This window comes from Homalodisca vitripennis, chromosome 4, assembly GCF_021130785.1.
Source record: "Homalodisca vitripennis isolate AUS2020 chromosome 4, UT_GWSS_2.1, whole genome shotgun sequence".
NCBI classification, from domain to species: domain Eukaryota; kingdom Metazoa; phylum Arthropoda; class Insecta; order Hemiptera; family Cicadellidae; genus Homalodisca; species Homalodisca vitripennis.
This window is the reverse complement of record NC_060210.1, coordinates 39,998,342-40,125,327: the sequence shown is the minus strand read 5'-3', so window position 1 is coordinate 40,125,327 and position 126,986 is coordinate 39,998,342. Positions and strand designations below refer to the sequence as shown.

At 34.6% G+C, this 126,986-nt stretch overlaps 1 protein-coding gene across 8 annotated transcripts; it reads left to right on the top strand.

Moving 5' to 3' along the window:
- The first annotated feature begins 14,277 nt into the window (after positions 1 to 14,277).
- On the top strand, positions 14,278 to 85,988 carry LOC124359177. 8 transcript variants are annotated; one of them, XM_046811704.1, is made up of 10 exons: positions 14,278 to 14,395; positions 22,941 to 23,094; positions 27,013 to 27,319; positions 41,052 to 41,274; positions 47,028 to 47,217; positions 61,537 to 61,765; positions 63,069 to 63,258; positions 70,444 to 70,557; positions 82,362 to 82,523; positions 84,608 to 85,988. In XM_046811704.1, exons 2-10 carry the CDS (start codon positions 22,944 to 22,946, stop codon positions 85,856 to 85,858), a joined length of 2,817 nt encoding a protein of 938 aa, XP_046667660.1. In that variant the 5' UTR covers positions 14,278 to 14,395; positions 22,941 to 22,943; the 3' UTR covers positions 85,859 to 85,988. The 8 variants fall into 8 exon arrangements, with proteins under 8 accessions (XP_046667660.1, XP_046667659.1, XP_046667661.1 ...); XM_046811703.1 differs by having other exon boundaries at positions 14,287 to 14,409; XM_046811705.1 differs by having other exon boundaries at positions 14,288 to 14,405.
- Positions 85,989 to 126,986: the final 40,998 nt, after the last annotated feature.

Sequence of the window (126,986 nt, the reverse complement as noted above, 5' to 3'; positions counted from 1 at the left end):
GAAACTCATGTAAGTAGGTTGCAAGAGGTTTGTAAACGCCTGAGTGAAAAAGGATTTACCGTAAAGAAAGATAAATGTACGTTCTTTGTAGACAAAATCGAGTATCTTGGTTTTAGTATCGATAAAGATGGACTGCATACCTCTGAATCTAAAATTAAAGCTATAAATCAAGAACCTGTACCTAAATCTGTCACTCAAGTCAAAGCTTTTATTGGCTTGGTAAATTATTATGGAAAGTTTATCAATAATTTGTCAACAATCTTGAGTCCGTTGTACAACTTGTTAAAAAAGGACGTGCCATTTGATTTTGATGAAAAATGTCTCAAATCATTTAGCCATGTCAAGGATGTTTTGACTAAAGCACCAGTTTTGGCGCATTATGATTCAAAGTTGCCAGTAAAACTAGCAGTAGACGCAAGCTCGACAGGGCTGGGCTGCGTACTTAGTATCATAACCCCTGAAGGCGTTGAGAAACCTATTGCATACCACTCTCGTACTTTATCACCAGCAGAATGTCAATATTCACAAATAGATAAGGAAGCTTTAGCAGTAGTATATGGAGTAAGGAAATTTCATCAATATTTGTATGGCCGAAAATTCACATTGTGTACTGATCACAAACCTTTAATTAGCATATTTGGACCGAAAAAGGGTTTACCTGTTTTCGCAGCAAGCCGATTACAAAGATACGCATTATTTTTAAGTGGATACAATTTTGATATACAGTATGTAAGGTCAGAAAAGCATAGTAACGCAGACGCATTATCACGCTTACCATTAAGCACTAAACACGTTGTAAATAATAACAATGAACCAAGGTGGAAAGGTACCTATTTACACTGTATCGCTGAAAGTTCAGTACCTTTAACTTTTGAAGATGTAAAAGCTGAAACCTAAAATGATCCTATTATAAAACAAATACATAACTATGTGATGTACGGATGACCAAATTTTTTGTCAGGAGAGAATAGGGAATTGTTACCTTATTTCCAAAGGAAGGACGAGCTAACAGTTGAGCATGGCATTGTTATGTGGGGATATAAAATTGTTGTTCCTAACAAGTTGCGTAGCTATGGTACGTATTAAATGAGTTACACGCGAGTTACTTGGGAATTGTAAAAATGAAGTCAGTAGCAAGATCCTGTATTTGGTGGCCAAATATAGATGAAAACATTGAAAGCCTAGCGAACAATTGCTCTTCCTGTCTTATGGAACGTTCTAGTCCTAGTAAGAGTAATCTACATGTTTGGCACTATCCATCTATGCCATGGGAAAGATTGCATATTGATTACTTGGGTCCTTTCAAAGATAAGACCTACTTGGTAGTAATTGATGCTTACACTAAGTGGTTGGAAGTATTTGAAGTAGGCTCTACTTCAGCTAAGCTAGCTATAGAAAAGTTAAGAGAACTATTTTCTAGATTTGGATTACCTGTCACTATCCATAGTGATAATGGACCACCATTTACCTCAGTTGAATTTAAAAATTTCATGCAACTTAATGGTATAAGACATACATTTTCACCAGCTTATCATCCTCAGTCTAATGGTCAGGCTGAGAACTCAGTTAAGTATGCTAAACGTAAAATAAGATTGGCTTTTCAAGAAAATATTGATACTAAAGTAGCCTTGAATAGGATGTTATTTGATTACAGAAACTCCGTTCATAGTACTACTAACGAGACACCTGCCAAATTAATGTTCAATAGACCACTAAGATGCAGGCTAGATTTACTCAGACCTAATGTAGCCAGAACTGTGCAATTAAAACAGGACACACAAAAAGAATATTTTGGCGGTAGAAAAACGAGAATTCTATTTCCTAATCAATCTGTATTAGTGAGAGATTATCGCTCTAAAGACAAATGGATAGAGGGCATTGTAATAAAACAGTTAAATAATGTGATGTATTCTGTTATGACAAAAACTGGTTTAATTTGGAGTAGACATATTGATCAGCTGATAGGACTACACAGTAGTATTGTTGACAGTGACAGTCAAATTCCACCATCTCAGGACCGTACAGTTGCGGAGTGTGAGACAGGCGCTCAGTGTCCGCCAACTCCAAGCCCAGTCAGAATTAGTAACACTGACCTCACTAGATCAGCTGGTCTCTCCCCCTCCTCACCGCATCATACCTCTCCATGTCACATCACTACCCCTCATTCTAGACCACGTCTTTCTCTACCCTCAGCTGTTCCTTCTCCTGTCACTAGAACAGCTGATCATACAAACAGATACCCAACTCGTATTAGGAAACCTGTAGAGAAATTAAACTTGTAAATAACTTACAGTACTTAAGGATGACATTTAATAATGATATGTGTTATTTATATTTAAATGTGTTTATTATATATTATTTATTATTACACTTGTATTGTTTAATTTATCTATGACTTGTGTGAATTCAATTTATTTTGAAATTTGGAAGGGAGGAAATGTAATGTATTGAATTACAATAATAATTATAATAATAATTATTATACATATTATAAATTGTTACTGGCAAGTTAAAGCCACAGCCAAAGACCAACTGTATGATCGTATGATGCTGTGACGTCATATGGGGTGATCAGTTTGAATAAATGCCATTGGCTGTTCTCATCACGCCACCAGATCATACCACCACTACCACTTCCAGTGTCCTGCCCTTGTCTCTCTCTCAGTTACCCTCCAACCTTAACCGAGCACAGTCGATGATGTAAACTAATTCAGTCTTTTATTCCGATTCCCCGTAACACGTACACAACATGCTACGTTCTATGAGAAACAATATCGATGTAAGGTGTGCGGGGCGAATGTACAGTATTTTATTATCTTATGGAATAGAGTCATTTCTAGTGAAAATTTGACATGTTAAAGAGTACATAGTAAATTCAGAGAGTAGATTTAATAACTACACAATTCTATCACAAAATTCTAGTTTTATCATTAAACCAACTGCTTGTTCCCCTTATAAAAAAAATATTCACTGGTTCATACAGTAGAAATTTTGTATAATATAAGTAAACCTGTTTTATTTAATAGCTGATTCTAAGGAACAATCTTGAGATTTACTTGATAAGAAAAATGTTAAACCTGTATTTGCCCTCATGTTAAAACGATTTTATTGACTCGCTTTCTTCGTCAGGCAGTTGTTACAGAATAAATATTGTAATTTATGTAAAAATAGAAAAAATATTAGCTTTTTAAGTAGGATTCATTTTTTTAACGATAACGAATATGTGTTTTGAGTGGGAATGAATACAGAACGGGGTATTTTAGATTTTGTTAACAAATTAAATGAAGGTATTAATAATGGTAAGTGTGTGAGTGGGCTTTCCCTAGATATACATATGGCATTTGACACAGTCAACATACCATTTTATTAAAGAAATTATACAATTATGAGGTTCGTGAGGTAGCTTATGCTTAGTTTTACAGCTACTTACTAAAAAAAGAAGACAATGTGTTAAAATCAAGGGTGTTTTAAGTGAAATGGGTCTAGTCAAGCACTGAGTCCTCCGGGGATCAGTATTGGGAGCAGCATTGTTTCTTATATATGTCAATGACCTTTATAATGCTTCATTAAATGGCGAAATCACCATATTTGCGGGTGGCACTGGCCTCTGCTATACAAATGAGACGTGGGAAGAATTACAAAGAAATTTTTTAATTGATCCTGAAACTTTAAAATGGTGGTTTTCAAAAAGAAATTGGTGCTTAGCACTCAAAAAACTAACTGCATTAATATTAGTGTGAGGGGGTCCTTTAGAATGTAATAGTACAATTATATATGAATGTCTAGATTGTTTAAATACATGTAATAATTTTGTAAAATGTTCGGAAATCAGAGCAACCAAAGAAATAAAATATTTGGGTGTAATTCTAGATAGTGAAGTAAGCTGGAAAACACATATAAATCAAATAAAATCAAAACTCATAAAAGGAAATAGACTTTTACTACTTGCGGGACGTATGCCCAATGCAGACTCTGCGTTGTTCATATTTTGCCTTAGTAAACAGTTGATTAGAATATGCTATAATTTCATGAAGTGGAACGCATAGATCCACAATAAAACCTGTGGAGAACTTTTAAAAATGGTATGTTAAATTAATTCTAGAGAAAAGATTAAGTGAACCATCTCATCCATGTTTTGTGTTGTCCATGAACATTTTGTAGTTACGTTGTATTTATATATTGAACATTTTAAAAGCATTTGGTTTAACTAGTGTAAATTTACCAACAAATGTTAACTTTTTAACACAAGGTCTTAGAAATGGTTGCAATTTTATAGTTCCTAAACCTAAAGTAACTTTTTATACAAAAAACTGTTAACTATATAGCACCAAAACTTTATAATAAGTTGCCGCAAAATATAAAAAAAAACATTAAATAAATTCCTTATAAGTGTTAAAACTGGGCTTTTAAGTATGGACAGAAGAAGTGTGGAGTATCTTTGAACTATTATTTAATAACGAACTAATTTTCTCTTATAAAATATGTATTATGTGTGAACCCCAGCTGTGCTGTTTCAGTGTTGTGTCCTTTATTTTAATTTAAAATGTAGTTTTTTTTTACCCAATTAGTGGTTAAAACTATATAAATAAAAACAGTTCTTAAAACATTTTTGTTCATAATTTACATAAAAATGTTTAGATTTTTTCGTAATCTTTTTTTTCAGTACTTTTCCTACAAAACTAACCTTACCCGTTAACTTTAATTGTTTTCAGTGTTTGTTTACTATTAGTAGTTTTTCAAGTGAGAAGGTAATGGACAACTTAAAATTTGCCCCTTCAAAAACAAACTCAAAACTGTTTGGATTTTGATACCATAACTAATGATCACAATTATTGTTCTAATAAGCAAACAATGATGAACATCATTTCAGGAAAAAAACTATTTCTAATGACGATGTCAATAATCAAAACGAGTGGGCAAATCGAAACAACTAGAAACAAAAGACATTTGTCAACAGCCAACGTTTCAGATGTTAAGAAACCTTGTAGACCTACAGAGTACGTTGCAAAAACTGCTTAGACCTATTGAATTGCACAACAGATTTGAAATGCTGAGTAACGCCAACCTAGGCTCTGAAGAAGAAACGATGAATGAACGACAAATGTAGGACGAAGGTGAGGCCTCCACCTATATTTGTCCCCAACATTGTCAACATAAGTAAAATGATGGTAAACATTGAAACAAGTAATTAAAAAAGAGTCATATTCATTTAAATGCATAGCTAGAGATAAAGTAAAAATTAACACTGATACTATTGAAGCCTACCGCGCATTAGTCAAACATTTAACTAACATGAAAGTAAACTTCCATACATACCCAAATAAAGGGTGACAGAGCTTATAGAGTAGTGCTTAAGAATATGCACTTCTCTACGGAACCCCAGGAAATTAAAAACAGCTATAGAAGCTTATAACCACAAAGTTAGGAATGTGTCGAACCTTAGAAGTAGCAAATCTAAAGATCCACTGTCAATTTTTTTTGTAGACTTAGAGCCAGCATCAAACAACAAAGACATTTTTAAAATTTGAATTCCTACTAAATGCCAAAATTGTACTTGAGCCCCCTTACAAACGTAATGATGTGGTGCAGTGCAAAAAGTGTCAAAGATATGGGCACACAAAGGCTTACTGCTGGTACCAAAACCGCTGTGTAAAATGCGGCTCAGATCATGATACTAGCAGCTGTAATAAATCTGTAAATGTTTCCTCCCAAATGTGTATTATGTGGTGGTGAGCACCCAGCCAACTATAAAGGTTGCTCTATTTACAAAGATATTAAGAAAAAGGCTTTTCCACCTCTAAGACCAGCGTTAAAAAAGACACTCCTCCTCCAGTGCAAGATCGAGAAGTAGATAGACCTATATCTGTTCGTACTCAAAATTCAACAGGTAATCAGTCTCAACCAGTATCACCAACCTTATCTTATGCTAGAGTGGCATCAGGTCAATCAAATATATAGAAGCAAATCACAATCTGAATCAAATAATTGATGGATTTTTAAATAAGTTCGAAATGATGATGTCTCAACAAGCCCAGCAAATAGGTACATTAATTAACCTATTGACACAACTGTCATATCAAAAACTAAAATGAATAGATTTTATAGGATTGGACTCTGGAATGCCAATGGCTTGGCCCGACATGGCCAAGATATTCAACTTTTTATTTCAATACACAAAATAGATATTATATGTTAATTTCTGAGACCCACTTTACAAACTTAAATTTTTTCAAAATCCCCAAATTTTACTTTTTTATTCTACAAACCACCCTGACAATACGGCGCAATGGAGGTAGCGCTGTGCTAATCAGAAAACAAATAAAACATTATGAATTACCTAGATTTCAAGAAGATCATATTCAAGCTACAAGCATAGTGGTTGAGGACTGGATGGGACCACTTACATTTTTCTGGTGTTTACTGCCCCCCCGAGGCACAATATTACCAAACTTCAATTCAACGAATTTTTCGAAACTTTAGGGCCTCGTTTTGTAGCAGGTGGTGACTTTAATGCCAAACATGTCATGTGGGGTTCAAGGTTGATTAACCCTAGAGGTAGAAATTTGTTAAATTGCATGAAATGACAATCACTTGAGTTACGTATCTACAGGGGAACCAACCTATTGGCCTTCAGATCCCAACAAAATTCCAGATCTTCTTGATTTCTTTGTTACGGGAGGTATTTCTCCTAACTATATGGAGGCTGTTTCATCTCTTGATTTGTCGTCCGATCACTCTCCGGTCATCCTATCAATAAGTTCATCATTTGTATTGAAAGAAAAGGCAGCGTCCTTATCGAATAAAGGCACAAACTGGGTGAAGTTTCGTGAAACGTTAAATGACAGTTTAAGTCTTAAATATATCACTTAAAACAAGAGAGGAAATAGACAAACGCTGTGGAAATTTTTAATTATACTGTTCAGAAATCTGCTTGGAGTGCAACGCCTGAACTTAATAATACAACGTGTGGCAATATCAATTACCCAATATATATTAAGCAGCACATTGCTCAAAAAACGTCGCTTACGAAGAATATGGCAAAATTCTAGAAATGTAAGAGATAAAAACAATTGTTTAACAGAGCATCAAGGACAGTTAAAGATTTTGCTTAAAAACTTAAAAAACATATGGTTTCAAGAATTCACTTCAAATCTCTCCCCAACTGACAGCAACAGGACTATTCATTTATGGAAAGTAACAAAAAGCACAAAGAAACCGCAAGTGCCAATTCCTCCAATATCTAAACCAGATGGTTCTTGGGCGAAAAAGTAACAGAGAGAAAACTGATTTGTTTTGCTGCATATTTTTAGTAATGTTTTTCAAAACCATACCCTTGTAGATAACAAACTTTGATAATAGACATGTTGTAAAGGAGTTTCTTGATTCACCTAACCAACTCTCACTACCTATTGGCTCCTTTAAACCATCTGAAATATAATGATGAGATTAAAAATCTTAATCCCAAAAAGGCCCCTGGTTATGAGTTAATAACAGGTAAGATACTACAAGAGCTTCCTAGGAAAGCCATACTCTTTCTTACCTTCGTATTTAATGCTATTTTGAGGCTTGAATACTTCCCATCACAATGGAAGGTGGCTCAAGTTATTGTTGTTCCTAAGCCAGGGAAAACCTCAAAACGAAGTAATGTCCTACAGGCCAATCAGTCTACTACCTATACCTTCTAAATTATTCGAAAAGTTATTTTTAAAACGACTTCAGGTTTTTTATAACTGAATGCAATTTAATTCCCAATCATCAGTTTGGTTTTCAGAGTGCACCACTCCACTATCGAACAAGTCCATAGAGTAGCTAATATAATAAGGCAAGATTTGGAATCAAGAAAATTTTGTTCTGCAGCATTTTCTCGATGTGAGTCAAGCCTTTGACAAAGTGTGGCATGAAGGGCTTCTATTTAAAATAAAAAAGTCCTACCTCACACTGTTTACAACATTATAAAAATCTTATTTAGAACGAAGGTATTTTCAAATCAAGTTTGATGATTGTCTTTCAGATCTGAATGAAATAAAACTCTGGTGTACCTCAGGGAAGTGTACTAGGACCAGTGCTGTACTTAATTTTCACTGCAGACATTCCAACTAATCAAAATTCTTTGACAGCAACATTCGCCGATGACACTGCCGTACTGGCATCCCACTCCAACCATGTTGTAGCATCACAAATTCTACAAAACTAACTTAAATTCTATCACAGTTTGGCTTAAAACTTGGAGAATTAAAGTGAATGAAACTAAATCTGTTCACGTCACATTTTACGTTGAAACATTGACACCTGTCCACCAGTGTTTTTAAACAACATTCAAATTCCTCAAAGAAATGAAGCTAAGTATCTGGGTGTACATCTCGATAGGACAGCTGACTTGGAAACCACACATATGGAAACAAAAGGCTCCAATTAAATTCAAAATTTTCAAAACTAAATTGGCTTTTTGGGAACAAATTCCCATTTATCAATAGAAAGCAAACTGTTGTTGTACAAGACTGTTCTAAAGCCCATCTGGACGTACGGAATTCAACTGTGGGGAGTTGCTTCTACATCAAAATTATTGAAAATTATACAGCGTTTCCAATCTAAAGTTCTCCGAAAGATATTACAGGCCCCATGGTATGTTCGTAATGAAGTCATTCACAGAGACACGAATATCCCTTTTGTTACTGAAGAAATTCCAAAGTTCTGCATCAAGTATCAAAACAAATTAAACCTCTCATCCTAACTACTTGGCTATTAATCTGCTGGACAACAGTGACCATCAATTTCGGCTAAAAAGACATGATTTCTTAAACTTAGCTGATCGATTTTAAAGATGAACAATCTCTTAAATGTTTATGTTAATTAAGGTTAATGAACTTTGATTAACCATGTCCTTAAGATTTATCATCAAATTTACTTATTGTTTGTTGTATATTAAACAGATTGTAAATAAATTAAAGTAAAAAAAAAAAAAATAAATAAAATATGTTATTATGGTATGTATATATGGTAATGTATTAAGTTTGTTTAAAATAAGCGTGCTTTAATGTATAAAAGAAAATATTTAGGTTGGCAGTTTGTAACAATATTTAAAATATGTATTTTCTTTAAAATAAGTGTATTTTATTTATTTTTAAATTCACGAAGGTTAAGTTTAAGTTTCATTAATTCTGTTTGGTATTCCATAAAAATAACTGTAACAATAAATGAATTCTTTATGGTTTCTTTATTCTTAGTGGTTTCGTTCCTATCTTTCTGGTCGCTCTCAGTTTGTTGAGATCACCAACAAAGGGGGTAGGGGTAGGTCTGCTCTCTTACCGGTCAAGGTTGGTGTGCCGCAAGGCTCAATTCTTGGCCCTCTTTTATTTAATATATACGTGAATGACCTTAACTCATCTGTGAGGGGCCACTTGGTGCAATATGCGGACGACACCAGTGTACTTATTCAAGCTGACACAGCTCAATCTCTTTCCACCGAGCTGGCTTTTTCACTCAAGAGTCTTAGTTCTTGGTTTTCTGCTAACTATTTATTTCTCAATCCTGAAAAAACCTCAATAGTTCACTTTAGACCCCACAAGAATGAGAGTGCGTTAGTTACTCTCCTTGACAATATACATATCGAGCATTCTTCAACGGTCTGCTTCCTGGGACTCCACATTGATTCCAGATTTGATTGGTCAAATCACATCAGTCATGTCTGTCAAAGACTTGGTGCCAGCAGTTACTCTTTAAGGTACCTAACAAGTTTTCTGTCTAGAGATACCGTTAGGCTAGTGTACTTTGGTTACTTTGTGCCCATTTTAACATATGGATTGATTTTCTGGGGGACGGCTTCAGGTGGGTTGATCGGTAGGGTTTTTAAACTGCAGAAGAGGGCTGTTCGACTGATGTGTGGTCTGGGTCATCGTGAGAGCTGTCGGGAGGTTTTCCCTAGGGAAAGCCTAATGACATTGCCATCACTTTATATATATTCGGTTGCCACATTTACATTTAAGAACCTTCAATCCTTCCCATCATTTAACCACGTGTATTCTACAAGAAACAGAGATGCTCTAATCATTCCGCAACACCATAATAACACATTTAAAAAATCAATGTCATATATGGGCCCTAAAATCTTTAATGCTTTGCCTTCTAGTATCACAGCGTGCGAGACTGAGACGTCTTTTAAAAACAACTTTAAAAAATACCTAATAAGACAAGCATTCTACTCCATTAACGAACTGGTGAGCGGTGCTCCAGCCTAGTGGACGATATAGATAAGATAGTTAGTAGTTTAAGTTGTAATATTTTATGTTTTAAAACTGTTTTTAACTGTTATGTAAATGTGTGATGTTGTATTCTTCTGTTTAGTATTAATCGGTTTTATAATCTCTGACCATGTTCCATGCATGTCTCATGTCAATGAACAATAAAGAATTTGATTTTGATTTGATTTGACTTTATGTAAATTATGAAATTATCTGATGGAATCCAAAATTAGGTTTTCCCTTTGAGACCCTTATTTTACTATTTAAACTATATACTTGATTTGTCATAGGAGTGTTAATTTATGTTAGTATAGATTTGAAATACTTATATAATTTTGTTTTGGTACAAGTATTTGTATATTTTTTAGGAAATAAATAATTTATTTAGTTAACCCTGCAACTGCCAAATATGGATCTGCCAGTTCCCCCAGCTGTGGCACTAAGGCTAGACGCGCACTACACCGACCACGACCACGACCAGTCGTATGCGGCTAGTTTTATGAAAGTAAGTGGAACCGCGCGCACTAGCCAACTTGCGACGCAGCGGTCGGACGACCAGAGTCTCGGTAGTTTGGTCGGACCCGACCACGACACGACTGCAGCCAAAAATAGCATAGGTTATAATGGCTCGTCTCGCACTACCACCGTCAACAGCCCCAACCCGACCAGTACTTAGTGGCCGAGCAAACAGTGTAAACCTGTCTTTGCGTGTGGTTTTTTCTTGCATAATGTCACAGTTGAATTTCAATACTGAGGGTTTTATTATGGCCGTTAAAGGGAGGCCCTCTTTATGGGATCTGTCCTCAGAAGATTATTCCAACAGAGATATTAAGAAGGCAGCGTGGGAAGAAATTACACTGATGTTTGGTGGAAGTGAATGCACTACGCCGAAGAAGAAGACTGATTTATGTAAGTATAAGACATTTATTTGTACTTTTTTGTAGTTGTTGTAAAATATGAGATCTATTTGTACTTATCCGTGGGGCTTGGGGCATTTCCGCTGACATTCTGAGCTTCCCTATAATTATAATTATACAATTGGTTCAATCACACATAGCAAATTTAGAGTATTGCCACGTAGTAAGGGGTTTAATATTAGTTTTAAATATCGGCTAATTTATTTATAATTTTATTTATTTATCTATTTATTCATTTATAATTCATCGGAAAAACGCCAATGCCAAGGCCAAGAACAATGTTTAGGATTTTTTTTGGACAAAATGTATATTAGTAATATATAGGTAGGTATATGATGCATAATAAGTAGAGAGGTTTTCAAGACTTAAAAAGACCTTTAATACACATCTTTTCTACGAAGGCATTACAAGTAGTCATTTTGCCATGGCACCTTCATTCACAAAGTAATCGGCAAATACTTTTCTCACATTTGATGCGTAGTTTCGTCTGCGCAGTGGAGGTGCTTCCTGGTCATCGACAGTAGGAAAGTTGAACAAAGTGTCTTGAAACTGAACACCATCTCTATCTCTCACATAGTTGTGGAGAATACAACAAGCTTTAACAATGTCGATCGCAAAGTCCAGATCAACATTAAGAGGTCTGTGGAAAATTCTCCACTTCACTAAAATCCCAAAGGTCCATTCCACAAAACGTCTTCCTTTGCAGTGACGATAGTTAAAAGTCCTCTTTCGAATGTCAAGGGAAGTTCCAACCAAAGGACACATAATCCTACGTGATAGTGCGAAGGCGTCATCTACCAGAAAGACAAAGGGCAGGGAAGTTGGATTCTCTTCAGATATTGCTCTATCTTCCGGAAGGTCAATTGTATCAGACTCAACTCTTTTGTGGAAAACTGTTTGTTGGAATACAGTTGAGTCATTGCATTTTCCGTATGAACCTATATCCACAAAAATGAATTTGTAGTTAGCGTCTGTAACAGCCATCAGAACCAAGGAGAAGTACTTCTTATAGTTGAAATTTAAAGAACCACTGTGTGCTGGTTTAATAATCCTTATTGTGCTTACCGCTTACGGCTCCTAGGCAATTAGGGAAATTTGCTCTGGAGTCAAACTCTTGCGCAATTCTTAACCAATCGTCCTTAGAAGGCTCGGGCATACACTCTTCTCTCAAAACATTCCAGATGACAACGCAAACATCTCGAACTATTTCTCGTATTGTTGTAACCCCAAGATGGGAACAATGGTGCAGATCAACAAATGAGTTCCCCGATGCCAGATACCAGTTACAAAATCGTGTTATTAGAATCGGCGATTTTACAGCAAAAAAGTTAGGTTAGGTTAGGATAGGTTAGGTTAGGATAGCTTAGGATATGGTAGGTTACGTTAGGATAGGTATGGTTAGGTTAGGGTAAGGTTAGGCTAGGTTAAGTTAGGTTAGGTTAGTTGATATTCTACAAATATTCCTGACCATTTATACAAAAACACACACATTATGATCCTATAAAAAATATGACACACACACACACACACACACACACAAACATACAGGTGAATTTTGAATGAATAACCCCCCAACTTTTTTCTACATTCTACATTTCTTAAGAAAACAGTCATTTCATATCTTAAAGAATTTAGAAAAGTGTATGGGGGAAACTCATTTAAAACTTACCCTGTATGTACTGTTGAACTGAAGTAGTAATTTATAACAATAACATGTTGTTTTCAGGTGCCAACTTACAAAAGAAATGGCGCCACCTCAAGGACTCCTTTTGCCGGGAAAAGAGGAGAATCAGTGAGGCTAAAAGTGGAGCAGCGGCGGACCGAAAAACCCCGTATGTATATTATAATATACTATCTTTTTTGAACAAGGGTACTCCACCCGTAATGACTCAGTCGAGCATAGATCGACAAGATCCTGATGATCTTCAAGAGCCTACAGAAAACATAGATTCGGCAACTGAACCATACCAGTCTAGAGTAGTATCAAAGAAAAGGAAGCCAGTAGATGAGGTTGGGAAACAGTTGATAAACGTGTTGAAAAGTAGTTCCGAAGAACAAAAACAGTTTGAGAAAGAAGTTCTTGATGACGAAGACAAGCTTTTCATGATGTCTCTTGTCAATGATTACAAAAAAAATTCCACAGAAAATGAAACTCTCGGCAAAACGTCAAATTTTGAACGTTATTAAGCAACATCAACATGACTTTTCTCACAATCTCTGTCCTCAAACATTTGGCTTTGGGCACTCGTCTGGACAAAACCCATAGCTACATGTAATGACTGGGAACAGTGGTCCTCGTTTTGAACAACACCCTCTTTCTGGTGGAACTGGTGTCAACACAGGCTACGAACAACAGGCTGGAGTGCGCACCTCTACGCATATTTTCTCGGTTGGCAGTTTCTCGGAGTACTCTGAAGACCAATGTTCGCCACTTATTTCATGTTTTCAGGACAATGTTAAATAGAGCTATGAACAAACTATGTTAACTATAACTACGTTATTTGTTTTTTATAACTTTACAACTTGATTACTAAATATCATCACTTTATGTGTTTGCAGTTTACACAATCCATTGCATAGCAAGATTTACATTTCATTACATCAAAACATTTTTATATATTTTTTGCATTACAATGTCTAAGACTCTTTTCAATAAAATATCTAAGATTTTTTTCGATAAACTTACCTTATTGTAACAAGTAGTTTTTCTTCAATTCCTGTACACTGTCTCATTAAAGTGTCTTCTCCCGTGATGTTACTTGCGACTTTTCCATGCTACTCATCAAAGCTTTTAACCGACATTGTTGTGTAATTGAAAAACCGTTCTTCATACTGACGTAATTCTCCATAAAATGTTGCAAACTGCCCTCTCGTTGACCTGACAGCCAACATCGGATGCACCCAGTACAGCTTTCTCTTTCGCCTAACGTACCTACGGTATAAATGTACAATGACAGCTAACTCTTCAACGTCCATCTTGTATACTGAATAGCTACTAGATTGGCATTTGTTGTCGTGATCGGGCTTAAGCGGCATGGCTTTACGACCCGACCAGTCGGGGTTTTTTGTCGTGGTCGTGGTCGGTGTAGTGCGCGTCTAACCTAAGCGAAAAAAAAACTCTGTATGCGTGAGTAATGAGTATATTCTCTGTCATGATTTCGGGGCTTCTATTCTGTTGGCGTTTTGTCCTTAACCTGTTATCTATGTGCAGCATTTGTTTGTGTATATACAAAGAATAAGGTAGTTGAAGTTAAGTGAGTTATTTGTTATATCGACATTTGGCTTTACCCTCAAACAAACAGTACCGTAGTGGCAGGCCACTTTTGGGTGATTTACAAACTTTCCATATATTTTTTAAATAATAATATACATTTATCATAAACCAATGGGTTATATAAGCTATAAAGATTTTACTGAAATATTTAGAATTTAGTAGTGTAAAAATTAATCCAAATACAATTTTTTTTTCAAGAAGGAAATGGATTTCACTTAACAAAATATCTTTTTGTGGTAATTGTGAACTTAATTGCCGAAGTGGCAAAATACAACGTTTGCGTTATTTACTTATTGCTATAGTCCTCATAAACAAAACAATATTAGATTTTAAGGGGTGCAACTGACTAATAACGTAGTTATACAACCTTTAAAGTTACAGTAATTTTCTAGTTCGTAGTAAAGTCATTGTTCTAAGGGCGTCACGTAGTGTTGTTACGATCGTGAGTCAACCTTGTATTGGTTACTGCCGACGTCAGCTGTTACACCATCTTTGGATATGTAAAATAACAATAATGCCGATACCAGGGGAATTTAACCGAATTAACCCTTTGACTAGCAATCCTGCCACGGATTTAGGAGCGCCCTATGTGCCTCCTGCAGTAATCTCGATAGCCGTGCGGGAATCGCTATGACACTAAACAGTTTCATAATAATGTTTCGTGATGAATAATCTCAAGCGCATACAAATGCGATTCGGCGGAATATAAAAGAAGCAGTTTCAAGTAGTTTTTGTCGTTCCTACTAGATCGCAGTTGCCCTTTTATTTATTTCTTTCAAATCCAATTGACGGTATTCAGGCCATATGACTATTGAATAAGTTATTCCAAGTGATCAGCTGATTTGATTGCTATTTGTGTATTGAATACAGGTTATAACCTCACTTTTCCGTTACCGGTTGCCTTGGTTGTAAACGTTTTGTTGTGTTTACAGTGAGTAAATAAACGTGGCTGTTTGTGCAATTACTTTGTGTGTCCAATTGTTTTCGTGCCTTTCATACCATCAAAGATTTCTGAGGAGACTTGTATGCTACTATTACTAACTTGTAACCTAACCTGTACTTTTGCTGAATATTTTATTTTTATATTTTGTAAATATATTAACTTTTGTGCATAGTTAGATTAATGTTTGTATACATACAAAAAGCACTTTTAATTGAGTGTTTTTCATAACACATCTACTGTAGTTAACCCAAATCACCTGAAAAAACCAAATCTAAAATTAAAAAAAACTTGCTTATTAGGGCACTCTTTCTGAGAAAAAACCCACCAGTCAAAGAGTTAAAAGAAGTTTTTGTTAATCTATACCCTCTAAGAATAAAAGTTCATATCAGCCTGACTCAAGTGCCTCCGGCCATCAATGTAGATTGCACTGGTGCTTCCCCACGCTGATACCAACATACAAAAAACAATCCTTGAGTTAGTATCTATTACTAAAATATCAAATTATAGATGAATTTTGATCAGGAATGCCTCCGACCATTACTGTGGGTTATCCTCAAATTTATTATCAAAATGTGAAATGTTAGGAAACAAATTTATACCTACGCATACTCGGTCAAAAGGGCGTTGGTCGTGGGCCATGGTAACCTAAAAAAAGAGGGCTTTTGAGTGTAGTCCATGTGGACTTATAATGGCCTCAGGTAGGTTACGATAAAGGACCTGGTTTTTTATATCGAAGAATTTAGTCATCGATACCTAATATTCGCATCTCAAATCCTAGACTATCAATCAATATAAAAGTATCTATAGTCCTCATTAACAATCATATGTTTTAAATTAAAATATGAATTTAATATTTACAGTGATCAAACAAATGATTATAACCAAAATTAGGAAAACTGACATCGACCATATTTGCTCCTCTCACAGTTACAGTTGTTTCTTTCCCACAAATTTCACATACGTTTTTCGGTACGAGTCTAACATGTTAGGCACAAAAAACATGTCTTATCTTCTTTCAAAGCATTGCATGTAGTTGTCTAAAATTGACTGCCATTTTTAATAATCAAATGTTAGGCTACCTATATAAAATTGAAATATTACATTACGAGTATTGTTAGAAAATGTTTACAGCTGTTTATATAGGTTATTTAAGTTGTTCTAAATAATTAATCAGTATCGATTGATTATATCGATGGTTATGATTAAGTAATATTGTTTATTAATTTCGATATAAAAAACCGGGTCCGCTTATCGTACCCTACCCATGACCTCTTCTAGTAAATATAAAATTAAATAGCTGGAGTGCCAAATGCAAGCTTTAAGTTACTAATCTATTTCTGTCATAATAGGTTCATAGGGTTGAGGTGATGAGTATTTTCTTGCCCAATCAAATCAACCTTATTGTATTGTAAAATCTTTTGCAATCATCCTCTTGAACAAAACAATTTAAGGTTTAAAGGGTTGTAAATGACAACATTAAAAGTGAAACTACTTTTTTGTGTGGAACACTATTTACTTGCTCTATAACTGCACTGTGCTATACATGATTTTGTTGTGCCCGTGAATACGTGTCATATCAGTCATTACTTATATCAACTATCACACCACCTTTGGATATGTAAAATATCAGTAAAGAAAATAGAATTCAAAGTGTTTTGGTTCCAAAGAATGTTGGTAACTTATATTTTATTAAAATTACCTTGTGTTTTACGGTAAAATAGCAAGCGTTTTCTATCTTTGGATTCTGCCTCTAATCCTCAAGTCGATTGCTTACTGTCTCTCCATTTTTTCAGGAAAGTAATCTTTAATTTTAAGTTTCTGTGAATTTTGGTATATTAAAGTCGATTACCTACTTAATAACCTCATCTCTAATCTGAGTTGTCGCTGACAGCCCCTTAATAATTTTGTTTTTCTTGCTGACAGAAACTGTTTCTTTTTGAAGCGTTCTGTTGATTTGGTTGATTGCAATAAAATCGCTTTTCTACAGCTAGACAAAAGAAACATAAATATCAAGTAAATCTGTCTAAATTCCATTTCTCTTTACATATTCAATTTATTATTTCTATTGTGGATATCATAACCCTCTTTTAGGATTTTTCTTGAGTTTTCATGAATACAAATTAGAGGATTTAGTCTTTAAGGCTTTTGTAGGTCTGCAAAAAGTGTGGACTTTCCTTGTTAATTCTATCTGAACAGAACGTAAGGTTTACTCAAACAAAATAAGCATCTTCTGACTATATATAAAAAAACCACTACCTATCTGATTATTTTTTAACCATTTTCAAGAGTATTGTGAAAGCTATTTTTCTCCACACTAAAATAGGTACAACTTGTCTCAGGTGGTTTGTATGCTTGTAGGCCTAGACAGACTACAAGCATACAATATTATCATATCGTAGATATATATATACAGTATATGTATATACATGCTTTACTAGCATTTAAGCACGGGAAATGTATTAAATGAGTAATGAATGCTACAAGTGTGTGGTTTAATACAATAAATTTAATTGTAAATACATAATAAAATAATACAAGCAGTATTTAGTACAATCAAAATCTTTATATGTGTATTTCTTGTGTGCGTGTGTTTGTCACTGAACTCCTCCTCAAGAGCTTGACCGATTTTAGTGAACTTTTTAGTTTGTCTTCAAGTAGATTCGAGATTTACAAATTTAAGCAGTTACAAATTAAATTTTTAAAGATAAAAGTTTTCAAAACGCTTGTTATAAACTGCAGTTATGAGACAGTTATGTATATTAAATAGCCAAACACTGTTTGAAGGCGACAAGTTGTGATGTATGTAGACAATTATAGACAATATTCTTTATTCATAAAAGTTGAGTTTAGAATTTTTGTCAATACAATAAAGGACAAACAGAACATAAAATTTAAAATATCAGTTCATGATGCAATTGATTTCCAGTTTATGAACTCTTGAATAGTGTAGAAGGGTTGCTGGAGAAACCAACTTTGTTGTTACAGAGTGTAAAATAGTATCAATTATATAAAGAGCTACTACTGTTAAAATCCTCAGTTCTCTCAATCTGAAGGCTTCCCTGCAACTGTCTCGTGGTCTCAGTCCAGTAAGAACTCTGATGGTTCTCTTTTGTATTACTAATACTCTTTGTAAATTTGTTGCTGTTGTACTTCCCCATACGATTAATCCATATCTAAGATGGGAGAGAATGGTAGGCTGATTTACCCATATCTATATTGCTAATTTGTTTAATTTGTCGTACTACATAAAGACAGGAGCTAAGTTTTTTGCACAGTTTATCCACATGAGGCTCCCAGGATAGTTTGTTGTCTAGAGTCAGACCTAGGTATTTTGTTGATGTTGTTACCTCTAGCTCTGGGAGGCCCTGTGATGGTTTCGGGAGGCAGTGAAAATTAGCTGCTGTGTTTTCTTCTCATTTAGTACCAGATCATTGATATGGAAGTATTGCTTTGCCATATCAAAAGCTATATACGAATTGATGTCAAGTTGTTCTTTGTCCTTCTCAATAATAATAAGGGCAGTGTCATTAGCATACATCACAACCTTGCATTGTGGGAAGTCATTTGTCAAAAGAGTGTAAAGCACTGGACCAAGCACAGATCCCTGAGGTACGCCTCTTGTTACTGGTAACAGTTCCGACTTTATTTTATGAATTATTCCGTTGCTTGATGATGTAAGCTCTACGAGTTGTTTCCTGTTGCTCAAGTAGCTTTTGAACCAGTCTGCCTCTTTGTCTTCAATTCCTAATGATCTGAGTTTTTTAATTACTAAGCCATGCTCTAGGCAGTCAAAGGCCTTACTGAAGTCTAGGAAGATACTTGTGGCTATACAACCTTCTTCTAATTTGTCGATGATAGATTCAACTAGCTGAGTTATTGCTGTGGTTGTTGATTTATTCTTCTTGAAGCCATGCCAGTAAGAAGTTCATTTTGATTCAGGTGGCCTAGAAGTCTTTTCAAGATGACATGTTCTAGAATCTTTGAGAAGGTTGATATTAGTGAAATGGGGCGGTAGTTGCATGGTTCATTCGTTTGTCCGTCTTTATATTTAGGATATATTTTTGAAGTTTTTAAACAATTTGGAAATATTCCTTGGGAAAGAGATTTGTTAATTAAATTTGTTAGTGGGATGAGAATTTCATTTTTGGAATATTTAACCAATTTTGATGAAAAATCATCTTCTCCTGCTGAGGACTTTTGTTTTAGTCGATTGACAATTTTGCCAATTTCATCACAGTTTCTTTTATAGAATTACAGATTGGATTTTGAGTTGTCTTGGGTTATTGTTTTCGTGTGCTTGTTATTCTGCGTACTGTTCATGAGTGTTCTTTCAGCTGTGGTTGCAAAAAATTCATTGAGATGATTTGCTATTTCTGTTGGTGAAGAGATGGTTTTCCTGTTGACGATGAGAATGTCTAGCTGCATGTTTGAGGTACGAGACTTTCTTTCCTGGTTAATTATATTCCATAAAACTTTGGTCTTGTTGTCTGCTTCCTCAAATCTGTTTGCGATCTCTTCTTTCCTAAGTGTTTTAAATTTCAGATCATAGGCTTTCTTCTTTTGTGCTGCTTCCATCTTATCCTCTGGTTTCCCTGTGAGAATTGCTCGGTTTATGGCTTCTAGGTAATTGTCCTTGAGCTCATTGCTTTCTGCATCCCATATTTTTTTGAGGTTGTTCTTTTTTAGTTCCATAGTAGAGAGAGGACAGGAGATGTCTAATGTCTAATGTGATTGTCTTTAAAATAAATTTCTGGTTGAACTTATAACTTGAATGTTATACCACTTTAAAATAAAGTAAATCTACTTGTAGTATACGTGTCATAATTTTGATGGGTTCGCAGGACACCTTAGCCTATCACAAATTTAAAAATCAACCATAATTCAATTTATAAATTGGAGCAGTAATATCTCATGAAATAATTTTCATTATTTACAAAATGTTACTTGAATTATTGTATTTTTGTAAAATTAACTTGATTTTTTGTCATATCTTACACATTAGAACTTTTGCAACAGATTATTTTATTTTTGTTGCAATTACCCAAAACTGTATCTACAAATCCTAATCCTAATAGTTTTATAAATGTGAAAGTGCCTTTGTTTGATTTGCTTTGACACATAATCTATTCACAACTGATTGTGCTGAAGTTTGACATGAACATCCTTAGGGTCCCTGAGATGAATATACAGTAGGTCTATTCTTAGTTTTAAAAATCCCTCCGGTCTATGCCCTACAGGTCAGAGTGGTGACAAAATCCTAATTTGATCTCTAAAGTTGTGAAATATTAATGAAAAGAGTATTTATAATGTACTCAACTGTTCTGTGTCAACATTGTTTATTATTTTCAATTTGTTTACATTTATCTTATAGTGAGTACAAATATTTTTAACGCCGTTTTGGGTTTCAGCGATTAGTTTAGTACTTATCTACGAGGTGTGTTTTTTTTATGTAAGGTCCATATTTTTGTAGACACTAGTAGTTTACACGCATACTGCAACGAGCTCGTGCGTTGTTTACCGGCATGCCTTGGGGACAACTGTGCTCAGTTTCAGCTCTGTAGCTAAAGTGTATGGTTCTGTTCTGTGCTTTCAAAATGTTTAAGACTATCAACTCGCCCGCCGCGTTTGAGGTTTGCTGTGATACGGTTTTTGTCAACAAGGACTCTGCTTCATCAACAGATTTACGAAGTGTACGGTGGTACTGTTATGAGTGGAAGCAAAGTGAGTATGACAATTCAAAGATGGCCATGACTACGTCCATGATGAGGACTGCTCCGGTCACCTCCTTTTTGGTTACAGAGGATTTGGTGGTTTTAGTTGAAGTGAGGATTCATGAAAACGTGTGTTTCACAATAACAGGTCTCTCAAGCGAATTTGTTGATATGTTGAGATCAGTGCTTTACAACATTGTTTCTGAACACCTAAAGTTTAGGAAACTGTGCTCCCGTTGGGTCCCGAAACTACTAACAGAGGACCACTAAAACCAAAGATTTGAGTGTGCGATGAAGTTCTTGACTCGTTATCACGAAGAAGGTGATGGCTTCTTGAGTCAGATTGTAACTAGAGACGAAACATGGATTTCACATATCACGCCCGAATTAAAGCAACAGAGCGTGGAATGGAGACAAACATTTGTCTGTAAAGAAGGCAAAATGGACTCAGGATAGGCATGGTGTTTTATTGGTTGACGTTGTGCAACAAGGAACCACTATCAATGCAGAAACATTCTGCCAAACCCTGAGGGAGCTACGCAGAACGATTAAAAACGAAAGACGTAACATGTTTATAAAGGGAATTTTCCTTCTCCATGACAATGCAAGACCTCACACTGCACGTCAGACCTGCGATTTATTGGACAGTTTTGACTGGGAAGTTTTTGCCCACCTACTCTACAGACCTGATCTTGTGCTGACCTCAAATAACACCTCAGTGGCAACTGTTACAATGATGACAACCACGTGAAAACATCAGTTAACTCTTGGTTATTGGAGCAGGCAGCAAGTTTTTATGAAGAGGGTATTTTGAAATTGGTTGAGAAGTATGATTAGAGTTTGAACAAACTTCGAAAAAAAAGGCAAAACATAGAGTGAAGTAAGTTCTTTCTGAAAATAAATTTATTTTGTTGAAATAATTTTTTGTTATATATACTTAAATTCAAACGGACCTTACTTAAAAAACACAAAGATACTGTAGGAGGACTGCCTGAACTGGAGGAAATCAGCACTTCAAAGTATCTCGGAGTGACAATAGATGACTCTCTGACGTGGACACACCACATTGACAACCTCTGTAAAAGGCTTAGCGCAGGACTGTATGTGATCCGCAGGATGAAACATATCAGCTACCTAGGAACAGCTAAAACTACATACTATGCTCTCTACGAATCACATCTTCGATACGGTATAGCAGTCTGGGGAGGTACCACACTAGGCAACCTGCAACGGGTCCTAATACACCAAAAGAGAGCAATTCGGATCCTTGCAAGCCTACGCACAAGAGAATCATGCAGGCAAGCCTTTCAAGAACTGAAGATTCTCACTGTGGTCAACCTATACATCCTAGAAGCTGTGACCTACGTACACCTGAAATCACCCGATGAAGTGATAACCATTTAAATACAGTTATCAAAACCTAAATTAGGTATTTTTTTTTGTCAAAAGTAGGGTTCTCAGAGCTGTGTATTTATATCTATATTTTCTTGATCAGAAAAGAGGCAAAATCAGCAGTGGAACAAACAATAATAACGCCTAAGTAAATTGCAATGTCCATATACATTTTGTATCATATCTTCTTTATCGTGGGAAGAAGGCAAACTCAACATAAGTGTCGGAAATAAAATTCACTTAAACTAGAAGTGCTCATACAGGTGCAACACGTACAAAATTGTGTGCAAACTGCTAGTAAAATTGTTTTGAAGGAGTTGGGCTTATTCTGTTATTGTCCATGTAAAGATTTTCATTAATTCTTTCTCAGTTACTGATTTTGAAAGTGTTTATTCACCATATTAATCACAAAGCTCTCAACACTCAAATAATTTTAAGAGAAATAATGAAAACTTAATTTTATAGGTAATGGATTATGCTAAAGCAACTTTGAAACAAAAAAATAATGCTTTGGTTCCAAGAAGAAACCACTCTCAAGTAAAAAAAGAACAGGAAGCTCTACATCATTTTATAAAAAATAATCCAAATGACCGCAATTCCAATAGAGGGCCTGAAACAAGTAAGTAAAATGTATGTGTATAATATGTTTTTAAACTAAAAATATCCTTGAAATGCATTTCCTTTTGTTCCTTTCATGTTAAAAGTAAAAGTACAATTATACTGATTCTTTGTCTTAATTAAGAATGACCAAAATAAGAAATGCAAAGTTTGAAGAGTAAAAATACATCTTTTCTCAGGTGAAAAAATGTAAAACGGAATAAGTTTGTGTTAACTTGTATGATGTCAGTTGAATGTTTTCTTTATTCTTGTGGGTCCGTAGAAAAGATTGTAACCGACAACACTTCCGAAATTAGATTATTGCAGAATTGCATTGTGGGCAGCATTTTGTATTGTATGGTGTAGTTTTTGCTGTAGACATATTGGTAATCTGGGAAACAGGCCTTTGCGCACTGAACAACGTTGTGTCTAGCACAATGTCAGTTGCTTTGGACATTTTGCTTTTATCTGGTTCTATAAACAACTTGGATAAAAGAAAATAAAGGAAAATCAGAGTTTATCAGTGGAAAGAAAAGAACCACAGGGATATACAGAAACTATATTGAATAGAAAAATCTGTTCCTAGAAAAATTGGTTCCAGAAATGGGAAGTAAAACAAAAGGGTGATCACCCAACCGGGAATAAGCCGGGAATTTGTACGAGAACTGGGAAAATTTTAAAAATAATTATCCGTCTTCAAGAACTTATAAAATCAAGACATAATTTTACAGCTTCTTGAATCAAGAACTGATTAATCACGAAACATCGTATTTTACGTGACGTGGCTCGTGGAATTTGGAGTGAAGATTGACATATGTTTGTGAGCTACATCTGACGCCGGTTGATCTAAGGTTACCTCCATTAGTGTAGTGAGTTTATCTTGGTTAGTTCTACTCCTGTGCTGTGGCAAGCCTCCGCCCCCCTCCCAAAAATACGTAACAATGACAGTTAAAATCAACCGACCGATCGTTTCTGTCTTCGGCACAAACGAGTTGTACATTTTAAGTTGTAATGCGGCAGAGCGGTAATAACCGCGATACAAACAGGTTTTTTGTACTTAAGTATTATTCAGTCGCTAAAGTGGGGTCCAACTCTTATCCTTTAGAGGAAATACTGTTTTGGAAAGACGTGTGTTAGATAGATAGCACAGGTCTAACGTGTACAGTGTTATAAACAGGCTTCAGAGTTCGGTCCGTTGAATAATATAATGTTTGGCGGTTTGATAAGAGGTGCAGCCCAGGTTTTTGAGTACACCAGAATGTCGGCTGTTTATACAAAGCTTAATAAGATACCATTTGGAGAAGAAGTAGTGGGTTAGTTACAACAAGTAACGTCAAGAAGGGGCGTTTGCGTCCTGTTGCACAGCAATGACAAACTGAACTGAGGGATGAGCGGCAGGAGGAACATTTGACGATCGCACATGTGACGATGGATCGGACGATTCGAACCAAATAGTCCAGCGTGCATGAGGATCTTTATATCTTGTTGTTTCGTAGTCCTTGACTGTAATCTAACTGACTGACTAAGTCTGCACTGTCTATTCGTGGACAAAAACGATCAGCAGTACTCAAATTACCGATTGGTGAAACATGGTTTTGTAGTTCTTTGTGTACAAAACTATTTAGAAATGTATAGCGACCGAATAACGTAATTTATAAATAATATTATAATTTAAGTTCGTTATTCTGTGTGTATATTTTTCAACACTAGCGTGTCTGCTAGTTCTATGCGCGGACTTTAGCTCCTCGATAGTAAACAGACGATCGATAATTTGTATTTTATCTGTACGTCGTACTTTGCGTAGTCGTGAATAATAATATATTCTCTATAAATTTACATCCATAAATTTTTAAGTAAATGTAATGTATTCTGGAAGCTCACTTTATAACCTACCATTTATATTACTTAAAAAGGAAAAATGACTTGGAATTTTAGATGTATACATTTCCCTGCATCTCTGCAAATTCCTTTGACTTAACGTGGTGTTCTTAGACTTCCCCCTCCTCAACGAAAGATACATTAATTAAGTAGAGTTCAGATGAAAGTATTTGGTTTATTTGTAGATTGTACTGAACCAACCTTGTGTACCGGCGAAATCATTGTCTCGTACCGAAAGTTCATCCACCTTGGAACCGCAATACTGGACTGCAGTCTGACCACGGTAGCCCTGTGTTGGTATTTATTTGGTATCTTTGTATTTTCGAATTGGACACATGTATTTTCTAAACATCACTGAGAGGAAAGTATACACAATGTTTTGTCGACACATCGAAAGACACATAGATACAAACTAAGGAGCTTAAAGTAAGTGATAGCGATAAATCGTCACCGAAATCGCTAGCGGCGAAACACTAGAGCACCACAGCTTTTTGCCATTTCTTGCAAATAATTCTAGTGACGATATAACGCCGTCATTGCACTTGGCGTAAGGTTTAAATACAGTATTACAGTTGTCTATTTGGTTTGAAAATATACTAGATAATTGGAAATTTTCGACCGGGAAAACCGGTACACACTGTGTGGTAACATTTGTGTAGTGTTGTTCCATCCTCAATATCTGTTTAAGATTCCTAGGCTAGTGACTAAACCACAAAGACATGAACTTGCTTGCTTAACAGTTCAGTTTAAATATTTCTCTTTTGCGGCCACAGTTGATCCTTCTTTAGTGGACCACATATTCACGTAGTCAACTCAAGAAATCCAATGTCGTCCATGCTCTTGGCCCCTGTTAATGAGGGGGAGTTGGAACAAATTGTGTAGAAACACAATTAAAAAAAAATCTTGTGACATCAACAGATTATGGTTCATCAAGCAATGCCTCTCAGGTATATTATGTCATCACTCACAAAGTTGATAAATTCATCATTCGAAAAAACAATTTTCCCTTTAATTTTGGAAACAGCTAAAGTCACTGCTGTCTATAAAAAGACAATCTCTGTATAGTAAGCAACTATTGCCCAATGTCAATTTTGCTGATCCTGGGTGGTCTTTAGTATAGATTTTGTGGAAAGATTACAACATTATCTGTATTGATATGAATTTTCTAACTCTGCACAATTCAGATTCAGGAAAATGAACTACAGAGTCTTAATATAAACTCTGTGTTTTTAAGTCTTCATAAGAAGTCTGCAAGCATTATCGCAAAATTGAATACCTGAATGTTATGGAAAGTTGTTGTTAGGGAGCTGATTTATATAATAGTCATATACGGCTGATTTAAAAGGACTTTATGTCCAGGGCAGATATACATTAGTATGAGATTAGGGGTAGAAACATCTATTGTTTTCAGTAGCTCAGAACTTTCGCATTTTGAACAGTTTCCTTTACAAATAGAATTGAGTTAATCAAAAGGCTTCCTGAGAGCATTAAATCATTAAATACAAATCAGTTGAAAGCTTTTTGTAAACATCTCTTATTGTCAAAATTGTTACTTAGTTTTATGCCTAAATTTTATTGCTATTTTACTACCTTAACGAAGCATTAGAATGGATGTGATAAAGCTGTCTTCAGTTGAAAAAGAAAATTAATAAATATAATCATCTTTAGACTAGTACTTTTTTAATATCATATGATTCATGCTATACAATAATTAAAATTGTGAAACGTAATAAATATACACTTACAGTAGTGTGAAAAATATTATTGTAAAAGTAAACTAAAGAGGGGAAAAAGACCCAAGTGATATCTGGAACATGTTTATGTAATTGTAGTGATATATGTCAAGATAAGTTTTATAGTCTTTAAATAGTTACAAATTGGTTTCACAGTGCTCCCATTTGGTTATGGGTATGCCTGAAATAACCTTATAATATATAAGTATTACACACATTTAAGAATCTTTAGTTTTATAAAAAACAGATCTGTTGTCAACTGTGGTAATTTGTAGTTATGTTGCGACATCATCGTACATAATTTTTATTGAAATTGACATATTTTTCAGGGCCTACCTGTAGAAATCCTTCAAAAGCATTTAATACACCATTTCCTCGTGAGGAGACAAAATATGGCTCCTCAAGACGTATATGTAATATACCAATACTTTCGAAAAAGCTACATTTTCTAAATGTTAAAGAACTTACACATGAAGACAAAGTGGAAAAAATAAAACTTTACTTGGATAAATCTCAATCTCCATTTATTTGGAGGCCCAAACAAGCAAAGCCTGTAGATGAACCTAGCATTATCATTGATCGTCTTGAAAAGAAAGATAAAGAAATGACACATGAATACACCTTTAAATGGAGGAGGTGAGTTTACAAAAACTAATCTTGTATAATTTATTTATTTCTAATGCATCAGTGCTGCCATCTTGGATGAGGTCAACATAGCTCTCCACAACACGTGAGAGTGTCACCATAAAAATATATGTGTTTAGTGACTGGATGGTATCACTGCTAACTTCCTTTCATTAGCTTTGCTACTAGATACATGTTTGTTTTTATATTGCTCCCTCAATAAGGATATTCTTATTAAACTTCAATTTAAACTATCTGGAAACCACCACACAATATAGATTGTGGTGTGGATAATCTTTACCATACCACATTAAATTGCCAGTGGTGTTATAACACAACACAAAAATTGGTACAGCTATATTGTATTGTAAGACATTTTTTGTGTTATTCGAAGGTCTTTGATTATGAATTACCGCCTCCTTTGGTTTTTGTCAGGGAACAAATCGTTTCATAATAACGTTTCGTTTTTGAACGTTTATAATAATTTTGATAAATAAAAAACTGTTTTTATACATTACAAATTAATTTTAAAATAACAATGTATGGTAAAATCCTTATTTTACTACAGTGTGTATGAACAAGTTTTGACAAACCATTTTCATTGACTGGTAGACAGGGTTTAAGCTGCAATCACATTTTGCAAAACAAGCCAAGAAAATGCGACACTGCTGAAAAAAGCTTTTGCAAAATTGTGACAAAAGCGAGAAAGAACTAACCACGAAAAGAAGTCCATCGCATTTTGAAAATCAGTTTACAGTATTAAAAATATTGTTTTTATGATACTGTAAGATCATACATTTTTTCATCACATTTAATTTCTTGTATATAAAATAGTAGACACCGTGCGGTACCGCCGGTCGACAAACTGTCTGGCAGGAAGATGCTACCTACTCTCGTAAACTGTATAGAAAAAAATGTTTACAGTATTCAAACGACTTTTATTTACATTAATTGAATTTGTATAACTGGCAATAGCTGAATTTAATTTCAATAAACACTGAATCACAAAAAGTACTTGACAGGTATTTGGTCTTCCGATTTTGTTAGTTTGCTTATTTATAGACATATATGACAGATACGGCTAAATTGAAAGTAATTGAATCATAAAAAGTAAGCGCTCTGTGGTGTAATGGTAGTACATTCACCCAGTAAGTGAGACATCCTGGCGGAGCAATTACTTTTGGTAATTCAATGTTTATTAAAATTATATATATTATTGTATTGTATTATAGTATTATTGTAATCTCTTGCGGAATACCAATGCCATTAATAAGTGCTACAAGGTAAATATTTTCGGTAAAAGGTATGAAGAGCTTGAAACATTTTTGCTATGAAAATGTTCATCTCAGATTAAACCCCGTTGGTAGACCTGATTAGATCTTTGCCCCATCTGGTAGAAACAGTTGTAGCTCAGTTGGTTGATTAGCAGTCTAACACATACCAAGAGACAGGTGTTCAGTTACTCAGTGTTATCTTTTTGTTTGTATAAATAGACCATAAACTTATTTGAACATTTTGAGAAATATAAATAATTTTTGTGTAAGATCATTTAACCCTTATAAGGCCGACGGCTACCTATTGTAGCCGTCGTCAAAATAGCGTTCGCGGCCGGCGGCTACAATAGGTAGCCGTGATCATAATGGCGTTCGCGGCCGACGGCTACAATAGGTAGCCGTCCATTATTTCCGGTTTACTGGCCAGTAAACTTTCCAAATGCCACAAACCATGATATTTTCTTGTTTGGGGTTAGATGGGCTTCATTAATAAACGCAAACAATGCCGTTTCTTGCATCATTTCTATTATTATACACCTATGCATTTCGATGAAATCGTCTGTCTTACTACAACGGCGTTGTGGTGGTTATAGTTGTTGTGGTTATATTTTGTTGATGCAATTCAGTAATTATGTGCGATGTTATAGGTATTTTAGAGTATTTGCAGTGAACTATTAAGTGTAAATATGAGCAAAAGAACGAGAGGCAAATCACCTACAAGTGATAACACTTTAGTCAACACTTTACTTGCTAGTGGTACCGGTGTTCAGTTTGTTGAGGTGTTGGGGATTTAGGTGATAGTGATTTAGATGCTTCGTACGATGATAATTCTGAAGATGAATTAGAAAATGAATGAACTTTTTAATTACTAACAGTGTTTTAGGTTTATTTTGTATGGATTCTTGTGAGTTGTATGAAGAAAAAATATATTTTGTGTATAAAACTGAAGACAAGACTAGCTTTTCTACAATTTTCACAAATAAGCCGCAGTTGCAGATTTTGAATAATTCATTCCTACTTCACTTTTATTATTGATAAGCACTTGAAAATTGGCATGTGTGTTGTAAATAATATGTAGTTTTAGACAATATGTGTTACTTGGGTGCAAAACAATCCTTTGTATTTTTTATGAGGTGTTAAAACCAGAAAAAGTAAACTACGCTTACAAATTTTACATATAAACATGTACGTAAAAAATATTTTTTATTTTATATGACCAACCTTATAGTTTCCTGTCTAAGCCTATAATGTTACAAACAAATTAAAAAAAAGAATTATCAGTTTTTACTAAGTAATATGGAAGTTGCAGCTTATTTACTAAAGCTATGCAAAAAGGAACAAAAATAGCCTGGCCTTTAAGGTACCTGAGCAATATCAGGAGATGGCCTTGAGACTAGTGCAACTCAATTGGTCATTGGCCTTAAAAGGGTTAAACTGTGTAATTAATGAATTTTTGATTATATTTTTATTCAGTCTCATTAATTAAAATCAAGATTAAACAAAAATGGGTGAAAACAATTTTCCTTGTGGGCGTTATGTAAAAAATGTCAGTAAATGTAGTAAAGGTATTAAGAGGAGTCAGAATGTAAAATAGGCAAAAAAGATTAAATTTTGTTTTTTGCTATTATTATTTTTTACAGAATTTAATAGCATTACATTATTATTACATACATTATTAAATTCATTTAAAAACAAATTTGAATTAAATTGGGTTGTTAGAACAAATTCTGCATAGATTTTTGTGAAACAATGTCATACATTTTTATCTAAAATAACTGCAATGAGAAGATTGATCAAGACATTTTTTGTTATATATCACTTTGCTGATTCCCCCCCCCCATGTTGGTAATCTGTTATACTGAGCAGATCTCACACCTATTAGTTGTTTTAATTGTGTATTGTGAAGTGAAATGTGGTTATTGTTATTGTTTGTTAGAATTGTGATTTTAATTATATTTACTGAAAATAAAAATGAGAAGATTAATTATATTTACTGAAAATAAAAAATGGGAAGATCTTCTCGTACACTTAAGAAGAGGAAAACTTTTGGAAGGCAGCAGCAGCTTACAATAAGTCAGTTTCAAGTACTTCAAATGTAAACATTGATAGTTCACAGGTTAATACTAATCCTAGTATTTCAACTGCTCAGCCTAATCTTCTGCCAACTCGAAAAGTAAGTGCCTCAAAATCAAAGCTAGAAAAACAACTTGAGCTTTCAAGGAGTTTGAAAGCTTAGATTTTACATATGTTATTGTGAATCTAGAAGTTTTAATGACATCTGTGTTTTTAGTAGCTTGTTATAAGAATTGCGACTCTGATCTGAAGTGTAGTTTGTTGAGTAGAATCAGACTTGCAGCGGAAATTGTAGCACAGTACAGTGCACTAAAGCCACATGTGAAGTTTTAATGACATCTGTGTTTTTAGTAGCTTGTTATAAGAATTGCGACTCTGATCTGAAGTGTAGTTTGTTGAGTAGAATCAGACTTGCAGCGGAAATTGTAGCACAGTACAGTGCACTAAAGCCACATGTGATACAAAAAATAAATGTTTTTCTTCGCCTATAATAGTGTATGCTTTTAGATCAATTGGAAAAGGCCGAAGTAGTGCAAACTTGCTGTGTTGGCTTATGAGTCTGCCCAAGCCGCCATCAGAATTTCACGGTATGCAGAGTGTATTATTCCTGCTGTTGAAGAAGTGGCTAAGGAGTTCATGCAAGAGGCTATAGAGGAAGCGGTAGGCCCAAGCAGTGATGGTAGTGATAGTGATATCTGTATTGGCTTAGATGCTACGTGGCAGAAACAAGGCCATATCTCCAATAATGGAGTTGTTACAACAATGAGTGTTGGTACAGGTCATGTATTTGATATTGAAATTACAAGTAAGTTTTGTGAATGCCTCCCAAAAAAATCAAAAGCTACTCCAATAAACCTATAGTGTTAACTATATTGGCATAAGTGCCGGATAAAGGTACGGGTGCACTAAATATTTTTTTTAGATCTGAACAAACCTTCAATGTTAGATCTCTTCAATGTTTAGGAGACGAAAATTGTAAAGGCTTTGCCACTGTCAGCAGTGAAAATGTTTATGCAGATACTGTAGAAATTACAAAGCTGGAGTGCATGGGGCTTGTTCAAAAATGGATGTACAAACAAATAAGCAACCATCGTTGAAAACTTGGGAAAAACGCTGCTAACCAATGGAAAACCTATATGTCACCGAGGTAGGCTTTACGCGATGAAGAATTTACAAATGTTCTATAGACTAGCCATTAGAAGGCACACTGATTGAAATGAAGCAAGGTGTTTGGACTAGTTATTTTTATTTCAGTTCCTCAAATGACAAACTAAACCATGGATTATGTCCAAAGGGCCTAAGTAGCTGGTGCAGATATCAGCAGGCTGCTACAGAGAAGAAAGTATATGACCACAAAAAGCATTTTTATTTACCAGAGGCTGTCATGCTATCTGCAAAGAAAGTGTTCCAGGATTTTGTACCAGTTCCAACAGAAAACCAAGGCAAAAGTTACAAAGTGTCATATTTTCAAAAATCACATCGCTCTTAGAAATGGACTTTCTTATGATGAATTCTTAAAACAAATGAAGACATAATCAGTCTATATTGTAGTTTTTGAAATAATCACAGAAGTTTAACAACAGTTCCTTGGAGGTTGTCAACTCCACCACAGCCTAAGCAGAGAAGATGATGACAAGCAACACCTCCACTCTTACAGCAGCAGCAACCAAAATATCATGAGCTTCAACACAGTGCGAACAAGTGAAAGTGGTTCCAGGTGTCTTCACATTTAGTGAAATACTCAAGCAGAGCAATAGGGCCAGTGTTGAGAGTGCAAGCTATCAGTGAGAATAGTTTGCTCAAAAATGTAAATAAGATTGTAAATAGTAGTTTTAAGTCTGATCATTTTAATTCAGGTTGTTGTGTAGCTGATAGCCCAGTAAACCTGAACAGTTCGGATCAGTTTAACATGAATGTAAATAATAGTGTATATAAATCACCTGTTTCCTCTTTAAAATCCTTGACAAAACAACTCACAGAAAAACCCTGACGGATTTAAATAAAAATTCTAAAGTTAAAGTTTTCCATCAAAATTTTGAAGTCTAGAATTAAACCTTTAGACATTCAAATTCATATTAACTTTAGTCATATTATTTGTACAATTACATTTGAATTTATACAAATAAGGAATGGAATCATCTTACATTTTTTATTTTATTATATCCTATGTGTCCATATATTCTCCAAATGAATACAAAGCCTTATCTGTCAAAAATTTTTTAAAATGTTTTTTAAACAATAAATCATTTTCTATGTTAAATAAATTCCTAGGGACTTGGTTTATACATTTAATACCTGCTGAGCTAGGTTTTTTATAATGAAATTCCAATGCATGTTTATGTACTGCCAATTGATTTCTATTTCTAGTAAAGTAGTTGTGATTTGACCCCAATCGGGGTAATTTGTCAAAATTTGATCTAACCATCATAACAGTTTCCAGTATATACATTCCGTAAATAGTTAAAATTCCTAATTTTGAAAAATACTCTTTCACAGATTCCCCATCCTTTAAGTTCATGATTATCCTAATTGCTTTTTTTTGAAGTTAAAGAATGCTTAACAGATTTGAATTACTAGTGGCCCCGTACAACACAACACCAAAGTTTATATGAGAATGTATGTGGGCATAATAAATGGTTTTCAAAATTTCAGTTGAGCTATATTTTGACATGGTTTTAAGAGCAAACAATCCGGAAGAAATCTTTTTTTGCAAAGCCAAAATATGTTCGTTCCAAGTTTCGTTCTCGTCTAGAAGTAATCCTAAAAATTTAGTGTTAGTTAATTGAGAAATTTGTATATTGTCTATTGTTATGTTTGGCATAAGTTTTTTTCTATTTTTTTTTTGTGCAGAAAGAGATCATATTTGTTTTATTAAAGTTTAGTAATAAATTTTTACTGCAAAAATAATTATTAATACACATGAGTTCCGTTTTACCTGCAATTTCTATTTCATTCAAACTTTTACCAGCAACTATTAAATTAGAGTCATCTGCATATAGACACAGCTTGCTCTGATCTTTTGTCAGAACATTTGGCAAACCCAACATATAAAGTAAGAAAAGAATTGGCCCCAGAATGGAACCCTGTGGCACTCCATGCCTTGATATTTTTAAAGAAGATTTTGCATGAGTGATTTGATTTAATTTGGTTACAAACTGCAAGTCAACATACTGTGGTCTATTTGAAATATAAGAAGCAAACCAGTTTAATGTAACATCTTTAATACCAATATTTTTTAAAATTTCTATTAATATTTCATGTGATACACTATCAAAGGCCTTGGTAAGATCCATAAAAATGCCAACCACATAATTCCCCTTATCAATGTTGTCCACTATGGTTTCAATAAAATCCGTCCCAGCAGTTATGACAGACTTACCAGCTCTGAAGCCTTGCTGTTCTCTGTCATTGAACTATATAATATAGCTAATATATTGTCTCATATAGTGTCATTGAAATTGAATGAATATTAAAGGTAAATATTAAAATGAAAATGTATACTTAGTTTATAGGTTAGTCCATCAGTTAAAACTTTTTGTCCTGTTAAATAAAATAAACAGCTCAAAAAGTAAGTCCTGATTGCTGAGAACTTAAATCCTATCATAGTCTTGAGTTATACATTAAAAAAAATTTCACTACTTTTTATGATTTTACATTTTAAAACTAATAATACCAGTCACTATCAAAACAAAACATGCACTCAACACACTCATTTATGTTATTACTACTATTACTATTTTATTATTACTATGTTATTACTATTTATGTTATTATTATGCAATAATTAGGACCCTGTATTATAGTTTTATCTGAACACAATATGAAAAAAAATGAATTAGGCCGATTTAATACAAACAATTTTATTGTAAATTCCTATTTTTTAGGAAAGTTTGTAGTAAGGGTGGAATAATAATTTTAAGTATACAGGATTTAAGGTGGAAGCGGGTGGATTTATGCAATAAATTTAATACATATTTAATAGAAGAAAAGCAATTTGAATTTTGTATATTATTAACCCTTTAACGCTCACTGGTCGATATTTCAACCACCTCATTATTTGCTCTATGCACACGCTTTATTTTTACTTGTAATCCCTAGACGCACGGTGGTTGAAAATTTCAACCACACCGAAATTCTTTCTGTGCACACCCCTAAAATTTTGCAAATTTAACATGTTTATTATTGATTTAACTTAATACTGGGGTTGTATCTAGACTTGGAAAAATAATTTTTAAAAATCCTTTTCTTTTATTTGATATATTTTAGGCTATGGTTGATATTTCGACCAGTGACCTTTCAGGTATATGCATAATACCTTATGCTCACTGGTTAAAAAATTTCAACCACTTATGGATAGGGTTAAAAATGTACAAATAATAATGAATAAACATGATTTATTTAAACCCAAAAAGTTAATCGCATCAAACAGAAACTTAGTTTAATTTTAAACATAATTGTTATAAAAAAAAAAACATCAATTATTAAAGCAAAACAGTAATCCAAACCAATATAAACCAAGATTATCATAAAACCTTAATTATTTAAAGCAAAAAAAGTAATATATATAATATATATATATATATATATATATATATATATATATATATATATTATAGCTTTAATTCAAACAAACTATTATAACGAAAATTATTTAATTCAATGGTAAAAATTATAAATTTTAAATGTAAACAATGTTACATTTTAACAATTTTTGCCAAGAGAAAATTACAAGTTAATAATAATATAAACTATTATAGAAAAAACTGAATCTACTTAAATTCCAAATAATTATACTGTACATATTAAATCAAAACATATTTTTGATTTAAACCATATTCAGAAGAAAAAAAATATTTATAGGCCTAATCAATACGTAGTTATTTGGAAATGAAAAAACATATTTAATCTAACCTAATTAAAAACTTAAATATCTTAATTAAAAAAGAAGTAATGAATATAAAATTATAGCTCAGGGCTTGTGGAATAGGGCGAAGCAGGCTAGACACAGGGCTGCATCACATTTCTCACAGGCAATACTTGTGCGCTTACATTTTTCCTTCGTATTACATCTTGCACATCTACGAGAAGAAGTGGGAATTGGAAAATGTTTCTCCAACATTATTAAGTTCTAAATTCGTTACCTTTCTACCAGTTACTTTGTTTGCAGTTTACTGAGGTATTAGCTTTTGGTGTTCTACTACGGAAATTCCCAATGATTTCTGCTGCCAGCTTTTCACAAAAAAGTAGTTTGTGTCATTGGTTTTTTTTCTATTTTCTGTTGAAATATACTTATACAAAATAAATGAGTTGACTATGACAGATTCTAAAAGAAAATAACAGATTTTTAACCACTATTTTCTTGATTTCTGGGCTATTCCATAACATGATTTGTTTATACAACAAAATTATCTCTAAAATGTCATGTAAACTTTCAAGCAAAGTCATTTTTTTTGTTTATAACTTGCATGCTCAAAGATATTCGTCTTATCTGATAATTTTGTCTTCTAGAGGAGAATATCCTCCTATATATTTATTAGTCGTTAAGTCAGCATCTTGTCTTAATCTTTGCCATTGTACTCTTCACGTTGTTGTCTCCATTATTTAGAAAAGATTTTGTTTTGTTTTTTGCAATTTGTACAATTTAATATTTCTTGTATATCTCTTGTACACCGTCTCAACATTGTGCTACTTTGCTTACTATATATGTAATAATGTCCTGATTTAACTATACTGATTGTAAATTGGCTAAGCCGTTGGAAGACAAATAAATAATAAATATCCACATTAAAAGCGTATAACACCAATTTCAAAATCTATAAAGATAAACTTTTTTATAATTATTATAAATTACCATAATTTAGGACAAAAATCTTTTAGTGTGATATTTAATTTGTTTTCAAGAGTCTATATGGCAAATATAATTTAAAAACAAAGCATAATGTAAAGTCTCATATATCACGACCGATGCTAAATAATTTAAATGTATTAAAATCTCACCTTTTTACTCAGCTGCAGTTAAAAACGTAATGACAAACAGGATTTTCTCTGATGTCACTATTCCTAGACGCACGCAGACGCTGGTCGCAGAATGAGCCACTTTTTTTTGTTTATCTCGATAGAGTGCAGTAACAAGTTCCGTTCACGTCTATTTCATATCCCAACATGTCAGGTGAATTCCAAGAATGACTAGTGCTGACAAGGACTATATTCGCCCCATACGTATGAGCCAAACTTACCTTAATTGAAAGTGTTGAAATATCAACCACCGTGCGTAAAACGAAACTGAATGCATTTTTGGGTGTGCACAAGGAAGTTTTCCAAGTGGTTGATATTTCGACCAGTGAGCGTTAATGGAATTAAACATATTTTTAGGCAACCTATAAAGGGTTAATATAGTATAATTAATTATAACTTTATTATGGTAGGTTTATATTGATCTCCAATATCTTATGTAAATATGTTTTGGAGAAATTAAGTAAGATTTTAAATTTTTTAATCAAATGATATAAAATGCTCGGTTTTGTTGTGCTGTGGAGAAACAAATATTAATTTTTTAGCCAATTCTAAAGAGTAGACAATGCTGAAAAACAGGTTGGTTAGTCATATTATGGAATATTTAATCAAGTTTTAAAGTAGAGTAACAAACGTTTTAGAAAGTTATTGATAATTGCCTTACTAAAAAGCATTTACCAAATCTAATTTTTGTAGAAGGATTTGTAACATGTGTCTCATACCATGATGGGCAAATTCTGTAATTTGGATGCCTGAATCATACTGTAAGTAATAACACTTTTACAACTGTTCAGAAACATTGTTTTTCACAAGAAAATTTACAGACTTTTTAATATTTGCTATCAAAAGAATCCTGATATGATGTATATTTTTGTTCAGTTAAAGAAATATGATCAATTTGATTACTTACTCAAATTTTATTTTAATCAAGCTTACCCCATGAGAATAGTTAAACAGGACAATTCAAATAATAAATTGATAACATATATGCTAAAAGAAGAAAAAAATAATAACCCTGGTTCTATTAAGTAAATAACTTGGACAATCTAAAGATAAAGACACACAAAAATTAAAAAAAAAAACTGACGGATTATAGGGAAAACATTATTAAAACAAAAAAAGCATTTTATAATCATAAGATTCTCAAGTCTGAAAATATTGTAAAAACAGTATGGGGCATAAAATTAACTCTGAGGTAGGAAACAAAAACTGTCAAAAACATTACACCTTTAAAATTATAGAAGGTAATAAAACATTAACAGACCCTACAGACATAGTCAACAATTTTAATGATTATTTTGTAAATATGATTGATTTATTTGTGTGAAATACTGGTACATTTAGTTAATTCATCATTTATATCTGGCATCTTCCCTGATAAATTAACAATAGCAAAAATTTTTCAAATAGATAAAAAGGATGACAAAAAGAAATGTCAAATTACGGTCGTATGTGTGTGTTGAGGGAATCTCTACTTCCCTGAACATCAAAAATTTATGAAAGAATCGTTCATTCTTAGCTAATGGCATTTTTAGAGGCACTTAATCTATTAGATGATAACCAGCATGGATTCCATACTGGTAGATCGACATTAAGTGCAGCAATCGAATATTTAGAGTCAATAAAGATAAAGTTGATAAAGGGGAACATGTGCTAGGTATTTTTATGGACCTTTCAAATGCTTTCGATAGCGTAGACCACTCAATTTTAATTAATAAATTAAATTGTCTTGTTTCAATCTTACCTTACTAATAGATTTTAAATGTAGAAATTCCTTTGATATCCTTACAAAATAAAATCTCTAAGGTATCCTCAGAACTTAAACCCCAAGGATTAATTTTAGGAAAAATGCTATTCATGTGTTACGTGAAAGATATGTACCTTAGTTTAAAACACATTCCCCAGGAAAACCTTTGTTTATATGAAGATGATGCAAACCTCAAAATTTTATCTATGTCAGTAGATGAGATAGAGGCTTTCATGACATTAATTCTTTTTGAAATGAAAATAATAAAAATTAAATATAAATAAAGCAAACTATATAATATTTTAAAACCCAACATAAAAAGGAAACAATTTAGCAAACGATCATAGTAAATAACACTAATAACAAAAAAATCAAAGTACTAAATTCTTAGGTCTGACTATTGATGAAAATCTCAATTGGGATAAACATGTACAATTGTTGATTACAAAATTAAACTTGGGAATTTATGCTTTGATGATGTCTTTCATCTGTAACACTGGTACACTGAGAAAGATCTTTCTCTTATATACATTCTTATATTGCATATTGCCTATGTTTGTATGGTGCTACTAAAAGATCTAATCTGGATCCTCTGGATACAGAAAAAACCTCTTGAGAATTATGTTAGGACTAAAAATAAATGATTCTGTAAAAGAATAATTTAAGGATTTAAATATTTTAACATCTATAAACAATATATAATGGGTACGATTTTTTTGTTCTAAATTTAAAAACTTAAATACTGATATGACCAAAGTAATTTTATAATACACGTAATCTCACTATGGGCAAAATTTTGTTACAATAAAAACCAACGTACATCGGATCCAAATTTCTCAAATCCATTCCACTGCTATCAAAGTAGGGGTAACGTTAATGAAATTAAACAAAGAAATGTATATAATGGTACTAAAATGTTATATAGAACAAAAATCGAACAGAAAAAGTTTTTAGCTAATATCAACTTTAACACTTTAAGGAGTGCTTGTAAACTCTAGATAAAGGACATCATATGATGTATTTTCTTATAGTGGCACAATAAAGTACTGATGTCATATGATGTTTAGTCTCTGTATTTTTGTATTATCGTAAATGCAATGCTATTACTGATTGCCTTTAAGTATATTTGTCTGTAAAGTGGTTCATTCTATCGGCAACATACTTAACTTCCATGTTTGTGCTCACATTTACTTGTAATCTGATTTTACCACAAGATCGCAGTAGCCACCGACTGAAGGCATGTGGCACGTGCATCACTTTAGAATATGTCGCCACATTATACTAGCCATTCCTTAAAGGGTTAATAACTCCCAAAACAACTGTAAAGCTGATTGGAATTTTATAAAAAACAAGATTTCTTATAATAATAAGTCTGAGCGTGAAAAAAAAATTAATTCCAATGTTTTTAATAAACATTTTATAAAGTCAGCTTTTCAAATTAACATTGATATAGTACCTGATGGTTATCCTTCCCTTGAGTATGTAAATAAATATGATTGTGCGAGACTGCAATGTGCGAGACAACAATTTAAAATCCAGAAAAAATGACAAATGAGGTTACAAAGTTTGTTTTAAAATTACAATTAAAAGAGTCTTATGGTTAAAATTATTATGGTTTGTCATATATTTAATATACTTCACTGGAATATTTCCACAAACATTGAAAATAACTAAAATAATACTTATTTCTAGGATTCTTTCAAATTTTCAGTAAATTGATTCATGTATAAATGAACAACTCTTTAGATACTTTCAACAAAAGAATTTTTTCAGTAATGAGCAGTATGGTTTTTTTTGCCAAATCTTAACCCAGTAAGGGCTGTTGAAAATGTCATCTTCAATTTTGAGGACATAAACTTTACATTTGCTTTGCTCATTTATATTTCAAAGGCATATTATTTTATTTCCATAATTTATTGTTAGAAAAATTATTTATAAAATATATAAAAATTTATTTATGTTCAAAATTACCTAAGGTTACATATTTACTATCCAGTTTGAAACACTGTGTAAGTAAAGATATGTTGTTATCAGCATATTATGCATTTTTTTATTAACACTTGCTTTATGATATTCTATGGGGTAACAGTGGAAGCTCTAGCAAATTGTAAAACAGAAAAAAGTATTACATAGAATGGAAAATATTCTTCAATGACAAATCTGTTTACCACTATTTTAAAATCTTGAAATAATGACCCTTTGTTGTTTGTATATACGAGGACAGTTTTTTTTTACAACCTCTGATCTCACACCATGACGGCCAGGCACATGGCAAGTCCTCTGTGTGCGGAGTAGTCGATTGCGCATCTTCCCCTCTACTGTTGAATTCAAGTAGCTAATTTTCACTGAGCTATAGTTCGCATAAACATGGCAGCCTCTATTGACTCTCTCACTGTGCATGCGTGTGTGCATGTATGTGTGTGTGTAAATTTTAAGTTGTTTAAATTAGTTACTTTACTAATAATAGTAACATTAAACATGTATTTAATATGAACAATTTTGACGATGTCTATTGCATATACTGTTAAATGTTAAGCGATACATGAAAATCTTGAATTTAGGCTAATTATTTACGTTTGGTAGAATTGTTATTTTCTGAAATGTCAATATGTTTACAATAATTATTGATTTATTTCAGCTTTATTCTCCACTTGGTAATTTGCTATGAGTTATTTAGAGCGAATGAAGTTTCTCAAGCTTTAGAAAAGTTGAATGGCCTTAAAAATATTCTCATAAAAAAAACCAACTCTGCAAGTGAAGGATGGCTTTTTATTAGCATTCAAGATGCCTTGTGGCACGTGATAACAGCATCTAAAGCATTCCTTCTTCTGAATAATAACCTCATTGATGAAGCATACGAGGTAAGGTTGGTATTGTATAATAATATTGGGTTTATTTATAAAATCTATAACAGTATGTATAGAGATTGCTGTTTGTAGATAAGCACATTACTTGATTACGGCTGGATTGATTTGGCTATTTTTGTCTTAAAATTTCATTATAATCCAAATTAGGTCCTTATAAAAAATTGTCTGTTGTCTATTGAAACAAAAATTGGAGATAATGGAAATAATGTAAAACCTACCGTTTCCATGGAAAAGGGAAAAGCATTTCGAGAAATAGTAGTGTAATAAAAACAGTATTATCTATCCATTTACTACAGATGGTGCTAGTGACAAATTCAAACTATTTTGTATATTCTGCATATTATTTAATATTGCTATAAAATACAATTTAATGAACAAAACTGTGAATACTTGCACATATATGCTTGAAGTTGGATTCTTTTGTTATTGTGGCAGGGAGGAATAAACTGGCTAAAAAAATAGAAACAAGAAAGGGACCAGGCACTAACATGATTAACCCTCAAAGTGCTACTATCGCACTGTGCGATATGTTCGTACCACTTCAAAGTGCTACTATCGCACTGTGCGATATGTTCGTTTTTTTCATATCACAGACGAACGGTTCGCTCAATAACGACGTGGTTTATAAGGCTACATGTAGGAATAAATTCCCTATCAAGTAACGTAATTAGAACTATGTAATTCAGAAGTTTACGAGGAAGAGTAAGAAGAATAGTCAGCTGATTTCGATGCGTGTTTGTCTGTTACGGTCGTCTCGCGGCCGACGCCCTGTGACGTTATTGTTTTGCTTCGTTCTTTTGATTTGTAAGTGACTTATATTATTGTTTATTGAGTAATTATTTGTGCTATGAGTGAACTTAGTAATTCAAGTGCCATTAGGCGCTGTTTTGATGACGATTTGAGTGGAAATGATAGCGATGCAAGCAGCACCCCCACCAGAGAGTGACTCAGACTAATTTTTTTTAGTCTAATGTAAATATGTATGTAAGCCATTTTTTTTGTATTTTTAATACTTTATCTGTCATTTTTATTACTTTTACTCATATCAGTAACTAAATATATGTTTATTTTGAGGCAATAATCACTATTCAACTACTTACTGCCACTTGTTGATGTGGTAAATATTTTAGTAAAATTTTTGCGAAAAAACATTGTTTTGTTTTTTACCAATTAGTATTGTGATATGTTGTGCAAAAGGTTAAGAAGTGATATTTTTCTTATTCAGCATTATATTTGGAACATTTTGCATATTTTTAGAACTAGGACTACTACATTTTGTAAAAACTATACGTCAAGGATTTTGAAAAATAAAAATATAAAAAACTACACAACCGGTTAGCAGTACCAGATTTTTTTATGATAAAAGATAAGCATTTTTATTTTTACTTGATCTTATAGAACATATGTTTGTGTAAAAAACCATATGTAATACATGCAATTTGAACATATGTACGTATATAAAAAGTTGTTTAAAAAAGAAATGTCATATGCTCGAAAATGGCCTAGCACTTTGAAGTGGTTTAGTCATCACTTGGAGGGTTAATGAGCTATTCCATCCTTGAAAAAAATGTAAGGAAACAAACAAGAACAGCAAGCCTGTGACTATTTCAAATGGAATCACAAAGCAATGCACCAGGCTCAAAGTGCTATGAGGACTGAGGAAATGTGGAGGAGGCAATAAGCCCAAACCACGCCATGGTTACGTATATAAAAATTGATTTTATTCATAAAATGAATGAAGTAAGTAGGATAATTTGGTAATGATTGGAAAGCAAGGATATGCAATGTATTGTGTCAGATTTACATTTATTCATAGTTTCGAAGAATAAAAATCTAATTATAGAAAAAATAACAAATTTGCAGGAGCTTAACTTTAAAATGGCGCCTTAAAAACGCTAATCTTAGAAACAACAAATGGTAAAGAAGTTACTGTTATTACATTTTCTGTATAGAATTTATTTACAAATCCATTGATACCAAGTTTAAGCAGTTCGGTTGATAAGGGAAATAATTTGCTTTTAAAATACTGAGTGCTAAACAGTATTAACTTTCGTTATATGACAGCACCACTAGTCACCTACAACAATCAGGGTTTTAATTTTAGCTCCTCTAATCAGCTGATTGTAGTTTCATACTATCCTTACCTATTGTAGTCTATAGTTTTCTTTTGGTGAAGTTTTCAAAAGTTTGAATATGGTATTTTGGTTTATTTTTGGTTCAAGAATAACACAGTGGAACCTCATGAATTAACCTCAAGGGGAAATACAAAACTGAAAATCGAGAATTTTTATATAATGTTCGATATATCAAGGCTGATTGTGGCATACTTTTATATATATATATATATATATATATATATATATATGAACAACAATTGTAAATATATATATATTATACATAATATATATATAAATATATATAATATATAATATATATATATATATATATATATATATATATATATATATATATTTACAATTGTTGTTCATTCATTTGTTATATTACAGTTAATTGGCAGACTGATTTAAAGAGATCCACACAACAACTATAGAAATAATGTAGGCTTAATTATTAATGCCTTATTGGGAAATATGTAGTAAGAAACTATAATAAGTATTGTACATTAATTTACATTTTTAATGAAATGTTCTACTATAATACTTTACAGTATAAATGGGAACATGAAATAATAATTTAAAAGCTCTATAAATACGTGTTTGCCATCTCACTTTTACATAAAATAGTATCACACTGGAAAACCTAATGCCCACAGTTCACTTAGCCACATTAAATTCACTCGAATCATAGTAACATCTAAATAAAACTGAGGGTGGAGTGGTGATTCACTACTGGTGACAACAGAAAACAAAGGAGTGTTGTTGGTGGGGGTTTCAAGTCTCGACATGAAAAATACAGTGCTATACTTCAGTTCGTTGCGTTGATAAATGGAAACTTCAATATATATAGACGTTAATAGTAGGCAAAATTATGGGCAAAGATTCAAAACATTGAGGTTATTTACATGAAATTTTTGGTATAAAGAGGTAAAATTAGCAGTGAAGGGGCACATTCAAGTGGAGTGACAAAACTTCGATTTGAATTCTCAAGTTATGTACAATAGTGATTGTAATAACGTATTTTTTCTCGTAAGATTTCCTGGTAGTGGGCTTATAAATTGTACTCGTCTAACGCTTGCTGGGGGCTATGCCACTAGTCCCTGGAGTTTGGTGAACAGCAAATTCTGGGATAGAAGTTATCAGGTAATCTGTTGATTTTATAGATGAGGTTTTCAAGGGAGTTAAAAGTAGACTGTAGTGTGTTTAATTTTCTAGATTTAACTAAAGTTGTGATTTTGGGGGCGTTTTGTGGCTTAACCATTGGAGATACAACAAAAAGTGACTGCATATTTTATGCAGAAAATTTAATTTTGTTAGATTTCACACAGAAGGTTATCTGACCATCCTAGAAAGTCCTAGAGGGGAGGGTTAATTTTAGGGTGGGTTAAAAGTGCACGTGGTTCTTTTCTGGTGGGAGTTATGTTTGTAGTATGAGAATAAAAAGACAAAAATCTGTACCAGTAAAACAAGTTGATCAGTGGGTTTAATTCACTCAGGAGATTATTCAACCAGTGAGGTTCCGAGGAGGGAGTATTGACCGGGCAATAAAAAACAAGGCCGTTCTTTTGTAGAGGGCTTTGTGTCTATTATGAGAGTTATGAATGTTTTATTGCCTAACCATATGAGATAAAACAAAGTCACTGGACCTTTTTTGTTGTCCACTTTATTTCCCGCTTAAAATTATTCGTCAGATTCAAACTAAGTCCTATAGTTTACCCACTATGGAGTTTCAAATAAAGGCCTGTAATTGTAAAAAAGGTTCTGCCAATAAAACAAATTTTCTGGGGTTTAAAATTTTTAATTGGCTTTCAAACTTTTCCTGGTGGTTATAATGTAAAAGCCACCTGCATTCCAAATTTCATGTTTCTAGCCCTTTTAGAAGTAGATTAGAATTGTAAATGTGAGTTACAAATCAGCTATATGTACGAGGGCCATCCGGAAAGTAGTACCCGTTTGTGAAATAAAGACACAGAAGTAAATATTAACAAATATAAACATTTTTATTGAAAAGAGCATACCTTAAACTACTTCTCCACATAATCTCCAAGCAAATTTAAGCATTTGTCATAACGTGTGACGAGTTTTTGTATTCCAGCGTCATATTCCTCCGCCGCCAGCCGATTGAAATACGTAGTCACGCCTTCTTTAAGTTCTTCATTGCTGTCAAATCTTTTTCCTGCCAAAAACTCTTTAAGTTTTGTAAAGAGATGAAAATCTGAAGGGGCCAAGTCCGGGCTATACGGTGGATGGTCGAAAATTTCCCAATTGAATTGCTGCAGAAGTTGTTGTGTTATCCCCGCTGCATGAGGCCTTGGTTTTGTGCTCATCTGTAAGCATGAGAGGGACCCACCTTGCACAAATTTTTGAATAATGCAGATGGTCTTTGACAATTTCATGAACAATTGTTCGAGAAACATTAGGGAAATGTTCACAGATGTCATCAATTGTGACGCGCCGATCGTTCCTCACGAATTCGTCTACTGACCTCAGCAGTTGATCTGTAATGACAGATGGTCTCCCTGAACGCTCATCGTCGTGTGTGTTCCCCCTCCCCAAGTTGAAATTACGACACCAGCGCCGAACAGATGACTCTTCCATCACATTGTCTCCATACACTTCCTTTAATTGGCGATGAATATCACAATGTCGAACGTTTCTTGCGTTGAGAAATTTTATTACAGCCCTCACTTCACAACTGGCGGCGTTTTCAATTTTTTTTAACATTATGAACTGCCACAGAAACAACACAGGCAATGCTAGCATCACGGAACTTGTAACAGAGAAGGCAGACAAGCCACTGAAGCGATCTGACCTTGACCGGCGGCTACTCGCATCGTCAGCCCCTCACGCGGCGGAAACGAGTACTACTTTCCGGATGGCCCTCGTATATTAGAAGTAGTAACATTATGGGAATAATTGTGAACAAGATAAGTACCATAGTTCGTAATGAATTCAGACTAAACTTGGTGCAGATGTAATATTTGAATGAGTTTCTTTGCGAGCCTTAACCAATAAACTATTTCGGTTATTCACCTTCAAACAAAAATGCTATCTTAGGTATTTCATAATATAAATCAAAATTGATAAGTAATTTCAAGCAACATTTTTTCTTACTTATTCTCCAATAACAGAATACAAAACTTCGTTATTGAATGAAGTAAGTAGGATAATTTGGCAATGATTGGAAAGCAAGGATATACAGTATATTGTGTCAGATTTAAATAAATCTAATTAAATTAAATTAAAGATTTAATTTAATTGCACCTAAGGTTTTGAAATGGTGGCTGTAAAGTTATAGAAGTATACAATTAAAGTGTTTTTATTAAATATGTTTAAACATAATATCAAATTAATTGTAACTCAATCAAATACATGTTTTTTTACAAAGAAATGTATATGTTTATAACATTTTTGTCTTGTAAGGTTTCAAGATTAAGGATTGTCTAACTGTTTGAAAGTGTTATGATTAATGATTAATGTTTTGTAATGTTTATTGTCCTATCAGTGTTTTTACTAATAATGCATCTTCTATTTGGCATTTAGAGACGATGGCCACATGTGAAATCTATATTTTTTTCTGGAACAGATAAGGGGCTTTATAATTAATTGTGAATGATTGATTTTCAACAGCTTATAAGTGAAATTCAACCAGTTAATACCATGAAGCGAGCAAGCCAGGCCGGTATACATGGGGTTAGAGCAGCTGTATTCATGGAATATGGACACAGGGGCAATATAATTGGATTGACTGAAGCAATGAAAGCTGTTGAAATAGACCGCACCAATGGCGAATGGCACTTCCTTGTTGGAAAATGCATGGGTAAGACTTCTTTTACAATTCTTTTGTCCTCAAATAAAATATCTATTCAAAATGTAGTCTTTGCTTGGTCTATTGTTTCTTAATGATATTATATTTGTTTACTGGAAAAATGGAAAAAAATATTGCATTTATTTGACATAAATGTTATTAATTTTTAAATTTATCGGTGTATAAATAATGTAACAAATGGGGGTTTGATAGTACACCCACTGTTGCTGCTACACAAATACATTTTAAAATAAATTAGTTTAACAAAAAACATTAGGGGTCGGTATTCTTAGGGCTTAACCACAAACAACTTACTTTTATTCTATTAATTTATCAATTTTAATAGATCAGTTTAAAATTTTCTAGACTCAGTGTTAATTTCTGGGATACACATGGTGTTTCAGTGTCACAAATTAACTTAATGACTCAGGCATGATAAATGTTATATGGTAATTCTGAATTAGATAATTTATTGATAACAAACCTAACTAAAAACAATATAGTCAGGTGGGATGGGTTGTTTTAGTATAAAAGTTAAATTTAGCCCCAATTTACCTTCCTCTTAATGAAACATCTGGAATGTGGTGCTGTTTGATTCCTGGAATCTGGAGCCATGTTCGTCTAAAGAGATTGATAAAAGTCAACGACAAAGAAGCTCAAAACGAACAATTTACGAGGTGTGTCTAAAAAGTATCCGACCTTGACGTCTGGCATGAACTGATGTTACTCGGTGGCAACGGCAATCTGGTCCCCTTCAAAATACTCCCCTCCACAAGCCACTACCTTATTCCAACGCTCATCCCATTTCCGGAAACACTCCTTAAATTCTTTTTGTGGAATGGCTAATAGGTAGTTGGTTGATGTCATGTTTGACCAAAAAACACTGAATAAGATTTGAGGAATGAGCTGGCGCGTTGTCGTGATGCAGGATCCAGTCACAGCTTGTCCACAGTTCAGGTCGTTTCCTTCGCACTGCATCTCGTGGGCGCCTTAGGACCTCAAGATAACACTCCTTATTCACTGTCTGGCCTCTTGGAGCATATTCGTGATGAACAACGCAGTCCTGGTAAAAAGAACTCAGCATTGTCTTGACCCCCCCCTTCGACTTGTCTTGCTTTTTTTGGCCGTTGCTCTTTGCGAGTTTTCCACTGTGAAGATTGAGCCTTTGTTTCAGGATCGTAGCCATAAACCCATGACTCATAATCAGTAATAACTTTTTTTAACACGTTAGCTGCCACGTCGGGCCAAATGGTCCGACGCTCTACATCTTTAAGAGATTGCACGTCGGGTAAAGTGGCCCGACAGCATAACAATGACGGTACTTGCCATTTTGATTACCTTCGTGCCTGTGCTGCACCCTGACGACTCAAACTGAAACTGATTGAACTATGAAGAGTTCTGCTACTAACAGAATGTTGTTTGTTGTGTTTATTTTTGTTATTAGTGATATGAATGAGATTGCTACATTGGACATTTTTGTCGGGCCACATTGCCCGACGAGTATTTTTATCGGTGTTAGAATATAAAATAATAAGGTTTTAGACTTATTATTGCTACCAGGAAGAATAAAATATATGATTTGTTATTTTACAATAAAAAGAGATTTATTTCATAAGTTTCACAAAAAGTAAATGTAGTAAATAAAAAGTTGTATCTTATTTATTTTCATATTTTTTGCTTTCCTTACTATTCAAATAATTCAATCTTATAAGTAAAGAAAAATAAGTAAATACAAAATTACCCTATACAAAAGATGAATGAAGATATACTATTTGTGTATAATTTTGAAGCATGTTTCACACAAAATGGGTTTTCTGGACATTTACTGCAAAACGTAGTTTTTTTTTTTTTTTTTTTTTTCCCTGGGGCGGCCTACTGCCATGCACTTAAGCCTCAAGGGCCTTTTGCGCACCCCGGAAACACCATGAGGACTACCAGTCTACAACTTCAGCAGTTCAACAAACCGCCGAAAACAACCTATCAAGTCCTCCTGGGAAAACTCGCCACCCCTGTTCAAGCTTCCAAAGATGGCATACTGCTCTCTTGCTATTGCTGGGCAATCAAAGAGCAGGTGCTCAGCAGTCTCCTCCTGCTCATTACACCTTCCACAGAGCGGATCCTCCTGAAGGATGCCAACTCTGTGTAGATGCTTCTTCAGGTGACCATGCCCCGTAATGAGACCAATGACCTTAGAAGACATTGATCTGTTTAATGAGAGAAGGTCCGAGGCCACCTTGGAGGAAGGTGACTGTAATACCATTCTACTCACTCTCAAACCCGGATGCAACCTCCACCTTCTCCCATGCTCTGCGCGAATCCATTTCGAGACAACCCTAGAGGATTCACACCTTGGAACACCGCAGAATGGTTGAGGGCCCGTCATAATTGTTGCTGAGCCCTGGTTGGCCAGAGCATCAGCTCTTTCGTTCCCAAGAATCCCCTCATGACCAGGAACCCAACAAACGGTTACATTGTTGATTCTGGCAAGGGAGGAAACGGTCTGATAGCAATCCCAAACCAGTTTGGATTTGATTGCACAGGAATCCAGCGCCTTCAGTGCTGCCTGACTGTCTGTGAAAATGTTAATCGTCTTGCCCCTATATCGCAGACGAAGATTCTCACGAGCACATTCCATAATGGCTGCGACCTCCGCTTGAAAGACTGTCGGATACGGACCCATAGGAACCACCAGCTCCCTACATGGTCTCACTCCCAGAATTCCAGCGCCTGTGCCGCTTTTTGTTTTAGAGCCGTCTGTGTATCATTCGAGCTCGGCTGGTGGAAGAGGTTGCTTCCCCTCTGACCAATCATCCCTTGAGGGCAAAATAATCCTAAAGGGTTTGTCAAAGGAAAACTTTTGTGGCATCTGATCAGAGATCATGTGCAAAACATCCTCCTGTATCAGAGTGCCAATTCTGCAGTGCCCACCTCTGCAGCCCGACCAGAATCCCGTCTGCTGAAGACAGTAGGCACTCTTCCTGGCCATAGCTCGAATGACAATGTCCAGGGGGGCGAGATTAAGACAACAGTCCAGAGCCGCGCCTGGCGCACTAGGAAAGGCCCCTGTGATAGCAAGGCAGGCCATCCTTTGGATACCCGCCAGACGTGCTACCACCGTCTTGGCTTCCGTTTTTGGCCACCATACGACAGCTCCGTACATTAGTGCAGGTCTGACAACGGAAACATAAAGCCAGTACAAGAGCCTCGGCTTCAGTCCCCAGGGCCCACCTATCACACGTCTGCATTGCATTAGAGACCACTTACCCCTGGCAATGACCCTTTCTAGATGAGGTCCCCAGTTTAGAACCCTATCTAGGATCACGCCCAGGTACTTGACCTCAGGCTTCAGCTCAACGGGTGAGCCTTTAAATAGAAAGGGACCAATGCCCTCCATCTGTCGCCTCCTGGTAAAGGCAACCACGGCAGCCTTGGTGGGGTTGACGGTGAGGCCAACCTTATCACACCAGTTTCCCACCATGTTCAGAGCAGCATTGGTCAGTTCCGTGATTGTTGTGTTGAACTTGCCACTCACAAGAATCACAATATCATCTGCGTACCCTTGTGCAAAGACACCGCTGCTATTCAAAGAATTCAGCAGGTCGTCCACAACCAGGTTCCACAGAAGAGGAGAGAGGACGCCGCCCTGCGGACAGCCCCTCGTAGCCCTCGCACTAACACTTGCTCCCATGAGGGTTGAAACAACAACCCTGTCCATGAGCAAGGCCCCTATCCAGTCACACACCTGACCATCAACGCCACGTCCCGAGACCGCATTGATAATCGCCTGAGTGGCTGTATTATCAAAGGCACCTTCAATGTCTAAAAAGACTCCTATAGCTACCTCTTTTTCCGCTAGCGTCTTCTCAATCCTGCATACCAATTGATGCAGGGCCGAGTCGCAAGATTTCCCTGGAGTGTAGGCATGCTGGTTAGGATGCAAAGGTCGTTCCAGAAGAGCTCCCTCCCATACAAACCTGGCAACCATCTTCTCCATGGTTTTGAGAAGGAAGGAGGACAGGCATATCGGCCTGAAGGACTTCGGCCGATCCATGCCCCCCCTCCCCTGCTTCGGTATGAACACCACTCTGGACACTCTCCAGGGTAGTGGGATGTACCTGAGAGCCACGGAGGCTCTGAACAGTCTGCATAGCTGTGGAAGGAGAATGTCCAATCCCCGCTGCAAGCAAACCGGTCTCACCCCGTCGCCCCCAGGAGCCTTATAAGGACTGAATGAGTTAATAGCCCACTCAATCCTACTGAAGGTAACAATACGGTGCGCCAGACTCCACTGCGAATGGGTGGCGCGACCCGCATTTCTCCCCTCACTTTCGGGTGGTTGTTCACCCTCATGAACAATACAGTCCGGGAAGTGTGTTCCCATCATAACTTTCAGAACTCCTTCCGGCTCAGTAATGTAAACACCTTGATCGTCCTTGAGACTACCAAGCGGCGAGATGGGATTCTTTGCCAACAGCTTTTGCAGCCTTGCACTGCCCTGCACACTGTCAATATCGGTGCAGAGCTTCTTCCAGGCTAACCTCTTAGCCGTACGAACCTTGCGGTTGTACAGTGCAAGAGCCTCATGGTAGGTGTCCCAAGTGCCCCAAGTTTTGGCTCTCCTGAATAGAGCCCTGACCCTCTTCCTCAAAGAGGCCAGTTCAGAGCTCCACCAGGCTACCTTTGATCTGTTTTTATTAATAATCGGGCAGCTGAGATCGAAGGAGCCGACAATCGCAGAAGTTAGACCGTCAGCAGATTCGTCAAGCTGCGCCGCGCTGTGAATCCGTTTCCCATTAGTGGAATCAGAATCCAGCCGTGCCCTGAGGTTTTCCTTGTATGATACCCAGTTTGTGTTCCTCGGATTCCTATACTGAACTTTTTCCAGCATCTGTTCACCGATCTTAAAACAGATGTGAGCATGATCAGAGAGGGAAGGCTCGTCAGACACATGCCAGCCATGCATCCGACCAGCCATACCCTCCGACATCATGGTCACATCTAGCACCTCCCTTCTTGTCCTCGTGCGAAACGTGGGCACATTTCCAACATTTGCAATCATTAGACTACGGGACATTATGTATTCTAGAAGTAACTTACCTCTGTTATTGGTGTTGGTGCTGCCCCACGCCTCGTTGTGCGAGTTGGCGTCACATCCCACCACCAGTTCCGCTCCACTCCTCCCAACATGGTCCACCAAGGCAGCCAGTTCCCTGGAGGGCGTGGACTCCGCATCATCATACGGTAGATATGATGATGCAACTAGCAGGGCTCGTCCAGTGCCAGCCACCATCAGCCTGACTGTGGCGAGATCCCTGCAACAAAATTCCAGAACAGGAATGCTGTCCACCTTGTTGCTTACAACAATACATGTCCTGGCATTTTCAACCTGGGCACTAACTATTTTCACCCCTGTCATTGAAAGCCCTGATATTTTTCCCTTGCTGATCCAAGGTTCCTGTATCAGAGCCACGTGGAAATCTTCCGACAGGAAGCGTCTGCAGAATACAGCCGAGGCAGCCTTATTGTGCTGCAGGTTGATCTGAAGAACCTTGATCCCCATGATCAACCGCCCCACCCCGCGCCCTCAGCTGGACCTGCTCCACACCAATGAACACCCTCCAGCCCCTCCCCTTAAGAGTGGTTGAAGACTGCTCATCCATTAAAATTACGAGAGTTCTGGAATCTCCCGTGTGGACATCTCCAACAACCCTCCAGTCCGACACAGAGATCCCAGCATTCTGCTTGTTAATGGCTTTGAGAATGGTCGCAGGGTCCTTCTCGGCCATGGGACCATCAACCCTTAGGAAGACCTTGGTAGATCTTATGAGGTCTTTGTAGTCCCCACAGATCACCCCTATTCCCCCAGGGCCACCGATCCCCAGTCCCGGAGCCAGACCCCGCAGCCAGTCCCTGGTCTCGTCACTGCCACAGAGCATGACTAGAGCCCCCCTTTCCGGGAAACACTTTTTGAACTGCAGACACACACCCTCTGCTGAGAGTACCTCGTCAAGAATGCGCCCCCGAAGTTCCATAGCCTCCTCCTCTGAGAGGCGCCTCTCAGGAAAATTCGCCGGGACCAAGACTAGCTTATGTCCCGTCAGAACCTCCCTGAATGTTTCTCCCAACCCCTCCTCCGTTGAGGGATTGGTACTCGTCGCTTGCGCTGCTTGCCCAGGAGGTGCGGTCGGGCGCCTCTTCGGCAGGGGTTTTTCCGCCGAAGAACCGCCCGAGCGCCCTCTCTTCCCAATAAGAGTAGAGACCGCACCTGCAGTTGCCTCCGGTGCTGCCTCCCTCTGTTTCCTCAACTTTTTCCTTTCATTGGCCAACATCTTGCCCGTTTGCCTCCTCCATTGACTGTCCGGAAGCCAGGTGCCGTCGGCCTTCTTCTGCTCCATCGCCCAACGCTTGCGCAGTTTAAAGGGGAGCTTAAGGTTGTAGTCCATTACACATGCTCCAGTGTCTGTGTCCATGGACTCAACCCTTCCGCTAGCATCATCGAGTACTACATCGTCGTCGATGGTGGTAGCGCTAGAAGAACAGGCAGATACATCCAAGGCCTGGGTGCCGGATGCAACTGCCCGTTGCAGTTCTTCCAGATCTAAATCTGTTGGTGTTTTTGTTTTTATGTTAAAAGACTCCATAAAAGGTCCCACGAGTACCGAGGAAATAACGGTCCACCCAGCCAGAGCCCCGCATGACCAGGTAAGGCTATTTACGCTTGGGGGGGCGCCCAACCCCCAAGGGCTCCGTTTACGACGCACAACCCCTGCGCCATGCATCCCTTAGGCACGGGTCGCTTCACACCGTGGGATTGGGGTGCCCTCAGTCAAAAACAAGTTTTTGTGTGTGGTGCGATTCCAGGCGGACCCGGACTGGCACCACTACTGCGCGGCGCCGAGGGCCGTCACCGCGCAGAGTGCACACTCGAGACACTACCCTAGATCCTGGGGTTTTGTTGACAGCAGGGCCACCTCAAGCAGGACGCTAAGTAGCGTTTATCCGAGCCCAACCATTGGTTAGATGGTTGGATTCGGATCCCCCTTCGGTCTTGAGCGGCACCTTGGCGGTGCCGCCCCTGGAGAGGTACTTTCCCAGTTCATTTGGGATTGACCCGAACTAAGGTCAGCCCGTCTCCTAGACCCAAAAAAAAAAAAAAAAAAAAAAAAAAAAAAAAAAAAAAAAAAAAAAAAAAAAAAATATCGTAGTTACTTGTGTCAAATTTATTGCTACCTTACGTCCTTTTCCTCTGATACATTTTTGTAGCACAACTTGCACACCTTTCTTTATCGGCGTTTTTGTACTCCTCCACCAACAAAAGCAGATGACGCCAGGTAGTGGTGCCCTGTAGTGGTCACATTTGGAATGCGTGGCTCTTCCTGCACGTTCATCAAGGAACAGGTTAATTCCTCTCTAAACTTAGTGATAGAGACTAAGTTTTGTTTTTTTTTTATTATGAGATATAGTGTGGTTAAGAAAATATTGTAGGCCAACCAACTATTTACCACTGCAGTTCCAAGAAGAAGTTCTTCAGCTAGTTTGTGGAACCAACGCATTGTCTTCCGTACTGCAGTGTTATATGATGACATTTGATGGGATACGTCTATCCCAACCTTCGCCTTATTGTAGTCAACGATGACTAATGGCTTCATTACATTTGGCCCTCCACTTTTTTTTGGTCAAGGACGACGTACTCCGGCCTATGGAATGTGGAAAGCATATGTACCTCTCTTTTGTCTTTCCACTTGGTAACAACTACACCATCTTTATTTTCGGAGCAAACCATTTACCTTTACTAAGTTTTTGTGTTAAAAGGTTTTTTGGTAGGCCTTTACGACTTTTTGTCACGGTACCAGCAAGATGTATTTTACTTGACAACAAAGCATTAGCCAATTCTACTGATGTATAGTAGTTGTCCGTATATAAATTGTGGCCTTTATTTAAAAAGTTTGTCATGATTTCCAGTACCACTTTAGTCGCAACAGATCTGTCTTTTGTCACTTCTACAGTACCTTTCCCCATGTATACTTTTACTGCATAAGTATAACCCGTTTTATCACACAGCTTGAATATTTTTATCCCATACTTGTGGGCCTTTCCGAGAATATACTGCCGGAAACCTAGTCTACCACGAAACGGCACCATAGTTTCATCAATAACTAAATCTTGCTCTGCTACTTTCAAAGTGAAGAATAAATTGTTTAGTGCTAGAAGCAGAGGTTTTATTTTACCAATTCGCCCATCTCTTTTGAGGTTTTCATTACCGTTAAAATGCCAGAAACGTAAGAGTAACTGAAACCTGTTTCTACTCATTATTTTTCGGGCAACTGAGAATTTATACAAAGGGTTTTTTGACCAATAATCACTGATTCTTGGAAGTCCTACTAAACCCATATATAAAAGAAGGCCAATAAATTGTTCCATTTCCCCATGATTGGTATTTTTCCAGTCTTTTAGCCTACTCTTACGACTTAGTCGCAGCTTTGAAATTACTTCATTTGCATTATGATTAGTTTCTACAACCATAAGTTCAACTACTTCATCTGTCAAGTAATGACGAAAAAAATCTATTGATTTTCTGTTGTTCGGTAAACAAAAATTAAATTTTGTTGTCTGAGTGAACTGAAACGTTTTCTGCTTACCCTCAAACATTTCCCAGTCCAAATCATTGTCCTTGGCGTTTGTAGAAATCAAAGAAGTACCTGTGATATCTGTAACTGTTCCATTAGCATCAGTAGAATTAAGTTCCACATTTGATTCTTGATTGTCATCAGAGTAATATCCTGAATCAGTACCAGGAATAAAGTCTAGGTCGCTATCAGTGTCATCCGGTATATCACTAACCACCATTGACTCCACACTGTCATCATCACTTATTTCGGCAAACAAATCACCCGGGGAAGACGGATTCTCAATCATATGTTCGATTTCATCCGTAAGAAGATTATCGCCACTCATTTTTACCGATCAATAGTATACACGCACACAACTATCGAAACATTACTTATAAAAAACACAATGTAGGATTCCAGTAACAAAACGCGTCAATTGGCACTCAGCTATGTGGAAAAGACGGGTTAGAAGTAAGCTGATGCAATTGCAGACAGAGAACTAAAGCGCGGGAATTATTCAGGCTGCACATCAACAAAACGGAATATCCCTGAATCAGGCGTCGGGCCTATACGCCCGACGGCAAATGATTTATGTAATATATCGCCTTGTAAAAAGCTCTGTCGGGCCAATGTGCATGACGCTTTATAAACGTAATAAATATACATAAATCATAAAATCATGTTTATTAGTAACCAGAGAAGAGAAAAATAACAAAAGGTTACAACAATTTATCTTTTAAAAATTTGGCGCTTTAGCGCTAAAACGTGTGTTTCGGGGTTGGCAGCTAACGTGTTAATAGCCCTGGGTCACTTTTTATCAAATCGAGATTGTCCTGTGCGATTTCAAGTTGACAGTTCTTTTGGTCTTCTGTCAGCAGCCGAGGAACAAATTTTGCCGAAACACGGTTCATTTTTAAATCTTCGTGTAAAATGTTAAACTGACGATTTTGGTATTCCTAAATCTTCTCCCAGCTCTCGGACAGTCATTCGACGGTTTTCATTAATTGCTGCACGAACACGTTCAACATTTTCAGCGTTTCTGGCCTGCCAGATCGGTCATCACTCTCCACTGATATGCGGCCATTTTTAAACCGCCTAAACCACTCTTTTATTTGTGTATCGCCCATAGACACGTCACCATAAACTTTCCATATCATAGTAATTGTCTGTGATGCTGAATGGCCAAGTTTTTGGCAAAATTTAATGTAAATGCGCTGCTCAACACGTTCAGTCATATTGAAATGCGACGCACACACACGGCAGTACTGTAAGGAACAGAGCGCTGTGACTCACTGAGTGACCGGATCATTCAATGCCTAATATGGGAAGGAGTAGGCTCACCCCTCCCCTCCAATAACCGGTTCGAGCTGCTCGGTTACGCTACTGGTCGGTGGTCGGATACTTTTTGGACAGACCTTGTATATTGCTTCAACATCAGAGACACCTATATTAGAAAATATTAAATGTAATCTGGGTTGAATTGGCATTCTCATTGCCTCATTGGGTACACAATTGAGTGCACTACAATGTTACTGACACGATCTTTAAGCACAGTAGAGCAACCAAGGTTTATAAAACTAACTGGTTGGATTTTTAAAAAATCACGACAATTTTGTTGTGTATACACTTTTTAACAGTCTTACTGACAAAAGTCCGCGTCAAGATTTTCTAAGTGGGACCTGTATGTTTCAACAAGCTCATCAATAGAAGACAGTTTTAAATCTAAACACTACCCACTTAGTCCCAAACGCTTACATAAAAGGTAAATCAACTTCGACCGCTCTCTACAGCTTAGTGGGAGAGATGGAGAACACCTTCGAAAAAAAGGAAGCTCTAGTCAGCGTCTTTATGGACATTGAAGGAGCCTTCGACCGAGTAGCATATCAATCCATGGAGACTGCAATGGAACGTTTTGGAGTCCCCGCATCAAGCCAGTTCTGTAACCATGTGTATTTTCCAATGACTAGTTTTTTTCATATTATTTGTTCATGAGCATAAATATTTGTATGTCTGACACTCATTTCCCAAATATATCTGGTGAAAAACAGTTAAAGTAATGCATATGTGGAGTACTTTTGGCAAAAATTTCTTACGCCAAGTGAATAAGCTCTTACTTTGAATTCAGGATTTTTTTCATTTTTGGGTGGAGTAATTTTTTTCCAGTTGAGCTCATTAGATGGTTGACTTCCACATGCAGTGGTGTAAATGGTTCAGTACTGGGACTGGCAAGATTTTGTGATATGGGTAGACCTATTGAGTTATATTTTGCACTTTGGCTTCATGCCCCCCATCTAAAGAAGGTGAATGCCATATTATTTCTGACTTGTTTACTCCAGTGTCAGAATTTTTGATTATTTCTTTGAAACCCAAATTGGGAACTTATTCTTCATTACTACTTGATGGTCATTCTCAAAAATAAGGGATCATCACTATATTCTGACAGTGTCTAAATAAGTATCCTCATCATCGCAGAGCGATTGCAAGAGTTATGATCTATTGTCATAATATCTCACCATAACATATGACCAAAGCAATACCAAAAGATTCAAATTCTACTTGTAAGTTTCATAATGTAGAAATGCCATCTTATTGGTAAAATAAAAACAGGTGTGTGAACCAGGTGATTCGTCGCAGCGGACGCAGCTTGTGCAGTAGTCAAGAACGTACAAAATTGAGATTGCAAAACGTGTAACGGGATATGAAAATAATCAGAAAGTTTAATATCTAAGTTGAATATTTCTCTTTCTAATAGTATCAATACTGATACGTTTAGAGTATATTTAAAATAGAGCATAAGTTAAACATGTAATTATTTATTTCTATATTTATTGATTTGTAAAAATTCAAATAAGAAATAAAAATTATTGTTATAAATGTGTGAGGAAATATTGTTTTATAACTAACTATTTTAAAGCTTAATTTATCTGGTACTAGTTAATTTTAAATAAATCTTTAATGATGTATACATTATTAGATAAATAGTTTCTTAAATCTAAAAATGTAAACGCATAAGAGCTATTAAATCTAATTTTAGTTTGTGACATACATTATTTTGGCTAAAGGTTATAATATTATGTAATATAAATGAAAATTCATGTTATATTTTCACTGAACCTATGGCTATATTGTGACATGTCAATGATTATAAATGTCTGTATGACAGATAAAGATTGCTTATTATTATTATTATAACAATGTAATATCAAAATATGTAGGCTGTGTCGAAACTCCTGCCACCGGGACATCAAAGTCACCATTTATTGACATCAGTTTTGGCTAATAAATCAAATTTCTATTGAAGATTATTTCTGCAAATAGTTTACAACACTTACAGGTCATGCGAAATAGTCAATAGTCAATAGTCAAACGTCTTTATTCATGAATCATGTACATTGGTGGTACAGTGAATAGTGTCAAAATAAAATATAAACCTAAAACAAAAAATAATACATACTACATACAGAAAAGTTGTGTAACTACAGCTAACTATGGGAGGTGGAAAACTCGTCTAATGAATAAACTGCTAAATTTATTATATATTCTTTGAGCATTTTCTTAAATTTTGACCAATCATTCTCTTTTTTAATATTTTCAGGAACATATTTTTAAAATGTGTTACCTGCATATGAGGGCTTTTTCTCAAAAAATTGTAACCTGTGAGGCTGAACTATCTCATTTCTCCTCCTAAAATTATAAGAGTGGGATAATGGTATTGATTTTTCCTCTACTTCTTGTTTTTTTGGCAATAAGAATTGTTTCAAATATATATTGGCCAATAACTGTAAACATTTTTAATTTTTAAAAATGTTCTCTGGCCGAATCATCACGTTTCAGCTTAAGCATAATACTAATGGCCCTTTTTTGTTGTTTCAAAATGCTATCCATATTTAATTTTTTTGTTGATCCATATAATGCTATACCGAATAAAAGGTGGGAGTGAACATGGGCAAAATATATACTTTTTAAGGTTTCCAAATAACAATAAAAGGACATTTTTGATAATGCAAAGTTTCCGGAATTAATTTTAATTAAAATTTTCTGTGCATGTTCATCCCAATTTAAATTCTCATCAACTGTTAAACCTAAAAAGGTAGTTGTTGTTAGTTGATTTTCCTTTTCAATGTTAAATGAGTTATAAGTTATTATTGGTTCTGTTGTGATTTTGTTCTGTGCTGTTTTAAAATTTATAAATTTGGTTTTCTGTGAATTGAACAATAAGTTGTGATTTTGAAAATAGTTTCCAATATTATTCAATTCCACAAATGTAAAGATTTATGTTTCTTCTGGAGAATTAGATGACATGATCAAATTAAAATCATCAGCATAAAGACATAGTTTTGAATTTTGCCTATAGGTTAAGGTATCTTCTCTACCCCTAAGATAACACAAAAAAAGCAGAGGCCCTAAGATTGAACCATGGGGCACCCCAAACTTAATTGGCTGATGAGCTGATGATGATTTGATAATTCTGTTATGATTTGTCAAATGGGTAATTTCTACAGATTGAGATCTGTCAAATAAGAAGAAAACCAATTAAGAGCCCTTTTAGATATTCCAATGACATGAAGTTTTTCTAATAATTTACTATGTTTTACACTGTCGAACGCTTTGGAAAGGTCCTTAAATATACCAGCTGTATATTTTCCTTTGTCAACGGACCCAATAACAGATTCAATAAAAAAAACAGCAGCGCTCACAACTGATCTTCCATTTCGGAATCCATGCTGATTATCATCTAAAATATTAAATTTTTCCAAAAATTCAAATAATTGTAAATGGACTGATTTTTCATATACTTTAGAAATTGAAGGGAGAACAGATACTGGGCGATAGTTTGATATATTTTCAGGGTCGTATTTTTATGTATAAAGGGATTTTTTTTTTATTTGTTTGGAAAAATGCCTGATACAAATGAAGAATTTATTAGGTGACACAAAATTTTACTGATGCGGTTTTCACAGCTTTTATTACCGTAACAGGAATTTCATCATGCCCACTGGACTATTTATTTTTTAAAGATTGTATGATTTTTTCCACCTCCTTTTTATTAATCGCTTTCAGTTCAAACTTTGGTTTTACAAACACTGCATGAATAAAATCAGTTTCCACATCAATCTCCCCATTTTGATTATTACTATTTAGATTCAAATCTGTAACAATTGTACTAAAATAATCATTAAACATATTTGCAATTTTTTTAGGGTCTACAACTATTTCTGAATCTTGTTTTAAAATTATATTTTTAAATGGTTTCTATTCATTTTCCCCAACTTCAGAGTTAATTATACTCCAAACAGTTTTATTGAATGTTGTCAGAGTTTTCAATTTTTTTTTTGGAAATATTTGTTTTTAGCTTTATTTAATTCTTTTTTGTAAATAGTCTTTTCCTGATCTAAATATGTTTTTAAACTATTACTTCTTTTATTTCGATAATACTTTGTTAATTGGATAATATGTTTTTGTTTATCTTTTAAAACTTTAGGAATCCATGTACATTTTTTATTTCTTTTTGTAACCAATATTTTGGGAAAAGCCTGATCAAAATAGAAAACAATTTTTGAAAAAGACGTCATATTTTGTTTCTACTCTAGAGTTGTAGACATCAGACCACGATTCTTTAGAAAGTAATTGTGAAAAAAGATTAATGTTTTCGGGTGAGAATTTGCGTACTACTTTTTTGAGTCTTGTAAGATGTTGGTTTAAAAATTTATTGCATTTTCAGGCAGGATTCGTCGAGTATCTCAGTGTTATGCAGTAGTTGATCCATTAGAAGTGAAAGCTTTCAACGAGGCTCTAAATCTTGATAAAATAAATGCCAATTACAAAATGTACTTAGCGCAAGCTCTGAGAGAACGAGCCTTCAGAGAAATTAAACAAGAAAGGCCAAAGCATGGTTCGGATTTATATAAAAAGATCAGAAAGACTTATTTAGCATCTTATCATATGTTAATGTAAGTATATCTAGTTTGTACCTATAGTTTTTATAAACTGTGATTGTTGCCAACTTTTCAACACAAATAACAGATGATCTGTCCTATAGTAAAATAGTCAACTATGTAATTACCTAGTAAAATACAAATGTTCTAGATTATTCTCATTTACTGGCCTGAAAGTGTGAGTAAATAATTTATTATGAAAATTATTATATATTTAAATAGTTATTTGCTTAATGTAATTATGTTTTAATCATGTAATGTAACGTATCTTATACCACTCAGAAAAAATCAATAAGTTTGGGTTAACATTAACACTGACTGCTGAAATCTGATACCTGTTAGATACGATAGATAAAAACTAACCTTAAAATGGTCCATCTATCCTGGAAATTGTTAGGTTTTAAAAAGGAATTAGTTTACACAATCTTCACTCTATTTTTAATAAAATTTCTTGACTAAACTGCACTGGAATTAGTTTTAAAATGCCATTTGGATGTAGGTCAGATCTAACTGGTACTACATCTTTTATCTTTGTAGTTTTGTATTTAATCCTGGAAGGTCAACCGACCTGTTTGGTGTTGATCGGATAACTTCCAAAGTGTGATCGACTTCAAAAGGGTCAATTAGGTTTTACCACATTATTACCCATCAAAGACCTTCAAATTATACATAAATCAAAGTCTATGAGTTGATTTTAATGTTTAATGGTCTTTAATTTTTTTTTATCCTGTTTCTAGTTGAAAATCTGTGGTTTTCCGATGTGATTTTGTTGTTAACCTATGCAGCAGAGGTTATTGTTTGTAAACAAATAATTTTGTTCTTTTTTCAGAAGATTTTAAATCAAGTTTATAATTGAGCAAAGTTTGATAATACACTGATGATAATATAATACTTCAGAATGAGTGATCCTTCTAGATCGTGATATTAAAATATAATCTGACATGAATTACTTTGTTGAGTCTGAAGTAGTCTTAGTAGTACAGTGTTGGTTCTCGTTTTCTTTTTTGTTTTTTGTTAATTTTGAATTAAAAAACTGTGTTTTACACTATTAAGGACGCATGCTTTAAAACTGATAAAAAATAATTTAGTGAAAAAATAAATCTAAATAAATGCTGAGTAGAAGCTTATTCCATTTTTGATGTTGGGAGGAAGGTTTCAAACAGAACCATAGGAGTGGGATATCTACAATCAAATGGAAGATAACCAAACATAAAGTTTCCTACTCTGAATTAATGTTGCCTTATATTGAAATAAGATTACAGATATGCAATAGCCAAAGAGATACAGGTATCTTAATAGTAAAATATTGCTGTTTCAGAAAAGTACGAGAAATGCAACCAAACTGCCCTCATTTATTGACAAGATGTGCATTTGTGATGATGAAAATGCCCCCAGACATAGTGGATTTGAAATTTATCAGAGAATGTGTGGACAAGGCATTAATGCTGGCTCCAGATAATCCTATGACAAATCATGTCAAGGCTATGTATTATGAAAGATATCATGTAGTAAGTGTACATTTTTTGTAGGAATGAAGAAAATTACAACATAAATTATAGAAACCATACCTGAGTTTGTGAATGAGTATACTTTTTATGTATTGCATGTGTGAATTATAATTAATGTATATAATATAATATATTGTGATGTGGCTCAAAATACAAAAACATACATGATGTAATATTGAACCTAAAAATAGTCTTCTTTATTTTGGAAAGATAAAAAGTAGTTTATAACCAATGAAAGAAGACCTTCACTGTTCTACGAATAACTTTGAAAAAGCATAAAATATCCAAATTTTAAGAAGCTTGTAGGACTACTTGATATTCATACATATTTATGGCAAAAAGAATATGTATATACATGTAAAGACCAAAAACTTTCGTTTAGACAATAGTCGATTTAAGACCTTTGTTATCGTACAAATAATTTTGAAAAAACATAAAATATCCATATTTTAAGAAACAATTAAAAAACTCATTATAAAATTAAGTTTTATCTAAAAAAATATAGTAAATGAATATTCAATTTTAGGAGAGATAGACCTAGAGCATGAAAAAGAAATATGACCTTTGCTTTATAAATAAATAATGGGTTTAACACTAAAACATGCCACTTTCTTTATATATATATATATATATATATATATATATTTACGTTAAATTGTATAAATGGCAATAGCCTTATTTAATTTCAATAAACATTGAATCACAAAAAAAAAAGTTTGCTTATTTAAAACGCATATGTGACAGATACGGCCAGATACAAAATAATTGAATCGGAAAAAGTAAGCGCTCTGTGGTGTAATGGTAGCACATTCGCCCGGCAAGTGAGAGATCCGGGTTCGACTCCCGGCGGAGCAAGTACTTTTTGTGATTCAATGTTTATTGAAATTATATATATATATATATATATATATATATATATATAATTATATATATGAAACACTTCACAATACTTAAAGAAAATACTGCATGTCACAAAAGTTATAACTCGCGTTACCAAAGATGGTTAGAACGGCAAACTGATTAGACTCCCTGTTGTGGGAGAAAAAGTTACCTCCAAATTTGTTTTGAAACTTTTTCTAACCCCACAGTACAAAATACCTTCTTGACAATTCTTTTGATGCATTAGCTCTTCATCTTTAAGAAGATTTTTTTTATTATTTAGACCATTGTAAAGAAGTTTATTACGTTTTTCCAAACAATGTATTTTATGAAATTTACTGGGCCCAATGTAAGGATATGGAAGAACATTTATTGTAAACAAAGAAGGACAGTGAATGAAATGGCAGTCACAGTGGTGAAAAGATAATACTTCTGCATTTGCTGAAATTTGGTAATAGTGTGTCAGTTATGTTACATTAGTCCTGTAATGACCTATTTGGTAGTTTTCTCAGACCACTGGCACGAGCTTTCAAAATTATATTTTTGGTTTATCTAGCATTTACTAAACTTGCTAAACTACAGATAAAGACCTATAATGTATATAAATCTGTAATTATGAACTTCCGGAATACATTGGTATATATATCCAAATCTTGCCAATAAATAGTACTTTTATCCAAAAATCCTGAAGCACATCAATGATGCGCTTCACACACACACTGCTAGGATTTACAGTGGTTTATGGAAAAACAAAGAAATGTACACTAACGTACCTCATTGACCTGTCCTTTCAAGACTACAGTCCGAAAAGAAACAAGACACACAAAATCTTATAAATGATTATTTTGGAATGTAGGATGAACATAATAAGGATTTCCCCCAGGTTGTAATGGCTTCTCAGTCCTACTTATGTATGTATTTTTTTCTTCATCAGGACAACAAGGCAAACTTAACTATTTCATCCGAAATATTTTAGACCGAAATTAGATTACAGGAGCCAGATTAGACACTTTTTGACCTAAGAAGTCTTCCAAGAGCTACATACAGTCATATGTAGTTTTGGTCGAGAAAATAAGGCAAACTAAACTGTGTCACCGTAAGTGAATTTGAATGGCTGGAGTTAGGCACCTTATAACCAAAGTAGACTTCTTAGTTCTACGTATGTATGTATTTTTTTCTTCTTTCAGACAACAAGGCAAACTTTACTATGGTACTGGAAATATCTTAGACTAGAAGTGTATGACAACGGCTAGAAGGAAACGCTTTTTCATTCATTTAAACCAGAAATAGTCCTACACGTGCAAAGCATGATATAAGAGTCAGGTTTAACTGCGATAATAACCATGAATACTTAAATAATATCTATTTGATGTAGGTCTACTTATGTTTGAACAATTTCATAGGACTCCATCATATTAATTCACAAGTGCTTTTACTAAGTAGTATTAGGATTTCGATTTTGAAAATTGTGTGTGAAATCACGGATAACAGCTAGTTACAGTTATAATAACAGTTATTAACAGTTATAATAAAAACAAGAAAATTACAAATTATACATAGAACAAGAATTAATTAATTCATAGTTATTAAAAATAGGAAAATAAAAAGTACAGGAAGTACTGAACACCGCATTTTGGGAAAGAAAAAATAATTTTTAAGTTAATGAAATATCCTCAGATGATACTATTACATATCTCCTTAGGAAATTTGAAAATTCTGGTCAGCTCAAAACTTATATTGATAGAGAGGAACATTGAGGACTCCCAGTACATGTTTATGTGCCTTATTGTGAAAATTCAGGTAGGTTCAAAACTAATGTTGGGAGAGAGAGTATTGAGAGTATGTTTATGGGTTTAGAAAAATTAATAATCGAAATGAATTTCACTCATTTATAGTTGGTACTGACAATGTAAATTGACATCTGGACAATTAGAAGATAACATTAGTCTAGTAATAGAATAGTTTATGAACGTTCATTTGGTATTCAAGTAATGCTTTAAAAGTATGCTAAAACAGTGACAGAACCAGTAAAATGATTTCTTTTATCAGCAAGTGTCAATCTACACGATTTTCATTATAAATTATAAAATATTTATTCATTACAAATTCCGATTATGGTCATCTGGAAGGTTGCCTCAGATGTTCAGTTACAGTTGTTTGTACAAAATGCTTTCCCTAAATTAGGTTCGTTCGCCATACTTACATTTCGCGTCATTTTACATTATTATTAACACGCTTTTATGAGCTTCGTTTGTATCTATGTAACAGAATCTTTGAGCATAATTTTCACCAATTTCCAGAAGTCTGATTAATGTGAAACTTTGCATACGTATCAAGGACCGATGACAATGCAATAATTTGACCATAGTTTTCCATTATCCTTATAAGTACCACCAGGATTAATAAATTCTTTTATAGATCCTCTGTGATAGAGCTAGCGCGCGATCTGCGCTAACCCAGCGTTCAAGTCTCCGTTCAATCTGCGCAACCCAGCGTTCAGGTCTCCATTCATCTCGGTATTCTTGGATGTGCTTGACTCTCTTAATATAGTAATATTATAGTAGTCATCCAGTCTCTGCCATTTCCAGTGGTTTCCTTGACAGCCAGATCTCTAAGTACACGATCCATGCATGCTCTTTGTTTAGTATACATTACATAATAAAAATTTGAGTTGTTGCTTTATAGAAACATACATAGTATTTTTATCAGGCAAAGCCTTTAGTGTTTTTTAACTAATTCCATTTCAACAATAATCCAAATTTTTCTTGCATTTTCAATTTGATTTACTATAAAATAAAGTTGAACAAAACAGTTTAGTTATTTTACACATTACCGAAGACGTGTAGCTAATAAATTAAATAATAAAAGTACCAAAATAAGGGTATATTCAAGACTGAACTACAGTAACCATTAGTTTTATTATGTATGTGTATGTTTGATATATATCAAAGAAAAAGTGAGGGCTCTGTGGTGTAATGGTAGCACATTCACCTGGCAAGTGAGAGATCCGGGTTCGAGTCACGGCGGAGCAAGTACTTTTTGCGATTCAATGTTTGTTGAAATTAAATAAGGCTATTGACATTTATACTATTTAATGTAAATAAAAGTCATTTGACAGGTATTAGGTCTTCCGATCATATGTTAGTTTGCTTATTTAAACGCATATGTGACAGATACGGCCAAATACAAAATAATTAAATCGGAAAAAGTGAGGACTCTGTGGTGTAATGGTAGAACATTCAGCCGGCAAGTGAGAGATCTGGGTTCGATTCACGGTGGAGCAAGTACTTTTTGCGATTCAATGTTTATTGAAATTAAATAAGGCTAATATTGACATTTATACTATTTAAATAATTGAATCGGAAAAAAGTGAGGGCTCTGTGGTGTAATGGTAGCACATTCACCCGGCAAGTAAGAGATCCGGATTCGAGTCCCGGCGGAGCAAGTACTTTTTTTTGACAAACCCTTTAGGATTATTTTACCCTCAAGGGATGATTGGTCAGAGGGGAAGAAACCTCTTCCACCAGCTGAGCTCGAATGGTACACAGACGGCTCCAAAACAAAAAGCGGCACAGGCGCAGGAATTCTGGGAGTGAGACCATGTAGGGAGCTGGTGGTTCCTATGGGTCCGTATCCGACAGTCTTTCAAGTGGAGGTCGCAGCCATTATGGAATGTGCTCGTGAGAATCTTCGTCTGCGATATAGGGGCAAGACGATTAACATTTTCACGGACAGTCAGGCAGCGCTGATGGCGCTGGATTCTTGCGCGATCAAATCCAAACTGGTTTGGGATTGCTATCAGACCGTTTCCTCCCTTGCCAAAATCAACAATGTAACCGTTTGTTGGGTTCCTGGTCATGAGGGGATTCTTGGGAACGAAAGAGCTGATGCCCTGGCCAACCAGGGCTCAGCAACAATTATGACGGGCCCTCAACCGTTCTGCGGTGTTCCAAGGTGTGAATCCTCTAGGGTTGTCTCGAAATGGATTCGTGCGGAGCATGGGAGAAGGTGGAGGTTGCATCCGGGTTTGAGAGTGAGTAGAATGGTATTACAGTCACCTTCCTCCAAGGTGGCTTCGGACCTTCTCTCATTAAACAGATCAATGTCTTCTAAGGTCATTGGTCTAATTACGGGGCATGGTCACCTGAGGAAGCATCTACACAGAGTTGGCATCCTTCAGAAGGATCCACTCTGTGGAAGGTGTAATGAGCAGGAGGAGACTGCTGAGCACCTACTCTTTGATTGCCCTGCAATAGCAAGAGAGCAGTATGCCATCTTTGGTAGCTTGGACAGGGGTGGTGAATTTTCCCAGGAGGACTTGATAGGTTGTTTTCGGCGGTTTGTTGAACTGCTGAAGTTGTAGACTGGTGGGCCTCATGGTGTTTCCGGGGTGCGCAAAAAGCCCTTGAGGCTTAAGTGCATGGCAGTAGGCCGCCCCAAGGAAAAAAAAAAAAAGTACTTTTAGCGATTCAATGTTTATTGAAATAATTATATATAATATTAATTATATATATCAGAATATAGCTATTATATGATAAAAATATAAAATGATTTACGATACGAAAAATTCAACTTAGTAAAGGGTGTAACATTTTATAATAGTATATCTCAAATAAGTAATAGGTTTAATACAGCTCAGTAAGAATGATAAATGATAAATACTAGCCAACATTACGTTTATTAAATACTTCACATACCTAACCCTCAAGTCCGGCAAAGGTGTTTCAAACAGCCACAGTTCCTTGGTAGCTTAGATGCCAGCCTTTGAATTTTACGACAATAATTAATCTAAAGAGAACTGCGAAGCTCCGAGTCTCCAGGGATCAGAGCCGACATCTTAAGTGCAAGCTCGAGGAGTCATATTGAGGCGATGCAGGTTGCTATTTCCCCGTTGGTAGCTATTAATAGGACAGAACCTTTAATGGGGCACCGATGACAGAAACACACCAAGCGGGCAAAAACCTGTCCAACCTGACATCCTTGATCCAGGCTCGCGATTGTTTTCTGCTGGACTAGCCTATGTAACACTTAGTCGTGTAAGATCTTTAAACGGTATTCGGATTGAAGAACTTGATTGCTCTAAGTTAACAGGAAATACCCCATGCAATAGTGAAGCTTTAAATGAAATGATGAGATTGCGGAATGATTCGTAAGAAATACCACATTTCACAAGAAACTAATTGATACATCAAACTAAAAAATGAAAAATAAATAATAGTTTAAAAACTAAAAAAAACACGCTTTTATAGCTAACCAAACTAAAAAATAGAAAATAATTTTTAATTACAAATAGTTTATATTATGGTAGTAGAAGGCAAAACAATCATTCATAGTCAATCACCTCAAAATAAAATTATAATAACATTTAAGTTATTAACAGACTAAATTAATTCAGAGTAAAAAGCGTGGGGTGCATTTTACTACATTTCATAATTCTCCTCTCAAAGATAATTAGCATACCGATAGAATTATTGCAATATTTAATATATCAAGCACCCCACGCTTTTTACTCTGAATTAATTTATTCTGTTAATAACTTAAATTTTATTTTGAGGTGATTTACTATGGATGATTGTTTTGCCTTCTACTACCATAATATAAACTCTTTGTAATTAAAAATTATTTTCCATTTTTTAGTTTGGTTAGCTATAAAAGCGTGTTTTTTTAGTTTTTTAAACTATTATTTATTTTTAAAATTACATTTTTTTACACATTTTTTAAAACATTAAAATCAGTAAAGTCTTGTGATTTTCTCTAAATGTTGTACAACATTTTATGTGAACTTATTGTAAAATATTTAGAATATTTTGCACTTGCCATTAAAGGGGAGGGGATACTGACACTTTTTACGCAAAGTAGGCATTGTTTTTAAAACAAAAATGCACAGGGGAAAAATTACGTTGTCTATGAAAATCTTGCCTGAAAAAAACTGTTTAGACAAATCAATTTAATAATTTAAAACACGTTTGTTTGATGTACACAAATCAAACTATACAGAGCAAATATTCATTTAGAGTTGTTACAGTAAGGTGTAATAACCACTGAACCACACTAGCATATTTATGGGGTTTCTTTATGCCGTAATGGGAACTATGATTAGCATGAAATTTGTTACATTTGTCATTGAACAGAAATATTGGTATCTTATATTGTTATTGATTAATGTATAGTTGATAGTGGAGTATATGTACATTGTGCCTTGACTGTAGAATTTAAGTAGTATGAGTATAGTCTTATGGAATTAGATATACTGTTATAAATAATCAATGTTAAACATTATATACTCATGTACTGTATTCTGTTTAGGAGGCAGAAGTTCCTCTAAAGTACTATGAGAAAGCTGCAGCTCTGGGAAATTTTGGGGCTGGAATGGATCTTGTCAGGGTGCACTACAGGCTGAAGCAAGATAACATTGTGGAGGTATGATTAATTGTGAAAAACTTAACAAACATTTAATGTATAAACATTCTTGTTAACCAACAGTCTTTGATCAGAATTCAGATAATCCATACAAGTTTTCATTGTTGCCTAGAGATGTGCCCTTGAGTTCCTTCAACATTTCATTTTTTCGAAGCTCTCTGTTCTGTCGGGACAGTTTACCAACGTGACAAAATTCCCTGATAACAGGAACAGTTAAATGTTTTTGTTCTAATCTATAATGTGTTGTAAAACATGAACGATTTAGAAAATTCTTAGTGAAATTTGGATTAAATTGTTTATTTAATCCAAGAACTGGTAACTAGATTATCTGTATTGGCAGGTAACTTTTCTGGTTTTGCAATGGTATTTAATAAAAAATAATATAAAGAACTGAAAGTTAAGTGATTACACGTTGCCAATGAAAATATACCACATTTTTAATGAAAGTATTAAATTTTTAATGAATATTTTATTAGCAACACATTTTTTTTAAACAGAATTATTGTATGGTTTGTAAATACGAAGGACATTTCTATAGCATATACATTATCCTGGTAAAATGTTGTATTGAAATAATAATATTTGTTTCATACTTGAAATAGTACTGTATTCCTTTAAACAGTAGTGTATTCCTTTAGATACATTGTTGAAACAATATCTAATTTAGCAATACAAGTGTATAAACAATTTTTTAAATAAAAATAAACATTTTTATTGATCTAGAAATCTTTAATTTTATTATGTCAAATATAAATTAAATTTACTAAGTTAGAAGATGTATTTAGATTTTATACGTGGAAAATTATCTTCTTTTTACATCATAATAAGTGTAAATGATATAATTTATTTACACAAGACAGCACAAAATAAACTAATGATGTAAAAACAAAACAATATTGCTGTCAAATGTAGTACAATATATTTTTTCTATCTGACTTGCGTCAGAGATGTGTAAATATCATAATTGAGCGATCGTTTTATCCACTATCTCATGATATCATTGCATTCATAAAAAATCTTTATTGTTACTATACAATGGAGGTATTTCACAGCAATATTTGACAAGTGAAAATTAATTTGTCACCAGTTCTTCAGTTAAACATTTTCCAAATCAGTGTATTATTTATTTAAGTGTCAGGCATATTGGCTCAATTAATTATTTTAAGGAAACTTCGACCCATTGACAGAAAAATAAATGTAGTAAATTAATCCTCTCTTGGGTGAATAATTATTGTACGCTATAGGTGCTAATGGACTGAATTAATTTGAGTGCTCTGCTGGAGCACTATACTTATTCACATTTTCTAATTATAACTTCATCTGAATAATATAGTTACATATTACAAGTTAGGAGTATGACATGAGTTATAAATTACATTTTAAAATCTCATATGCTTGTTCCTTGTTTGTTTACAAGTTTATTTACACTTCTATTTCTCATTGCCATCATGGTTACCCATTAGACCAATATAAAAATGATTGCCGAAGCTCAGCCAAATCCTATGGATTGACAATAGACAATAGACAATAGACAATATCTTTATTTTTGCATAATCTTGGAGATCAGCATGGCGTCACAACTGTTACAGAGAAATGAGAAAGTAGTATAGTATCGTCCGTGGGCTGTGGAACGAAGTCAGGTATAGTCTGGGAAGTCCTTCCATCTTAAATATTCTTCTATGGAGTAGAAAGGTCTTTTCAGCAGCCAGTCCTTTAGATGCCGCTTCAGCTGTTGGGGGTTGTGGTTGTTCATGTCATCTGGCAATAGGTTGAAGAACTTGGCTCCGGCGTAAGTGGGTTTCTTGCTGTAGAGTGTCAAGTGGTGGGGTGGCAGGACAAAGTCTGTAGAGCTCCTTGTTCCGTACTTGTGGACATCTTGATTTCTGAGCTGCGAAGTTGAGATTGTGTGGAGGATGACTTCTTGTATGTAGATTGCCACAACGGTAAGAATTTTCAGCTCAACAAAGGCCGTTCTGCAGCTGTCCCGGTAGCCAAGTCCTGTTAGGTGTCTGACCGCTTTTTTTTGTCGGATAAGGACCTTTTCTAGGTTAGAAGAGGCAGTTCCCCCCCCATGTAGCTATGCCGTATCTCAGATGAGATTCCAGCAGAGCAAAGTAAGCAGTTCTTGCTATTTCTGAGTTGCTTACTTGAATTAGTCTGCGAATAACATATATCCCAGAGCTCAATTTCTTGCACAATTGGTCGATGTGGGGTTTCCAATTTAGGTTGCAATCGATTAAGATACCAAGGTGTTTAGTATTTTTCCTGGATTCCAGGCCAGGCAGTGCCATAATGTTTGCTTTCTTGCTCTTAGTAGTGAAGCCCAACTGTACTGTTTTAGATTTGTTCAGGACCAGGTGGTTGGAAGAACAGTACTCGTTGGTCGCAGTGAAAGCCTCTTCAGTGCTAGATAAGAGTTGTTCCTTATCTTTTCGTGCAAGAGTTACAACAGTGTCGTCCGCGAACATAACAGTCTGGCAGCTGTCTTGTAGGTGGGCAGGGAGATCATTTGTTAGTAAGAGGAACAGCATTGGGCCCAAAACAGAGCCTTGAGGAACTCCTCTTTGTATACTGATGGGTTCAGATTGATATTTCTGTGATATATTGTTAGATGTATATTGTAGTTCCACTTGCTGTTTCCTATTTATTAGGTAGCTCTGAAACCATTCTGCTGATTTCCCTACTATGCCTATTGTTTGTAGCTTTTGTAGTAGGCAGTTGTGGCTGAGACAATCAAAGGCCTTGCTAAAATCCAGAAAAAGGCTGTTAACGATGCAACCTTCCTCTAGTTTGTCTATGATGTATTCGACTAGTTGTATCAGTGCGGTTGCCGTCGATTTGCCTTTCAGGAATCCATGCTGCTGGTTGGTAAGCACATTGTTCTGGTCAAGATAGTTCGTGAACTGTTCCAGAACAATTTTCTCCATGACTTTAGAGAAAGTTGAGATGAGCGAGATGGGTCGATAGCTGTTTATTTCATTTTTCGGGCCTTTTTTATACTTGGGATACACTTTAGAGAGTTTGAGTTGTTCTGGGAAAATTCCTTGTTGTACAGATTTATTTATTAGAGCCGCCAGCGGAGAGGCCAGTCCTTCTCTACACGTCTTTGTGACCATAGCACTTATCATCGACACCAGATGATGTTTTTGCTTCAACGTGTCTATAGCTTTTAGAACGTCTTTTTGTGTTATAGTCTGAAACTGAAACATATTGGTTGTTGGAGCTATGGGTGGATTGTTTTGGTGTGTAGTTCTGGGATCGATATTATTGTCTAGAAGTGTTTTTTCTGCTATTGTTGAGAAGAAATAATTGAAATGATTTGCTATTTCCACTGGGTCTTCCGTGATTTGTCCATTTACTCGTAGCTGGAGTTTCTCTGAGGTGGTTAAGGTTTTCCTCTCCCTATTAATCACATGCCAGAGTGCCTTAGATTTGTTATCTGCTCTGTTGATGTACATGGCTGTTTGCTGTTTCCGTAGGGTTTTCAATTTTAAGTCGTATTCCTTTTTCCTTGTCTTTGTTTCTGCTTTATCTTCTGTCCGTCCATAGAGAATTTCTTGGTCAAGGGCTTGTATGTAAGCATTTTTCAATCTTGAGCACTCTTCATCCCAACATTGCCTAATTTTATTGTGTTTGGTTCTGGATTTTGTGAACGGGCAAGACAGATTTAAATTTGACTGTATAATATTGTTAAATATGTTGTAGGCCGAGTTTACTTCCTCTGTCTGGTGAACCTGTCTCCAGTCTTGGTTCCTCAGGTTCAGTTGGAGCAGTTCAATTGAGCCCCGACTGAAGTTTCTTTTTTTGTAGCTAATGCTTTTGGCGATGTTCGTATTCAAATTCAACGAAGCCAGCTGTGCTGAATGATCAGATAACCCTGATGTAATGACTGATGTCTGAATGTTTTCGGGTTCTATGTTCGTACAAATCCAATCTATTGATGTGGGTGTTGTGTTTGTGATGCGAGTAGGTGGCAGTTTTAGTCTTGATATATTAAAGCATGAAAGAAATTCTTCGATGTTGGTGTTGTCATTATTCTCCTGAAGAATGTTCACGTTGATGTCCCCCATGAATATTGTTCTCTTGCCTGTTTGGAGTGGCTTGTTCAGGAGTTCTGTCAGAATGTCTATGGCATTATCTAGGCTGGCGCTTGGAGGTCTGTAGACTCCTAACAGTAGTAGAGTGTCTCTTTTCAGTTTTATTTCAAAGAGTGCAGCTTCACAGATGAGTTCTGATTTTTCTTCACTTACTTTTAGAAGTTGGATTGTGCTTTCTAGGCCTTTTTTAATGTATACAGCAACCCCCCCTTTTGTATGATTTTTCCTAGAGAAGCCACCAACCAGAGAGTAGCCAGGTATGTATGTGTTTTCTAGGCTCTCCTTGGATAGTCCATGTTCTGTTAATACTGTGATATCTGGATTTTCTTCACTGAGGAAGTGGGAGAGCCGCTCTATTTTATTTGAGAGCCAGTCAATATTTTGGTGCAGAATTCTGAGAGAGGTTTTCTGGTGTTTTGGGATTTCTGCTATTTCTGAGTTTAATACCGGTGTTTTGTCCTCTGGAGTGGGCAAATCCGGGTTGGCTGGAGAGTTGACAATTACTTCTGCTTGCTGTTTATCAAGTTGTTGTGGTCTAAAAAAACTGTTGGTCGGTTTAGCAGGACATCCAACATTGAGAGCGCTGCGGGAGGAGACAGCCAGCCTGAGGTTGAGTTTTGCTGGTCCAGATCATGATGGAGTGGTACTAGCGCATGAGGGCCAGTCTGGGATGGGTCGTCACTGTCAGCCAGATAGCCATAGTGTTTGATTATGTGGTTCTTGTAGAACATGATGTGTTTAGAGAAAAACACCTCACAAGTCTCGTCTTTAGCCCTTGGCTTTGAGTTTAAGGGTAGGCTTTTGGTCTGTTTCAAGATAGGCTCTGGAGATAGCACTGGGGCAGCTTCTGTTGGTTGCTTATGCAGGGAGCCAGATACTGACGCAGCATGTGCAGCTTTTTGGTTTTGGTTATGCTTTCTGCTCTTAGCCATTTGCAGAGATACACGGAAGTGGCTTTTTGCAGTTTTGGTTCTATCTTTGCTAGAGCGTAGGCACTTCACTGGCCTGGGCTGGGGTTCATCAGCGTCGTGCTGCAGCAGGTTCTGTAGTGCTTTCATAGAGTTCTCAATTCGGTCTTAGCGGGTTTTTAAATTTATCATATCTTGCATTAGTGAATGGTCATTACCTAGCTTACAACTACAGTCGGTCACTTCGTAATTGGTTGGCAGTGGCAAAAGTTTATCTCCGGTGGGTGGGCATGTTTGTGTGCCAACATGTCTGTTTGTGTCTCGATGGATTTCTACTTTATTTTGCCCTGGTTCTGTTTTAGTTTTTAGTGTTTTTACAGTTATTTCTAGATTGGAAATTTTGTTTTCGTAGCTCCTAATGAGTTTGCATTGGTCATTGTCGTGCTCTTCGTAGAACTGCTGTAGTTGTAATTGTTTTTGTTTTTCTCTATCCAGTTGAGTTTGCAGGTTTGCCAGTTCTTGGTGTAGACTGTCAACTTTATTTTGGCATTTTTCTTTATTTTTTTCTATTTTCTCTAATTCTTCTGTGGTAGCTGTCAGCTCTGCCTCGAGTCTTATGCACTTTTCAAGAAGTTGAGCTTTTTCTCTCTTTAACTTTATATTCTCCTGTAGAAGGGCGTTTCCTGCTTCAGCTGCCAGGGTCAGGGACAGATCAAGGTCAACTTCGTCAGAGTTTTCTAAGTTCTGAATTTTTTCCACAATGGTATAAGATGTGTTCTGCACGTGGTAAGTTGGCTTGTCTTCTCTGTCAAGATGATTTTCATTCTGCATGGTGATTGGGGGCATGTCACACTGTTTACATTTCCAGGTAGTGTATCCAGCTTTCATAATCTTTTTGTGTTCAGTGCTTGACATTCCAGCACATTTCGCGTGGAACCAGTGCTTGCAGGGCCCTGTGGAAGCAATTGACGAGTACTTGGCCCCTATGCCACAGGAGCCACAGGGAAAGTTTGTCATTGTTGTGCTTGTATATAATGGTTATATCTAGTATTTATTAGTCACTGTTCACAGCTGACTGCCGAAGTGAGCAGACAGACAGACGGATGTCTGGTTATAAAACGGTGTGTAGTTGTTTAATTACAGCTTTGTCTGTGTACTTTAAAATATAATTAATTCATTAGAGTTGTCCTCTAGCAGTGGTCAAACTGCCAGTGCAAATGGACAGACAGTTTCAACAATTTATAACCAAGTTCAATAATTTATGTGACAATGGAAATAAAAATATTTACAGATATCCAGGTAGTCCCATATATAAAAATATGTACAGAAGTCCAGTTTGTCCTAAATATAAAAATATACAAATTTTACTGTCAAATAAATAATATTTATTTTGTCAAATAAATAATATTTATTTTGTCAGTTCAATAAAATAAAAATAAAAATCACTAGGTAATATTGGCTCAATTAGATTTATCAAGCAAAAAGATTAGCTTGAAGTCAGATTTGAACCCAGCACCTCTAGGTTTCCAAGCGGAGATTCTTTCCACTAAGCTATTTTACTTGATGGTTAAGATAGCTTATCAGTGCTAGATAAGGTATTCAATTGACAGGCAAACTTGGTTATACCATGTCACAGCAAACAGGCCATATGACTCAGCTTCACTTTCCAACCATACATAACAATCCATTCAGAATTAAAAACTATTAGTCTGGAAGGTTGTTTCTTATTATCTGATTTAGAGTCTGTTACTTTAAAAAGATATTAATGTTGTGTAATACATTTAAACTGTTTGCATAATAAACATGTATATAGGTTATAATGTCCATGCAATTTTCTTGATCAAAGCTTAATGTAATACTTAAAAACAAACTGATTCCTATTATTCCAGTACTTTCAGAATAGAGAACACTCACTTATCCAACATCCAAACAACACCTTTGAAATACTTTACATTAAAACTTGTTTAAAATAGTTGCAACCAACTTGCCACACAAGCAAACCAGCAGACGACATCTAAACATGCACCATTATCGAACTCAGCGTTGTCTATATAGAAATGAAGGTTCATTAAATACGAGGCATGTTTTTAAAGTAAGTACAGTTTTTAAATGTCGCTGCCGTAGCGCTGCAGTTGCCGTTTAGCACATGCGCATAGTGTAGCTACATTAGTTGGGAAGCCACAGACGCCATTATGACGTCGTTTGATCGAGTCTTCGTTTGTTTACGTGATTTTAAAATGCCACCGACTGTGAAGTGCGTGCTTCGTTTTCTCTGTGCTAAAGGCTTAAAAGCAATTGACATTCATCGTCAAATCAGTGAAGTTTATGGTGAAAACATTATAAGTGAAGGAATGGTGCGGAAATGGGTTAGGGCCTTCAAAGATGGCCACACAAACGTTCATGATGAGGAACAAAGTGGGCGACCTTCAGTCATTATCGATGATTTCATTCAAAAATTGTTCTGTAAAGTGAAAGAGAACAGAAGGTTCACAATTTCGTCCTTAGCTGAAAAATTTCCTGCTGTATGAAAAAGTGTTTTCTACGAAATTGTGTCCGAACGTTTAAATTATCGGAAACTGTGTTCAAGGTGGGTACCAAAAATGTTGAATGATACTTTAAAACAAAAGGCGTGGCATGCTGAGTGCAGGCGTCGTTTTGCTCCACGATAATGCTCGTCCACATTCAGCAAATCAAACGCAAGAGCTCATCACTTCATTCGCGTCATTCCAATGATGAAGAAGTAAAAACGTCTGTGCAACAGTGGTTGGCCAGTCTGGCGGCAAGCTTCTTTGACGACGGCATACAAAAGCTGGTCCAAAGATACGATAAGAATAAGAATAAAAATTTTATTCTGCCAGAAAATATTCCACACAAATACATTGGCACGTCAATACAATGTTATAACTTTTGTAATACAATGAACATTCTAAAAGTCTTGTTTTGTCCACACTGTTGAGATGTACTCTTCCAATGAATAGAATGATCTGTTACGTAGAAAATAATTTAGTTTAGCTTTAAATTCCATATCACTTAGCATCCTTATATCTAATGGTAACTTATTATATAGTCTAATAGCCATCACCATTGGGCTTTTGTCGGTTTTAGCTAGTCTAGTTTGAGGTAAGTTGATATTGTTACGACTTCTTGTTTCATAATTGTGAACTTTTTTCCTTAGGTTTACTTTATCTAAATTAGCTCAGAGGTAAAGTAGGCATTGTTGTATATATAAAGAAAATAATGTCAAAATTTTAAAACGTTTAAAAAGTTCTCTGCAACTATGATATTTATTGACTCCTGCCAATATTCTGACAACTTTTTTTTGGATGATGAATACTTCATTTGCGTAAGGAGAAGAGCCCCAAACAATCAAACCATAATTTAAGTGACAGTGAAAAAGTCCGAAATAAGATTGTATAAGAGCTTTCTCCTCAAGTTCACCAAATAAACACTTAATTGCAAACACACTTTTACTTAGGTTACTTTTAACCCCTACAATTTGCTGATACCAATTTAAATTAGGATCAAAAGTCAAACCTAAAAATTTTGGAAATATATCTTCTTGTGTCCCATTAGAATAGAATAGAATATATTTATTTCCATCTTTTTCATTTATATTACATAATAAGATGACAACTTGGAAAAGGCAAATAACCACCATTTGCCAGTATTCGGTGGTTATTTTGGTAATTTAATTATAACATAATTACAACTTAAATTAGTAGTCTTCCGTAATAAATTAACATTTTATTTTTTCGGCTTCTGTAGCGCATACCAACTAGTAATAATAAAAATAAGTATGTAAGAGAACGAAAAAAATCATATTTAATAATTGCACCTATTTTACAGTTATATCACCGTTAAAGAGAAAATAATTGAAGAGCATCACATTAAAGATATACAAAATTTATAACAATATAGATTAATACTAGATTAGATCGTAAGCTAGACAGTCAAAGTTAGGAAACAATAGACAGTAAAATGCCTAAATCGTCAATATTATTGAGCCAAATTTTAACTTTTTTGGAAAACAATTTAAAACTAGTAATTTGTTTTATATTATCAGGTAAAAGATTGAAGCATTTTGGGCCTAAGTATACAAATGTTTTTACAAAGAATGATCTGTTTACCTGTGGTCTAACAAAAAAACGGCGGACTGTGCTTCGAGTTGAATAAAACAAATTTTCAGTTCCACTGTTGCCGCTCTTTTTGAAAAATGCTTGAAGAACTTTAAACACAAAAAGGTTTTTTATAGGTAAAATTTGCAGATGTTTGAAAAGATAGTCAGTGTGTTCACGCTGTTTTTTAAAAAGCATAATTCTAACAAAGTGTTTTTGGGTCACAAAAAGTGTATGAATTAAGTTATCATAAGCGCCACCCCAAAACTGCAGCCCATATTGAAGGCAGGAGTTTATCAACGCGTAATACAGTGATCTTAAGCAAGTTATGTCACAGATATTTCTTAAGAAATAGAATGTTAGAATTGATTTCCTGATTTCGGTGTGTAATTTATTTACATGACTTTTCCACGTTATTTTGTTGTCAATTAAAATTCCAAGGTATTTAATTTCGGGTGTTTGTTGAATAACTTTGCAGTTACAATTTTGTACACCTAAACAATTGTTGTGGTATTTAAACTCATAGTCAAATTCAAAACCAGTCAAATCAAAGTTTAAAATTTTTGTTTTTGATGCATTTATTACCATTGCATTCCTGTTACACCAATTGTTCAGTAAAGCTAAGTCATGAATTATCGACTCTTTAATTGTAGCTCAGTTTTCAGACGAATACACGAATGCAATATCATCTGCAAATGCTATGATTTCTCCACGAAACTTTTCTAATAAGAGATCATTAATAAAGAAGGAAAAGAGATCTGCCGATAGAACTGAGCCTTGAGGAACGCCGATATTTACTAAATTTATGTCACTCAAAACGTTGCGTATCCGAACTTGTTGTTCTCTATTTTGAAGAAAAGTTAGAAACCAATTTAGTGTAGGGCCTCTAATGCCGGTTACTTCTAGTTTTGTTAAAAGATAATGATGACGGACTAAGTCAAACGCTTTTCTGAAATCAATAAATAAGCCTGTTACTTTTTTGCCAGAATTTAAATTTGTATAAATCATATGCATAAGTTTTTCAATCACGTCCTCTGTACTTTTACCTATTTAAAACCGAATTGATTGTTAGAAAAAAAATAAGTTAATCAAAAGCTTATATTGATTAGTTTGGCTAAGGGGTCAGAAATGACATGATTTATTTTCTTTAAAAGAATTACATTAATGCTATCAAAGCCGGAAGACTTTTTGTTCTGAATACTTCGAATTGTACTTTCCACTTCATCTTTGTCTACAGGAAAAAGAAACATAGATTGATGTTGTCTTTGTAAATTAGTAAACAATTCGTTACTTTGGCCTAGATTCTGATAAATAAATTTGGTGCTCGAAAAATAGTTGTTAAATTCATTTGCTATAACATCCTCACTTTCAATAGTGCGGCCATCTTGAAGAGTAATTTTACGAATTGTTTGCTTTTTGTTTCCTAATAAACTGTTTATCAAGCGCCACCGTTCCGCTGGACGGCCACCGCAGTTGTGAAACAGCTCAGCATAGTACTGGTTTTTTCTCTCGTCGAGGTCAATTGTAAGTTTGTTTTTAAAACGTGTGAAGTAGCTCCTAAGATTTTGATTGGAAGGGGAGCGTTTTAACTGGTTGTAAAGCAATTTTCTTCTTTCTAAATGATTAAGTAGCGCCTCATTCATCCAGGGACTAATCACTCTAGCCTTAGCCAGTTTATTACTAATAGTTGTAACTTGCGTACTTAAATTTATGCAATCAGTAATTTTGCTGAGAAAATTTTGAAAACTAACATCGATATTGTTATTTTGTAGCAAACTATCCCACTTAACACTAAGAAGGTCGTCTACTAGTTTTTCGAAATTGGTAACCCTTTTTGAACTTAAAATATTTTTAATATCTCTTGTATTTACGTTTTGGTTTTTATCAGCCAAAAAAGACAATCCGATTGCACAGTGGTCCGTTAACCCAATATCAAAGATAGCAATTTCGAAGTTCTCAAAATTACGATATCTTAAAGAAATATGATCCAAACAAGTTTTTGAAAATTGTGTCACTCGCGTATGCTTATTTACAAGTTGAACAAAACCATTATTATTTAATGTTGATAAATAGTTTTCAGTCAGACGAGCCTCCTTCAAACAAACGTCGTGTGACCTATCATAAATCAGCAACTGTTACGTTACCAAGAGGCTACGTTTTCTAAGAATTGACTACTTGACCTAAGAACAGCCAGTAATGGCACACTATAGCACTCGACTAAGCAACAGCCAGAGAACACGCATCACAAATCGATATAGCCGCTAGTCACACACGCATTATCTTATTATTGTATTGTAACTGCTTGGTCTATAAAAAAATATTTATTATCTTATAAGGCCCCAGTTAACCTGGGACTCGGATAAGTGGGAGTCTACTGTACTGCCAAGTAAAGAGTTAAACTTCTAGTACAATAACTGGTTAACTCTTTATTTAGCATGTACCTATTTAGATAAATCATCCTGGATATTGTCACACATTTACACATTTCGAAGTTAAGAGTTGAACTATGAGTTTAATTATATCAAAGGGTAATATGTGTTTTTTATTCAAAACAATACTATTCTTGCTTTTTAGTCCACTTTGTACAATTATTGAGATAGATATATTTATTGTAAAATACAAATGTGGCTTGTTTTTTTAACATCACAAAATTTGAGATGAACATTTCTCTCTCTTTGTTACAGGAATTAGAAAGATTAGCAGAAAAATTTGAAGAGCCCTGTAAGAGACGGGAGGCATACATGCAGGCAGGCTCCTATCTTCTGTTCATCAAGAAAAACATGGTGGAGGCATTAAAATACTATCAGAAAGTCATAGATATTGATCCTGAATCTTATGCTCTGAAGGTGAGAAAATAATAATCTATTTCAAGGGAATTTCTCAGTAAAAAATGGGCAGTTTATTATTGTTATTTAGTTTATTATTATTAGTTTTCTTTATTATTTTTGATTTATTGCTTACTGAAAAATAATAATATACAACTTACTCTGAGATTTAACCTTAAGTTCATTGTTAAGGTCCGCTGCATTGTGCTATTAACCCTTTAACCGTTTCATTCCTGGATTCACAGCAACATCTGAGTGCCAGGGTTAGTTACATACCAAGGCCCCCTAGCACACAGTATTTTCCTTATTTTTAGAAGTTTTTGACATAATACATTAAACATGTTATTTAAAGTTAATAAATAGAGGAAACAATTCACAATGTTTAAAAACATCTCAAATAATGTCAATTTGTCAAATAATTACAACATATTACTACTATCACACAGCCATCTACAAATAAACATTGGAAAAAACCTTGTAAAATATCAACGTGACCTTTCCCGAACTCGTGGACGTTACAAAGCACTTGGCGTACAAGTAGTTAGTTTGAGTAATGTCCACAAGATTGTACCACCAAGTGGAGAGCTAACTTCTAGACATTTCTAACATAATATAATACCAAGTAACACAATATAACAGCTGATACGACCAAAATAGAACAGCTGATATATGAAACCTAGTATACTTGGGCGTGGAGGTTGTTAGCAAAACTAAGAGTTGCATAATATATCTCGGGCATTGTGGTTAAAGGGTTAAGCAAATGTTATATGAACTCACAAGTCCTATAATACCAAATTGATTTTTACTTCATTTTCCGAGACTTAATTATAAAAAATACTAATATTACTTAGAACTTCTCCTTCATAAGGTAATGAATGACTGATTGAATTACAAAAACAATAAAAAAATAAAAAACGTTATTCTATAAATGTTAATTATTTTTCTCAATAAATAAGTTATGACCAGCCATGAACACTTTCATGAAACTCTCAAGTATTTCCACAAGTAAAAGCGATCTTCCCTTAGCCCTTTGAGCAGTAACTTTCCAAACATCCAACAGGCCCCCAAATGGTAAAAAATTAGTTAAATAATATTTTTGATTATATTGATACTTTATATTGTTTTAGTTAAAAAACTGTGACATTTTGTGGGAAAAAATCATTTAACCATTTATTGATACCAAACAAACTTTAAAAAACAACCCAATCTTGATAGGTAACCAATTAATTTATAATTATTTCTCTCACTGTGTCACTAACCTGGTATTTATTATAGTTGTGTGCACTAGTTTTGTGTGCAGTATTTAGTGTCTCGGTAAATCATACTCTAGGAAATCATCTTAGAGAATTGCAAAAGAAAGAAATATAGGAGTCACTACAATAAGGGTCTGAAAGAAAAATAGTATAACATTTTGGAAGTTTTAGTACAAGTTTTTGACTTCAAATACTAACATGTCGGAATATTGTGTATTGTTATTTTTGTTTTGGTTCATATATTACTGTATACAGTATTGTACTTAAAAGACATTCAAGCAAAGTTAAAATTATAAACAGCCTGTAATAATCATAATGTAATGACATTTCTATATTTCTGAGAATCCAACCTTTTTACATTGTGACCATATACTCAGTATCACAGGTGACGGATTAGTGGGTTTCTAATGTAGGTATAATTATCTCTACTTTCTCTAGTTTGCCTCTGTTGATTCAACTCTGTTTTCTATCTTCCTTTTAAAAATGGGAAGATTTACAGAATTTAAAAATATAATTGAAACTTGTGGCTTTAGTGTTTATTGGGTGTGTAATTCATATAACTTTTGTCAGTTTTTGCATACTCCATTGAATTGAATCCTGGCTCTTCTAAAAGAAAGTGCAAAATTAAGTAAATATTAATCTATTAATGACCTAAACTTTATTATTATGTCATTTGTATTGGTTCAAAATGTAATGGTTTATTTATTTAACAATATAACTTTAACCTCAACTCAATTTATTGTCGTTGAGAGAAATTACTAATACTTAATATACTAGTGTTGTTAAACATACAACAGAAACTAACTTCATGAAGTCGTTCTTGTAACCATAACTGATAATTTTTTGTTTCAGTTCCACAAACCCATGTTTTTTCCAATGAAACATCCAGTGAATATGTTTGAAGTACTTTTAGAAGAACTAGAGAAAAATACAGAATGGAGGAGTTTTTCACCAGAGGACACTAAGGTTTTGAAAAGGTTTTTGATAAAATATAGAAGCTTTAGTACATCTGCCCCTGAAGAAAGATTGAATGTAACAAAAATATTAGAAATGTCTAGGATCTGCTCTAAAGATTTTGAAAGAAAAAGAAAAAGGAGAAAAGAACAGGATAAACCAAAAAGATCTAATAAGTGGCGTGGCACGAAAAAAGGAAAATATCAGAACAAAAATGAAAACAAACAAAGTGCTGGCCAAAAGAATTTCTCAAGGGAAACTACTCAACAATGGAAAACCAGTACTGAAACAGATTTTACTAGAGCAAGTCACAGTAAGGAAAAGAATTTCAACTGCAGAGAAAGAACAAGTAGTATCAGCAGTGTGGATAGTGATTATTGTCGAGACACTATACGTCTTGGGCCAAGAAATTTATTTTCCTGGCATTGTGAGAATACCCAGGTGAAAAGTGACCATAGTGGTCAAGATGCACGTAGCTTGGGTGCCACAAACTTCAGTAAAAGTCGACCCAATTCTTCATGTAGTTCCCATTCACGGGACTCAAGCATTTGTAGCATCTCTTCTAATGAATCAATGGGTCATTACAAGTACTCACAGGAGACATCCAAACAGAAGAATTTATCTGTTGGAGAAGGAAATAAATTGGGACTGACAGTTGAAAATTTGAAGAAATTTGAATCTCAAAATGCAGATGGTCTTGAAAGACAGATGAGTGCCATGTCTGTGTCAAGTATAGGTTCAGATCACGGCAATGAGTTAGAGAGGTTTGACTATAAAAATACTAGTGACCTTGGAAGGAGGATGCGTGTTTTGTCCATATCAAGTGCAGGATCAGATAAAAACAGTGGATTAACGACTTTATCGGTCATGGAAAGAGTCAAACAATCCTACAGAATGTTGGGATATAAAAGTAATAGTACCCAACAAAATGTTAATAAGAAAGAAGACTTTTCTACTAAGAAACCAAAGATTAATAGAAGTGACAGTACTCAAAGCTTGAACATTCAACAATCAGATCATAAAAGCCGATTGTTAGAAGGATATAAACCAGCATTTTATTCAAGAGACAGTAGTGTGGAGAGTACTCGATCATCATTATTCATGCCAAGTTTCGCTTCAAAAACTTCAGAAGGTGACAGAGAAAATTAGTATATTAATTATCATGATTAATAAAAGTCAATCAAGTTTTATTTGTCCTTACATATGTTGTTCCTCAGTATTGAATGTATTTGTGTGATAAGCAATTAACATTTTCCTAATTTTATTTTATATAACCTGATTATTCCTGTAACAACTTATTATTGTTGTTCCTAATTACTTATATTCTGCCATATATCAGTACAGTATAGCACAATTGTTCATACTATTGTTATAACACTACAAACATGTATGTTGTTATCAGTGACAAAAGAATAATAACTTGTATCTTTATAATTTGTATTAGATAAGGTTTTTCATATATATTTTATTGGTTACTTGCTTAAGTGATTTGTTATTCATTTATTCAATAAAAGTTTCATATTGTGTTTACATTCTTTAGCAGAGCTAAAATAAAAATTGTCACAGTCAACACAACAAATAAAAAGAATGAGAAATCTAAAATTGTGCAAATTACACTTTTGCTAAAAAAATATTTAAGGCAAATAAGAAGTATAAATTAAGTATTTAAGTACTCTTCAACAGAGTAATATGCCCGGTTTGTGAAATTGCATTTTAAGGAATTTTTAAATGTTTGAATTGAATATAATTTTTTTTTAATTCTGGAAATTTATTGTAAAGTTTTAATGCAGAATAATACACTCCCTCCTCATAGAATTTCAACCGAGGAACAGGATAGTGCAGTATGTGATTACAATTTTATATTTGTTTTCTTTACGATTGATCAGTTTTAATATTTTCAATATGGCAGTCATATTTAATTTTTTAATTTATGACATATCTAATAAACCACTATGTTTATCAAAATTGTATAAGACATAAACATAAACAAATTAACACGTTTGTTAGATAGGTGAATTTCTATTCGAAAACCTTTTTGCTTATAAATGACGAGCATCAGCATGATTGTAGTTGCAATGCTATACAAGATGCATGTCTCTTGGAAAGAATACATGTTTTCCATAACACTACCAATTAGTTGCAAACTGGTCTTACAAAATTGTTAATTTAGTTGTGTTTACATAAATTGGATGTTAAAGGTTCAGTAGTTAGTCTCAGTGCTGCATTTTTGCTGAAAAGCCCTTTGGCTGTGTCAAAATACTACCTGTTCTTCAAAATTTTTCCACAACACTAAGAATCACACCATTACTGTAGATAAACCGCTCTTAAAGAAACCTGTGCAGAAGCAAATTTCTGAGCAGTACCGCGCAGGAGGGGTCCCCCTCCGGCGAGGGGTTGTGGTGGGGAGTGGGATCATCACCTTGTAGCTGTTTATCTGCTGTGTAGATCGTGTCTCGCTCAAACAGTTATGTTTACACTGCAGCTACTTTACCTGCTCTATAACTATATTATATTTTTGTGTTTAGGCATATATGTGTCGCAATCTAAGCGTAAAATATTAATTGAACAGATTAATGTAGACATGGACGCATCCAGGGAGCTTGCATTTTGTTGTGAGGTTAGCCGCGCAGTGGCAGTGGCCAATAGAGATGTGTCGTTCGGTCTTGACCCGTTCAATTCGAACGGTTAGTCAAGTGAACGAGTGATTCGGTTCAGAGTGTTTCAAAAGACCCGTTCACCTCGAACGTTTTGTTCAATTTTTCCTGCCAACTGAAAAAATTTGTTGTTTTTCAAATCAGATGTATTATTTTTAATTCCAATAACTTACAATATTATAATTAAGTTCATTTAAAAACCCTTATCAATGGAAATTATCTTGAAATCATATGGAACAAACTAAAATTATAAAGTTTATGCGTTAGGTTAAGGTTACACTGGTCCCCCAAACTGTGCAGTCTTCACTGCTAACCGATTAAGAATAAAACCTTAATTGTATAACTCAACAGGGGGAGTACAGAGTGGGTATTATGAGAAGTGGTGGAAAGTTAATCGGTGGATATAAAATATTTTGTTATTTATAAAAGTAAATTATTTTCAAACGAACAATATGTCTGTTTATTGTTTAGTAATTTATTTAAAACATTTGTAAGGGAATAACCTTACTTATGATAAATAAAGGCATATCAATCAACCAAGTCTATTGATTATAAGTATTAACATTTAAAATATTTATGAATGTAATTGGTAACTTACCATTAAATTTTTGTATTAGTTTTAGTAGATCTATTTACATTTACTAGATTCCTGAAACAATACATTTATTGTTATACAGGGTGTATATTATGTCTGGAAACACCCAAATATATCCTTTAATAATTTAAATATCAATTTGAAACCTCTTACAATCGTGATAGAGATTGGGCATCTACTTTTTGGAACAATGTTTTGTTATGTCACACCAACGGGGGACGTCCTGCCGAGGGTATCGTGAATATTCTTAATGGAAGCCTATACCTTGTGATACATAATTTTAAAGGTAATAGCTTACTGAATTGAATGCCACAAACCGCATCTCAAGGGAATTATTCTATCAGAAAATAGAGCATTTTTAGTATTGAAAATTTACTGATGTTCAACAATGTAATTTTAACATGGTTCTTGCCACAAAATGTGTTACACTAATTTTTTAGCATTTTTTTAAATGTTCAATTACATAAAACAAAAATTTCATTTTAAGCTGGTTCTATTAGCACAAATTTGCCAGTTTTTATTACAGTACAATTATGGAAATACTTATGTTATTGATTTCTTATTACAAATAAAAAATAATGTATGCTGTTAGAAAAGTCTTACAACAAACGTTTTACCTGCATTTGGTGTCAAAGCAATTGTTCGAACTGTGTTCCTTCTACGGTTTGACAATGAGCCAATCTTGTGTAAAATGATTCGACAGAGTTGCCTAACATTTCTTCAGTTATCAAAGCAATCTCCTCTATAATCCTGTTTCTTAGGTCTTCAAAATTATGAGGCTTTCTTCTATAAACATTGGATTTTAAATGACCCCATAGGAAATAATCGATTGGTGACAAATCCGGAGATCTTGGAGGCCATTCGATTTCTCCTCTTCGACCAATCCATTTATGAGGAAACCTTAAATCCAAATACTCTCTTACCTGTCTCCCATAATGGGGTGGAGCACCATCCTGCTGAAACCATACATTATCAAAGTATTCTCCTGATGCAATTTGAATAGCTGGTATTATTTCATTTTGGAGCATATTGTAGTAAAGTTCGGCATTTAAATTTCCATTGATGAAAAAGGGTCCAACAATTTTGTTACCTAAAATTCCACACCATACGTTCAGTTTTTGTGGTTGCTGTGAATGGGACTCAGTAATCCAATGTGGGTTTTCACTAGCCCAGTAACGGCAATTGTGCCTGTTAACATTGCCATTTAGGAAAAAAGTTGCCTCAACAGAAAATAGTATGTTGGTCAGAAAATCTCTATTGTCATCACATTTGCGCATCACAAGTTCACAAAACTCAACTCTTCTGTCGTAATCATCCTCACTTAACTGTTGGACTAAATGAACTTTAAATGGTTTGTATTTATTAATTTTCAAAATCTTACTCACAGACATAGGGTGCATATCATGTTGCTGTGCAGCTTTTCTGAGCGATGTATGTGGGTCTTCAATAAATGTTTGCAAAACATCTAGTGCATGTTCTTCATCTGTTGCAGATTGTATCCTACCCGACTTTGGCCGATTACGTACACTCCCTGTCATTTCAAAACGCTCAATAGTTTTTGATATTGTTGAAACACTTATGGGATTCCTTTCTGGGTAAAGTGTCATTAAACAAATTACAAACTTCCCGATAAGATCTTTGACGATCGCCATATCCTCGCATCATCAACAGAGTAATTCGTTCTCTTTCAGACAATTCCATTAAAATGCCAAATAAAAACTGAACTACTGTAATTAGATAACTTGTTGACAGCAATGCTTCAGAGACACTGATTAACTCGACAGGAATGATATGACCTTTGTCCATTTGTAATTCCCAAGCTTAGACCTGTCTAGTGAAAGCTCCATGCTCAACAAACTGAAACCTGTAGACCAGATGATTAATAACACAATAATGTTTCTCATAGGCTAGTGACCTTTGTCTCTTTAAACCTTCCTGCTGACTGGAAAACACCAAGTACAGATTCATAAGTAATCAGAGAAAGTGACTCATAAGTTTTATTCATTGTAATAAAAACTGGTAAATTTGTACTAATGAAACCAGCTTAAAAATAAATTGTTTATTTTATTTTAATTGAACATTTAAAAAATTAGTGTAACACATTTTGTGGCAAGAACCATGTTAAAATTACATTGTTGAACATCAGTAAATTTTCAATACTAAAAATGCTCTATTTTCTGATAGAATAATTCCTTTGAGATGCGGTTTGTGGCATTCAATTCAGTAAGCTATTACCTTTAAAATTATGTATCACAAGGTATAGGCTTCCATTAAGAATATTCACGATACCCTCGGCAGGACGTCCCCCGTTGGTGTGACATAACAAAACATTGTTCCAAAAAGTAGATGCCCAATCTCTATCACGATTGTAAGAGGTTTCAAATTTATATTTAAATTATTAAAGGATATATTTGGGTGTTTCCAGACATAATACACACCCTGTATATCTCTCCATTCACTGTACGACATGCTGTTTCTTCCTTTATTCGAACTTTTTTTTACAAGCGGATCTTTTCGTTCACTTGGTCATTACATTCAGTCGTTCATTTTGTCCGGTCAACACGATTACCGATATAACACACTCTAGCGGTAAGGCTCAGTAACTCTGTACTGACCGGTTCAACTGAACGAATGGCAATAGTGAACGAGACCGACTGAACCGGATTAATCAGACATCCGATAGAGCATATGCAGTGGTGGAAATACTGGGAGAGGGGGGCAACACAGCGTTGGAGGGATATTTACCCCAACGATCACATAAGACCAATAGATGGAGCAGTGGGGTTGGCCGTTGAAGTCGACTCTGGCGCGCGACGCTACAACAATGGCGGCAACCTTGGGATGATTCACCCTAGTGGTGAGCGCTCAGACTGTGTTCACTGCTGTCTGGCAGTGTGGAGCTGTGCGTTAGGCCCACGTTTTACAGTAGGTTATTCAGCCACCGACTGTCATTGTTAGTTTCTTTAATGAGATGTTGTCTCATCGCTCGGCACCAGAATGCCAAGAACTTGTATTGGATATGGATGCTATAATAGAGGAAAATTTGAAGGTGTTACCTTTCACAGGTTAGTATTGCATTTATATTTTGTTACGTTAAGTAAGCTTATTGTATTCATTTGTTTACCGTTTTGTACGCCTAATCCTCTTGTTGACCGTCTATAGTAAATTAACCAAACATTTTAACTATAGTAAATCCTACATTAATTTATTTTAATATTTTAGATTTCCAAAAGATGAAAATCTCGACGGCAATGGATTATCGCAACCAAAAGGAATGACTGGGAGCCAACAAAATACAGCAGGATCTGCTCAGCACACTTCCGGGAAGGATATCGACAGGACTTCTCTTTCTTGTGTCCGGATTCGAGAGGGAGCGGTTCCTGCCATTTTTACAGCTTTGCCAGTTGAATCCCAGATAAATGAACGTCGACCACTGTAAAAGAAACTAGACGAACCCTCATCAAGCGTAAGTGTTTCTCCTACCAAGATATTAAAAAGTGAGCTTCTTAAAACCAAACAGTCTTTATTATAATGTAGAAGAAAAGTTAAAGTACTGCAACAAGGTAAAAGGAGACTTAAAAAAAAGGTGGAAAACTTAGAGATGATTTTAAATTCTCTAAAAGAAAAACTACAATTTTCAGATGAAATTGTTCTCTTTTATCAGCGTTATCGAAAAATGCACAATGTTTAGTAAAGAGTGCTGTGGGGAAATCAGTAAATCACAACTTAAAAAGAATTTATGATGAACGCCTTAAGTCATATGCTATTACTCTCCACTTTTTATCACCGAAAGCATATTTATATGTTCGGAACACATTTAACACCGCTTTGCCTCATCCAAAAACCCTTGGGATGGTGTACAAAAGCGTTAAAGCCGATCCAGGATTTTCAGAGGAGGTATTTCGAGTTCTGAAAGAACACAGCACCAGTACAAATACCTGTATGTTCACTTATGGTAGATGCAATGGCCGTTAGGCAAAAATTGGAGTGGGATGGTAAACGATTTCATGGTACTGTTAACGTAGGTGATAATGCCAATGATAATGATGCTTCCCCAATAGCAACCGAGGCACTAGTTTTTCACTTAGTGTCTATTAATTTGTCGTGGAAAATACCATTAGGACACTTTTTTATTGCTTCAATTAAAGGAGACCAGCTTTGTGGCTTAGTAAAGCAATGCCTTACTCTTTTACATGACTCTGGAGTTCAAGTCGCCTCGTTGACATCAGATAGTACAGCATGTAATGTCGCTATGGCAAACAATTTAGGATGTACTTTAGATCATAAGAAGTTAGTACATTGGTTTCCCTATCCTGTAAATAACAAGCCAGTCTACTTTTTTCTGGACCTTTCACACATGCTTAAATTAGTACGCAATACATTGGGAGATTTTAAATTATTATTGGACTCAAATAATCGGAGTATTGAATAGCCAATACATAGAAAAACTACATGAGCTTCAAAAAGAGGAGGGTTTGAAATTGGAAATAAGCTTACTGACAGCCATGTACATAAAACAAAAGATGAAGACAAAACTTGCTGCTCAATTGCTGAGCTCGTCCGTAGCCGACGCACTTGAATACCTGTCAGTTAACCAAGTTGAAGGGTTTGAAGGTTGTTCCGCAACAATAGAATTTTTAAAAACGTTTAATATGCTATTCGATATTCTCAATTCCAGAAGCATTAGAGCAAAATATGCTAAACAAGCCTTGCACCCTGGCAATTATGAGAAACATTCATCTTTTGTATTGAAAACACGAGGCTACATTTCAGGACTGAAAACTAAAACAGGTAAATTCATAGTGGATTTGAATAGAAAAACCGGGTTCTTGGGATTTATAACGTGTATATTGAGTACCCTCTCAGTGTACAAGAAATATGTAGCAGACGAACCTCGTACTCTCAACTACCTTCCCTTATACAAGGTTAGCCAAGACCACGTAGAATGACTTTTCGGCTATATACGATCACGTGGGGGTCACAACAACAACCCCTCATGCAGAGAGTTTACGGGAAGTTTCAAACGAATTCTATTATAGGGAACTTCAAGAATCTGAAACAGGAAATGCCCTCATTTTGAATAAAACCTTCATATTGTCTACACATAGCAAAGGATCTGAAGTACAAGAAATAAATTCATCAACTCCAGGCTACAGGTCATTGGATAGCGAGGAGGTTTTAGAACATGAGAAGGAAGATGAAGATCTCAACTATTTCTATATATTGTAGGAAACACTTCAAATGTAACGACGCATATTGTGGAGTACCTTTCTGGTTTTATAGTAAGAACTTTACAGGCTAATGAGGAAACGCAATACCGCAACAGTTTGGTAAGTTGTAAAAACTGAGGAGGACTTTTACAGCCTTCTGAAGGTGTTGTGAAACTGTTTGTTATGTGAAACAGAAGTGAAGTTGCGTATTAATAAAGGCGACGTGACAACTGTGAAAAAACTATATGGACAGAATGGTAAATTCAGTGTTACAAAAGTGTATCGGTGTAAATCTGTTCCCAGGAGGGCATTGTTTTGAACAAGATCCTGAGTTAAATCACATTATATTAGTTAAAAAAGCTATTTGCTAACAATACTTCAAAGTGCGACTACATCACCACTACAAAAATGTCAGTGCCTCATTACACAAAAGTAAAATACATAGTCATTTATTAAAAACTGTAACATTTTTAGGACAGTAGAGGTACGTGTTATTGTAAGCTTTGGATATTTATGTTTCTAATTTTCATATTGTAATTTCCGTTATATTAAGTACATTATTTATAAACATAATAAGCCTATGTCTAGTGGTTTACTTTATTGTACCTTATATTGCCTCAAGTATAGATTTAATTGCTCTAAATGACGTCACTATTTAAATGAAATGATAAGCGAATGCCTTATTAATGGGGTTTAAAAATGTTTACATACTAAAAATAATTAATTACATTTAAATGAATTTTAAATTAACGATATGTTGAGTTTTAATTTAAGAGCCGAGAGCGGCCTGGAGTGTAGGCGTTCTGTTTTAGGTCGGGCGATGCGGTTAGGGTTTTCGCCTATATTCTGCTGATAATATCAGGAAAACAAGTGGTCTTAGAAAAAAAGTTTCGAATGAAAAAAATAATTCAACTCTTTATCTCAAACTTTCCCGCTTACAAAACTTGACTGTCCTAAAAAAAAAAAAAATCCTTACAGACCGACTTTTTCATGTTACAATTTCAAATGCGTATAAAACTTTTAAAGTTTTTTGCTCATTAAAATTATATACAGATCAAAACTGGTAATTTGAATTGCACCATTGGAATCGGTGTTTTATGAGATATACGTACACCAAATTTGAACATTTTGGCTTAATCCTAAGTGGGCAAGGTGGCGATTTATTTATGTGCGCGCACTGCAATTTTTAAGCTTCTCTGGACGGGGTTTGGCGTTTATAGACGCTCCCAAGTTGGCCGCCACTGGCTCCCAAGTTGGCCGCCACTGGCTTCCACACCAGTAATGTTGTAGGAATAGGAGTGCTCCATCTATTGGTCTTATGTGATCGATGATTTACCCCACCCTGCGTTAATTCAAATCACCCAGGGTCTTTTTGTAAACGGTCTACCTCATCATCATCATCTGACGTTTCCGTTATCACGGGTTGTCGTACACAGCCTCCTCCACTTTTGTCTATCATTCCAGGTCTCCTCTTCCTCCACCTGCATTTTCTGTAGTCCCCTTCTCTCTATGTCTTTCCACACGTGATCCTCCCATCTTCCTATCGGTCTTCCTCTTGGTCTTCTTCCTCTTTCCTCCTTCTCCAGTGCTATTCTAGGCATTCTATTATCTCCCTAACGGTCTACCTATAGGCGGGTTTTTGTGGAAATGATCCTGAAAAACGTAATGCAGTGTATGACAAGCTTGGCCCACCCGCACGTCCAATTCTGTATGAGCGAAAATAATGCTCTACAATAAAAACTTTCTCTACCGTTGTTACCATCATGTTAGAAAAAAACTAACCTCAAATAAGAAAGAAGTAACGAACACGAAGCCGTGGCAACAATCGACAACTGAATCAGCTGATCAAGAAGGCAACTACAGCTGATTCAGTTTCAGTACTGTTTATTATGGCTAATACTGTATTTGTGTCGTCATTGTAAGACGTATTGAAAAAAGTATTAAATGTAAAGACAGTAGTTCTGTACTTCATGCCAATAATTCTGATTTTGGAATAACTGTTTACTGATTTCAAATCTAAGGGTAAATTAATTAGATCGAGTGATATATTGCAAAGTGAAAAATATTATTTGCTCAAGTTATCTAAAACAAATGTGACCAGTTCTGAATTGATATTAAGAGTTTTTAACCGTTTTACTGGTGGTGTTTTAAGGGACATTTGAATAATGACGAATTCACTGGAAGCCACGAGTCATTTTTGATTAAAACGGAGACTAAACTATAAAAAAAATCATCACATTGCAAAACAGAAAACTTTGGACATAACAAAAAAAATCCAACTTAGGAATAAGGCAAAAATCGACCAAAATAGTTATATTTTCTAACACGTAGATTAAGTATGTCATGTTTGTACATTTTATGTAGTTTACCTTGAAATAAAATACAGTAAATTAAAACAGTGTTTGTCACCAGATACATATTTTAATGTCTGTAGTCTTCGTTACCGACTTTATAAGAATACCAAGTCAACATCTCAGTTATTTTTAAATTGTAACAATATTCTGTTTTTTATAACTACAAATAAACAATCCAAGGTAAAAAGCAGCTACTAACATTTGTAAAAATAAATCAATTGTGGAATATAACAATATTGTTGAGTCTAGAAGGCGTTTTAAAGTGCTGTTCAATCATTACTCTAATGCCTGCCATAAGGGTGGACTGAGTTCTCGCCCATTTTGAGCGCCTGCAGACACCGGACGCAACCCTTGTTTGTCCTGTTTCTGCGGCCTAGAGCGCATTCCATTAGTAAAATTCGTTGGTCTGATGCTGGGTTCATTGAACACAAAAGACCTCACATGAATAACATTTCATAATTATTGGATTTTTGTTCATAAATTAAACAGTTTATTAATATTTTACAATTATTTTTATTACATGTATTAATTGAAGCACCAAAAACGGCAATCAACAATAAATTTATTATATTTAACCCTTACAACTTTATTTAAGATTTGTTTATAGTTGTTTTTGACCACCCCATTGTTTAAGTAATAGAGAACAAATCATATGAAATCTAAGATTAATAGATATATGCATATCTATAGTTTAGTTATATGCAATACCTTTAGTTTTAATAGTTGGATTCATTTATACATCAGATTTTATATTTCATGAAATTTGTTTACCCTCTTTAGTTTCCATCCCTCATTCTTCCTAATGAAAAACTTACCATCTCAGCACCAAACAAAGGTGTAATTTAACTCTGCATTTCTTCAGACTGGATAGGAACATCTAGTCCGGTGACAGATGCTCGTTAATGTAGAATCTCTGGTGTTGTGGGAACTGCTTGTTAACTTGGTAGACTGTCAGGATCTTCCTTACCTTGAACTTACAGATCCAAGTACTTCTAAGGCTTCTTTCATGAAACTCGACCACCACAGACGGGATGTGATTCTTCTTTTAGGTAGGATTGCGATGCACAGCTGTCACCCACTTGCAGCTCCCCCGTTCTGTAAGATAGTCTTCATATCATCATTTGGTGTTGCAGGAAGGCGGCTATCTCTACATTGTTTCTTCTGCTGTGCTGTGTTGCACGGCTTACGTTTCTATCTGAGGCCAACCCTGATCCCACTGATTTTGTGAATAGATCGTACAAAATAAAAATATACTAGAATCGAAAAAATATTTACAAAACACTATGAATGATACTGTACAAAATGGTTGTACTGCGCAAGAGATAACACAGAATTAATACATTTTAAATATCAACTTTCACTGAGTGCGGCTAAAAGTTGGTTCAACTCACAGTTGTGAATATAACAAATAGACAACAGATAAATGTATAACTGTATATTTAACTTTCTATAAAATCATAAGTCAGATGAGTTTGAAATTATCAACGAATTAAATTATTTTTATACATTTTATTGGATATTGAATATAAAATGGAAGAAAACGAAGACAATTATCTAATCAACCTCAAAGCGAAATAAAACTACTGTTGCTTTTATTTTCATTTTATTACTATTATGTCTTTTTCAAAACTAACTAAAAAGAGGAAAATAGAAGGTGAGTGCATGACCTCACCTTCCATTTTAAATATTTCTCTTTGCCAGCTAATTCTCTTTGCCTTCACCAAAGCCACAATATCAGGATCCTGGTATACATCGCGTAATTCTCTATTTTTTCTTATTCGCCACACCCCTTCATCACATATTGGTCCAAATATTTTTCGGAGAACTTTATTCTCAAAAACAATCAACCGCCCCTCATTTTTCTTCGTTAATGTCCATGTTTCACTTCCATACATTAGGACTGGTTGAATGATTGTTTTATAAATTCTTATTTTGGAGCATTGTGACAACAATCTTGACGTAAAGAGTTTTGTACACGCCCCAAGACACCTATTTGCATTAGCTAATTTGCTTTGTATCTCTATATCCTCCACGTTTTTGCTGTTTATTGTTACACCCAAATATTTAAAACTTTCTACCCAGCCAATCGAGTAGTTATCAATGCTTAAGTTTGTTCTCACATTTCCAGCATGTCTTCCAAAATGAATAATTTTAGTTTTATCTTCATTTAGCTCTAAGCCTACTGTTTGACATTCTTTAATAAAACTTTTTGTTAGTGTGGAGAGGTCATCCAAACTTTCTGACAAGATCACTACATCATCCGCAAATGCCATTACGTTCAGGTCCACTCCTAATTTAACCCCTCTTTGTAGTCTTTTAACTTTTTGTAATGCCTCTTCCACAGCCAGGTTGAAGAGAGTGGGAGAAATCCCATCTCCCTGTCTTACTCCAGTGTTGATAAGGAAGTTTTCCGACATTTCTCCATCTATTCTTATTTTGGCCTTTGAGTCACTTATACACATTTTTGACAGTCTTATCAGTTTTTGCGGGATTCCATGTTTTTCCATCTTCTTGAATAGAGCATTCCTATCTATGCTGTCATAAGCTTTCTTGAAGTCTATAAAAATTCCATAGAAGCCTTTGTTGAACTCATAATATTTTGAGATTGCCTGTTTAAGTAGGAAAATTTGATCTATTGTGGACCTGCCTTTCATAAATCCTGATTGCTGTTCATCAATTATTGCTTCAGTATAAGGACTTAATCTTGATAGTAATATTTTTGAAAATATCTTGTAGACGGTGTTCAAAAGAGATATTCCTCTATAATTAGAACATAATTGTTTATCCCCCTTTTTGTGCAGAGGAATTACCACTGCTTCTCTCCATACCTCCGGTATAATTTCCTCTTCCCATACTTTTGTAATAAGTTTATGTATTTCTTTTATCAGGAATTTTCCTCCACTTTTAATAATCTCACTTGTAATTCCGTCTTCACCAGGAGCCTTATTGCATTTAAGCTTCGCTACCGCGTCTTCTACTTCTTGCGTAGAGGGTGGCATCACCTCCGGTTGTACATGTTGGTAATTTAATTCATCGTCAACGCTTCTGTTTGTACAGTGGTCACAATTCAGGAGTTCTTCAAAGTAGTCTTTCCACACTTTAACCCCTGATTCTTTGTCCATCACTAACTGTCCATTTTTGTCTTTTATGCCATAGCTTTTTGCTGAGACGCCTTGTTTGAAAAAACGGATTGTTCTGTAAAAATCTCTTGCGTTATTTGCTGTTCTGTCATTCTCAGCCTTGGTAAGTTTTCCGTTTAGGAAGTCTCTTTTCGCTCGTCTAAGTACCACTCTGGTATTTCTGTTAGCTTCACAGTATTCTGTCCTAAGTCGTTCTGTCATTCTTCTGCCTTCTTCATGCACATTGTTCCTGCTTGCTAACCACCTGTGCTTTATTTCTCTTCTCTTGTTTACGGCTGTCCTGCATTCCTCTGTAAGCCAAGGATTCTTCTTCATATTTTCCTTTGTGCCACACACTTCCTTTACTGTTTCAGTGACTATAGTTTGTAAATTTTTCCATTGTTTTCCAATCTTGTCTGACTCAGTCATTTGTGTCTCTATGCTTTCATCTTCCAATATTTGGAATCTATTACTCAATTTAATTTTAAATTCCCTCTGCACTTCTGGTATTGCTATTTTGTCAGACGCTAATTGTTCTTTCCTAGGTGTTCTCTTTTTATTCACATTTATTCTTTGTCTTAAGCTAATTAAGACTAAATAGTGGTCTGTACCAAATTCTGCGCCTCTGACTGTGCGCACATTTGTAATGCTGCTATAATGTCTATTGTCTACTAATACATGATCAATTTGGTTGCTTGTTTTCCCATCTGGAGAAACCCATGTAGCTTTGTGAATTCTTTTCCTTGGGAACATTGTGCTACATAATTTCATATTTGTTGAACTAGCTAAAGTGAGCAGTCTCAACCCGTTTTCATTTGCTGAATCATGTAAACTCTCCTTTCCAGCTACTTCTGTCCAATAGTTTTCTTTGCCCACTTTTGCATTAGCATCACCCATCACCAACTTCACATCATATTGAGGCAGCTTATTTATCTCTTCCTCTAGCCTGCCATAGAATACATCTTTCTCCTCATCTTCAGCCTCCTCTGTAGGAGCATATAAGTTTATTAACGAAAGATTCTTGAATTTCCCGCTTAACCTAATATTGCACAGTCTTTCACTAATTGGTGTAAAGCCTATTACTGATTCAGTAATATTTTTCTTCACCGCATATCCTACCCCTCCATAATATCTGCCATCGTCCGTACCACTATAATAAATTGCATATTCTTTGGTATTAATTTTCCCAGCCAGTGGCCATCTGGTTTCCTGCAATGCAACTATGTCTAAATTATACCTACTTAATTCTTTGGCTAAAATATCACACCCACCAGGCACCGCTAGTGTTCTGATGTTCCATGTAGTATATGTATATATATATATATTGTAGTATATGAAATTTAAAAAAAATAACAAAAATGTGTATAAAACTAATTTGTTATGTTAAAGAATTTAGTGTCTCATTCAATTTTAAAACATAAGAAATAACCATTTAATAATTATTAATTATTACTTGCTAATTAGCAAACATACCTTTTAAAGATATATAATATTACAGCCCGTTATAAGAAGTAGTCACTTCTGTCGGTCAGTCTCGTAGCTTGCCTTACTTTTTTTATCTGTTGGGGGGGGATTGTAAAAAGTTCTGTAATCATACAGGAAACAGGGCATCTGAAATGAACTATATAGGCTTGGCATTTTGCGTGCAGTCTTAGTGAAACCTTTACGATACGTGACTTTTACCTTGTATAAGCTGTAAATATTCAATGATACTGAATTAATGCTTGGAAATTGGACCAAAACTTCGAGTAATGATTAAATAGACTTCATTAGCTAAATAAAAAGTATACTTTTTTGTCCACTTTGTGTAGGTACTTTGTTGGATATTCATACAATACATTTAAAAACATTTAGTTTACTCAAATTTTAAGACATACAAAACATGTCTGTTAAGCTTGCAGGTATTCTAAAGGTGAGTACATAATTCCTAATGTTTTGCATAAATATAAATAAATAAAAACTGGTTTTGAAAATTTTGTTTGTTTCTATGCAGAATTAGAGGATACGTCTGTATTCCTGTAAATTGACTTGAGGCATTGGCTCTCTAAAGCTATTATAAATAAGTTTTGACAATTCGTTATGGAAATACTGTAGACCTAATTTAAATTCTGTTTTAATTTTAAAAATGAGAGTTTAACTGATAACAATTTAGAAATTGTTGATTATAAAACATTTGTTTCAGATAATTAATATAAATAATAAATGCCAAATATTTCTTGTGTAAGATTTACAGCAATGAACTGTAACTGCATTATTTACTGCGTGCAGTTCTCATGGATTTGTCGCTTTGATGTAACAGTATATAGGATTATCCGCAAGCTTAAAACCGGGCCAAACCCTAGCATTCAAGTTTATCAGGGCTCATTCAGCCGTTCATTAGTGCTGAGTGATGGAGAAACTTGTCTTGAGTCACATCCAGTTGTAACCTGTTTACTATAACGATATCAAAAACGTCTTTATTGCTTGTCCTTTGAATAACCAACTTGACGTAATTTCAGTGGCATAATATTCTTTGGCGTGGCCAAACGCAAAGTGTTAGGCTCGCTTTATATAAAAAATTGAAATTAATACAAGCAATGTTTATATAGAATGATTGTAACTAATTCCCAAATTGTTATAAAAGATAATGAAACATCATTCAAATTAATACAAGAAATAATAAAAAACATAAAAAAGAACGGTGATATTGTGGCGTATGATGCAACAAAAATTTTCACTAGAAGATTTTGTTTCACCTCCATACTATAAAAAAGAAGTGTGCTTACATCTACAGTAGTGTGCTCAATTAATTATACCAAAATTCTACCGCCTCCCTTTCTGTGGTATTGAAACAAATGCATGATGGACACAAATAAAACAACACACACACTCACGTTTTTACAACTTCCATATTTTATAAATTAGGATGTTAAAAAACAATATGTAGATCATATATATATATATATATATATATATATATATATATATATATATATATATATATTATTTATTGAGATCTGAGAACCCTAAATTTGTCTACAAACCTTTTTTTGACAACAGTCTTTAAATGTAAAGTTAGGGTTAGACTAGATTGTCTATTACATCTGCACTGCTAGCAGTTACCCTCTCCTTCGCTTATTATAAAGTTGTCTAGGACTGAAGCTTTAAGTTAAATCAGAAATTTATTTTCAGAACAATTGTTTATTATAACAGCACCTTAAAATAGTGTTTTGCTATTTAATATACGTCATTGTCTCTTAATTGTAGTTTATAATTTACAGGCACGTTGAAGACTAATCTTTTATCATCTAAGTTTAATTTGTAACTGCTTAAATTTTAAAATCTAAACCATTCTGGTATCCACCTGAAAACACACAAAAAATGGCATTAAAATCGGTCCAGCCGTTTATGACATCAATGACATTCACACGCACAAGATACTATATATATTTTCATATTTTCTCATTTAATATAATTTATTCTGTATAGATAATTTTTATGTATGAAGCATGTGATAATATTACTAATTGCAACATCAATCCCTTAACGCAATGGATTCTACAATATTTTTGCTAGTCAATCTTTAGCTAACACAAACAAACTGAATGGTTTGCCCACTCGAGAGCATGCCACACCATGTAATTGCCAGTGTGAAAAGCAATACTTCTACACGGATGCTTTTTTACAACCTACGGTGCAAACCTATATGAAGACTTCTGGTTCTGGTGTGAATTATATTTTCCACGCTAATGTTGAGTTTCCTTTCTTCCCAAGAACAAGAAAAAATTGTAAAACTGGTTTATTTATGGTCATTGTAATTTACTTTGATATTAGTGTTTTTTCCATTGCTGATTTTGCCTCTTTTCTGATAAAAAAAATATACATATACATACATACACAGCTCTGATAACCCCACTTTTGTAAAAAGACAAATAATTTAATAATACCATTGTTTGAATGGTAAGTAATGTCAGACTTTAATTGTCGTTTATATCTGTACTTCTAGCAGTTACCCGCTCCTTTGCACGCAATTTAGTAGGCGTTATACGTGTATGACCACTACTGGTTTGAGTGAATTTTATTTCCGACGCCAATGTTGAGTTTGCATTGTTGCCACGATCAAGAAAATACGTTAAAAGTTTATACTTATGGCTATTATACGAGTAATTTAATAGTAATCCTAATCATTTCTAATAATCTTAATATTTGATTAAAATGCACAGCTAAAAGTTCGTTAACATTGACACTACGCGTTTGTTTCCTTTTTAACTGAAAAACATTGTTAATATTTTAGAAGATTTAGAGCTGGAACTAGTACATTAGTTCAGGCACAGTCCAGCGAATTTTCATCTAGCATAATACTTGCCGACTGCTTCAAAGGGAGTCTTCGGTGTCAAATTCTGACAATCTTATGTTTTGGAATATTTTGTAAAATAGATAAGTACTTACCTAATCGCTGAAATGTAAAACAACGTTAAAAATATTACTACAAATTAAAATAATAAACAATGTTTACACAGAACAGTTGATAACATTAGAAATGCTGTTTTACTTAATATTTCAGAACTTTAGAGGGATTATGTTGCTAATTAAAGGCCAGTGAGGTGTGGCCCGGAGGGATTTAAAAAATATGCATATATTCATCCCAATGACCTTAAAAAACTTTATGTCAAACATCAGCGCAGTTGTTTGAATAGTTTATGGTTGAATAAATAATCAAGTTAATTTTACAGACACACAATAATTCAAGTAACGTTTAATAAATAATGTTACTTAATGATGGTAATTACTGCTTGTATTTAAAAATTGAATGATATGAGATATAAATTTTTTTGTAGGCTGAAAAGTCCTGCGAAAAACAACAAATAAAAAAGACGCAAGGTACACGCACATGTACTTTATTATAAAGTGGTCTAAAATTCAAGCTTTAAGTTCAACCATATGTAATTTATTCTAAACACATATTTGTGTTTGTGTTATGTTGTACATCTAACTTAGCGCCTTAAAATAGTGTTTGGCTATATAACAAATGTAACTGTCTCGTATTTGTAGTTTTCAATATGCAGGTGCTTTGAAAACTGTGATCTTCTACATTTCATTGGTGGTCCACTCTGAACACTTCTGGGTATGAAAAATAGATAGTAGCCGATTCTCAAACCTACTGAATATGCATATAAATTTGGTAAAAATCGGTAAAGCCGTTTCGGAGGAGTAAGGTAACTAACATTACGACACGAGAATTTTATATTTAAGATATATATGTATATGTATATAGAAGATTAATGAAGCCAATTGGTATTACAGAAAATCTATCAGCCTACTGGTGTTGTGTTTATTTTTATCTTCTTGTGAATAATGAACAATAACTCCTTTTCAGTTTTGTAGATAAATCTACTTATCTGAAGCAATTTATATATCACGCCAACAAAATTGCCAAGTTAAATTGCCACATCATGCTTTTGACGGCTTGTATGTCCTTAGGTCTCACACCACGTGGCCTGCAACCCAAATTTCCACTTTGAATTAACTAATCTAGTTTTGGATTCATACAAGACTCTTGCCCTGCAACACGGAAAACTTGCTGCTACATTTGGAGATTTCAAATAAGTATCAAGGTGCAATTTATGACCTTAAAATAATACTATCAAACTCACAGAAATTTATATCTAAAACATTTCATTCTTTACTTCTCAAGCTGACAACTCTGCAAGCGAGTTCTAAAAACTTTTGCAATTCAGCTGATAGATACCAAAATAATAGTGCAATTTCGCATCATTTTTGGGCTGGTACTAGTTCAGTTTATGATCAAAATAACCTGTCTCAACTCCTCATTATCAATTCAAATGTTAATTCTTGTATTCAACAACAAACATTTTTGCAAATATCCTCATGTGAAACACCCTCGATAATCTACATATACCTCCTAGCTTTCTAATAATTTCTACGTCTTCCTTTGAAATCCCTTCAAATCCCTCCGATTACATAGTATTTTAAGTCAACGCTCCCCTAAATCCTATTACTTAATATTTTATCTTAAATAGTGTTTAACATATAAATCTAATATGGAGTTTATTCTAACCTCTTCGTGAGTATTTCCATTTTTATTTTGTAGGCATTAAGGAGGTTCAGTAGCAGAACCAATAACACAATTTATTCATATCGAAATGCAAATCGTATCTCATATATGAATGATGATTGCTTGAGTGATGAACTTTTCCCGTGTAAACAGAAGATAATTCTGAAAATTATTTTGATTCTTTGTTCTGTGAGATTTGCTTGAAAGTGGTAAGTGAAATGGGTGTGATCCAATGCTGAACACTAGTGATTGCGTCCATCTCCTCAAAATTTTGTAAGTATGAGTTAAAAGTTCTATAGAAAAGTTATCAGTGAGTTGCTTGATGGTATGACAAAGGAGAGGTAAATTCCTCCTTAAAGGTGATGTTCTGTCATTCGGGCTCATCATTTGGAGGCCAATCATCACTTTCTGTCTCGTACGCCGGTGCCTCTGGGACGTTGTTTGTTTTTCTTTGCGATTCAGTGTTCTAAGAAAGAGTTGATCACCTCTATAAAATATAGATATCTTATCTACGGTTTTCACATGAAATGCCTTTAAAGTATCTGTGATATCCCATTAATTCAACAATTTTCTTGACTCTTCTGTAAATATTTCAGTTAATATGACTCTTTTATTGTTTTAAGTTCAATTATGTTCGGCCACCTAAACTCCGATCATCAGTAGTCAGCTATATTTAGTGAAGTGAAAGTAGCATCCGCATTTGCTTTTACAACGGTTATACTGAAAATTTCAGTCATTTGTTCTATATTGTCAGCACTTCAACTCGAGAAGCTGTACAGGCATCTGGCAATGTGAGTCATTTTGCCGCTGTTAACGTTTTGATAGAGTTATGAGTGCCAAATGGTTATCGAGAACAAGTATCAAGCATCTATTAGTGCATATCAGCAGTGTTTGAAATGGCAGAAAATTGACTGCAATGTCGCCATACGAGTTTGAGGTGTGGTCTAAAGCAAGACAATCCCTTGTCAATTTTATTTTATTTAGTTACGTAAAACTATTTGACGTTTCTCACAATCTGTTCTCATGCTTGCGGTCTTAAAGTGGTGATTGTGGCCCTAGGGCTTGTATTTAATCCATAATTGCAGTGTTTTGCCTTATGTCCTGGTCAGCAAAGTCCTTGTTTTGCCTTTGATTTTATGTTCAGTTTAGTAGAATATGCATTTTTTCCCCAGATGACTGTTTTGAGATATAATATGGACTCCAAGATCGAGATGTAATCGAAGAAGGTAGGTGGAAATCAAATCACTGGTAACTACGGCACAAAAAATGCAACTTTTAATGCTCAGCAATGCTTGAACACTTAATTTTGTATCACAGTTTATCGAATGACACGGCAATGTTAAGAGAATTGAGATCAATGGATCCCTCAGGTTGTGCTTTTAATCCGATGGTTTTGGATGCTTAAAGGGCATTTAATGACTTTTCCACCGTAGAGTAAGCGATGTTCCCTCCACCTTCTGTTCCTTTACTGGATTTAACCCTTTCCGGTTTGATATTTGAAAAAGTTGCCATCCTCTGTCTTATTCTTGTTTATGTGGGATGAAACTTCATGCAAAAAGTCGACTCAGATAGTTATATTGGACACTAGCTGTTACCCGCGGCTTCGCACGCAATCTTTAGAACCGAAGTCCTTTTACTACTTAGTAAAAGAACTTATGATGTAATATGATGGAGTTCTATGAAAATTTTAAAACGTAAATAGGCATACATTAAGTAGATATTATTTAAGTTCATGGTAAATAGTATCAGAATTTAATTGATTTAATATATCTTGTTTCGCACGTGGAAGAGCATTTCTGGTTCAAATTAATTATATTTCCAACGTCACAGCTGAGCCTGCATTGTTACCCCGATCAAGAAAATACAATACTCAGGTCTCGAAAACTTACTTCGGTCAAAAAGCGTCTATTTCTAGCCTTTATCACATATTTCAGGTCTGATATTTCCAGTACCGTACCATATTAGAGTTTGCCTTGTCCTGTCAAGTAAAAAAAGTATACTAACGTATAGGGCCAAGAACCCTACTTCGATTAAAAAATACCTACTGCAGACCGTTTAAATTCACTTACTATGTCACAATTTAGCTTGCCATATTACCTCGATCAAAATACTATATAGTTAGATTATGCAGTTCTTGGAAATCTACTTTGGTCAAAATCATCTACTATGCGTTTCTGTAATAAATTTCCGTCTCAAATATTTCCAGGGACATAGTTGGGTTTGCCTTTTTGTCCTGATGAAAAAAATATACACATAATTAGGACTGAAAAGCCTATTACGATCTAGGGAGAAGTCCTACTCATTTCCTGTGTACTTTCGGTATAAGGAAGAAATCCTAATTAAGGTTACGCAACATTCCAAAATAAAAGTTTTTTGTTACAGGGCATGTTAGTGTTAATTTCCCTGCTTTCCCATAAGCCAACGTTAAAATACCATATCACAATGTCAAGGGAGCCCACCAGTTTAAAGTAACGTATGTGAAAACATTCATGACTTTGTTCATTAAGGTTGGTTTTATAACAGTGTTTAAATAATATACTGGGTGTCCCAAAATTACAGGACCAAACTTCACCAAATTGTTCAGGAGGTCAAACTGAACGAAAAATGTTATATAATGTATAGTCCTATCTTGCTTCGTTTACCTTAGATCGGCCATTTTGTTTTTTTACATACAAGTAATTTTATTTTCAATAAGGGTTTACCGATTTTGTTGAAACTTGCCATAAATATTATAAACATGAACATAAGTTGTAAAAAAATAAACGAAGCAAGATAGGACTATACATTATATAACATTTTTCGTTCAGTTTGACCTCCTGAACAATTTGGTGAAGTTTGGTCCTGTAATTTTGGGACACCCAGTATAAAATGCATTAGATGATTTAAATTCATCACTGGCACGATCTGGAGCAAAATTTTGATATTAACTTTTTATTTACTACGGACATGGTTTATATTAGATAAATATTGCAGTAAAGGTGAAATTTTACGTAAAGTTTGAATTGTATTATCTGGATAGTAAAGTCTATGCTTAACAGTGATTGCAGAAACAGATGAAACAATATTTTCTGTTTCTCTTAAACTTACTCTATGCTTTCAAACTATAAATGTAAAGAAATTTAAAACGTTAATTAAATGATATAAACATATATTTCTTTTGTCACATTATATATGTTTACAAAGAACAGCTGATTAAATTTGAACGGGCTCTTTCACTTAATAACACATGTTTGCTGAAATGCATTTTCTTACGGTTATTTCCGTAACTTTTAGAGACCAGTGGGGCGGAATATTTTGAACTTTTATGACATTTTAATACTTATTATCCTATTCCTACTTATAAATAGTGTAACTAACACGACTTTCTTGTATATATGTATATATAGATTAAAATGTCATAAGAGTTAATTACATTTCTTTCATGATTTATTCTACGATTTTCTCGTTACCATAACGACTACCCATTAAACCAATCTAAAGATTTTCTCTAACGCTCAGCCAAATTCAACAGAGTGACATACACAATTATTGAATTCGATGTTGCCTGTATAGAAATAAAGGTTCTGGAGAAATTTTGATGTCCATAGGTCAGTTTTCTCTCGAGATATCATGCGAACGGACAGACTTAAGTGAAATTTTGCCAGTCTCCTAAGTGATAGAGTTATCTAATGCTCAACCAAACACAAAACTAGACATAAAGAGGCAAGATCTTCCTAAACAATTAATGTGATATTACCAACCTAAAAATAATATTTAAAATTGCACGTTATGTATTGCTGTTAGCTAACATTTGAATATGTTTTGTGTGAGCTATTGAAAGACAATGTTTTGTGTGATGCTCGGAGGTACAATTCAGGGCTGTACCCAACTATGTGCTTGACTGCAGGACGTGAAAGAATCCCTCAGCAATCATTTGTACCGTTCACGATCCATCCGTCACATACTCGACCATTCCCTTCGACTAATGGCTCCGTATCGGTGTTTAGATTTGAAAATTCATTCCACCAATTCGATGTACTAGAATATCCAAATAACCTCTAAAAAAGGATATAAAAAGTCCATCTAAAGGGATAAAAACTTATCCTTCTTAAAGGATATAAAACATAATCTTATCACAGAATTTGTTATTTCTTATATAAGGATATAAAGGATATAACTTGTTGAGCTTTAGCGAGGCCTATCACTCGAGGAACAGTTTCATTTCTGTCTGTCGGTATGTCTTACTGTCCTATCGATCTGTCCAGACGAAATCTCGTCAATTTTGCATGAAGTTTCATTTATATATTAGTAACACTGAGTTCGATGATAGTGCAGTCACTCCATGGGATTTAGCTGAACGCTAGCGAACATTTTTACATTGATCTTATGGGTATCAATAATGACAAGGAGAAAGTAGTTGAAGAAATACATTTTAATCAAACTAAGTAAATTACGTGAGATTTTAACATTTGCCATTTTTATTTATAGACTGAAAAATAATAATACAAATGTGAAAGTTCATGACGAGATTTGATTTCAGTGAATTCTTGTGTTGTAATACCCTCCGTATTTTTACTTTTATTATTTAAACACTGCCATAAAACCTAACGCAATAACGAAAATGTGAATGTATCATGGGTTCAGATATCTAGAGAAAGATTTCCTATTTAGACTTTAATAAGGTCTCAGTAGACAAGCATGAGTTCTATGATGGAGCATGGAATTTGGATTAACGTCATTGAAGCCCACTTAGTACGCTGACTCAATTTCTCTTTTGTCTGTTTGGGGAATATACAAATTTATTTTCTATATAATTGCCTCTCTGTTTACTTATCCGAAGGATGTCTCGGGTATGAAATGAGCAATTGACTTGAAATTTTGTATGTTACCTCAGCGAAGCCTGAGCACGGCACGTGGTATGGTAGCTCCTACCTCGTATTATTATTTTAAAAACTAATATTTTATGCAACTGTTTCATTATATGGATTTCTGTGTAAGATACATTTGTCTTGATGCATTTTTACACTAATTATTAATTTAAAGAAATTTTGTATGAAATAAACTGTAATAAATTTTAATATCTAACGAATAATTCTAAAGATTTTAGAATTATTTAGTCTCATGGATGACAAGGGTTTAATGAGGTGTATAACTATGGTTATTAAGAAATATTTTTTTAGGTAGGAAGTGTAGGGGGAACGATGTTTCTATTATCGATCGCCGATTACTATTGGTTCTGGGTATTTTCTCTGCCTTCTGCTATCCTGTTCAAAAGTCAACAAAATACAATTATTTGGCGAATTACAAGGATTTAGTAAGTTGTAACCAGTATGTGGTAGAAAAGTGTTCATACACACTTCTCTTATTTTTCCTGGAATTGCTCGAGAAAACACATATATTTTTGTGGGAAGTGAAGTTCATCCGACGCGTTGAATCTGTCGACATTCCATAAACTATAACGGACTCTGCTACTCAATATTATTGAAAACCTACTCATCCTAAACTGGGACTCTTCTGTCGATATAGGTGTCCACGATGTCTGTAAGCTGTAATCAATAATAATCGAACTGCCATAAATATTTAAACTTGGCCGGCAACATAAACTGAACAAACTCGAAAAAGGACCGTAATAGGAGAGATAAGCAATTAAAAGAGAACTCTGGTAATCGCGATACAACCATGGTCAGATCAGCTGACACGAATGTGCCCGAAACAGGTATTCTCCCATGGTGTTTTACTGAGCGATGTGAATAAGCTCAAATTGTGACACTATAGTATGTAAGTTCACACACAACTTTTACCAGTTTCCAATGCGAAGGGCGTTAGGCGAAAGGGAGTAAGCCGCGTTAGCTCTAACCCATTGTTCGTCTTGGCTTCTCGATCGTTGGATCCTCAATGTTTATTTTAGAACAGTGCTAAATGAGGATAATTCTGTATCAATTTGTTTAAAAGCTTGGAATTATGATGTCTTGCTGTGAGTTGAAGGCTAACGATCCATAAAAGCCGCAAACGGAGTGTTGTTAAACGTGATGGCCAATTATGCCGAGCTTTGTTTGACACTATAGCCGCAGTTAGAGTGATTAAAACTAAGTTTTGTTTGACAATTACTTACCAAGTTTACTTTTGGTAAAGAATGTCATTGAGTTGCTATTTTATTTAACACTGAAAATATTGGAAACATTTCAATTTTACTCTAGTTAACAATTTCATAATATTTGGAATATCCCTCGTATATGAAGGATATGTTTATCATTACAGATTTGTAGTGCACTACAGTTCATTACACTATGGTGATGACTAACATTACAAAGCTCCTAAAATAAGCCTTAATATACCGTGCAAATATAAGTGGAACATCCACTTTAACTATTATAATAATAATTTTCATCCTTTATTGCCAGTTGCCAATTATGTCAGAACTCTTATGATGTTTGTCTACGAAATCTTCAGCACTTTCTTTCTCAATATTACTCTATTTATTAATGAATAAAAACATGTTTTACTTTTTTAACTTCAAGAAGAGAGTATTTTACAGTTCTTTAAACTCTATAATTTAGTTTATTACAGTACTTTATAACAAATGAACAATGGCCGTGAAAACCTGATTTATTCAATGTAACATGTATTGTAAATTTAATTTATTTATTATTTTAGGGGTAATTTCAGACCTGTATAAAGTCTAATGTTTTTAACAAAACACTCGTATATAGTCTTATAAATAGTGAGAAATTTTAAGAAAAAGTAACTCTGGGAGATAGAACTTTCTTTACTGAAACATGAGACGTTATTCAACGTAAATAAGTAGATATGTGTTAAAGTAAAGTTGAATAAATTATTGTTTCTTCAATTGTTATAAAGAATCCATCACTTCTTTCCATCCAACCACTTAGATTAAGTGGTATGTTTAAATGTTTGCATATATCCTAATTTTAAGGCAGTTAAATACTTTTAAACGTTTCTGTTTTCTCAATAGTTATATTAAAGGGAAGTCTGGAAAGAAAAAAATAGCTCAAAGATATCAGATTTAGATCTTTCTTCCACCGCATTCAAATGACACACACATTCATTTCAAAAACATTTACTTAAAGTTATCTTATATCGTGCTTGTGCTTAATGTTAGTTATTTTATTTTGGTATGGAAGTTTAGGAGTTTAAAAGATAACGTGATTAAACATTAGAGATTATGAGGATCATATCAAATTATATAGTCAGTTAGTTAACTAATTCAAGTGCAACTTTCTAAATTGCAACAATACCATACCCAAGCATGGAACAGAAATTACAGTTCAACGATTGAATTAGACTCGACTCAAAGTACAAACTCACCGAACAGTCTGAACACACAGAATCAATTCAATTATTCCTACACTCGAAGTTCATGTACGTCTTCTTCAACTTATGAATGTTATTATTAGTAGTGTCACTAATAAAAGCAAATGATAATTTAGCATGCATTCTTACGACTGTGTCTATAAACAATTGTAAGAATCGATACATTTGTATCTTCCTATAAATCCCTGTAAAATTGCTATTACATATTTTCGAACCCATTTAGCACTGAGACGTAGTGAAAACGACCATTATATACTCGTATGTGATAGTAATACACATAGGCTTATTCAAGGAGGGGTGGTTGGTGGTTGTAACCCTCCCCAATGATGTAAATAATCAAGGTATATTTTAATTTGAATTAAATTGAAAGCATACTCTAGTCGAACAATGTATCATAGTTCAGTTTTGTTTGATCTCCAAAAGAGAAATTTTTGATTATTTTACAGCCGTTTTCGTAAAGCATAAAATAATAATAATAATGCTCGCAGACCGGGTGGTGGGGGGGGGGGGGGGGGGGTGTGCTCCCTGACTTTACGGGGAAATACGAAACACTTATAATGGTAACCTTCATATTAGGTCATCTTAGATACGCATGTGCTAATACACATACTATTATCATAATAGTAGTACTGAAATTTGAAACATCCAGGTAGGCAAGACAGGCATAGAAATTTTAATTTCTTTTTTATAGTGATACAATTATATTTATAGGCTGAGGTTTTACATTTTACATTGATCTTGGGTGGGTAAACGACAAAATCGCAGAATAAATAAATTTTTAAACGTAATGAGAACAATAAAAATGACATTTTAACATATGACATAGTGACACACGTCTCCTGATGAAATAAGCTACATTCTTGCGTTTTGCAAGCAACCAGTAACCTGTTGTGTGGTGTACTTCTACCTTGTTTAAATAGTTAATGAATAAATATTCATTTCCTATGCTTTGTTTGAAGGTTATTTTTGACGATGGAAGGATTGTGAAGGAAACATCCTATTTCCTATGGTATGCACATGTCTTAGTCTATACTCTTTACTGAATTTACCCTGCCTCTACATTATCGAGATCGTCCTGTTTTGTCGACAAAACTGTTAGTTGGTATTGGGCAGGAATTTTCATCAGTACAGAACAAGAGGCAGAGATAACTTTCGAATGGAACAACACAGAATGACAGCTTTTGACGTTGCCGCCTCAAGTTGGTGTCAGACTAATCAATAGGCTCCCTGATGAAATCGAACAAATCAATGACCTAAAAGAATCAAAGCTCGCCCGAAAAAACTGGCGCCAAACATGTTTTACTCTGTTTAAGATTTCAAAATGAACCACTGGGATTCAATTTAGAAAGTTCTGAAAACATTAAGAACCATGAAACCCCCGGTTGTGATATATAATAAAAATTGTACGTTTCATGTTGGCAAAGTAGTTTAAATAATGTATTTCCTTAATGTACTCTGTTGACGCATGCAATGCAATATTGTAAACTGTGTCTACGCAATTAAGGTTATTATTATATATGTAAAGCACTCAATAGTCTTTATATATAGGGAATTAAATGTTTGATTTTCTTGGGTTTATTTTTGTAATCATTACAGCTTAATATAATATTAATGATTTAAAATTTCTTCAGCCAATCTACGAAATATTAAGCGCTATGTTTTTAAGTAGACCAAATATGGTACTTGGATACACTACTGCGCAGCTGATATCTAGGAACAATTTAATGCATCGGCTAAAGGGCGACATGGTTTTGACAAATAAACAAAATACAATTTAAAAAATTAGTTTTAGTGGATATTTTGAAACCGAAGGAATTAAAGCGTATTGACTGTGTGGTATGTGTTGTCTTTTACAGATGCGTGACAAACTCTACGTGCTAACAATTTCCACCGTGAAGGTATCGGGTCTCATTTCTGCAATAAATTACTACTCAAAATTAAGGATTACGATTCTCGCTTACTCGCCAGCCATGTTTGAGTATAAATGCTATAACAAAACATATCTTCTATATTATAAGCATAGATTCTCACACCAATATAGTTATCTCAAAGCGAGGAAAATACTGGCAGGAAGAAGATTCTATCGAGACAATGATTACAGTGACACATACACATTTTTCTGAGACGTAAACTCCTATTACTTTAAAAGATTGTCTGAACTTGAGTAACGTTGGATGAAGGATGTGTATGCTTATAAATAATCTGTATGTATGTTTAAAGCATTTTTTTCTTGTTGGTCTATTTTTTAAGCGTTCCCATTTTTACTTCCGGAGGCGAATATTGTTTCGGTCAAACATTTATTGCAAATATGATTAAAACGGAACTGTTTCTGACGTCGTTGTTGCTGACGTCACCATCATCCGCAATTATCAAGATTAAAAAGTAAAGCTCGCGATACGTGCGATATTCCGGTGTGGCAGCGCCCCTGCTGGGTATTCCTGGCAGATCTTGTATTGTGATATTGATGGCGAGAAACGTGTTTGGCCTTCCGAGAATTTTATTATTAAACCGAAGCAGTTTACGATTCCGGGATCTGAATGTTAATAGTAAACGACTTTTACCACTGCATGCACTTAAAATGTAGTTCACACTTCAGTTAATATATTTCTACTATCGAATAATATTAACTACTCTGATAAGAATCTCTAGCCCGTTTATACTAGTAGCTCGCAATCTAACATGCGATTACTGCAACTGACATGTTATATGGATGGCTTACAACTAATCGTATACGATTATAGTTACATTGCTATAAATGGGTTACAAACCGTGCATCTAAACATAAGCAAAATAGGTACTAGCTTAGATGAAAAACTTAATCATGTCTCTATTTTTGAAATTTTCTGCACGATATTTTGTGACCGTTCGAACTTAAATATCCAGATAAAATAATAATATTTGTCATTAACTAGTGGTGAATTTAGGGAGTGCGATGGATCCCTCCTCCAAAACCATTTGGGATTAATAACACAGTTCTGACATTTTGATATTAAATTAAATAGATCATTTTGTAAATATTATCTTTAAGAAGTAAATTAAAAAAAACCTACTCATTTAGGAGGTATACATTTGAATAATTTACGTCCAGCCAACAGTAACACCGAACAGCAGCTCTTCAAGAGCAATCGTAATTTGGAATCTTAATTTGCATCATTCAATCAGAACAAAATTTTCATATAAAGTGAAATCCACATTTGATTTATACAATAGTTTCAAGTAAACAATCCTTCGTTATTCTTCAGTAGTTTTAGTTTGTTCAGTATAATTTCCACAACACAATAATTAGATTTCATCATCATCATTATCCACTCTTTAATTAGGTCTCTCTAAGTTGACTTTGGTTTATTACCTTTTTGGCTTCATTCTCCGTTTTATCACAACCCTTAGTTTTTCCATAGATAGATTTCTTAGATTCCATAGATTGAATAGATTTCTTCTTTGGTCAGATATTCTTTGATAGTTTTAGTCTGGTGACAAGGAGTTCCATCCTGCATGAAAATTAATTCACCATTGGAATATCACTCTTGTGATTGAGGTAATAACTTTGTTTTCATAACATTTAAATACTGTTATTTTCACATAGTATTATCTACATTAACATCCTGCCTTGTCCTTTTATTGAAATTAGGCTTCACACCATAACAGATCTTGGGTGCTTCACAGCTTGTCTGACACAGTCTGGGTGAAGTTCTTCTACTTAAAGTCTTTTTATAAACTGCGGATTCGACTCACTTACTTGCAATACCGAGTCGTCTGGAAAGCATACTAAAACAAAAAGTTGTTTAAATAATAATTATGAATGGTAATTTTTTCAAAAACTAGAAGCTATAGAACAAACCAAGACCTAGGAATGTCATCTAACTTATCCTAAAAAGCATATAGTCCTAATATGTTAATATTTTTCTTTCAATTTAATAAAGTTAAATATAACTTAACGTAGCCCAATAATTTTAAGTTAACATAATGTGTTTGGTCCACTGAAGTCTCTTTTTGACATGGAGTAAGTTATTTTTTCCTTCTTGACCTGCTTACTTTTAAACCTTGATTATTCAAACCTATTGTAACACTTCCTGATGAAATCTTTACACAATAATCCTCAATTTTGTTGCAAAGTTCTTTAGTAGCGTTTCTGTGATTTAAGAGTGGTAAATTTGTTAATTGTCTGGCCATCCTGTCACTAAAAATCTTCTTCCGACCTCACTTTCATATGTGAGTTCGTTTTAAAATGCCTTTATAGAAATAGTTCTGTTTAGTTCCATTCACAGGTTTTTTGATAAATTTAATTGATGCAGTTTGACGTTGATTAGAGCAGTTTTCTTTCAAAATAACTTTTACAGTGGCCATTTTTCTGGATAAGAGGTCAGATTTCTTAGCTATGAACTCAAAATAAAAACCGTACACAAATACAGAGCACTTTTCTTGATCTTTGAAAAAACATTGTAATGTATTATTTAAAACCAAGGAAATACCTATAAATACTTATTTCAATATTAGAATAATATAACATAACAAAAAGGGCAGATAAAGTAAATCATAAACAGTACACGACAGTTTATTACTCTTAAGTGGGTAAAGCAACACATTTCAGCTCATGCCAAATATTTATATTGTAAGGAACCGACGGAACTACTTTCATTCAGTAGGGCCAGATTATAAAGAGCAAAGAAAAAACATCTCTTTACATGTTAAAGTGGCAATATACGTTAAAGAAACCAGAACAATATTAAATTGCAATTATAAAAAGAACAACAAATAGGGTGAATCTAATAATTTTGCCACATCCGTATAGGTAAAACTATAGTTTTGAGTGGACAAAGAGAAGAAGTCTTTTTATTGCTCAAACTTCCTCAAATTCCAGTTTGAGTGGATGCCTGTGCAGATTAATCCTTATAATGAAGTTTGCTTCCATATGAGTCTTCCATTTACAAATGAGCTTACCATTTTCTATTCATTATGCTGTAGTCATAACAATGGAACAAATATAATTACATTTTTTATCTAAACATAGCTTAAGTGATATATTTTACCTAGTAATTAAATTGAGACGGAATAGCGTATTTAAAATAATACTAAACATTGTTCAAGATAACTAATTAGTTCTTAATTTCATATATAAAAAAAATGTTCTTTAAATCCATCACCTAACAATTATAAAAAATGAAACCTTACAAAAAAACAAAAATCAATATTAAGAGGAGTCAACAATAATGAACAATAAGTAATTATAAATAATGATAAAAATGAATAAAATAATGTCTTAAAATTTGAATAGTTATATGTTAAATAAACACACATACATGCGCGCGCGCGCCCACACACACACACACACACACACACACACACACACACACACACACACACACACTAATATAAATATAAATAAATATATATATATATATATATATATATATATATATATATATATATATATATATATATAATAATATATTCTAGTTTTAACACCTGGAGAAAGATAAGAAATCCTAATTCTCGAAACGTAATGTTCTGTTTATTAAACACATCAATAAAACAAGAGCTGAGTTGTTCATACTTTGGAAAGTTCATTGTCAATTTATTTGGAATGTTTTGAATGTTATATTTTTGAAACAAAGAACAATAGTTTAAGCGAGTCGTACTAATTTGGGATCTAGATAAATGTATTAATATAATTATTTTATCATTTACCTAACCAAAAGGTCCTCTGTTGTTGAATAATGTAACACTAAGATGTCAATTTGTAATAACCATTTAATTATAGTTGCATAAGTGAATGATACATTTTTTTTTACTACCTTCACTTTATATTGGGCCCAAAAAAGGTCTAAAGGTGAGTTGCATTTTTACTTTGCATAAAAAGGCATTGCCGTTGGTTTAGTAGGTTAATAAATAAATAAAACCAGTAATTCAATCTTATTTACAATATGTGGAAATGATTAAAATAGAAATATTATGTCGGGGTAATTGTAAATATACCAAAATTAATGGGAAGGTGTACTTAGATTAGTATAGCTATCTTTGGCTCCTGCAATACAATACAATACAATACAATACAATACAATATACTTTATTGCCAGAAACAATTTTAACATTGCATAGCATGCGTCACATAATAATAATTGTATATCATTAAAATAATGAAATGTCTTATGCTAACGATTTAATTTTTAAAATATCGTAAACAATATCGATTTTAGTTAACAATAAAAGTTGTCAAGCAGTAAAATTAATATATAATAAAAATAACTTTGGATGTCAGCGCCCCTGTACTACCGCACATTGAAGCTAGTGAGATGGTCCATGAATTCACCAACTGTATAAAAAGAATGAGACACTAAAAAGTGTCGCAATGTAATTTTGAACCGATTTAGATCATTTATTGATTTTATTTCTTCAGGGAGCCCATTTAGAAACTTTATGCCGGCTTGAGAAGGAAGTTGCTCGTGTCTTCTCAATCTATGCTGAGCAGGTCTGACATTTTCTCGATACCTCGTATCGTAGTTGTGAATGTCACGACCTCGAACCATTTGGCTCTTAAACCGACAATGTACAGTAGTCTCCAGTATATACAAACATGGCAAAGTTAGTATTTTGAGCTCCCTAAATGAATTTCTACACGACTCTCTAAAGTTTAATTTAGCAATAATTCTAATAGCTCTCTTCTGTAAGACAAAAAGTCTGTGGAAGTCGCCATTTGAACAGCCACCTCACAATATAATACTGTAGGATAAATGTGGGTGGACCAAACAGTAATATGCAATTTTCATTATTTGATCTGAACAGTATCCGGCAAGACCTCTCAAGAGATAAATATTACTTGGTAGTTTCGCACAAACACTGTCCACATGGTTCCTCCAAGTCAACCCTCTATCGAGGTATATTCCCAGGAGTTTCGTACAGTCAACTTCATCCAGGACCTTGTCGTCCAACATCACAGTAGGTCTGTACTGAAATGGTGCAGTGCTTCCACCAAAAACCATGTAATTTGTTTTCGAACAATTAAGTTTCAAGTTTATGTTTTCAAAGTATTGTGTACATACATTTAATTCTTCGTAAGCTTGAATTTCAACTTGAAATTTTGATTTGCATGTGAAAGAGAGAGTCGTGTCATCTGCATATTGGACTATGTGTCCTTTATGAATCTTTGAATTCAAATTGTTTACGTACACCAGGAACAAAACTGGTCCGAGGATGGATCCCTGAGGGACCCCATATGTCCATATGACTGGTTGTACGTGAAAATGAATTTTGAACTGATACTTGTTGTTTTCTATCGGAGAGGTATGACTGAAGCCACTTTAGCGGCAAACCTCTAATACCGTTACTGTGCAATTTGTTGAGTAGAATGGTGTGATCCACACAATCGAAAGCCTTAGTCAAGTCAAGGAAAACGCTGAGCGTTACTGTTTTCTTGTCCAAGCTATCAACAATCAGCTCAATTAAGTGCGTGATTGCATCGATTGTGGATTTACCTCGCCTAAAGCCAAACTGATTTGGAGATAATATATTATTTTTCTCACAAAAATTTTACATCCTACTTAAGACAAGTTTTTCAAAAACCTTACTTAGCACTGGTAGGATTGAGATTGGCCGATAATTATTTACTTTCAGCGGATCATGTTTCTTAAAAATTGGAATTACTACAGCTCTTTTCAGTGCCGTAGGAAACATGCCTTCTTGGAAAAATGTATTGATTATCATTGTCAGTGGTTTCAGCAGAGGCATGTAACATTGCTTGAAAAGCCATGTCGACACGCCATTTACGTCAGTTGACTTCGACACCCTTAGAGAACGCATCACGCCAGCCACTTCCTCCTCTGTTACAGGAGTTAACGCCATTGACATGACGGGACTTGGTGTTTGACTCGTTTCAAAAGAACAGCTAAGATTTTGGTCCACATCTGAATGGTCCTTAATAATTTCCCGATTGATTTCAATTTCTATAGGTTTATTGGGTGCCTTAGTTTTGTGCTTATTAATCATACCCCAAGCAGTTTTTTGTACATTTTTTGTTACCTTAATTGCTTTATTAAATTCATAGGCTTTGGCCGCTTTAATAACCTTTCGATAAATTAATTTATACTTTTTTACAAAATTTTTGAATTCTACACTTGTTGATAGTTTTGATTGTTCCCAATACAACCGTAAATTATTTCTAGAAACAATTATTCCTGGAGTAATCCAATTAGTTTTTCTTTTCTCTTTATAATTAATTTTTTTAATGGACAATATACATTTAGATTGTAAATGAAGCAATCATTTAAATAATCGAACATTTCCGAAGAGTTTTGGGTTTTTTTGAATTGCCAAAGTTCTCGATTCAACCGTTTGTTTAACAGGTTAATGTTAGAAGGACGTGTATCTCTTCTATATATAGTGACGTCTTGTGTTTTTTTAACCTGTTGACTGATTTTGATTAATTGCGCATCATGGTCAGATATGGCAGTGGCTACAACGGACACGAACGTCCCGGGTATGTCGGTCACAACGTTATCTATAGCTGTCTGAGAACCACCAAACACTCTCGTCGGTGAATTCACCAACCATCCCAGATTGTAGCTAGCCAGTAAATCTCGGAACTTTCTGGTTTTGCTACAACCCCGATTCAATACGTTAATATTGAAATCTCTAGCTATCAGAAATTGTCGATTTTTTGACGTTAACTCTACTAGGAAATTCTCAAGATATTCAAAGAATTTGCTTTCCGAGCTTTCTGGAGATCTATATACCACATAAACCGAGATTGAGCGACCATTACTGAGACTAACAGAAATACCCGAGAGCTCAAATACCTTTTCCTCCACTTGAGTAGCATCCAACCTTTTAAATTCAAAACATGGTTTGACAAAAACAGCAACGCCACCTCCTTTAAAGTGGGTCCTATTAAGACTATTGGCAAGTGTGTAGTTTTCTATAAACAAAGAGATCAATATTTTTGTCATTAAAACCGTGTTCGGACAAAAGCAGAATATCCGGTTTGAGCTCGTCACAGAGTAACTCCAGCTCCTGGAGTTTATTAGTTGCTGATTGCGCAATGTAATGTACGGGCGGGCTACTAAATAAAGGGGCTTACTCATTAACAATAACTCTTCAGAATTAATGTCCAGAATTTAACTTTAGTAATATAACGGAGTGGTTTAAAGCAAGAAATGATAATTCGGAGTTAATGAGCCGGTAGCGCACAGACAACGTGTTTATGTAATATAAGCGGATTGTACCTCTTATGCTTCAAATAGAGCTACTACAGCTTGTGAGTCAATTGACAGCAAAAGGATTTTATATCATAAATGTTTTGTAAAGTAATTTACCCAAAAGTTATACATTTATAATAAATTACATATTTAAACGTAACACTTTTCAATATCCAGCCCTGCTCAATCTTACTTAACAGAGTTATAACAGCATTTCCCTAGGGTGTTTCGTTTCGTAGATATATGTTTAATTTAAGTATTGAATATTAGCCTACAGGATTCAATAAAAAATCTTATTTTTATAATAAATTAATTTATATTATTAATATTTTAAAATAAGCATTTCTTGAAATATAGGGGAAAAGTACCCACATAGGCAAGCCTGTGCGTATGTAAGTTTTAATTTTATAGAGGAAAGTGCCCAAAAGCGGACCCCCATTTTGTTTTGATTATTTAAACTTAAACTTATTTAAAGTGACAAAGATTTTTTAAGCATATAATGATTGCTTATACTGTTTTGCATCTTTTAAATCTTACTTATATAAAATATCACAAACTATAAGTGAGAAAAAAATTATTTTCCAAAACCTTGCATTTTGGCGATTTAAAAAAAGGTTGCTAAAAGTTGACCCCTAGTAAAAATTACGTAAATAACACTTAAATAAATGGAAAAATGGGATTAAATCACTAAAAGCATTTTTAAGTTAAAAGTAAGTCTTTAATAACAGTATAATATTGTTTAATGATTAGTTACATATCAATTAACAACAACAAACAAAATTAAAAGGCAGTTTTTAAAAGCTACAGGAAATTTAAAGAAATTTAATTATCTACTGACAAAAATCGCAGACGTAAATGTCTTTTTCTGCACCAGAACAGTCCTCATGGGCCCATTGCGAGCACATAACGCACATCACCCACAGTTCGCCTTTACGGTCCGCACTAAATCTTCGATCACAGAACATACATAAAGCATCACATTTTGTTGGCGTTACTCCTAGCACAGGCACCATTACAGACGATCCACTCGAAATGCTGCAGACTTATTCTTCACTGCTTGATCCTTTTTTGGCGTTTTTCTCAAATTCAAGACGTTTTTTCACAAGCTCTTTTCTTTTTCTTGAAGGTCCTGCTGATCTACACCCACGACCACGATTGGTTTTGCTTCTTGCTTTCTGTTCAGCTTCCTTTGCCTCTTTAGCTTTTTTTGATTTCATTAACTGGGCTTTATAAGGCGAAGATGTAATTATCGTGGAACTGCAGGCCTTTCGCCCTCTAGTTGAGTTCTTCTTTTTGATTCTTGGGATGGGAGCGATGTCAAATGGAGTTGTCGTAAAAGACGAAGAACCCTGAGATTCATCTAGTAAAGCTGGTGACAAAGCAACACACTGTCCTGTTGAAGATGTGGACGGTCTATTTGGGTCAAATTGTGCAATTACTTGTGGTTCGTCCACATAACATTTCAATTTCAATTTCAATTTCAATCTTTTTATTGTCGTAGACATGTATTACATGTATGACAAAAGTCAGTAGTACATTATTAATAAATAACATATAAAAATACAATATTTGTATGAAAGTCAAGCTGAGTAGGAACTAATTTTACATTGAATAATAAAAGAATGCAAATGATTATTAAAATTAAAATAGAGTTTAGGCTAGGAACTCCCCAACCGAATAAAAACAACCCTCTAATAGGTATTCTTTTAGTTGTTTTTTAAAAATTGTTTTTTCAGTTATATTTTTTAAATGACTAGGGAGCTTCCAAAAAAACCTAGCCCCTGAATTTTGAGGCAGTCCACCCGCCAGAGCCGAGCGATGTTGGGTTTGTCGCAGATCTACTCGGGCTCGCGTGTTGTGGTCATGTATAGCAGCTCCATCTACTACATTTGCACAATGAAACCTGGCATAGATAATGGTCTCGTAAATATACAAAGATGGAAAGGTCAAAATGCTGTGCTCTTTAAATGCATTTCTGCATGAACTTCTGCGAGATATGCCAGCCACAACACGCACAATTCGTTTCTGTAATACGAAAACCCTTTTTAGTAAGTACTGAGGTGCCGAGCCCCAAACAAGAAGTCCATACCGCGACATTCTTCTGTTACTTCAGAAAATATCAGATTTTCTGCAGTTTTTCTCTTTAGCACCGATTCATAAAAAGCTGAATCTCGTTTCTTGTTCGCCTCTTCAATGAATTCGGCATCTGAGAACAATTTCTTATTTAGTGGATATATTCCAGTCACTCTGAATCCATTTATGGCTATTTCAGCTGTCTGGCATTTAATGTAGGCTTTTCCAAAGAGGTCCATTACATCAAAAGCATTAAGAGCACGGTCATTTAGCCGCAACCATTGCCGAATTTCTTCACTGTAATAGACTTTGAGAGGTCCCATGAACGTTTTGTCCAATGGCTGCAGCTTATGGGAGCAATGAGGAGGCAGGGACAGAATTGTAACGAAATTGGCTTTTGCCAAATCGATAACATCAATATTCTGTGTGTGGCTGAAGTGGCCATCTAATATCAACAACACTGGTTTTTCATCTGTGGGTTTAGTAGACTCGACAAAATGTTGAAACCACTGAGGAAGGAGTTTATTTGGACCCATCCCGATGGGTGGATTGCGAATTGTGTTCCAGGTGGAGCCCCCTTTTTTAACTGCTCACTCATGTTTTTCCTTGGAAAAATTTACTAAAGGAGGAACAAATGAGCCACTAGCACTCATACAGGCAACTACAGTTATAAGGGCACCACGTTCAGCTGATGTCAAAGCAGCTACCTGTTTTTTGCTCATAAGTCCAATTACTTTAGGTACTTTAGACTGTACTACAGTTATACCACTCTCGTCGACGTTGAAGATTCGGTCTGGTGTGAATTTTTGTTTGTCATAGACGGTTTCTAGAAGGTTATAAAATTTCTCTATGTTCTCTTTGCTGATCCCAAAGGCTCTGCTGTAGGACGTTCCAGTAGGTTTCCTTTCTGACAGCGTTGCTTTATGTCACTTAAGAAAAAGGCTTACCCACTTTTTACCAGCAATGATGTCTTTAAAAGGATGGTCTAAGTTATTCTTTTCTGCCACTTGTACGGCCATTCTTCTCAAGTCGTTACGAGTTAGTCCAAAAAAGGAAGCCTCCATAGCAAGGCAATATTGAACTAATTCCTTTTCGAGATCTTTCCCTAGAACTGTAGCCCTACCTCTTTTTGCTTTAGCAGCTTCCTCAGGAGTACCATATTTCATTTTTGACAACCTCATGAGGGTGGTCTTCGGTACATTAAATTGCTTAGAAGCCTTCTTCCAGCCCATCTTATTTTTTCTAACTGCGTCAATGGCCTTAGCCATTTTAGACGGAATCCACTTTCTATGTTCAACCTTCCCCATTATTCTCTTGAAATCTGAAACCAAATACCAAGAGAATAATATCGTGTAAAGACACATACACAGGTATTCAAACATTAAATATAAGGGGTCCACTTCAGGAAATTTATGGGAGTCCACTTTAAGCGACTGCAACCAAATTATTTTTTACGAAATAAATGTTTAGCGGAACATTGAAATAAGAAGGTTTTGTAATAAATATTAACTGTATTCCTTACTGTTTAAGAATATATATATGTTAAAAGTCTTACTTACAATAATGTAGTAGAAATGTCCAATAACGTACAACATTGTAAACAGTTTGTCTATCAACAAATCACGTAATGGCGGACTGACAGCCGGCAGGTGAAGCAGGTGCCGTAAGCGCTCCACCTTGTAGTGGCAGAAGTCTAAACTACTAGTTACATTTAGTTTCGATAGAGTTCAGCATCGTACAGAGCAACAAAGCCAGGGGTCCAATTTAGGGGGAGGGGTCCGCTTTTGGGCACTTTCCTCTATATATAAAATACGACTCAGATACTCTGCATAAAAAGCACACACATACGCATATATATATATATATATATATATATATATATATATATATATATATATATATATATATATATATACATTTGCACACATACATAAACCCTGTTCCCTGTGCATTAGAGAAAATAAACAAAAGTTAAGTAAATGGCCTAGGTTGGTACAACAGATAAGTAAGTGCCTTAGGTGAAAAACTTGTATTTGTAATTGGTTGCAATAACGTTCTCTGTTGCCTCCCCTCCCAAATTCGTAAGCCAGTTAACCAGTAGCGTCTTACACATCCCAATTTTTATGTTATGAAAATCAGTTAATGGTTTCGGAAAATTTCTAATCAACATTTGCATTATATAATAAGAATTAATTAAGTCTTTTTGTTAATCAGTCTGTTTATGTGTCTGAATATTTACTGAAACCGAACTCCTAGTTCCGTACCTATTGTTAGTTCGTCTAAAAGTTGCTTTATTGTTCTTATGCATATACAAAACCAACGTTTTTACATAAAGCTACCTAACACCTAAAACTCTCATATCATAAAAAGTGCAGATGATGCTTAACGGTTTAGATCGGGCTGCTTTAAGAATTGCCCTTTGGACAACATTTATGGGTTCTAATACGGATTTACAGGAATCCCCTAAGCTATGATACCGGCCAATAATTAATGATTTGACAATAAGCAAGTTTCAATTCATTAAAATTTAAAATTTCAAGTAGCTGCCTAAATATCAAAATACACGCCTTAGCTTTAACTTATACCTAATTCTTTCCTTCGTATATTGCAGCAGAAGCATCTGTAATCAGATAAACAACTCACCCTCAATATGAAGATTGGAAAGATTATTAATAAAAACCAAGAAAAGAACTGTACTTTCCTGGGTAACTCCGTAGTCTACTTGCTGTTCACTACTCTTTGCTTCACACGTTAACAGATATTGCTTCCTATCCAACAGGTAGCTCTCAAACTATAAGTATGTGCTACCTATACAACATATCTTTTGTAAAAGCTTACTCCGTGAAATAGAGTAAAATACTTTAGCAAAATCTAAAAATACTATGCGGCAACGACTATTCGGACTAATGGCTTCGTTGATTCTTTTAGTCAGCCTATTCAACGCATCTGATATGTTTTTGTCTCTTCCGAATCTATACTGACTTGGCGTTAAAATATCATTGTGTTTTAAATACTTAACTAGTTGTTTTTTAATTTTTTAAATCTTAATTTGAAAAAAAAAACGCTTATAATGATATTGGACGGTAATTGCTTTTGTTATGGAAATCATTATTTTTATAGTGAAGAATAAATTTGATTTTTGAGAGGGGAGGTCGATACATCACCACACACATCCAGGGGCGGACTATCCACGTAAATTGTTGACTTGTTCAATAATGTTAGTCTCAGTTAAAGTAAAAGTGGAATCGGCTGAGTAATCCTCGTCACATAAAACTGGCGGACCGTTGAAGTTGCCAAGTTATATCGTACTGTCGAAAAATAGTTACTGAAGTCCTCGGCTATATCCACATAGTCATAGTGAGTAATATTACTGTCCGTCCTCTGCATATATTTCTCTATTGGGAAAGAATAGTTGTTTTCATTTTTATGAAAATTCATAGAGTGTTTTCCAAAATAAACATTATTGATGATTTGTACACCGATTTATTTTTTCTCTATAATAAATCAACTTAGCCTGTTTTAAGCATTCATTTAAGAGATTTCGATAGTGTTTAAAATGTTTAAAGAGTTCTGTATTAAAATGACGTTTCTTAACCAATTTGCTTAGCCTGTCTCTTTTTCTAATCGGTCATAACTGAACCAGGCGTGATCCAAGGTTTTAATTTAGTGATACGAGAATTACGTAAGCTAGGTTTATTTGCTTTGCGCATAATTCGTC

Excerpts from the sequence above, each read along its gene's own strand:
- LOC124359177 (XM_046811704.1), top strand. The coding sequence starts at position 22,944 with ATGGATTATGCTAAAGCAACTTTGAAACAAAAAAATAATGCTTTGGTT. Across the intron at positions 27,320-41,051 it reads TACACCTTTAAATGGAGGAG|CTTTATTCTCCACTTGGTAA; the intron begins GTGAGTTTACAA and ends GATTTATTTCAG. Across the intron at positions 47,218-61,536 it reads CCTTGTTGGAAAATGCATGG|GCAGGATTCGTCGAGTATCT; the intron begins GTAAGACTTCTT and ends TTGCATTTTCAG.